The sequence below is a fragment of the Manacus candei genome, unplaced genomic scaffold (assembly GCF_025592945.1).
Source record: "Manacus candei isolate 608988 ecotype Guabito, Panama unplaced genomic scaffold, ASM2559294v1 h1tg000048l, whole genome shotgun sequence".
NCBI lineage: Eukaryota > Metazoa > Chordata > Aves > Passeriformes > Pipridae > Manacus > Manacus candei.
This window is the reverse complement of record NW_026138096.1, coordinates 1,445,787-1,589,965: the sequence shown is the minus strand read 5'-3', so window position 1 is coordinate 1,589,965 and position 144,179 is coordinate 1,445,787. Positions and strand designations below refer to the sequence as shown.

The 144,179-nt window shown below is 39.8% G+C and overlaps 2 protein-coding genes across 5 annotated transcripts; both read right to left on the bottom strand.

The window, feature by feature from the left end:
* Window positions 1–36,539: 36,539 nt before the first annotated feature.
* RAB28 (RAB28, member RAS oncogene family) lies at window positions 36,540–99,954 on the bottom strand. Of its 4 annotated transcripts, none has more exons than XM_051798490.1 (8): window positions 99,712–99,954; window positions 92,498–92,594; window positions 87,218–87,306; window positions 78,201–78,330; window positions 47,278–47,381; window positions 44,334–44,411; window positions 38,446–38,546; window positions 37,456–37,560 (listed from the first exon to the last, which is right to left on the bottom strand). In XM_051798490.1, exons 1-7 carry the CDS (start codon window positions 99,787–99,789, stop codon window positions 38,451–38,453), a joined length of 672 nt encoding a protein of 223 aa, XP_051654450.1. In that variant the 5' UTR covers window positions 99,790–99,954; the 3' UTR covers window positions 37,456–37,560; window positions 38,446–38,450. The 4 variants fall into 4 exon arrangements, 3 of the variants coding, with proteins under 3 accessions (XP_051654451.1, XP_051654450.1, XP_051654452.1); XR_007906463.1 differs by lacking the exon at window positions 37,456–37,560 and adding an exon at window positions 40,508–40,674 and having other exon boundaries at window positions 38,470–38,546; window positions 99,712–99,953; XM_051798491.1 differs by lacking the exon at window positions 38,446–38,546 and having other exon boundaries at window positions 36,540–37,560; window positions 99,712–99,952.
* Window positions 99,955–123,907: 23,953 nt separating this feature from the next.
* NKX3-2 (NK3 homeobox 2) lies at window positions 123,908–126,456 on the bottom strand. The gene is made up of 2 exons (XM_051798486.1): window positions 125,961–126,456; window positions 123,908–125,512 (listed from the first exon to the last, which is right to left on the bottom strand). The coding sequence occupies exons 1-2, from the start codon at window positions 126,352–126,354 to the stop codon at window positions 125,037–125,039; spliced, it is 870 nt and encodes a 289-aa protein (XP_051654446.1). The 5' UTR covers window positions 126,355–126,456; the 3' UTR covers window positions 123,908–125,036.
* Between the last annotated feature and the right edge of the window lie 17,723 nt (window positions 126,457–144,179).

Here is a 144,179-nt window from a genome sequence, read left to right as displayed (position 1 = left end):
ACATAACCCCTGAAAATTATGGAACATACTGTGAGTAGTGGAAACTTCTGGGAAACATTAATATGCAACCACCAGATGACTGCACAACAGATTTATAACTGTATTAGGAGAGTAAATTAAAATCTGAATATAACCATTGCAATGAATGATGATATTTGAGTTGTCTCAGAAGAGACAGATTCCTCTTCCACTGAAGATACATCACAGAGGAAGGATTTATGGAATTCACTTTTCATTCAACCCCAGTTTGTCTTAAAACAATCCAGAGAAAGTAATACACAAACTCCAGGTCAGACCCAAAAAGACTGCAGCCCAATGGTAAGCAGTGGAAATGCAAACCAAACAGAGGACGTCCGTACTGGCATGAGTGTTGTGAGCAGCGTGCTTAGGCAGAGCACTGCCTGACCCACCTGCCCACAGGTCACCTTGGCCTCATGAGTACCACCAGCCTCCTACACATAACCTCATTAGAGACTGCCAAATTAGGAATCCCACATCCAGCTCTCAGACAGGGACCAAAAGACAGCCTGACAGGCAAATGGAAAAAATCATTTCTCAGTCACCTTCTGCAAACCCATTCTTTGGCACCTTTATTCATTGCATGGTGTGGCTTTTGGCACCTACCTTGAATTGGAAAATTTCTCTTCCAAAGAGCAGATCCCAGAAGTCAGGTACAGGAATACAGTGTCACCTTTTCACCTTTGCTTATCAGTAGATAGATGGCTTTGGTGTCCAGCTCCATTTTTCTCAGTCACAAAAAGGCATCAGGAACCTCGGGATTCACTGGTCTGCAATAAAGTTAGATCTAAACACCACTGAACCTTTGGAAAACCTGTGTTAAGTTCCTTATTTCTGAGTTGACTTTTATAAATTGTTTCCTTCAAACCATTCTGGAGACAGGCACATGTCAGAGGACCAAGCTGAACAAATTTGCATCAGCTGTGTGTCTCTCCCTCTGCAGAGGCATTATAAAGTAAACCCTTATTCTGTTAGAGATACACAGATTTAAAATCTCCTCTCCTGCATGATCCATTACCACTGCTAGTCTTGTTACAGCATTGTCAGATATCCCAATATTGACCAAGGCTCTTTGTTTAACATTAGGGTCTCACACAGGAGCTTCCCACTTATTGGCCAAAATTTACAAGACAGTGCTTTGACCCAACTCAGTCTAATATAATCCACTGCCTAGCAAATGTTCAGACTTTATTACTGGGCCCCAGTCTTTCATCAAAATATTGATGTGCTTCAGTTAACCAGAGTCCATGCTAAGATCATCAACATTGTACTTTCCAGAAAGAAAATTTCTTGGGAGTCATTTTGCAGTCTAGGGCCAGGATGAGGCAACTTGCAGTAGTAAAAAAGGAAAGCTCAAATGTAGCTCCACTGGAGCTGGCCAGTGACTGAAAACCTGAACATTCACAGACAAAATCCTGGCCCTGTTAAAGGCAATGAGCAAATTCTCACTGATTTCAGCAAGACCTGGATTTCTCCCAGATGCACTCAGAAAAATGGTCAAAAAAATCACCCTAAAGACAGCCAAGCATTCACATTCCTGCTCCTGTAATGAAACAAAATTCTCACAAGCCCCAGAGAATGAAAACCACCCCCATACCTAATGTAATTGCTTTTATCTTCAAAAGCACAGCAACTAGTCCAGAAAATGGATCAAGAGGCTTGTTAAATGTTAAACAAGTTACACACTTCTGTCTCTCCCCTATGTTTCCTCCTGTTTATTTTAAAAGGGAGTTTTATAATCCAAGAAACTAATTCCCATCCTGCAATGTTTCAAGTGAGTGAGTTATGGGCATTACTAGGCCGATAAAATACTTACAGGATTTCAGAATTAGTTTTACCTTTTCTAAAATCATCAATTCTTAAAATAAAGTAAGAGGAATATCCGGTGGAAATGTGTTTTATCAAAAGGAGAAAGAGTGCACCTATATTTAGTCCCATTCAATACAGTCAGTTTCAAAGGAGTACTGTAAGTAAAACTCTTAGACAACACTATATAAACACATTATTTAAGCTACATTCTGGATCTGATTAATTATAACAGGAGATCAAATGTTAACAACTTAAGAATCTTCACTCACATCTACACATATGGAGTACTTTAAAAAGTACTATAATTTCAGAGTAATAAATAAGAGCTCTCACCTAAATTATACGAACATTACCTTTTGATTGCTTTAAAGGTGAATGCGCAATACAGAGTTTTTATTGCAGACTCATTTGATAGAAGTTGCCCATATATGGCTGCTGAGAGAACCAGAGGAAAATTATGTCCTTTGTAAGAACATTTAATTCACATTCCTGTTCTGTTTTCTGTACAGCAGTTATGCTTATGACAGGTATGCATTCCTGCAGTACTTACAACGTGTTTTTATATGAAAAAGACATTCATATTCATTCTTAGCTCAGAACATGTCTTGCGTTGCTGTGACTGTTACAGTAATCCTCAGTTTCTGAAGAGCACAACCCAGGCCAACTTTCTCAGTATTTAAAGTCCAAATTCAATTTGTATCCTTACCATTTTGCCTCCAGTTATTTTCTCAAACACTGGAAAACTTCCACTGAGCTCTACTTCTTACAAAAATATATTGAATGTTTATTGCCTGATAACAATTACAGCAATTTTCAGTATAATCAGAACTGCCACATCCTGTAGTCACCAATTTAAGAGAAAGGGAAAAACCATCTCCAGTCCAAACCATAACAGAGATAGTCCAAGCTCATTCCAGATGAGAGAGAGCAGAAATACAAGCATGTGATCCCAAGCTACCAATACAGATTTTTTATATGCCACATATCACCTTATAAAATTCAGTAATGGAAGTGAATCCTTCATTTGAGGTTTCAGCTATTTTCCTTTTTCTTTCTTTTTCAGAAGAAAGTGTACTGGGCCAGAGTTTCATTTGGAATTAATAGTTAAAGTGATCAACCTTAAGATGGAAGACTTACAAGGAAAGAAAGTCCAGTATTTTGGAAGTATTATAGCTGTAAACCATGGCTGAAATCTACTTCCTTGAATTTTCATGGTGCACAATCAGACTCTTGGGAGAAACACCTTTTGCTTAACACTTATGAGTCTGGCATCAACCAGTAACCTACCCCTTTTGCAAGGGTTCAGCAGAACCTAGACCCTGAATTAGGGTAACTTCAGACTATGAAACATGGAAAGAGCAGATGAACAGACACACGGCATTGCTTTTGCTCTTGCTTCAGTGTCACATTTGAATCAGAAGTAGGCAGGATTTGTACCAAGTGTCACCATGGCATTCGGTTGACTCCAAAGATATGTTATCTTTGTTATGACACAGTATCCACCCTCCATTTACAAATAGACACCAGAAACCAAACTACAGTCGTATGTATTCTGGTGGCTGCAATGTTCCAGAATTCAAAATGTCCACTTACCAATAATACCTGTCACATTTTTATCCCGTTCACCACAGGTAATTTGAAGAAATTTTTTTGTTTACTTTTCTTCTTCAGAAAGCAGCAAATATGTACAAAGTCAGGAGCTCTCGTGAAGATAGAATTGTCATTTCCAGAACTGATAAAGGAAGAACCTAGATATTTGATTGGTGTCAGAGTTCAAAAGAGCAGTGACTTGCCTTAACCAACTGCTATATCCTGAAATGAACCTCAAGACATCACCTCTGTGTTACGCTTCCCTCCGTCTCCTCTAACCTCCCCAAAACCATCTCATTGCACAGTGATATCACCAGACAACTACCACATCTGAAACATGACCTGTCATTTCAGCACCTTCATTATCTTTTTCGTTTCCTGAAATTTCCATTTCTCACCAATTCCCCTTGTGCCCATGGTCATGCACCATGTTTTCTTTAGACATTAACCTCATGTTTCCTCATAAACACAGTTCTGAGAAACCTTCAGAAAGGAAGACAGAAGATATGGTAAAACCCAGTGGGGGCTTTGTATGCTTTGTTTTAATGGTAGGGAAAACAACTTGCTGTAGGTCTGATGAGACACTGTATTATTTGTTGGCCTTGACCAGCTATGAGCATAGAAATACTTCTGTATAATACCACTTCTTTCTAGCTTATGCTAGGTATTTAAAATGTAAATCACATGGTTAAGACGGTTTGTGTTGAAAACAGATACAAAATGCTGCAATTATGATGGCAGTATTGACTACTTGGAAAACTATCCATAAATTATTCTACATTAATTTTAATATTTTTCAATACTGTGTCATAATGACTTACCACTTCAAAATATCAAGTGAATACTCCTGTGGATAACCACTCTGCATGATCTCCACAAGAAAAAAGCAGGCAGTAAACCTTCTAAAATGTTAGGTAATGTTTCTAAAAACATCTTAGTTTTTAAGGACCTTAAAAATGTATCTTTTGAAATTGAACTTAAGCAATTATTAAAAATGTTATAAGGAAAATATGAAGTAAAGTGTTGGAGTCTTACACTTGAACTAGCTAGTATAAGCCCTGTGTAATATGTTCACTTTTCTAAACTTAGCTCAGGATTAACAAGCAACACTAGTCAGAGCAAGGGTGAAATATGGAAACTGTCTTATTGGGAGATGAATGCATGGTACGAGCTTACAGAAACAGGTCTGGACTTTTTGCTTATGTAAGGGGTCAACCAGACAAAAGCTGTAGCTCTAGGTTAAAGGTACATTTTTACAAAACAGGTGCCACCTTCCTCCTTTTCACCTGGTACCAGGGCATTTCAAACACAGAGGGGTTTCGTCTGCTGTTGGTTTTCACTGCTATGCACTGAAGTGATTTGAAGAAGGATGGGGCCTTAATTCTTTAACCTGATGCAGAAACCTCTGGAAAAGAACCAGCCCTCCAGTTGACTGCATATATGATTCATAGCTAACAACAGTCCCCTGGTTTATTCTCCCTTCCCAATACTGCTCAGAAAGAGAGCATATTCCCTTTCAGCTAAGCCCCAAAAGAATTATGATCTCTTTGGCCTCCTTGAAACTAGGACAGAGCAAGGAGTCTTTTGGCTTTGAGAGTTTGTGAGTCCTGTCACAGAGATGATGAATCAGCTCAGAAGGCATAAGCAGTGGTGCTCCCTCTGCTGTGTTGTGTGTCCAGGACCGTGTGCCTGGCCCTGAGACACTCAAGCACATGACTGGCCCATGGTCCAGGACAGCCTTGGAGTGCTGGGCTCGCAGACTGGAAATTGTTCTGCAAGCTGCTGCACAGCCTCACCCCAGAAGGACATGAGAAGAGCAGGATCCCAGCCATGGTCAGCAGACACAGGCTCAGCCTTGTTCATTTCAGCTGCAGCACATCATTGCAAATCTCATGCACTGTGTGCAGGTGGCCAAGTGCTTCTGAAGGCAGAACCTGCCAGAACCAGAAGGTAGTGCCCTGTCTGTAACTGGAAATGATGTCCCATGTGTCACAACTCAGCAACACTGAGTACAAGGAATTGGATGATGTGCGGTGACGAGTCTCCACCTTGGAGCACTTGCTGCTTCCAGTGTCCATGAAGTGTTTGAACAATGTTCTTAGACACGTGGTTTAAGTTTTAGGTTACTCTGTGTGAAGACAGGATTTGGGCCCGATGATCCTAAGGGGTCCCTTCCAACTCAGGATGTTATTAACCCAAGGAGCTGGGACTGGGTGGCTTCGTAGTAATGGAACAGATCTCGATCAGTGCTCTAGTCCAGTAAATGACCTTCATATCCCATAAACAATCCATTCATGACAGAGAGGACTGACACAGACTCTGCAAAGTCTGCAATCTTTAAAGGCTGCTGAAGGGAACAAACTGCTGAGAATTAGAATCAGCCGGGACAATCGCGTCTCAATATAAATATTTTACTGTTATACATGTACTGTCACTAACTTCTATATGAATGAAAGTTTCACAAATGAAGGCTCTGCCTCCTTCAAAAAATAAAAATAAACAACTACTGGGTGAGCCAGCATAAAACTCACATGGTAAGCAACAGAGTTCAATGTGCTAAAAAACATTAATCATGCTGAGGTCAACCAGTGCTTTACATATTCCTCCCCAAACTCTGTCTTGTGGGTGATCTGTCTCCTAACAGGTTTTGTATTGCTGAGTTGTAAAGCATTCCTGATGAATTGGTTTTGGCACTCAATCCAAAGCCCTGAAAGCCCAAGTCCTTGAAAATAAAAAGCAGAGCCTTCTTTTAACATCAGTGTTGGACACAACACTGGAACACAGTCTGCATTGTGTGCATAACAGGAGAGGAGCCTATGGCCTGTGCATTGGTTTGCCTGTGATATCAGAGAGTCACAAGGCTATCAGCAGTGTTACAAAGCAGAGTCATTAGAGAAATGAGAGAACATTTGAAGGGAAGGCTATTAATATTAAATTTATTCCTCCTTCACTCTACCACAGTAACTGAGGGAGTTGTTACTACCATTCTAATATCCACCATCAGACAGTGACCCAGTAATCCTTCCTGCTGCCCTGTTACTCTCCCTACTTTTCCTCAACCTCCCTTTCATTAGTTCCCTCACACTTCTGACAGAAATGTGCCTTACTCTCCTACACTCTTTGAAGAAGAAATGCACAAAACCCACTCTGGCTTGCATCCTTTTATCCTGCCTTTTCAACAGTTGCCATGAACAGTCATACTGAATTCTTCCCCACTGACTTCATTCTTTACTCAGTCCAGTCTGAATTCCTCCTTGAAATTACATCCTTCCAGATACAGTGAGGCACATCTCCTACCTGAATCCAGATGTTCTTGTTTCACCTTCACTGTCCCTTAACTTTCATCACTTTTCATGCTTCTCTTTACATCCAGCCTTCCTCTGCTTTTTTGTGTTTTGATTAGGCATTCAACACATCTCCTTCCTTTTCTTTCTCACTTTCAACACAGGATCCAAACACTTCATCTTCTGCCTGTGCCTTTTCTCCTTCAGCTTCCATACCTGTTTTTATCTGTCATTTTTATCTCCACACTCTCTCTTGAGTCCACAGCCCCATAACAGAGTTGCCTTTGGCTGCCCAAAAGCATTTGCTGAATGGCCTTTCTCTGTGTGGGGAACCATAAATTTAGTATAATGTTCTCTCTATCAAGTTTCTACATCCTCTACCTGTTTGCATGAGTAACTTTCACTGTGGCCAGGTTATGCATGTAATAATGTATGTGTCTAAAGTATTCCTCTTGCTTTCTTCTTACATCCTCAAAACAGTATTTGTTTTTTGATTCAACAAGAGTTGTCTTCAAATGTCCATCACTTCATGTCTTTGCTGTATCCACTAATTTTCTGTCTCTTGTCAAATAGCCTTTGGTCAACACTTAATTTCTCTCCTAGAGCTGGTGCAGTCTTCACCATGGGAACATGTCAGTTATATTGAAATTCTGCTTTCTGTCAATCAGAACTGCAAGAGTTTTTTGTAGAAAATAAATATATGCAGGAAAATACTGTTTTCCAGCTAGAAATAAACGTGTTTCAGAGAGATTGGTCAGAAAAAAAAAACTATTTAGTATAAAATTACATCTCTTTCAGAAAACAGAAGAATGGAACTAACTGTAACCCACACAAATTTCTTGAGCAGAATAATTTTATCAGCTGTGTGTGAAAGAGGTAAATTCATTACATTCAAAACATTATAACATTCTGTCATTCTGTAAAAAAGCAATACTCCTAGACTGCACAGGACACAGAACCATTCGTATTTATTTTCCTCATATCACATAAAATTATTTTCTGAGAAGCATTATGGTATTTTTAGGCAATAAGTAAAACAGCAGTACACAATTCACTGTCATATGGCACTGTTTTATGATATGCCATACAGTTATACCTCATCTACACATATTCTGTCATAATTTATTTTGTCTTTCATTAGACCACATAGAATTTCCTAAATTACCCATATTCAATAACATAAAAGGACAACTCTTCTATTCTCAGACAAACAAAACTTCTTTTCAATTAATAACCCCTTTCAGGTGTAAAAATTATAGTACTATTGTGCCTCATGGCTGGGGGTTTATGCAGGTTTAACTATGCAGACTAATTTTTCATAAAGCCTGCAACTGGAATTGAAAGATCATTTCTCTTTTTGTTTTCACTATGGTCAATAGGAATCTACTCCTGGATTTCAGCAGAAGCTGGATCAGACACCTATGTTCTGTGATACTCAGCTTCATTCATCACTGTTATCTTCTATTTATTCTTCACCACTTGACTAGGGTTGTGATTAAAACACAACTAAATTAAACAACTCAAAGAAAGTTAAGAAACATTAAAAATCATGGCTGTTTTAATTGAGATAGTATATGCAAGTAACTGTGTATAACATAAGAAAAACATAGTCTGCATAAGAATTAACAAATTCTAATGAAGAAATCTAATAAAAATCTAATAAAATTCTGCAAAGTCTTCACTCCAGTAGGATTTTGTTTAAATACAACACACAAACATTTTAAAAAACAGTTATGGATTGTTCACTGTAATTACAATTTCACCTATGATGATGAAAAAGCATATTAAAATAGGGCTGTGAGGATCATCTCCTTCATTCATATAACTGCATTCACTTAGTTATTCCACTTTTTATTTGGTTATTTTTCCATGTCATATCTTGTCCGGTTTTGCCATTAAATGCTCGGAAATGGAATTTTCTATTCCATGTTTATAAATAACCTAACACAACAGGACCTCAATCCTAGCTATGCAATTCAGAAATAATTCGACTCCTAATTATAGTGGCTTCATCATTATTTATGGCTGGCCACAAGAACAGTCCCATTTAACTCCAGTTAAACAGGTCTGTAAACAACATTGCTTTCAGCCCCTTGTTTTAGTGATAGAAACTGGAATAAATGAATGCTTTAAGCATCATAATTTTCTCTCCCATGTACATGAGTACATGTTTTTATATAGCCTCTCCTGTCAATAAACTGAATGTACCATTTAATCCTTCATGGAAACCAGTGATCGATGTTCCACCTCAAAATTGCTAAAAGCACTATGTTAGCCTATAACCTCAGCTGCCCCAGTATCTGCTGGGGGTAAGTGGATGTAGCAAAAAATTTCTTGGACCTTCGAGCTTGCCAATGGTCTGATTTAGAGCAGCCCACGCCACATCTGGCTAGCTGTGACCCCAAAGGGCTGCCTGCCAGCTGGGATTTGCCAGAACATCGTGTGCTTTGGACATTCCCCTGTTCCCACAGTAACGTTCTTGTCAGGGGCTGCAGGGAATGTGCAAACCAATGAGAATACCCAGCTGAGGAGACGCAGCAATTTTCCAGACATCTACAGAGCAGAATAAAGAAGCTCAGACTGACACACTCCAAAGCTGTTAGCAAAAACAAACCCTCTTATTCCTCGACTGAGAGATCACACTACACTACACCAGCCCTGGCTTTGAAGGAGAGAAGGGGAAATGTTGCCTATGAAGGCACTTCTGTTTTAATTTATAAGATATCTAAGATAAGCAGCACTAAGCTGCAACTGTATTCAGACAGAAAGCACTAAAGTAAATCCAGATAACAAGGTTTTGTACTTTCAGGGCACCATTCAGTCTTGAAGCAGTACTATCTGTCTTGTGGACAATTTTACACGTCCATCATGTTTATAAAATCAACATATGTAAATAAATATCTTGTGTTAACGAAACATTTTTGCACTTCACCTATCTTTGGAAGGTAAAATACCTACTTGGGACAGGCTGGAACCAATACCCCATCAGCATGTCAAATTATGTGTTTCTCAAAAATAACTTTTTCTGAATGAGACTTAAAAGTGAGGCTCTAACTGCCAAGAGCAGTTGGAAAATCCCAACCCATTTCAAATGAGGACCTAATCAACTACCTCAGATCATCATCATCTACTCGTTCACTTCCTGTCCCAATCCACTACTCATGATTGCCCAGCAGCTTTGGGTAGTTATTGAATTCCTCTCCCATCGATCATGGCACTCCAGTGCTGGGCTTCTGAAACTGTGAATAGTTTTGCAAATCCCTGATGAAATGCATAAAGCACTTTGGGGGAAAGTTGATAAATGAAAGCTCCATAGAACTTTTTTGTTTAGCACAAGAGCTTAATGGAGCACGATCGTGGTGGGTGGTGTGCACCTTCGATGGGGGGCGAGAGGCAAGCCAGAAAACAATCTCACTCAGAAAAAGGAGGAGACAGAGACAGTACACATGAAGCCATGGACTTTGCAAGAGATGATTTCTTAAAGAAGCATATTCCAATATGCAACATGTATTTGCTAATGCTTTGAAATTGCATCTGCTTTTTATAAGAGTATTATGTAGGAAAAGCCTATTTGCCTGAGTATGTGGTTACACATTTTCTACTGACTTCACAAATTGTTCAAATTTCAGTATTTGTTGGCTTTATTATAGACCAGTGTTATTACTGGCAGTTACTATAAGGAATTAAAAAAACATTTTTTATTGTTACTACAGTGTGGCATTAAGGATCAGAAACTCATCTGAAATAAGCGAAAGCTGAAAGGGTAGGAGTCAATTTACATTGTATTACATTTTAAAATCTTACTAAAATAAATTATATTTACCCAACAGGTCAAGGAACCAACAGATCCCCTAGATGTATAACGTCTTCTAAGGTCTCATCAATTAGAGCTCTCTGTTTCAAACCAAATACTGCCTGATTACTCTGCTCAGTTGAAGAGCCTCCCTTGGACTGGCCTTTGTACTTCAGCTTACTTCCTACCCAAGGCACTTTCTGGACTCATACAGAGTTGATTTTCCTCCCATACTTCAATATTTTCTATTGGTTTTGATCTCATACTAACTAAAAACAAATTTTCCACCACAATCACCCATAAACTTAAAGAAGTAAGGAGGGACCCACAGCATGATGGGCCATGCATACTTATGCTGAAGCACTGGCATAGGTCAAATCAACAATAACCAGCCCTATTCGTGACAAGTTGCCCACTGTTGGGTGAGATGTTTCAGTGTCATATTTCTGCCAGTGTGGCACACTCTGACAGGCAGAGGAACCAATTTCTTATCTAAGTCTGCATGGTACCAAGCAGCAGGCAGTCCTGTGACAGGAATGCAGGCTTTTTTGTAGCATCAGAGGGGTAACACATGGCTTCAGGTTTTCAAGGGAAAGAGGCTTGGAAAGACCATCCAGGTCATCAGATCCAGCCCTAACTCTCACAAGCATCAATTCAGGCAATTATTTTTTACATAATTTGCCTCAAATAATCTGTGGCTTTTTTTATTTCCACCGGTTTAGTTTCTCCTATCCATTTCGTTAGAAGACTGTTTAAGAAATTCACTGTCTGAGCAGTGCAGACCTGCTCATTTCCCACCTGACTGCATTTTTATGACCAATCTATACCTGTCTGTTGTTCATGTCACTGCAGCTTTCAGCTTTTGCTTTCTCTTTCAGTGACTAACCCAAACAAAAGTAGATTATTTTTTTCTAAATGAAGCCTCTGCTAAGTCCTTAAACCTCTCACATACTGTAGCTACTTCAGTGCATCACCATCATGACCAAAGGCAGGCACTGACTTTTAGGAGGGCAATCTTCCAGCCTGACCTTGTGCCAGGAATCCCCACTGAGCCCAAAGGTTGCCTGTTTTAACACATATGAGTGACTGAACTTGAAACAAACTGAAGCTGACGGTACCAACACCCTCACAAAGATCAACTCATCCACAGACAGACTGACACGCAGCATTTTGAGGAAACTAGAAAATCAGAAAATCTCCAATTCCAAGTGAGATGTGTTAAATCTCTGTTCATTGCTTATGGTTTTACTCTGTTTCATCAGTAAACTGAAAAACAAAAATTGGTTAATGAAACCTAAAATTATAGACCCAGTTAAATGTTTTCATTCACAATACTAAACTAGAATTGTACAAGTAAACCTGTGCCTATATTCATCCTGGTAAACTGAGAACACAGAATGCACCTATATGAATTAACAACCAGGAGCTTTTCAGGCTGAAAAGAATAAACACATATGTGGATATTAGGTGAGCTGTTGATTTTGAAGACAGTACACAAACATCAATAATTTTCCCGTTGATTTTGAAGACAGTACACAAACATCAATAATTTTTCTGTCTTTTAAACTGAAATTCTCAAAGAGTATGAGAATTGTTCATAATCAAAATGCACTGAGAACATACAGGGGTTCCCTAACTTCTCAGTGAGACTACACATGCAGTAGCTGAAGTATTTCACTTTATAAAGTGGCATTGAGTGCTAATGCCAGCAGGAGCCACCATGCACCCCCAAGGGCAAAACTCATCTTGTCATGTCTGCTCTCAGGTCAAGACATTCAGAGCAATCAGGTTTGAGGTCAAACGTGGTGGGACAAAAGGACAGAAATCAAAGCAAAGAAGACCATCAAAATGAAGTTTTCATCTCTGTTTATGGCAGCACTACATGCAGCCTATTGGAAAGCTTAAGTCCAGTTTGCTAAGTATTACTGGGGGAGACAAAAAGGCAGTCAGAGAAGTGCATGGCTTTGCACAGCATCACTAACCCGGGTGAACTTCCAGTACCTACTGGTTTCACTGGATTTGACACAGCATCTCTAATACTGTCACCTACAGCATTGCCAAACTCTCAATAAATTGCCACAGCATCAGCTCTGTTCTTGGATAAGGACATAAGATACCATTGAGCCCAGTTCTTCATAAACCCTCCCCAAGAGGGAGAAAAGATGATCAGTCACCCATTGGTAACACACTGCAGTTGTACAAATGACAGGTTATTTTGACACCTACTGGCCAGATCCACATACAGCATTGTTAAATTGTTAAATTCCCAAATTCCCAAGAGTAGGCAGATGTTTAAGACAGACCCAGTAAAGTTTAAACTATTTTTCTTTCCTTTTAGGGTTTGATTTTTTTTTTCCTGCTGGAAGTCAAGGTATGATTGGAAACTGGAAAGGCAGGACTGGCTGCTGAAAATCACAGGCTACTCTGTATCATAAGTATACTTTAAAATAATTTGAGGGGATAGGGACAGGGAGAGGAGAGAAAGAAAGAAGAACATAGGGACTGGGAAGCAGAATGTTGCTTGGAGAATGTAACATCTACATTTGTAAGCACTGGTGTGGTTAATGGCTCTAAAATAGCTCTTAGGCATTGATGCATGAAATCCATTGCCAGGTCCAGGTGTTGAAAAAAGACTTGACTGATAAGAAAAGGCTGGACAGAATTGAGAGCACTACCAATGATATAAACAACTGTCATTTGAGGAAAAAAGGATTAATCACCACTGGAAGCTAATCAGAACACCATTGCCCTAAATACCGTTACAGGATTATAGTATCAGGATCCATACAGAGAGAGGGTGCTGTTATATTACAAGTCAGTTAAAATATATCAAGAAAGTAAAATCTAGGCATTCAGGATGAAAAGATTAATGAACTTTATATGATTTTGACACTGGGAGTCAAAAAGCATGCTTACTGTCAGCTCTCCTGACAGACTGACACAGGTACAGAATCAGTAGGTGCAGACACAAAGTGATGATTCTGCCCAATTAGTTTGATCTACAAAATGGGAAAATTACTAAGGTCCAGAAATTATAATTATTTTGGACAGAGGAACTGAGTGCATTTGTTTAAGCATTAATCCCTGGATTTTCCAATCTTTACAAGAGCTTCCACACTCCACATTACCCTGGCTGTGCACCTGAACAGAAAAGGCATCCCGCAGTGGAAAGCAAAGCAAAGTTCAGACACATGCTCAGCTTGAAGCAGAACAAATCTTCCAGTTTTCTGTTGTTCTCAGACAGTCCCTTGGATTTGGCTACACTGTAGACAGCTTAAGCACAAGTTATAACATTTTTTGCAAGTAAGGAATATCAGCAACATATTGCAAGAAAACAAGCAGAGCATACTTGCAAACTATTTTTTTTACCAAGGAAATTTAGCCATTAGCACTAGAGTTGCCATATATCACATTATGCAGCAAGGAGAGGTGAGAAATAGGCAAAAGAGATAGACTCTAAAGGAAATGTTGAAAGCCAGTACTATCCCACCTTAGCCAGACTTGGACATGCAGCAGCTGTTCAGTTGGAACACTGAAGAAATACATTTATGATAAGAGGTGGAAAAGTTTCCCCAAGCTGAAAAGTTTGTGAAAAATCTTCCTCGTGAACACTAGTAGTAAGAGGGATCAAAGTCTCCAAAATTTTTCTTTCTTGCCTCTTTTATTATGTTAGGGGCAATTTATTTTTTTAACTGTGCTGTTAAATGGAAACCTGTCCTTCATGAATAAGGAAACTGTTTTGGATGCAGCACAGTGACTGCCCATATAGCACAGAGAGCACAGATGTTTTCATAGGAATTTCTGCCCTGTAAGAAGTGATATTAAAATTCATCTGCATGTAAACCTAGTGTCAGTCTCTACTACCCAACAAAACAAGGAGAAAAATTCTTGAGTTCATGCCCTCCAGCAAATTCAGCTAAAGAACTAGAGGGAGCATCCACTGCATCTCATTGTAGCAGTGCAGAACCAAGGTTCTTGAAACTTTATACCATCAAATAACGAAGCTGAAAGTCCCTAGTAGCCATTGAGCCTGAGGTCAGGTATTCCACAGCTGCACTCCAAACACACACAAAAAACTTTTATCTTAAGCCTCCCATGATACTTCAGATGCCTTAAGCAAAATTCTCCTCTTTCACATGCACACTGGGTTTCATCTCTGCTGCTATTTGCTCTCCTCCTGTGGGCAGAGTTGGTGGGATTCCCACTTGAGCAGAGTAGGCAGAATAGCACAGCCAAGGTCTTCTCTTGATTCCTCAGGGAAAGAAGCTGTAGTTTAACCAGGCTGCCCAGGAAGATCAGAATGGATATTATCACTGAAACATTCAGCTCCCTCCAGCATGAAAAATGGATTTATCCCACTCCAGTCGTATACATGGAAGGACAGGAGGATTGTGAACAAATCTCGTGGCTTCATTCCATCACCTCACCAAGATTTTATCAGGTTATTTTATCATTAACCAACAAACACACAAACCACATTCCCCCTGGATAAGGAAAGATACTATGCTGTATCTTAACACATACCTGAGTATAATATTTCGGGTATGTATTAAGAGCAGCACCCAAAAGCACTTAATAATGCATAAGGCTTTAGGAAAGGCCTTTGCTTCCAGTGATGAAGGCTACATGCAGGTACTGAAGAGAATAAGCACAGGAATGGCAAGGCTAGTGTAACACCAGCATTAGTGTTGTGTGCTACTTGCTCTACAGATGTCATTTGTATGAGTAGAAAGAAGCCATGTGCCAAGAGAGGGGAGAGAACAGGGAGGCAGTAGTTGGCCAAACTAAGGCAATTTTGCAGCTGTATGGGTTATGGATATATAGGGGTAAAACAAAGTAAACTCCAAAGCCCATTTTTCCTTCCACTAACTATTTGGCCTCTGAACTCTGATCATCTGCATTCCCTACAGCTATAGTTCTCCTGGCTTATTTGAGGATTTAATTTCAAATTATACATGTGCAAAACCAGACCGAAATCCCATTTTGCCACTGGTTTGATTACTACTGTCTGAACTATAATTCTAAAATACAGTGACTGTAATGTAGTTATGTTTCTTGTTTGCTCTTTGTAGTATAATACGATACAGAAGCCAGGAAACCACTGTATCAAGCACCGTGCAAACACATCCCTGTACAATTCTTCCTTCATGAGTTTACAATTTAAATACACAAGGGGTGAACTATGTTAACACTACTGCTACTTCCTTTTTTTTTTCCCTAGGCTCTGAGAGACCCAAACATCAAGTTGATTGTATATATTACAAATATTTTCTAAATATTATTTACCCAAGAGGCAGGATAGCAGCTTTGAAAGTATAAGTACAATGTAGAGTCACTTAAAACACACAAAACTTTCCCATGCCTCTCCCTTGCAATCCATTTAACACAAACACTACTGTTCTCTCCTAACACCTTTATGTTAAGCATTTCCAACAAAAAAATAGAGCTTGCCTTTACCCTCAAGGCACCTCTTAACAATCATCTCATTCCTTTGCCCAGACAGCAGTATCTTCTTGTTGCCCCATTTCTGACTGTGGCTTTTTTCCACACTATCATAAATTTAACATAACTTCCAACTAGACAGGGCAGAATCCCCTTAAATGTATTTCTGTTGCAAGCTAATTTCTCCTTGCTACATATAATTGCTAGCAGGTTTCTGTACTATGCTAAATTGCTTTTTTTGTCTTAGATAATACCCAAAGATGGCAGGTCCTGTAGGGCCTATAACTCTGAAGGGCTGTCCAATGGACAGTTTGACACATGCTGTAAAAGAGAAACAAAGCTGGAGTTTATGATAAATATGATGCCATGTTCACTTCTGAATTAATTCCATCTTCTTCTGCCGAAAAATTAAACTTGAAAATTAATCCTTCCAGTGGGTTTCCCAATGCATATTCTCTTTCCATCTTTAAGTACTAAACTCAATGAGCAAGGGTCTGTTTCCATTTTGTATCTCACAAAGGACTGAGCAGTTCTGTAATTTGTGAAGAATATGTGAAACTGAACAAGGGAATGTACCACCTGAACTTTCCATTGCAGACAACTGAGTAAATTCATACCCAGACATTAAATAATAATTTCCAGAACAGACTAGAATAGTTTCTGCTTTGTGATCCACTAACAGTGATTTAACTTTTTCTTTCAGGAATCATATTTAGACAGAAGATTTAACTAATTGATTGAAGTTGCATAAATTTATGATCTGGATGGAAATTCTAACTTGTTTTAGAAATGTATCTTTTCTTCCCCTATTAGAGAAGCTACTACAGTCACAAATTATTTGGAAGTCATTATAATAAAAGAATACCTCAGAATCATCTTTCTGTCACATGTGCATTGCTCAGGAAAACCTCCCACATTTTAAGCAGTGTCAGGTTTACCCTTATTGCCATCAGTGGTTTCATCTTGATATATTGAATTTTAAATAATTTGTTCCGGTGATTAAAAAGATCAAGAAATTTACTTAATGGACATTTAATTGCCGAGGAGGCTACCTACCATTTTAAAGCTATTCATCATGTGTTAAGTAGTTTATTACACGTAACTAGCCCATTCAAAATTCAAGGAGCTTTGATTTCACTAATATTAATATTTGTCCTAAGTTACTACTAATGATGGATACCAGTTTGAAATGATCTCTTTTCCTTTATGTATGACCTGCAACCACCCAAGCTGTGAGCCCACTACAGATGCACCAAAGAATCCATCTTCTAGTTACAGTCATGTCTAGTTCTTCCTCTTTGCTCTATAACTTATCAAAACAGCTGTAGGAGTTTGGAGGGAAATGAGTAGTTTCATTTTATTGTGTATTCAAATAGTTGACTACTCAGCCAAAATAAACTTTGGCCTTCTATTAGCTTAAAGGCAGTATTTGCACATGTAAAACAAAACATACAACAATACATACCACGATGAGTGCCAGATGTTCATGAGAGAAAACACACAGCTGTTGGGCTTAGATCACCTGAACTCATTTAAAAGCCAAAGACACCAGTCACCTTTGTTGAGCTGTCAGATTAACAGAGGGACTGCAAAGACTGGAAGCAAGGATGGGTCGTCTCAGTTACACTGAAGAATGGCAATTTATGCCTCCTCAACCAGCTGTCATGTAAAATTCCTTATGATAGACAGGACTAGAAATAACTAATTTGTCTTAAATCTACTGTTATGCACATCAAAATAATCTAGTTATAGTTACTATTAGAAATTGAATGTTTCTCAAGTTTACTGCAAAACCCAATTGACAACAATTCTTCTGTTCTTCTATCCAGAAACATCTAGAGAGAAGTTATTCAGCAAGACTAAATATCATCATGCCCTGAGTTATAAACAAATGGATTGCCAACCCCTGAACTCCATAGAATAATAAAATAATAGCTAGGAATTATAGTATCCTGCATACACAATCACAAGACAAATATTGGGTGATGCATAACCCTGATATGGAGCTCCAACAAAGATTAATTTTGCTTAAAAGATGAAAATAGATTACAACAAACAATTAAACTATTAAAGTTGGAATTACCCTATTGCTGAAAGAAACTCTAGCAAAACTAGTCTCCAAAAGAGCACTTCCCTTAAAATTATATAGTTACAGGATTTTAAGTAATTTTGATGAAAACCAGTTGTAAGACTAAAGACATTATTCCATTCCCAGTGCTGAATCACAGAAAAAGTAATAAATATTTTCCTCAGTTTTCTGAGCATTCAAACAGCAGGATCATGTATTCTTCTAGAAGGATTCAGGAGTTACAGTGTTTAGATCAGTTATCTAAAATTCTGCTAGTGTACACAGTCAGAAACATAAACATACTATTTTTAAATCACAATATCCAACTGAATGATCTATTTTTAAGTCCATTTTTGTTGAGCTTTTATGCTATGTATGTATCCTGCAGAAGACACCTAACAGTCTGTTGTGTTTACACACATTGGTTTTAGTTATTTTTCTGAAATTCAGCTGAGGCCAATTCCACAAGCATGTTTACCTGTTCACATCAAAATTCCTATGCTAATTTCCAGTAAAATTTGGAGATTAAATACTTCTAGATTCTTAGAAATCACTAGGTTCTTCCTTGCTTCTCACATCTGCTCAGGACAATAGTTATGTTCTCACTTTCCAGAGACCTCCAACAGAAACATACATTTTTTGAATTAGCCAACCTGTGTTCATGGTGAATCTAGAATTTTACGGCTAAAAATCTTAAAGGTATTATTTCCAATATAATTTTATGGGGAAAAAAATCAGCTAAGTAGATTGAGAGTATACAATGAACAGCTTTACATTTTCTGTGTCCAATATAAATTTTCTGTGTTTGGTATGGCTGTAAAAACACCACCAACAGTATAAATGAACACGGCCACAATGTGCAGGCAAGTACTTCATTACTGCAAGCAGTCTCATTCCAGCTACTGGAACTACTCACATCCATGTATTAAGAAGTCAGGACAATTATCATTGTTGATTTTATTCTCTCATCTTCTCACTACTCAACACAACTTCCTTTTCCTCTTTTTTTGTTACAATAATATATAAAATAAAACTCCTTTTGGTAAGATATTCTTGCCCATAGTAAGTCAATATAAAAATGTACTTCTGATTAACACAAAGAAACAAAGTTCAAACACAAGCAATCCTTACAATAAGTTCTTTGTTCTCAGACTCCACATGCACATCCATGCTGAATTTCCCAAGGATAACTCTGTAAATGGCAAAATTATACACCTAAATTTTTAGATTTTGTGAATCTTACTTAAAAGGACTTGCTCTGTTCTCACTTGGAACCAATATGCTTTAATATTTGTCTGATAAGCAAATTATGTCATGGCATAAAATTCAGGATGTATTAAACATCTGCTGAGAAGTTTAAAATCAGCCTTTATGGAGAGACTTTATGCAAAGAGCCTATAAGGCCCATCTGCTTTCCATAGGGTATGAGAGCCCGTGAGATTCCTATAGCTTCATATTCTGCTATTAGTTAAGGACTTTATTGCTTCCTAAATAAATACAGCAATTCAATCCATAAACTCACCACTGCGTAACATATTTGGTACGATAGGTCTGACATTACCCATCTGAACATGTGATTACCAAAAACAGGTGAACAATTTTTTCAAAGCATTGTATTTCTACCTGCACTGAAAGAAACACTCAGAAGAGAAATGAAACCATCGTAATGAAACATAACAAATATCTTAAATATTTTTGTTGCTGTAAAATCTGTGTGGTTTCATGGAAATACCCCCTTTTTATTAAGGCTAATAAATTCAGTGCTTCCTAAAGTTGTTGCCTCAACTGAAGATTTTAATTGCTATAATAGCACAAAACATTTATTCACACATCTGGTTAGAATTCCTTTTTCTTGACAAATTTAATCAGTGTAATTATCTATTTGACAGACACATAGACAAGGAGAAACCTCAACAAGATGTAATTTACATGCTTCTTTCTAGAAATTTATATAATCTAACAGATGGATCAAACTTTATGCAAGTATTTGACCAAAGGCTATAAATCAACAGTGACATGTTTTCTTTCAGGGAGTAGCTTGAGAAATTAATATTGTTTCACGAAGTTAGACAAAGGAATTGTAAATCTTACAATAGTACCCTTCCTCAAAACTATCTACTACATAGAAAATATTAATGATACAGCATTCTTAACCATGGCAAAGAAAGGACAGGTTTATTATATGTTATTCTTGTTAAATAATTTTCTTTTATTAATTTAAAGAACTTCATAGCTTTGCACTGCTGCAAATTAATTCACATTAACACTGATGAGCAAACAGTGAAATTCCCCAAAAGGCAGACCTCACAGTTACCATCTAATCTCACAGCACACTGTTAAAGCAGAGGCACTGCTCTGATTTCATATTTTCCATTACCACTCTAAAAAAATGCAAAAAATTGTGATATGAAAACAAAATCTGACCCAGGGATGTGGTGATATTTTAGGAAAGGCTCCAAGAGATGATTTGTGCTGTACAGGAGAGAGGACTATGTCACTGCTGACCCTCCCTCTCACAGATGGCACCACAGTACTGCCTGCCCACGGAGGCAGCACCCCGGCCAGGGCGTCTCTAGCGCTCCACGGTCTCTGGAACATTGGTACCATGGTACTGGGGCTCGGCACACCTGCAGTCGGCTGAGAACAGCTCTGGGTGTACAGGCTGAAAGCCTCTCAGTTTAGATCAGCCTAGACCTCCCAGGTTGCCCTCAGAAGGAAAAGTAAACTCACTGCTTCACCCCCCACTAATCAAAACACACAGCAGCTGAAGTGCAGTGGTCTGCAGCAGGTCATCGTGTTACCACCGTCTTACTCGCAGCATCGACGAACGCCCACGTGGCCAAGACAAAGTGACACTCAGAGCTGCAGCACCCACAGGAGCTCCCTGCCATCCTCCTCCAGAGGTGTGAGACACCAGACAAAGGGCAAGTCTCACCAAGGAAGGGGGTCTCTTTCCAGCTGAGTGCCTGCAAACCTTACAGAAGTTATCAGGGCTGCTGCTGCCTTGTGCATAGTTGTTGCTGATCAGCTGAGTGACAGCATCTTCCTACAGACCATCTTAAGCAACTTCAGGCAAAAAGGTGAATAAAACTTGCACCTCTCCCCTATCATAGAATCAGCCCTGTTGTGAGCATGAGCACCACATCTAAGTGGGATGCCTAATCCATTACTATTTAGGTAACCTTTAAAATGAAGCCTTGTTTACTAGCAGAGTATGCTACCACACTGCTGTCACAGTATGCCTTAGGATTAGTAACCTCTGAGTGACAAGTAATACTTTTTATTCTGCTAAGCACAAGTAATAACCCACAGGAAGAAAGTTTGCCTGGTATAAGAACATAGTCTCTCGGTTGCGACCTTCAGCATTCTGCACTCTGAGAAGCAATACGAGCTTTGACAGCAGTTATGGAGCTGGCAACATGCAGTGCAATCCAGGCAGTGCAGTGGAGAATTGGGTGGGAGCAAGAATTTAATTTAAATCTTGCACTTGTTAAATACATCTTTCCATCTGTCTCTGAGTCAGCAGCATCCCCCTCAAGGGTGACACAAAGCTCAAGAGGAAACGAAACTGCTCCAAAACATTTTCAATCTTAACCTATCAAGCCAAAATTTAAAGCCATCTGAAGTTCACTCTGCTCTAAAAGAGAGGGTGGGGGTATTCCTTTCTGAACCATGAGTGTACTTCAAAGGTACGCTCTTTTCACTTCAATGTGAAAAGCAGACCTAGTGCTTTACAGCTACAAAGCCCTAATGCCCTTGATGTCTCAAAGATTATTTCAAATCAAATAAAAATTAATACCAGATGGGGAGGGGCAAGAAGGCCAGAGAAAGTGAAAAAAATTATTAACTTTCTGTTTTATCTGCAGTTATTTTTGGCATTCCATATTGGTACTTTAATTTCTTTACCCTTCAGTCTGCTATGACTAACTAATTCCGAGTTTAACTGGTAGTGACTATTGGCAATTTTGCTCACTTGTCAGATAATCACAGCAGTTAATTTTTCCAGACTTTTTTTATTTTAATAGTGCTAGACAAATACATAAAAGTTTATTTGCAAATACTATTCCCTTGTTGATTATGTCTTTTGCTTTTTCATTCCACTGGTCTTTGCAACCTATTTGTTTAATTACACCCTGGATCCTGCTGGAGCTTATGTCCAGAACTTACTGATCACATGGAGCCAGCCAGTGGGACTATGCATGGATTGGAAGCTATCTCACGCAAACCATGGATACATTCAGGGAAAAAAAGGCTCTTACTTCACAGCATAGAAATAGCTATTACAAATTCAACTTGGAAACAGAGAATAAGATAGCACATTTTTCAGTCTTATGCTTTCCATAAGGAAACAAAAAGAATAATGTGCAAAACCAACAAATGATCCTGTGGCATGAAAAACTTGCAGTAACCACCATAAGAAAGAAACCCACAGACTAAAATTAATTTACATGGATTACTGATGGAACTTTAAGAACATGAACTCATTCCCAACACAACCTGTTTGTGGTAACTTGGAATAATCTTGAGGGATATATTTTAAGAAGATGAAAAGGTCCCTTTTTACAATGTTGCTAGTTCAATCTAACTGAAAAACCAACAAAAATATAAGATAATTTGCTTTAAAGTCTACTAAACTTCTCTTGGCAGCCTTGGCTCCACCATAGCTTATTTATTTATGTATGTATATTACATTCAACATATATATTATATTCTATTATATTTATTATATAATATTCAGAAAAGCTATACGGAAAAACATTAAGGCTCCAACGCCAAACACAGAAAAGTTAGCAAAGGAAACAGAGCTGAGGTTGCCTGTTCCACCATAGTGCTCTCTGCTCATGCCTATACATTTTGACACCATCTCCCCTCACACAACCACTTACTCTTTTCCCTAAAGAAACTGTCACCCAGATATTGCATATTTTCCCCCTCCATCACCCAGAAACGCAGTGCATTCTGTTATTTACTGCCTGAAAGCCTTGCTGTAAGGGCAAGATTCATTTCCTCAGTGGTGAATGTGGTGTTGCACATCCCCATAGTAACTGTGCTTCAACCACGCACGTATTTTCACAGCACTCCTGCCTCCCTCCTCCGCCTCTCCGCTTGGTCCCAGTCCCTTTGGCAGGCTGTTACCTTCCACAGTTTCACTCCCCAGTCACCCAGTTCCTCATGCAATCTCAGTCTCAGCCACACCTAGAGAATGAGGTTTCCATCCAAGTCCTAACTCCAGCAAAAAAAAATTAGAAAAGGTGGCGTTTAACCCCGGCTCCCCTGAATTCCTTCTGATGAAGCTCCTCTCCAACTCCCGCAGACCCATTCAAGAGGAGAAAACCAACCCCAACAGCCAAAATTTAGTAAAATTTTTATAAACAGTGTGCAGGGAACAGGAAGGAATAATATAACGGGAGGGGGTTAAACTTGCACACAATGTTACAACTTTTTGTCTCTACAGTAACTGGAAAAAATGTTCTTGGAAACTTTCTCCCATTAACACACATTTTGGTGGTCAAATCAGCACCACTGATATGGTTCCTCACTCCTGCACATTGAGGAACAACCTGTGTTGATGAGCTGGTCACTCACAAACACAAATCCAGATTCTCATTATTAAGGCTGTGTTCCTCTGCATCCTTGCCTGTAGGTTCTCCTGGACATGACAAACATACCTGCATTACTGATCTGGACAACCCAGACAAACCAGTTGTGGATACACACCTCAGATCAAATATGTCTCTTCTGCAGTATTCCAAGTCTGAACTTTGTGGTTTTGGAGGTCTTTTCCAACCTCAATGATTCTGTGATTCCATGATCTCTGATCACCAGAGAGGTTTCCTAAGAGGAAACCAGAGAGCTGCATGGGGAATACTACACTAGTTTAAACTTTGCTGTCCTAAAACCCAGCGCTCTGTTCTCTGTTGGCCTCTGAACAAATGCCTCTCAAACACTGAGTCAGAGGATGATCCCGGCACTGTCTCTGCATCTCAGAGTTCACGGTCTGAGTGCAGATGCTCAGGGCCAAGACTGGCAGCCTTCTATCCAAGTGTTCCAAGCTGGAGGCATCTGCAATCTATCGGTCACCGCTGTCCCTCTGCAACTCCCCCAAGGACACCAGTGCAGCTGAGCTCCTTGTGAGCGCTCACACAGTCAACAGCAAAATATTTTCATTAATGTAAACTGAAAAATGCCATGGCAGCATACAGGTACTGGCCTTCCACTGTGCAGTATCAGCTCTGACAGCAAACCTCTGTTAGAGGTGTGAACAAAACTCACTTCTTCTTTTATCAAATAATTTATACAAGAATTGCCACTGCAATGCCATCTTCTAGAGATCTCGCAGCAACCAGGAGCATTCAGACTCCACAGAAAGCCTCCCCACCTCCAAATATCATAGAACAGGGCAGATAAATCTTTCCTCTTTGCAACTTTAAGACCGAGTACAATATCTCAAGAAAAAAAAATTATCAGCATCCTGACCAAAAAAAAACAAAACAAAACAAAACAAAAAAATAGATCAGGATTTATTTCAGCTTTATCAAATCCTAGTAAATTTTTGGAACATTTATTCAGCTGGTCTGGATAAAAAGCAAAATCTTAAATATTTTGAAGTATCATCAGATGTAAGACTCTCTCATAAATTACAAATTGAAAGGTCAGTGACTCTGTGAGTGTAAATGGGAACCAATTAGTAATCAAAGGCAGGACTCCAACTATTATGAAATCCATCTTCTGAATCTATTAAGTAGGAGATTAAGTACCATGTAGCTCCATGGATAAACTCTTATTCCTTTATGCATCTATTATTTATTAAAATTTAACAAATGTTTGAAGGCCACAACAACTTAGTGTAGAAACAACTTTGAATAAAGGAGCCTCTGCTTTTTGGCCATAATTACATGCATTGCTCCTGGTTTTAACATTTCTAAAACAGGCACTCTGCATGTGAGGGACATAAACCCTCCTTAGCATGGTGCCAGCCATCTCCTTGGGTTGTGATGTGTTGATCTGAAGGAATAGAAACCTTGTAATCTCACCAAACAACAGGCACAGATTTCCCGAGGTGTTACTGCATGTCTGTAATAGAACCAGAGAGAGAAGTCCAGACCTCCTGGCCCTGATCCAAGGGCTCCATCCATGGAAGCTGGATCTCTTTTTAAATGCCTGATGAACAGCATTTAACCAGAATTCCGTTCTGATAGGGGATCTGGCTTAACATCACCATTTAGCACTGAAGTGGGAATTTTTCAGTCAATAACACAGAAGTTCCTGTACAGTTAACACATCCACTGATCCTAGCAGTGATGCCTCAGGCAATGTCATCAAACATGAAAGTCACATGCCCAGTTCTTGCCTCCTACTCAGAAGGTGTTGCAATGTCACCATGCAATTTCTTTGTGCAGCACACATATTGTAGGTATTAGTATTCACACTACACATGAATGTACCATTCTGAATAGTAGGAATTTAAAGACAGACTCCCTCTGGTCTCTCTGGGAATCCAAGAGGTCTTGTTTGGCCTCCACCTTGAGAGCTGGAAACAGAAAGGCTACTCAGCCTTTACCATCTGGATGAGTACTTTTTAGGAGCAAAATCAGTGTCACCAAGCATCATAGATCACAGAAGAGTGGGCTGTTGCCTTTGTCAAAATCCAACCTACAGAGCATCTCATTTCCACCTCTAAAGGTCCACCTGAACCTCTCTTTACCCTTATCTTTCTGCATACACATTTGGCTCCTGAATCCTACTTACAATGTCAGCTTATTGCAACAAGGCCATCATTTGTTTCTGCATTTGAACAGCATCAGGATTTGGCAATTCCAGAACACAGGGTTTAGTACTTCTTGATAAAGATAACAGACACTCTCCCATTTCCCCTAGCAAACAAACAAAAACCTCCAAACCACAAAAGGGAGAGGAATGCCTAGATTTGATTGATTTGACCAAATGCATATGATTTACATGGCATCATCACTTGTATGGCATAAGCATTTACATACATGACACACTCACACTGCAAATATAAATAACCAGGCTATGCCTAGGGATTCTATTTTCCATACAAGGGGGCGACCTCAGCTTTTGTGCATGTGGGCACAGTGACATTAGCAGCAGCCATATGCTAAACACACAATTTTCCCACACAGTTGTTCTTGATCCAGGAACAAAACTACACAACAAAGCTTCTAACCAGTATGGAGTCATCTATGCCATTAAGTTACACTCCCTTCCTCAAGTCACTTATTCACCTTCAGATGGAAGAAGATAAAAGAAAGGTACGATGAAAACAGCAACTGCTCCTTTTGTGAAAAGAAAGTGCCAGAAAACCCAGGGAGGAATGCAAAGTATTTCTTCGGAACGGATTTCAGATAGGCTGAAAGGGCACTCTGCATTTCCTCTCTCTCTTCTCTGCTGTTTCAAGAAACCACTTTAGAGGTACAGAAAAGGGACAGGTCATTTTATGCTTAAGGTAATCATCTTCCTTCACTGAATATTATATTAAAAAAAAAAAAGCCACAAATGATTTTATATAGAAAGAAGTTAAAAAGATCAAATTTCAAAACTCGGGGTAACCCTAGCCCTGCAATCAGATGTATTTGGTATCTTATTTTAGGCATCACTGAAATATCCCCTATATGGAACACAGTCAGACCTGTCTTTTGGTGCCAGATGTTCTTTGATGAGGCAGCTGGTTTCACAAAATAAAAAAAAAAAGGAGGGGGGGGTCATTATTATCTGCTGTGTTTCTGCCCTTAACAGTAACATGCAAGGAAAAAAAAAAGTGAACAGAATATCTGTGAGCCCATGAAAAGATGTGTTTGCAGACCGATTTTCTGCAGGGGGAACTGATGCCAAGAGGAGGTCAGACAGTGATGAGCAGGATGAGAAAAAAGTCACTTTTCTTTACAAGTTCTGGATGGCCTGAGGATTGCAGGTCATAAAAAGCTACACATTTCCTACGTCTGCGATTCCATGAGAAGTTGTCTTCACCTAAACACTGACCAGGAGTTCTTCTGTGCTCCAGCTCACTGTCACCTCAGCCATGCTTAAAGAATGTGTGAAAGGTCACATCAATCCTGCCTTCTAATAAAAATTAATTCTCTTGCGCTCCTTTTCCACATTTTCCCAGTCTAGATCATAACATATAAATAACTGTGCTGCCTTAGTGACAGTAAAGTAGAGGGAGGATTTGAACTACTGTAGGCTGATACTACTGGGAGCATTCAAGTGCTTTGATGAAATGACAATGAGAGCTGGTTTGCACCACTAATCTCCAGCCATCTTCCCACCACCCTGCTTCCCATTGCAGCTCTTGTTGCACCATATAATTAAAAGCAGAAGGTGAGCTCTTATCAGGCATGTCACTTTTGCACCAGAGCACTGCAAGCAACAATGTTCCAGTGCTCTGCAGGGCTCCTTGGACCTGCTTAATTTTTTGTATCAATGTAGTGTGTATCGGCATAGCTTAGGCACAGATATATTTAACATTTACCACTAATAATTGCAGGCATTTCCAAGTTTTAGCCATGTAATCTAATAGGTACTTCTAGCAGTACCAAAACCTTTGGCTTAAAACAGTAAATAGAGACAGGTGAGGAAAAAACCCAACATCTATCCAAAACTTTGCTAGCACCAACTACCAAGAGATGCATATATGCACAAGTGTATGGAGGCTTTATATATCTATATAAACACATAGGTGTGTAGTGTGAGCAACATAATGTCCTACTAAAGAAGTAGCAATAGAAGAAACAGTTACACTCAAAATTGTTGCTGTTGAGGATGACTGCAGTTGCCAAGTACTCAACAGAAACCACTGTTCTAATGAGTAGAACAGTTAAATAAAAATAAATAAATAAATTTTTTTAAAGTGGTTTTGGTACCTTTTTGGGTTTTATATAATTAATTAGGGAAAGGAACAGACCAGAAAAAAAAAATAATTTTTTTTCTTTAATTCAAAAGAATCCCCAGGCTGACTAACGTAACTAGTTAACTCAGGCAAAGCATTCATCTATCCCCAGGCTTTGCCAGAATAGCTCAGTGATCACCTGCATTAGCCTTCAGCTGTCAGTTGTGCATCTTCTGAGTAGAAATGAACATCTTTTAATGTTACTGGCTTGTACGATGTAAACAGTCAGCTAACCCTGCTGGGATAACTTTTATAAACCTGAGCCTATTTGTTACCTGAAATATACCTCGTCCAGGCCCATCCCAAGTATTTGGCTATAAGAGGGACACTGTCAGCCTGCACACTTGCACAGTGGAAGCATTGACAAGACTCCTAGATAATACAGCTTGATGCCTCCCATGTCTGAACAAGGTACCAGTCAAAACTACCACTCTGCCACAGTACACAAGCACAGGACATTCCCACAAATATCCACAGCTGTCCCACTGGATGGAGTACTGTGGTCACCCTGCAAAGAGTTCCAAAACACAGGCAGCTTAAGTGGTTTATACAAATGCACACAGCTCCTCCAATTCAGAGCCAATTCTGCCAATTTCCATTGAAAATGCCCATCTGCAATATGCAGTTCCAAAAAAACTTAAAAGACGTGGTAATCTGAATTTCTTAGTGAATAGGTATGAATTAGACTAGTAAGGCCCTATAAACACGCAAAAAACAATTCAGCAATTCACTGTTTCTCATTACTCAGCACTTCTACCATGCTAGGGAATTAAGAATAGAGGAACAATCACATCCTCTTTGAATGGATACTGCAGCATCATAAGGAATACTACTCAAAGAGTCAGCTAATGAAGTCAGTGCCTGCAAGAGGATCTGGATTCAAACTTTCTCAAAGCTGAGTCAGAAATGTAGCCATGATGAAAATACCTTTCCTACTGGAGAATAATTCACTTCTTTATAGCAGGAAATTTGTAAGTCTGACAAACCTGCCATAGTAATAGATCTCTGGCTCTGTAAAATTCCAAAGAGAAATACAGGAAAGTTGCAAAATGCAGTTTCCACATATAAACTGATCTCTGAAAAACACCTTTACCCTCCTTCTTTCTTTCCAGTTAAGTTCCCTGCTGATGATTCAAACCAGGTACAGCAAAGTGCTTTAATTAACTTCATACTCAGAAACAAATAATGATGCTTCTAAGAACTTAGCTTGCTTGTAGCCTTCTGCAACATGACAGGAAAGTTATTTTTCATATGCTGAATGACAAAGAGGATTTTTACCACTAGCAGATCATTGTTTATGATTGGGGAATCTTCATGGATTACAGTTGCCATAAACTACCATGTATCTGTTGGCAGCATAAATGCTTTGCCATAATAGGCAAATCCATAGTTGCAAATATCTGTACCATGGTTTAGCAAATTTGTGCCTCTTATACTGGATTGCAGTTAGGTGCCAGAAAATTTTGAAAGTTGTGAATTTACTTGCTAGACAAATACCTCAAAGCACACTTGGAGTGGTATTTGTACCACTGTTTCCTCCTCATATGAACAGACATTGGAATTAATATTCTTTTACTCTTTGGGGACGAAGTTTGACCCCATCCTTGCTACTCCAGTCTAGGAAAATAGAAAATGCTAAGAATCTGATTCAGAAAACTCAAACTTTTTTTAACAAAAGCCACCAAATGTGCCTTGACAGAGAAATTTGAATAATGGACGTTCATGTGCACAGAGGGTAGTAATGACTTATGAGTAGCCACTTTGAAGTATTTGGATACAAAAGGAGTTAAAGGACTTTATCATATTACAAAATACAGGGCCAACAGACCACTTCTTGTGCTGAAACCATCTAGCATTTCTCTACCTTTCCACATGGCCACTCTACAGATCAATACAGGACTTGATACCAAACACCCTGCATGGACCCTGACACAGTCTTCTTTCATGTGCATGATTTAGGCTGCTATGCACACAAACCCACCTTTATTTTGAAATTGTTGCATTTTACATGAGTGTGTTTTGTCTCTGGAGGGCATGGATTTCCCACTACCCGGTATCAATTCTTCGGAGGTTTTCCCTCATATTTATTTTAGTGAAGATCTAGTAAGAGGGCTAAATCATATGGACTCATATACATCTTTTTGCAGTACATGCAAAGGTAGCAACAATAGAAGACAGCATTAGGTATAATACAACAGCACAAGTGTCATGTAGATAGTAGCTATATAGCAGCTGCAAGAATCGGGACTTGCTCTGCATGTGGAATGGGAACATTCACCTGATATTTTCAGACTTCCACAGCCTGGATAGTGTCCAACCTGAATCAGCATGGTTAGTGACTCTGCACTGCAACAAGCTTCTCAACCAAAGAGGAAAGGACTGCCCACAGCAGGAGGATGCAGAAACATCCAACCTGTTGTCACAACTACAACAACAGTAAGTTTACACTCGTATGAAAAAAATAATAATAGTAATTTTAAAAGTCAGTTAGTGCTCATCCAAAAGGCAATGGAAGACATTCAACTGCTGCTTGCATGTACAAATCAAACTAATTGTATCTCAGTCAATTAACTTACACTTCCCTGATTGCAAAATATGGCTGAACCTTCTCCAAGCCTGCTCAGCTGCACTTCAGCATCACCACTACCTGTCACCCCAGTCTGCTGCTGGGGACCTGGCTGGCACCAGGTGCCCTTGACAGCAGCAATTGGGAAGCCATCTTAGCAGCTCAGCTGCTGACCATATGGAGACAGAGTTAAACTCTTAACTTTCAAAGACTGGCCATTTAGTCAGGAAGATTAGCAGAACCACAGGAAAAAAAATAGGGAGCACACTTTCAAGACTCCTGATTATATTCAAGCTTAATCAGCTCAAACACGAGTTGTGTTTAATTTGAGAATGTGTAACCTGTTGAGCACAGGTTTATTTGCATCCTTGAATTTCTGGGTGATAAAACCAGGAAAAAGGTTAAACTGAAAGACTTCCATTTCCTTTCTTACATCAGTGTATGGTTCCTGGGGGATATGATCCGTTTTCTTGTAGTTTATGCTAGGTTGTGAGCTCATTCCCTGTTATAAATGGGTTGTCTGTATAATTGTTACCAATTAGATGCAAATTGCTCCTAAATGGCAGAGACAGCCCATTTATGCCAAACATTGGTTTACACTTTGCTCTCTTTCCAAGACAGTGGGGAGATAAAAGAGCAATTGGATTGATGAGTGGGATGTCAAAATTTCTCTCCAGTTTCCATTATGCAGTTATACATTGCCTCACCATTCTTTGACAAATACTGGAATATATCCAGAAATCACACTTCATTTTTTCCAAGGTGGTGATCAAATACCTCCCCAAATCTGAGCAAGAAGTACCAGCTCTTGTTTATCCTCCATGTCAGATCTGCAATTCAGACACTACAAATGGGAACTTGATATGTTTTCCTGCACTATCAGTCGGAATTCAGTTTGCAATGAGGCTTGCCAAGCACCTCCAGATTCTTCTCTGTTTCTGATTCATTATGGATCTGAGGAGCATTTGTTCCAAAAACAGCAACTTGCCCAATGTCAAGTACATTCTGATCACAAGACTGAACCATATTTCAACTTTTTCCAATTTTCATATCATTCATGCTAGAGAAAGTATCAGAAAAGCAATTGAACATATGACAAACACCTTTTTTCATTTTTTTCTTTTTAACTTGGGAGTGGCTTTAGTATATACTCTTCACAATGGGTAAAAAATTTAAGAAACAACACTGAAATTCCTGAAAGAACTTTAGCCTCAAAGGCATTTATTTCAATGCAGCCAGAATTTCTGTGTCAGCAAAGTATGACAGAACGTATTTAGCTTCAAGTGTGTACTTAAATAGCATAGACTTCAAGGGAACTTAAATACACGCTTAATTTTGAGCATATGCTTAAGTGCTTTTGGTGAACAGTATTGAACCACAGCATTCACTTCTTTTTTTAAAGGAGAGAATGCTTTCCAAAGCAACATTTACTTTTCAGGGCACGGTGTGTGTCTTTTAAATCCTCCTTTGATGTTTCTTGGCCTACTTTGTTTTTAAAAGCTCACCAGAAATCAAAAAGGATTAGTAGGTCATGATCCTCCAAGCTACCTGGTATGGATCAGCCCAGGAAAGGACAGAAGCGGAGCTTAGTTAGCAAGGAAAAAATGTTTGCCTGAAGCAGTTTGCAGGACGTTTTCTGAGGCATGAATTAAGTAAAAACAGTTTGGTATTTTATTTTGCATTTATAATCATTATCATTCTAAACAATATTTTAAATAAGAAAAGTGGAAAGCAGGATATGGGATATGTAGCAGATCGGAACAAGCAAATATTATTATTAATGTGTATTAAATTTCTTCAACTATGCCAGCGATATTTCATACCACATAAGCAGTTTTTTCCACTCAAAAGAAAAATTGTCCTAAACCAAAGTCTACTTACCATGTTTTGATTTTTAAATGGAGACTTGAATTAATATTTTTTTAAAAACATAGATTGCTAATATGGCATTAGAGAGTAGAAGTAGAGAAAGTCTTGAAAGCGGTATTAAAAAAAATTCTGGATTCCTACTTCCATCAGAATTCAGTACCCTAAATGTGGTATCCGAGCAAACACAAGCTCTTGACCTCAAATCTATATTCTTCTCCGAGGTTCGTCCACCAGGATAAGGACTGCTGTGTAGTGGTTAAATACAAAACAAACCTGAAAATTGGTACCTTCTGAGATTTGGTTCTGACCAGCTTTTGAAACAAGATTGCTTTCAGTCAATCAGTTATTTCAGCACTTGACATCACCCCCACATAAAACAAGGCAAATGGCCAATTAGCTAACTGGAAGTTTTCCAGTTCAAAATGGTGCCAAAATGAATGAAGATGAAGTGGACTAGGAAAAAAAAAAAGTTTAAATTGGCTGAACAGTCAGCTCTCTATGGGAAGCTGAAAATAGAAATCAGTTCATGGAACTCAGGAGCTTCACTATCTTCTATTTGGGGAAGATCAAACTTCGGCATTTGCAAGTTAAACAGGGATCCCCAAGGCTTCTAGAGAGTACTTTATAAAAAGAGGTTTTATACAGGACCTGTGTATTTTGCAAGTTAAACTTCAGCACATTAAATCCTAATCACATTCTATTCATAGCATGTGAATTCAGAGTATAAATTTGCTTCTTACGGATAATTATCTGGACTGGAGTTTTAATCTCATACGTATGCCATTACCCCTATGCAAACATGGATAAATTTTGGCTTTTTCTTTTCAGCAGCATTCAGCTATTTTGACATTTTAAGTGGTTAGCAGTTGGTTTTAAAAAAAAAGACAGCCTAAGAAATCAGATTATATGTTAAGCAGTAGTGCTTGAACTGAGAAAGAAAATAATACAGCACTATACAATAACCTCTTTGCTGGGGAACTAATGTGCAAATTCCAGAAAGAAAAGTAGTTAATCATGTAGCTTTGTAAATATAATTTCTATAAAAGTCAGTGCTGCTTTAAATACATCTATCAGGTCCCTCATAGAAACTGTTAAGCTACATCAGAAATGAATGCAAGTATTCTAAATAGGAAAAATTCGCCTGCAGAAAATTTCCCATTATTATAACTTTTTCAATTATGTTAAAGAATAGCACTTTAGTCTTCTGTCAATGACAAAATGTAAACAGCACAGTAAAGTTCTAGTTAGATATACCAACATTTACCTTCTAAACAGTGCTCTCTACTACAACTTTGTAAAAGTGTCACGGACATCATGAAACAAAGATTACAAACCTTTTGTGAAAAAACAACCATATTCCTAACATAAACGTAAAAAGAAAAAATACAATTGTAATTTATCTAAAATTTCCATCATCACCAAAAAGCAAAATAACCAACTTCAAATATTACTATGATATTTTTCATATTTTCCAGGTTATCAGGTTCATTATCAGGTGCACCTGCTGACAAGCAAATTAGCTCTGCATTTTAAAAAAACTGCCTGATGCAAAAGCCCTTTAATTCCAGTGAAACCCAAGCAATGATTTAAAGAAGAGGGTTTTTTTGGATGCCTAATTATACAGATAGTACCAACAATTTTCAAATTCCTCAAAAGAGCACCCTTCACATAATGATTCTAGTGACCTCACATGTGTCTAAATCTTAAAAAAAAAAAAAAGTTATTCTGGTTAAAAAGCAGCCTCGTGGGTTTATAATCTGTGTCAACTGTTAAAAGAACACTGTATTCAGAGAGATCATGAGCTCATCACAGGTTCTGGCATTAACAGCAGCTGGTGGTAAGGGAAAATACCTTCACACTGTTGCCTGTGAAAGATATTCAATCAGACTCCACCAAACTTTTGAACCACAAAAGGCAGTAAGTTGCATAAGCCTAATAACACTTCATATCTGTGTTTGAAAAGCACTGGTATTCTAACATACAGCCAGACACAACGTACCTACTGGTATCCACTGCGTCACACCAGACTGACCCAAGCAGCTGAACTTAGCAACAATCTTGAACCGTGGAGCTGTTACTGAGATGATTAGTTACAACAGCTCTGAGCAGGCAGATCATTTCACCAGTGTGGATCTGTGCAAGATCAGAGCCTGAACACGTTTCTTCCCTTCATCTGGCCTCAGCTTCAGGAAAAAACATGCTTCCCTCACCCCATCCCACTCCCCATGTCACTGGATGTTAAGCATATGTCACCTCACTTTTTGGAATGCATTATTTAACTTCATTACTGTTTGCTGAATTGCTTTCAACCAGTTCTCACCTGGGAAAAACCTTTAAGCGCATTAATATGGTACATCATTCAACTCCACCACATGTGAATCCTGTGAATCAGTAGCAGGACGTTACTTATGGAAGGCGACTGGACGCAGAGCAGTGGCTCGCTTGTCTTCCCCTACACACTTCTCTAACTAAATTTGCTTCTATCCCTCCAGTCACCAGAGAGCCCTTGCCTTCCCTGCAGAACAGTGTCTACTACCTCTCTCCATATTGCTTAATCCCCCAGAATTATCTCTGACCTTTCTGCTCAGCCTGGAGGAACTTGGGCCATAGTGCCGGCAAAGGCACTGCTGAATCTTCAACCACAGCTGCTGCAGCACTTCAAAGGCAGCTACCACAGCTAAGGATTTAGGCTGCAGCTGGAATCCGGAGGCTTGACGTGGGGTCCCCAGGGCTGAAGGAAAAGAGCAAAGCTCATTTGTAAGGATTAAAATGTGGACAGGTAATGGATCTCAATGGGGCAGGAAGGGTAGGGAAAAGCAGAGAGAGTGGAAGTCAGTATACAATACAAAAAATCTGAGGAGGTTAAGAGGGGCAGCAAAAGGAGGGACTGGGGGCATGGAAGACCCAAGATTCCTGGTTAGCGTAAATAATATACATGTACGTTAGGGAGGAAGAATGAATGCAGTGTGGAAATGTAAACAAAAATATCTTCAGAGAAGGTAGGCCTTTAACATAGCAGTTGGTGAAAAGATCAATGGGAATAAAACACAAAAGGATGTACAAGTCAAAGGCAGCCAGAAAAACAGGCACTGAGAATAAAAAATCACGATGAGATCGAGACATAAAATCCATCTATAAATGAGCTTGAAGTGGGACATGTGTAACGTCTTTCATACTGCAGGATTACCCCAAATGCAAAGTTTTTTATTATTCAGGGTAATAATGGGCTCAGCATATTAACTCATGAAAAAGCACTGTCTTTTGAAAAGTAAAATTACAGAAGTTCTTAAGGGAAAAGCACTGTTGGGTCTTTAAGACCATGCTACATATTACTTGAGAAGCAGGACTATGAAGCTGACAGACATGGACTAGAGAAAGACAGCTCCAGCCGTCTGCCTGCGCCACGTTGTGCTCAGCTCCTCAGAGAGGGGGCTGTTCTTTTCAAGAGGTGAAGATATGGGTAGCTTTCAGGGCACAAACACAACAGAAAATCTGAAGGTTAAAAAAAACTTTCCACCTGTTTTGGACGCCATAAATTTGTGAAATTTACCAACTACTTTAGAAAAAACTCTTTGAAGAGAAGTTCTCATCTGGTGGTAGTGGAAGAGAATTCACCTTACAGTTGCAGTTAACTATACGGTAAAGCCAGGCAGTGGGACATGAACTCCATGGGACAGGAGCAACAACAGACTGTAAGCCCAGAATAAATAATTTACTGCAAATTCATACCTACCTTAGTGTAGGATAATTTCTCAATATCTTAGCTGCTTTCTCAGAATTCCCACATACGAGTGATAAAATATTACACACTAAGTCATACCATGGAGTTATAAAAACATGTGGCAAGCTAACAGATCACACTTTTTTGCCATCTGCATCTTTTTTTAACATGGTTAAAATAGTTCAACTATTTTATTAAGCCACTAATTGTTTAATTGTTCCAGTTATTAAGCTTGAACAGTTTAATAGGAACATGCACTTGAAGAACCTCGTAATTTTCACTTGTGATATATAAGCTTCCTTCACAGCCTCATTAATTTTCTGAATCTCCAAATGTTTTCTTGTAGTAATAAGAAAGCACGCTCTAGAGTTTAAATAGGAAAAGAATTCTAGTTTGGAATTGAGATAGCTTAATTTTTTTTCAGTCCTTAGCTTTCTGTTCAGATGTGCCAGCAGAGAACTGCATGCCTAAGAGACTGCTAGAAAAGGAACGGAGGAGAAGTGTACAGAGCAGACAGCTTTTTATTTGTCATTTACTCTGAATTAGAAAGAAAAGACTACCAGGAAAAAAGTCATTCTGTTAATTATTTAAAGGGACCAATCCTAATTGATCTATCAACAGTTTCTAATGCATGTTGAATACATCACTCAACATTTACAGACCAAACTGTTGACTGAGATTCATCCATATTCATAAAGACATATGAGCTCATCTATTACTGTAAGAAGTGATGCTGCTGTAGTAATAAAAACACACAAAAACACTAGCATTTTTTAGAGCATCCATAGAGACAACTTCAGACTTCAAAGAACTATTTTTATAATAACAACTTTATTTCAAGCACTGTTTCTCACTGGATACAATTTATACATTTTATGCTAGGTATATATATTAATGGAACACTTTAGAAATTATCCCTAGATAAAATATATTACATGATTAAAATTATTCCAGCAATAGTTTTTCCAAGTTACATTTTACTGAGTCTTAGTTCAGATCACAGGAGAAAAAAATATTAAAAATGCTTTGGCAAAATACCCTTCCATAGTAATGTCTGTAAAAGCATTTTGAATGCAGGGCTGCTTCATCCATTTTTATTCTGGTATCAGTCAAATAGACAGGAGGAAACATATAAACAGTTATACCGTTATACAGTTTTATTTAAATATAATTTAAAAGAATATAGATCTTAATTTTTCAAAATATGTGTTCTCACATTTAATTTCAGTCAGTCAAAAAACTGGCTGATGCTTCCTAATGGACAATGGTGCAACCCCTTTCTGAAACCTCTAATTGCGTTGTTGCGCTGGTCACTGTTAAAACAAAATTCTGGGTAATCCCAGAGCCTGTGTCAAGGCAGGAGGACTGCAAAGGTATCAAACCAGAGAAGAACAGCATGGTCATTGAACTGCACACATGGAGCTTCTAGGAGGATTAATGGATCTCGTCACAGGCTCCTGACTGTAGTTGACAATATCTGCCTTCACCACCCTCTGTCACAAAAGAAAACACAGTAACAATCAGAAAATACTATCTTCATGCTGGCAAAGCATTCAACAGATATTTTAATATGAAACATGAAGGGAAAATAACAGATAAAACAGGAGGTTTGTCCTTACCTACAGAAAGTCTTATCATTCTATCAGTTTATCCATACTAAGCAAAAGCAATTGCCTTGGTAGGTTTTCACAACACTACAAATGGAACATGACTTTTTTGCCAAACAGTAAAGACAGTTCTACTTTCATGAAAATTCTTTTGTATGAAAATAATAAAACTATTTGTTTGCAAAGATGGTGCCATTTGTTCTTTAAGAATAACTGCTCAAATTGTAATTGGAAATTGTACCTAAGTTTTTGTTTTCGTCTTTACTCAAAGCACTTCACCAGAAAATATGGATAGAATTCAAAGAATATTTCAAATACAAACCTGTTTCACTAAAACCTTTGACAAGCATACTGGCTAAAGACTAAATTAACATAAAAAGAAGCTCTCCATACCATAAATATGTATTTTCCAATAAAGATACAACAGATACTACCCATACTATTTACAAAGCAATTGATAAGACTAATGGTCTCTCCTACACGAGGAGAAGGAAATGAGAATATTTTCTGTCCATCTCCATCTGAGACAGCTATGCAATACTTTGAATGCACAGCACTGAATACAGTAACACAAAGTATTTCAAGGTTTCTATGAACTATCTGGTTATTAGAAACACTGTGTAATTAATTGTACACAGAGTTCCAAATTAATATACAAGTGCTTACATATATAAAACATAATTTTCCAATAGAACTTACTGTAACACTTGTTCCTTCACATAACAGCAATGCACTTTATAAAAAGAAACCACCCAAGTTTTCCATCAATACCTGAACTACTGCATTGAGCAGATTTTGCTCTGGCAGTTGGAAGTGTTCTGAGGTTGGTTATCTTCTTCAGGATATTTCACTAGTTCTGCCCTGACAACATGCTGTTAACCATGTATCAACATGATGGATAGAGGGCAAGGAGAAGAATGTAAAAAGAAAAGAGAAGGAAAACAATGGAGAGATTAATCAGAAGTTGAAAAGTATGAATTAATAACACAAGAAGACTACGCAGAAGCAAAATGAATGCATTTTCTGGCCTTAGGCTGATATAAGAGCAACATGTCTGGCTGAAAGCGGCTCCAGGGCTGCTCCTCAAGCTTCTCCAAGGAGATGCCCTTTCAAAGCACCGAAGCGAAAGGTCCATGCAATCAACAAAAGCGTATTAAATAGCAAGAGAAGGGACAGAATTAAAAGGCAGGCGATTCAGTTGGAGAAAGATGACAATGGCCTATTCCTCCTTTAAATCTAAGATAAATACTACATTGTCAGCTTGTAACAAGTGCAGTAGCCTTACACAAGCAACTTTTTAAGTAATGTAACAATAACATTATACCTAAATTTATAATCCAAACCAGGGACATAAATTAAGAACCTCACATCAAAATGCTCCACACTTTGATTTTGTCTTTACTTCATATAAAAGTAAAAGGTTCTCATTTTTCCCCTTAAAGACAAACAAAACTGTTAAAAGCTTTTCATTATTAATGCAGTGTTCATGCAAAGGGAAGTAAAATTCATGTAACAATTTCAGCAAAGGAGAAGCAGAGGAGGTAGGACTGCTGTGAAAGATACAGTAAACCAGTTTAATATTTTTTCCTAAATTCTTCAACTTTCATGCAACATATCTTCAAGGTTAAAATGAACAAATGAATAAATACTATTATTTTAAAGGAAACAATGTATAAACTGGGTTATATGAATATATAAACAGTATATATTAAAGATTACCTCTGTAAATAAAACCTTTATGTCAAGCAAACAACAATAACTGAATTGTCTGGTAAGGGACCTGGATTTATTAGCTGCTGAAGTACTCTTCTTGAGTTTAATTGATCACATTCATATTATCTTATCTAGTGGACAACACTCATGATTTACTGGACTCCTGGCCCGATGTTATCAAGGGAAAGGTTTCCAAATCCCATGTAAGGCAGTAAGTAGTAGTTTTAGCATTAAACAGTGTTATCTGACCTCACAGGACCTAGTTTCTTCATACCAACCTTTTGACTAGAGCTGAGGGGAAAAAAAAAAAAAGAAAAAATAGTCTTGCAATCAGTAGGCAATTAATTGTTCCTCAAAACACTGGTCTAAATCCCATCCTGTAAACACAGGCAGGTTAGTGACCCATGCTTAGGCACACTGTAGCAAGAAACTGACTATCATAAATGACTCGGATTTTCTAAAGGAATTTCATCCAAATAAGACTAAAAAAATACCACTGCAACATTTCTTTTATTAACTCCATGGTAATTAAAAAAGTGGGCCTCTTTGCATCAGTTTCTATGTGAGGCGTATCATTGCCATGGTTCAAATCACTGTCAATAATGAGAAATAACCTTTCTTGGTGCAGGTGCTCTGTATTCCAGGTCTGACTTATCTGCCAAACATTTTATTGTACAAAGCTGGCGCACACACACTAATTTGCTGAATTGGCATTTAGTTAGAGAGAAAACTACACATCACTTACAAAAATGCTAGCTCTTGCCAATGCCAAGGAACAAAGCTGTACCCCATGCAGTTTTTACACTACGGTTGAAAGTAAAAAATATAGAAAGAAAAACATTTGATTAGTAAAGGAGCTATTTCCTCAAATTTCATCAGACCCTTGCAATTTAAAAGGGAGAGTATTTTGAGGACTGAAAATAAGTCAGAAACTGCAATTTTCTTACTTTGGAACCGTTCCATTTCAAAAAACATGCTCTGCTTTCCAGTCACGCATAAAGAGTAATCTAGTTCTTTGTTTCACCACAGTTTTGTCCAAATAAAGGTTTGATTAACAGTCATCTCAGCATGTTAACAGACAAGGGTTAGTAGCTCTAGCTGAGATAGTTTCAAAACTTACCACCCTCAAATGTCTGTCCTATTCCTCTGCTGGAGATCATTGCTGCCAAAGGAGAGTTGGTGGAATATAACGTGTACTTGCACTTCATCCACTTCAGCACAAAATCTGGCAGCTTCACTTTGAAACAACTTTCAGCAGCAGTTTAAGCTAAACTGCTCAACTTCACCCTGATGTGGCCAAAGCACATGATCACCTTCCATTTTCTGATTCTGCTGTGGGAGCGATACATTCCAGCAAAAGGGCAGTAGCAAATAGCTTGGGTTGCATTAATATCTTAAACTGCTGCAGCTGCTTTCTAAAACAATGCAGGGTAAATATAACTCAATTTCTAAGGCTTCTTCTTGCAGTTAATTAACAAGTTGTGCTGCTAATTTGAAAGGGACCAAGAACCCCACCCATTTTTCACAAGAGCTTCTGCAGTTCTGCCAGTCGTCAAAGCTCAGAAGTCGTGAGCCAAACTCCACTAATTCATTCAAGTTAAAATAATGGGATTCCTATTACTTATTTCTAGCCACCTATGAGTCACATCTAAGATCTTCCTAGTGACTGTGACATTTATAATTGATTCTAAACATGACAAATATGATCTTCAGGCATAAAATCAAGAGTGCTAGAAATAATTTATAAAGCATATTCTCAATACGAGACAATAAAACATGATTCACACAAAGTATTCGACTGTTGGCATTTTACATAAACTCAGTACTTCATCTTATTCTTTGTTACCACCTAGACTGAATGAACATATCCCCACATACTCTGACAAACACATTCAGGCAGCAACCTTCTCAGTTTTCAAAATGAGGAAATCTCACATTACAAAAAATACAGAAAATTCAAATATATAATCCAGCATGTAAATTGTGCACATTTATAAAAACTACAATGTTTTTTACTCTTTATTTAAAGATTAAATCCAAATCAACACTTGCATACTTTAAGGATGAGTCACACTGGGTATTGTGTTGTTTCTATTTGATTCTTTATAGCACTTATCTAGCATCCATCCATTTACCTATCGACTTTTACAGTCCAGTAGTCAGAGTATTCAATGCCTAAAAATTTTAAGGAACACATTTAAGGAAGTCCTGTGCCCATTTTATCAATGGAATAGGGAAAAAAAACCCATCACCACACTAAGGTACCTGTACCTGTCATAGAGTATATGGCAAACCAGAAATCTATAATGGCAACATCATCTAACACCACATCCTTCCAGCCATGAGACCAGCTCCATGCCTTTGAGAAACAGCATCTGCATATTACTGTAATTAGGCTTTTGTACTGCAGACTAATGAATTTCTCTCAAGACATGCCCTTCTAGTCATCTCCTCAAGGATATGAACGTTAAAGTTTTTTTTCTCCAGTTTTATCTAGAGATTTTTACCTTTTTTTAATCACTAGAGCCTGGATTCACATTAACAGTAATGTGTGCCATGGTGAGTATTTAATTTATGCATATTAACTATTTATAGGTTATTGCTAATGCTACTTGCGTAATGTTTACTTTGATCCACATATTGCAAATTCCATTGATCTGCTCAACAAAGTTAAAAATTAATTACAATACTAAGGTAGAAGGAAGCCTACTTAAAGCTGATATAATTTGACATAGAAAGTTATGTACTCTTGAGTCGAAGCTATGTAGAGGTTCTTTAAAAAAAAACTAAACACAGGCACATTCTTTAGAAAGCTACAACTTTCTGTATAACCCTTTTTATCATAGTTTCCTTTAAATTTAAGGTATTTGCATACCTTTCTACAACCTTATACCTGCGTTAGAGAACACAACACCACACAGCACAGAGAGGTCTAAGGCCGATCTTCCAGTGCTAGCTAAATGACCAAGGAATAATTAGAGAACTCTGTATGCTCAACCATTTATATGCAAATAATCAGAGAGTTCAGAACAACAGATGGATGGTACGTTAGTAGTCCTAGATCATTGAGAAGACACACTCAATATTTCTCTACCTATAAATTACAGCTTTTTGAAGATACTTTGCTTGATGGGTATGCTTTGTAAGTATATTTTACAATTTTACTGTTTGCAATACAGCTTTCTAGTTAACCACTTCAACACAGATTGTAAACACTGCTGTGGCAAAACACTTTGAGAAATTACTTATTTATTGTATATTTCAAAAAGCAGGAGACACCAAGTTGCATAAAAGAAACGTTTGGCCTTTTTATTTTAAATAAACTTGTTGACTTAATTTTGTGGTACTTGTTTAATACTGGTAGTAACTAGCAGTTTCAGGATATTACACCATTAAAACAGCAACCTTTTGGTTCAACAAGTAAATTTAAATAATTGCAATCTCAAACGTCATTATGCAGGATTGCCTCAGTAGCATAATCTTTGCTTTTGAGGTTTCTGAAACTGGGTTTGTAGAAAAACTTTTTGGTTTAAACCTATGCACACAGTCTTACTGGCAGAAAAGTTATTTTTAGAAGCAGAAACTAGAAAGAAGAAAGTGGCAAAGGAAAAGGGGTTATATTAGAAAACCTCTTGCTTGCTTGCTTATTTGAACAATTAACACTTTTTTGATCTCCTAAATTTCACTGACAAAAACCAGTTGACTTCCAACTCTGGTACATACAGTTAAGCAAGTGTTCATATTTTAAATCATATAGTTACAGTTCCAATTTTTAAAAATAGTGAAAACACCTTTTTCCAATTAATTTATATGGTGCTAAACCAATGCTCTCATTAGAGCCATTTTGCATACAGCAATTACTGAACAGCATGAAGTGCAACAAAGCTCTGCTACGGTTTGGAGCAGGACATGCAGCAGGTTTGCCACATGTTTACAGTAGAATCCCTATATTTACATCCTTGCCTAACACAAACCAATGTAAAAGATGGGGGACAACCTTCCTGACAACTTTCCTACCCATCGCTGGGAAACATTCTCCCATCTCTCAGAGCCCTTTCATACAGAGGAAATGGCAGAACCCCCCTAAAATAACACTCATAATACAAAGAACAAAACACAAAACGCAAGGGCAGAAATTATACAGCTCCTTTAGGGGGAGATTATTTGGGACTGGTACAGTGAGAAATATCATTGCAGATGCCAGGGAGCCATAACAGCTACTCAAAAAGCATGATTCCACAAGTCTATCTGCTCTTGAGAATGGGTATACTGAACCAGAATAGGATTCTGTTTTCGGAATTTGTACTTCCAAATAAAAAGGGAAATAGTGACCTTACAAAGCCAACTGTCCTTCCCCAAGGCAGATGGTCACTGTATTACACAGGCACACAGTGAAGACTAAGACCTAAGATTAACCAAACAAAGGATTTGACATAGTTAACTCCTGACTGACAAATAATAAATTTTGCTCTATGACTGCAATGAATATTGATTTACAACGTTTCCACTCCCAGAAGCTCATGCCTTCTGTGACTTAAATTTGTAGTGTTCTAAAATGAGATTTGTTTTTAAATGCATATAGAATTAAAAAGGAATGATTGTCATTAAAACTGCATGAATGTACAGTATTTAATGTATATATAAGAATACCTTCCTTGTTACCTGTATATGCGTATACATACAGAAACTCGAGTGCTCTTTCTAAAAAAAATCCCTAAAATTCAAGTTTTTCCTTAATTTTTTGAACACGTTTGTTGTTGTTTCAGCAAGTTTATCCTGATAGATAAATAAAGAATTATTTTATTTTTAAAAAGTTGGGAAATTAAATAATTATCTTCAGAACAACATATGAAGATTGATTTAAAGGACAGCAATTAATACGCAATTAGATTATTTTTAATAGTAAATAAAATACTAAGAAAAATTAAGTATTTGTGGAAAATCACCTGTGATTGTTCCAACTCTGCTTTGTTTAATTTGATGCCGAGTATGTCAGCAGCAATTCTCTGAAAACACAGGAAGACCTATGGAAAAAAAATAAATTGCATTTAAATGATTAAAACCAGACATCCTTGAGGTTCTTTCAAATATATCAAACCATACTTGAACTGTAAACAATGAGATATACAAAATTATGACCTGTGCAAGCAGATCTGAAAATAACCTCATCTGGTACTTTCAATTTTGTTTAAAAATTTGAGAAAATAACTCAACAATGGTACAAGGAATGAACAGTATGCTGGATTGTTAAGCAACACTTCTACTCTGCCTCCAGAGACCTAAGTTTAAACAAGCTTTTACACAACCCACCTCTCAAATACTACTCTCAGTGCTATAAAATATGAATAAGGGTATTCACTAATGTTTAGCACAAAAATATATTACTAGTGTGTTGTGCAATAGAAAAGTTGATTTCTGAAATTTAGAACAACAGAACTGTGCATCAACATCACCAAAATCTCTACTACACACATTTTAAAAAACAGAATTATGAAAGACTTCTGAAGAGTCTTACAAAACATTATTTACCCTGAACAGAGGTATTTAGAACAAACAAGATGTAGTACGGCCTGCAGCAGCAATGTCACAGAGTTAGACTCTGGACATTTAATACATAATACTGGGTGGCAATGCTATCTTAAATAACTCCTTTAATTCATCTCAAGGCACTCCACCTATCTACCTGTTTAGGCAACTGCATTTTAAATGAGATTAAAGAAAACAACAGATGTTCAAGAGGAGCAGCTTAAGCTTGCACTGCTGCTGAACACTTATTGCCAAGCTACACGTTATATTTTATCTATTGGGCTGTTCGTCTGAGCTCACGATCTAAACTACTAACAAACATTGGTTTTCATCATGCAGCTGCCACCCCCAAAAGGTAAAGCCTGTGTATGTGTTCTCAGTCATTTTCCAATTTTGAGAGAAAATTCTGTAAATAACATTTTCACAATCTCTTATACCCGAGATGGAAACCAGTAACAAATTAGTGGCACAATTAACAAACTCTGGTAGCTTCCAAAACAATTGCTCTTCCTCTGAACTACATGGTCTAGTACTGGTCTGTTCTACTAACATCCACACAACATGAGAGGAAATACTGAGCAGAAATTCTGTGGTCCAGAGACCTCCTTTACCCCACACCAAGATCTCAGGTGTTCTGAGATACATCACCTGCCCTGAAGACACTTAGTGCACAAAACATCAGGCTCAAGTTCAGTGCTTTGGTTACACGATTTGATGGACAGTAAGACAGTTAGCTATATACTAAACCTTTCAGGAAAATTTTTCTCCCCCGAGGAGACTTTTGGGCTTTTATATATATATAAAATCATTTTTTGCAAACAAATCTGTTGGAAAGATCTGAGGTAAACAAAACAAACCATTTATCTTAACTGAGTAAAACTCCTCCAGTCTATATTCACCTTAGCAATGGTTGGCCTCTTCTTAAATCAGCGCCTAGGATAAAACCCCCATCCTTTCTACACAACTACCAAAACATATGAAGATTTTGAAAAGTCAGTGTGCAGTAACAGTGAAAGGGCTAATTCAAATTTACACTGAAACTAAGTTTACATTGAAACTAAAAATGAGCTACTGTAAACTACTTCTTTTCTTAGTAGATATTTAGGCAGAGATTTCTGGTTAATGCTTTCTAGGTATGTTCAGATTTACTTTTGTTTTTAAACAGTAAGTTATGAAAAGTACAATAAGTATATATAGTGTAATGCTGCTGTAATTCATGAATCAATTAAAAAGATGTAATGAAGATTCCTTTATAATTTGTAATGATAAATATGCCAATGTTATAAAATGAACTGATTTTTCTCCTTATCACCAAATCCCACAGAAAGGTTGTCTCCTTGAGAAAAGAATACATTTTATCAGATGCACATTTCATTGAGTGAAGTATTATAAAATTTTTCTCTGTTTCTAGTATAAAAAGCCTGTATTTTCCCACTTTAAACAAAAAATTATGCCAAAGATTTAACACAAACTATACAGAGAATCACAACTCACTGCATTTATAACAGCAGTAGTTCTACTTTACAGAAAAACTATTATCTTATAAAATTAGGCAGTCCACTGCAGAAGTTTCATCAAAGACCTTAAAACAACAAGTGATTCCATTTGTGTTACAGAACTATACTTCCATGTAATTGAACATGGTCTAACTCTTCAATAACATAAAAATAAAGTAAATTTTGTTGTCAACAGTAATATTAAGGAGACAGATACAAGACTCTTTTATGGAAATGACAAACATATTAGGCAAGTGACAGAAATCAAGTAAAACAATACATTATGATTTTATTTGACTGATGGTGTCAACCGAAAAGGAATGTTTTCTTTCGTATGCGTCCAACTAAAACAAATAACCCAGTTAGCTCAGAGTCAAAAGACTGTTCAAAAATGCACTCTGCAAAGCATCTGCTACGAATGTCAGAATGTTCAAATTTCAATGGGCCTGCAGAGGGAGTGTTTCTCATGGCTCAGGACTCATATTAAAAACTTTGACTGCAATAGGGTCTTGTCACATTATTTAGCAATTGTTGGAAGTTTCTATAAATAGGATTCCACCTGGAATGAATATATTTAATTACAGGCTGACAGCAAACAGAGATTTAGCTGGTCTCGGTTCTCAAACTGACGTGTAAGCTAGACCACTTCCATTAAAATCTGTATCTCAAACTGAAAATCAGACGAGAAGCCACTGTAATTTAATAACGATAATATACACTCATAGAAAGATCTATTTTTCGTGCAACTAGGGAAGCAACAAAGGACCTGCAGCAGCCCAAATTCTCAAAGGTTTGTTATGCGAAGTACAATAAAACTGCTGCATCTTGAAAAAAAAAAGACATCTAGAAGTTTCTTTTTTTTACTTACAGAATCTCCTGTCTTGGCTGACACAAAATGGCTACTGAAATTGTTTTCCTGACAAAATCGCTGGTGCTTGTCAGATTTCACTGTGCGCATATGCTCCAAGTCAACTAAAAATAAGTTGAAGAAAGGAAAAATTATTACACTGGAGCCCATTTAGTTACCTGTCTTAGAAATTATTCATTGGAAACAACATCAGATGCAGTATTTTCCTTTACAGGTGTATGCAAATGCAAGAGTCTTTTTATAATCATTTGCCAAAATAAAGGTAATGAATTACATCAGATTAATTTTATTTGCAAAACTAAAATGAAAACACAATTGAAACTGTATGGACAAAAGCAACAAATTTGTATCTCAAAAAAAGGACAAATTTGTTTCTGGATACACTAAAACAATTTGTAATAACTTTACTGCTAATAACATATGAAAATGAGACAGAACTAAATATTGCATATTCTGTTTGCAAGCATGATACATATTGGGGATTCCAGTGTAACCTAAAGACTTTTATAAAATAAAGTTCACTGAGCACATCTGAATCGACACATTTTTCCTAAGTAAAAAATGTAAATGAGTTACAAAGAATTTTATTGAAGAACATGGCAAAGCAAAAGCATTCACTATAATTAAAAAATTAACTGACTAAAAACAGTGATGCTTAGTTACCTATATATCAAACTTTAAATTCTATAAAGGTATAGTTCAGAAAATTTAAAAAAGTAAAATGCACATTTTGAGATGCACACATATTTCCATCTTTATCATTTTACAACCACTGAAAGCAGAGAAAAGCTTTCAAATGGTATTTTATGTCGAAAAGCACTGGTTGCTTCCAAAACCTCATGGAACTCAAGTCTTGCACAGTTTTATTGTGTACATTCCAGTTTCTCCAAATCTGATCCTAAGGTAATTGGAAACTATATTGAACAGTTTCTCTTTTTTTATTGCATTACGGTTTCTATAAGGCTGTTGACTCAATGCAGTCAAATTATAAGGCAAATATATTCAGAAGGATTTAAGGACAACCAGGCTCTTTGAGTCAATACAGGAAAAAAAAACTTAAACTGATTTCCTGAGGAAGGGACCCAACTGACTTGTAAAAACTTGTAAATTTGCAAATCTAGTAAGCCTGTATAATAGTGTCATTTGATTATCAGCTGAAAAAATGCTCTCCTACTACATAAAAGGTTTTATTTTTAAATGATATTGGAGGTCTTTAATTTGTAGGCTCTGGAGATTTTCTCTTGGAGATTTTTAGTCTAACAGCGGATTCCTACACTCTATTTATACTGCTTACCTTGGTTAATGTGGAGTTTTTGCCACATAGTACTGTTCCTTGCACATCAGTAAGGCCTTGTTCATAAGAACAGGCCTAAAATCATCCAGTTACCACAGACATTAATTTGTAAAGGACTAAAATACTAAGCTATTAACACTAATATTTGTAGTATGGTTTTTCCATAATACTAAATGTTGAGCATATAATATAGTTTCATTTAAAAAGAAAGGAAGAACAAATACATTTACTAAAATAAAACCCAAAGTCAGCAACAATTTTGTTAAAAACTCGTGCAATCACTTAACTTTTTCCTCTGAAAAATAACTACCATGAGAGAGACTCTTTTGAAATGCTTTTAAGAATAAAATACAGCATCCTGCCCAAAACATTTCATTGTTAACTATTATTTTTATGCTTCACATATTAGATTCAAGTGCAGCTTGGAAAACACAACAGTGAGATTACTCTTTTGGGAAAAATAAATATATATTTTCTTTGGTTTTATTTCATGAGCTTTTAAAGGAACTTTGACCCCACCTCCAGATTTCACTCATTGTATTTCTTTGACTATACTTGAATTCCAAACACCTACACACAGTTATGATAAAAATAGATGAATAGATAGATAGATAGATAGATAGATAGATAGATAGATAGATAGATAGGTAGATAGGTAGATAGACAGTATTTACACTATATTCCTCTAACATACCATGACATGCTTACATAACTCCACAAAGACAAGTTCACAATTTACAATCTCTCAAACTCTCCTTCCCAGGAAGGGAAGAATAGAGAGTGGACGAACAAAACAGCAGGTTAAAAGGCTGATGAATTTTAAGGAAGAAAACGCCACTGACATATCGGAAATCATATCCTCAAATGCCTCATCTTCTATGAAGAAACATCAAGAATACTATATGGTCAGGGGAGCACACACTTTACTACAGCAGAGAAATTAAAGCACACAAGACTGTAGAAAATAACAGACTGAAAGTGAAAAATCAAGGTGAAATTATGTTTCTAAATTTTGCGTAGTTCTCAGTCCTTCTCCCACTTACAAATATTGCACCTTATGCCTCCTGAATTTCAGGCAGTCTGCTGTGAACTGTACAGTCACTGTTATGCCAGGAGACTGCCAGGTGAGTGTCCATTGCACATTCTCAGCCCACAGTAATTCCAGGTAATTCATGTTACATCAGCTCTTGGTGAAAAAGGGTAGTTTTAGTACAAGAAAGAGTTTCAACCGTTAAAAAATATTTAACTATACAAAATTGCAGTGTGCAGTCAATGAAGGGCAATGATCCTAATTCCAATTCCTTTGCATTGCCCATAGGCCAAAGGCACAATCTGTTACTGAAGATCAGCTAAAAGACATGAATAGTTACCCTCCAGTCCTTTTTTCTGAGTATCTGACACTGGTCAGCTCGACAGGCAGAATTCTTAGCACACCAGGAGATAAGTCTTGTCCAGTTTTTATTTAGACATCACAGTAAAAAGACTTTAAAGAGAGCTTTGGAGGAGAAAAATTATTTTCTAAAAAAGATGTTTATAAGGAATGTAGGGATTTTATAGAAAGAAAACTAACAGCTGGCCAAGAAGGACTCATATGATGAGCCAATTAACAGCAAGAATAGATATTTTGGGATGAAGGATGATATGAGGATACACTTAAACCATGAAAAGTTTAAAGGCAAGGACAATTAAATTTTGGACAGAAAGAAAGCGAGTAAGATACATAAATACAGTTTGATTTTATAAACCAGGAAAATGATCTTGCAGAATATTCTAAATTACTAGAAAACATGTCATTGGCCAAGAAAAAAGGAATTACTGAAATTAAGATACAAAATGAGAACATTTTAACTGTGGTAATAGGCCATATCTAACAAAGGTCTCAAAGAAAGCATCTGCAAGATTTGGCCACACATCAAACACAAACATTTAGAGAAAGGCCCAAAGTGAAGTTTACGTGCCAGATGGTACAGTCATCCTCCTCATCTGAAGGGAATGAGAAAGAAGACAACAGCATGGCAAAATTAATAGCTTCATTTTTACCAAGTAGAATATAAACTGAATAGCTAGAGATTCACAGTGGGACGTATAAAGGACACAAGGTCACAAGTTTGAAAAGTGAAAAGAGATTTAACTATTTGCAAACAGTGAATCTCTACAGCACACAAATGTTGCAAATCAGTAGTTTGGGTCAAGTACTTGAATACAAGCTCTGCTAACTACATTAATAAATTATGTTTCCTGATCATGAAAAGCTAAAGCAAGCCCAGGGTGTGTAAACTTTGGAGAATGCAGTGAGGGTATTTCTTTGACCTATCACTTCAAAAATTCTAAACTTCTTAAAAATAGGACCAACAGGCAGAAAGGGTAGTTAAAAGTATAAATTAGCAAAGCAATAGTTAAAATGTCAAAGGATTACATTCCTAATTCTTTGGCTAGAAGGAACATTACATTATTATACTTATTATATACTTATATTTGCATTAAATGGAATACTTCAACTCAAATCAGGAGAAGCAGAAGGACATCATAAGCAATGGAGGAAAGAGGGGGTCACAGTACTGTTTCCCTGACTGGCCTGATGAGGACAGGAAAAAGGGGCTCATCAGCCCCCAAAGTACCTTTGAAATCCCTTTCTAAGCAAAGGCATCCACAATATGGGCCATTGTAGTTTTGCTCATCTTTATGCCTGAAATGCACACTAAAAATCTCGAGCAACAACTACAAAAAAACCCCCAGGGTTGCCAGATATTCTCCAAACATTATCTCCATTGCCTTACTTAACCTCTCCTGCAATCCGTCAAGAGCCCATCCTGTTGATTCTCTAAAATAAGACTAAACATTCACCTTTAAGCTTGTCTAGTACAAAGAGTCATTTCAATTAAAGCTAGCAAGATAAATTGCTGTTCCATACCTAACAGATCTATACACATCTGTGTGTACATGTCTTCCATAAAGACACCGGCACAACAAAAATAGGTTAGAAAATTCAGGAATCCAGACAGAACTTTGACCAAGCCAAACAGATCCAAGTCAAACTCTCCCCTCCAAGAATAAACCAGCAGAGATCAGCAAAAGTAGGTAAGGCTTACTAAAATACTTGCTCCTCACGAATTCCGGAGAGTTCAATTTTGATTTATAGGTGAGATTAAACAGAGATCTAGTGAGGTAAAAAAGAAAACAGAATGAGAAGTATGGAACTCCCACAGAAATCCCAAGGATACTCCCTTTAAGGCATTCCTGAAGATGTCCTGAAAATTCCTGCAAAGAAAACCAACTCCATCCCAGCCAAAACCAGCGCAGCAGAAAAAAAACAGATAAGAACAACACTGCAGAATTTAGGTAAGCAAAGAGATGCAAACACCATCACAGCCACCTTTGTGGAGAGCAAGTGGCATTTCAAAGAAGACAAGGACAAAATAGTAATTTTAAGTTAGAACCAGACAGACTTGATTAGGTTACATCTTCAGGTGATTGTTTACGAAAACATTTTCACTACCCTTGAAATTGCTACTATACATCACTTATTTGCAGTGAAAAGCTGATAAGACAATGTTAAATCAAAATGGGAAAGGAAACTGCATTTTAAATGACTGCAAGGTTATCTATCTATCCAATGATTAATAAATTCTGAACAAACATTTGAGACAGCAAAAACTGTTCTTCAAAGTCAAAACTCCATATAAATTTACTTGAGAAATTAAGAGTAAGTCTCTGAAATTTCAGTTTATTGGGCAGTAGCAAGGGAACAAAAAAATCTTAGAAAGTGCTAGATAAAACACAAATGGGTGCTTTACAATCCACTCACACTCAGCCATTCAACAGTAATTCAGTCTTGATTGAATAGTTCTGCTGCTTTTGACTTCAGACTCTGAAACCACTAATGGTAAATAAATTGATGTCAAATTTATTTCTCTTACACTATTTAGATATATGTGTAATCCCATAAGATAAAAAATGGCCTGCAATGAGCCACATAGCACCACTGTGCAGGAACAACCATTTCCATTCCAATACACCCTATCTATGTGGAAAACCAATGGTCAGGCAGCTTAAATATTACTTTAACTCACCTGCTTTGCTAAATTACCTAGAACAAATATAATTAGCTCACCAGAGTTTGCTTTGAGGAATAAAGTGTGATATCAAACCCCAGAACTGCACTGTCTTAAAATTAAGGCAATAATAAAAGACATGTAACAATTTACCAGAGTAATACAACTGGTACAAACACAAAGCCAGTAAGAATTTTAAAATATGTATCTTCAGTTAGAAGAATGATCAGTGTTCTGGTTTTATAATCTTTCAAAATTATACAAGTAAATAACTGCACATATTCTAAAAAGACAACAGAACATCATTTATGCAGAATGTAAAGACTGCTACTCATCCTATTTATCTCCCTTTCCCACAGGACTGCCAGTCTCTTCTTTCATAACATCACTGGAGAAGAACTCCATGTAAAACTACAGGGTTTTTTTAAGTAAGAAAACATCCATTTTGCATGAATCTTCCTTTCATGTAATTCTGGAAGAAACACAAATAGATAACTTGCACAGGTACTTCCAAACACCTGAGAAAATAGTGACATTACTTGCTGAGAATGGCATTAACAGCTGAGTGCCACACATAACGCATGGGAAGTAAGTCTGACTGTTTAAATTTGTTGGCATTCCTCCTGGATAGTGAGATTACACTTGCAAACTGTAAGCCCTTTCAAATGATTATACCAGTGATAACTAACCTAACCACTTTCTAAACCTTATGTATGAAAAGAAACATGACAGTTCAGAGTGTTTCAGTAAAGAGACGTCTCTCCACCCAAATCTGACCATCTTTCACTTCCAGACCTTGAATTGTAATAACTGCAAGGGATTCTGTTGCAAAGGGGCAGTTCTGTTTAAGATGAACTTTTTTTTATTGATAACAGTATTTTCCATTAAAACTGGTATTAGTACACAAACGAAGTTATAGCTCTCTAGTTTGTTAGATATCTTACATATTATAACTGTTTCATATTTCAATATAATTAAGGGTAGTTTTAAAGTTATGAGTAAATATCTTTATTAATCTATGGTACCACACAAAAATATATTCTTTTATAGTATGCTGTGAAAAATGAAATATAAATCTTTCTGCAAAGCACTTGCAGCTGTGCACACAAAGTATACAATTACATAATGTTTAAATAATGAGCTATCACGATTAGCCCACACAGACATGACAAGTAAAATGCTCTAATAATTTATTAATTTGATTTACATGTGCTTAAAATTATGTACACATTTTCTCTTCTGAAAATACTCCAGGGTCATAAAAAAGGTGGCTGTATATGTATATGACAATGCCTTTTTCATCCTATTTTTTTGTATAATTTCAGACTGATTTCCGTAAGAACACACATAGCTTGAGCAACTGAAGACCTAACAGACTGAAGACAACAATAGTGTTATACAGCATTAATACATGCTGCTCAACAAGTGCAGTCAGTTTAACTTCAGAGCGTGAAGGTTCTGCTTCTCCCATGCATAATCAAATGTGCATGAAAAAGGGAATAAAAAGGGATTTCTCCAAGAGGTGACAAATATCCACTATTCTAAAGAATAAACCAGAAATCAAGCTGAACACTGAGAGCAGCATTCTAGGCAACAGGATTTACTTTCCAGATCATCAGACCTCAATGCTGTAGCATGTCAGCAGAGAATAGCTTAGCAGGTCCCACTGCTCTGGCCAGAAGGAACCCTCTCAGGCCTCTTCTGCCATAAGCAGTATTACCCAGTCTTAACCAAATTCTACCATCAATCCAAAGAAAAAAGTAAAAAAAAAAGAGCAAGAAAAAAAAAACCTCTCTAGCTTTTTATTGCATAGCTTACCAGTAACCTACTGCTTTCCAACTAAAAGATGGAGCTATTTCATTACATTTTAGTATTTAAAGAATTTTTCAATAGGTTACTTAGAACTTAAAGCCTTTCATTTCCTATTTAGACACAGAGGTTCTTTCTGTGTAAATAAAAAAAAAATCTAATTTCTGGTGGTATTAATAATTATTATTATCCAATATAATAACATAAGAATAACCAGATTTATACAGAAATAACAATAAATTAATCTGCCAATAAATTTTACCGAGTCTACAGCACTATCAGACTTCATGTATTAGCTAGCTTTTTGAAAATCTATTTTGATCTGGTACTTTAAATTACTACAGCACACGTTCTCAAATATTCAATCCCAAATGTCAGAGGGCAAACTGCAGCTTTTCGTAGTTAATTTTTTGTTAACACTTTCAATCTTTTTCTCACACTAAAACTGTATAACTGCCAAGAAAAGAAAACTCTTCCATGGAAGCCCTGAAAATTATGCCACTACTCTGATTTAAGGAAGCTCAAAACGAAATATAAATATAGTTTCCGTACAGATTTTCTCAGTAATTTTTTTAGGTTATCAAGAAAACATCTAGAGTGTTGATCTGGTTATACTCATGTCAGACAAACTACATGTCACATTAACTACCTCCAGGAAGTTATTCCAAACACAAAATAAACTGTTTATGCCGCTTCTCAGATAGATAGCATGACAGAGTGTTATTAATTGAAGACAGATGAAATACATTAATTTGATTGCAAGCATGTGTTTACTTTATTACTGTCATGTACCCTCTACTGCTGATGCTTCCCTATGAGGACACAGTAACAAATCAAACGTTGTATTAGAAGACTTGCTAAGGCAGAATAATAGCTGGCGCTGCACTTTAATACTTAAAAAACTATACTTAACATTTCCAGCTACAACAGGAAATTACTGGTTTCACAAAGCAAAAAAAAAAAAAAAAGGTAGCTTAAAAACTCATGTAATTTACACAGAACACTGTAACACTTCCTCCTCTAAAAAAAAAAAAAATTGGAATTATCAGCCAATATGCTTCTCAATAACTAAACAAAAATACAGCTTTCTAAATGTCAAATCTATGATCTGAGCTCCTTCCAAAAGGCAAATTCCTACAGACACAAGACATGAAAATGCATGCCTAATATGGGAAAGGAAAGGTGAACAATTCCTAGGTCCAGTTAAAAACAAAAAGACATGTTGCCTGTGAATGAGGTTTGCCTGGTTTTATGCACATCTCTCTTATAGGTCTCCACTAGTTTGTACAAAGATATGTGGGATTCTCTGTCTTCTCAAGAAATGACATACAAAGACACAAAATCTGCCATAAGCTTCTTGGAATAAGGATATTTCACATAAAATCACATTGCTATCGCCGACAGTTTGTTCCAGCACAGGAAACAAAGAATGACAATTTCTACAATTCGCATGATCTCTGATTTATGAAAGTAGCTGTTATATTAAGTTTTTTACTTTATACTTTTATTTATAAAAATACCCCATATTAAATGAGACTTTCAAGTACTATTAAACAATAAACAATTACAGTACTTTTGCTGAAGCTATAAAACACAGTGGTTCTTGTGCATCTTAGGTTAATGAAGTTAACACCTCCAAGATCTAAAATAGGTTTCAACAGAAACCAAGAAAAGCAGCCAGAAGCAAATGCCTCCATCTCAGCACACCAAGTGCAGCTAAGTAAAGAGGACACAATGTGACAGGATTCTTGCCTAATAACAAGCATGTTTAATGTCTGGTAGATGGCAGATTATTTTTAAGATGATGTTAACCTTTACAAATACAAACAGCAGGCATCTTTTCACACGAGAGTAAATTTTCTTATGAAGAATAAAACAATACACCCAAGTTTCTTTTCAAAACTAGTATGACAGATGACTTGCTTACACAGCTTGAAAAGACAGTTAAAGAGAAAATAAGAATAATTTTTTCTAAGCTAGACATTTCTCGTTTTTATTTCTTAATAAATTCTTGACAGAAATTCTTGACAGTCAAATTCTTTGACTGAACATACTACGACTACATTGACAATTGGAATCTGATCCTTTCTGCTAGGTACCTATACCCCTTATCCCTAACTCTAATGCTGACATTTTTGGAAACAAGTATTCAGAAAAGATTATATTATTAAACTAATACAAAATTGAGCCACCTTGAATATTATAATTGGAGAACTCTACTTTTTTTTTTCTTTTTAAAAGGATATCATAAAGCCACAATAAGCAACAGAGGTGGATTAAAGGCATGTGTTGACTGTCTCCTCCCCACATTGCAACTCAAGTAACTAAGCAGGCTGAAGAGCTATCCACGTAGAGACAGTGGCATAGCAAACACATGACCAAGTTAACTCAGAGTGCATTAATCTGGGCACAAGGAGTTCAGACGTAGCACACACACCTCTGTGCAGATGATTTTACCACATATCTCTGTTTACCGTCTGCAGTGTACAGACCTAAACAAATACGCCCTCAGGGTAAGTTTAACAAATTAAGTGGGGTTGTGAATGAAAGAACATGAAACACTTTTGTGCATTCTGGTACAGAGAATAAATAGCCTGGCTTCAAAAAATTAATGTCACTCTCAAAAGCATCATCTCACAGGACTTTAATGTTCTCTAATTTCACACCTTTGGTTAATTAGTTCTTATTTTCCACAGAGAAACATATCCTAAGATTACAAGCTCCTCCTGGAAAAGAAGACAGTTTGTTCACTGTAGCTTTTTATCCAGTCAGTCAGTGCCAGTGCCAGTTTATAAGCCCTTTGCAATTAGTAATAGATCATCTGCTGACTAATTCACTTCCCAATAAATTAGGCAAATATCATTCTTATTTTTACAAACAGAAAATGAAACATGTATGAAAAGATAAATTTAATGCCTTGCTAAGATCACAAGAACTTTCACTGAACCATCAACTTACTGCTTTGTAATTTACTGTGATGACTGCAATACATTTTGTAAAATGTTCATATGAACTACTATGGAAAAGTTAATTTCTATGAACCTAACTTCAAAAAACACATTTCTCTTTAGATTAGACATTGCTGGTTTTGACAGTAGCTCCCAAATTTCCCTATAATGAACTTCAATGACTGCCCTAGCACTCTGAAAGAAGACAAAAAAACGAGAGACTCTTCTTTGATTCAACATGAAATGAATTTTATCAGGATCACTGAAACTTTAAAAAGAAAATGTTTAAATTGATTTAGCTGAGCTACTAGTTACAAATTGCTGGATACAACAGCTTTTTTCACAAAATAAATTCCCTCCTTATAATAATGTATATAATAATAATGTATAATAATTAACATTTTATGTTTTAGGACAGAGGTTAAAAAAGTGTAAAAAACAAGAATCTTAATTTCCCACTAATCTAATTATAGATATCCTTTGTTTTGGTTGAATTTAACAATTTCCTAAGCTCAATAGAGTGTAAAAAAAGTTATAACAGTGATGCAATTACTGAAATTCAAAGTTAAGTGAATGTTTTTTAAGAGGTTCTTTAGTACATTAGTGAAGACATAAAGCTGCAATGTACTAAATATTCAGAAGATGGTGCTAGTCCAATATATCCACAAGCCATGGGTGGATCAGCTTTTCTTCATCTCTTTCAAATGTTTTCTCCAATTTTGATGTACCTACTATATCATCACTGAATTTATCAATACCAGGAAAAGGTACAGTCATCTTCATTTAATATTAAAGAACATTACTAAATGATATATAATTCTAAAATGCACAAAGATTTAGTGGATTGACAGGCATAAAGTATAAAGTTCACTGTAATTTCATAAACTCAAGGTCTTGGGATCTCAATAAAACTCATACAACATATCTTACATTCTGCTTTCAGTCACTCACATCTGTCTCCTTTTGCAGTCAAAAGCCAAAGCTTCTGGTCACCCTTTCAAGACCTACCAATGCCAGCACCAAAGCTTGGAAAATCTCACCTGTTCCACTCCTGGCTCTTCATTCCTGCCTTCATGTCACAGAGCACTGTTCTCCCATCACCTCCTTAGGAGGCCATGCAACTCCCACAAGCTTATGAGGCTCAATGAGCTGATCCATGTTAAAAATAACCATTTCTTTTTGCATCGTCCTGTTTAACCCAGATGAAGTCACAGATCCGATTTCCCATGGAGCAGTGGTGCCAACTTCAAGCTGCAAACTGGCTTCAGCACAAAACCTACCAATTGTAGAACTGCAGCCTCCATGAGCTTGGAAGGGCTGAATTCCTTGTCAGCATTGAAAAGGGCTGGCAAGTTAACAAAGTCAGTCTCATTACTGCATATGAAAAACTATTTTTTTCATATTATTAAAGGCAGATATCTACTTATTAAGATACTAGATGCAGTCTGTAGCTATAGACAGAAATCAAAACAAACTCCACCTACCTTCCCCCCACCAATTCCCTACAAAATCTTGAACACATTTGCAGTTCTGCCTATAATTCAACCATTCTACAATGCTTTCCAGACTAGGTACAAGTTGTACAAGTAATTTCTTCCACAAATAGTAAATCCGGACATACTTAAACATCAAGCAAAAAACCTTATCCTTACCTAGCAGTTCCTAAAACAGTGTTTTCCAAATAATGCATAGGAACATATCTCAGAGTAATATATTTCATGAAGCCATGGAAAGAAACTATTAATACCAAACTTGCTCCTATAAAAAGCATTTACCTAATAAATAACAATTCCTCAGAGGACCCATGCCAGCATTCTTGATGGCCACTGCTGCATCCATCTCTACAGACTGTTTCCACAGGTATGCTTCTGTTGACTTCACGCCAAGCAGCCACGTTAAAAACTGGCTGTCCTCTCAAGTGTGATGCTTTTATCCAATACTCTGAATTACTTGCTTCTAACAAAGCCAACCCAGGTCAGCTCCAGGGCCCTTCCATGCCTGATTCCATTGTGCTTCCAGCAGATGTAATAAGGAGTTGGAGACACTTAGTGCTTCTCCTACATATCCCTCTGGGAACTCTACCACAACAAAAATTATAAATAAACATTAAATCATTCACTGGGATATAAAAGCAAGCCTTAAATGTTCAAAGAGCAGGCCAAGTCTGTATTACTGTTATTACAATAAACCTCCAGCATTAAGCAATTTCAAACATCAGTTCTTCATCCAAACCTTTTTCAATGTAGAGGCAAGATTGGCACATATCTGAGTGAAATTACTCAGTTACTAGGCAATTTATTATTGCTTAACTGTTCCATGTGTATCAAATCCTGTTTAACAGAAGCCCAGTTTTCTTCCATTTGGAAGCTCTTGTAACTAATTATTACCAAGCCAAACTGATTTCAACTGGCAGTTAAAAAATTAATTGTACAACTCAACTTTATATTAAATTATTTTTTATATGAAAACAACTGCTTAGCAAAGAAACATAACATACTCCAATTAACTATAAAAGGAGAAATCAAACCCAATAATATTCAGATCAAGGATAGTACATTTATCAGCTAATTCTTAAACTGAGCCACAAGTGCTGTCAGCTAAGCACTTCCAAACCTTCTCATGTGACAGTACCACTACAGAACAAAAGGAACCCACAGGTCCATTTTAACAAGAACTCCTCCTTGTTCTGTTCACCTGAGGCTGGAATCAACTCTCTGTGCAGGGCTACCATGACTGCAGATGCTAAAAGCAAAATTGGGTTAAGTCAATCATGAAATCACCTCCTCAGTTTGGGCTGTGTTGTGGGGAATACATCACTGAGAACAGCTAAATTTGGACACATATATGCATCCTAATACATTTTTGGTCAGGATTCACTCTAATTTGAAAATATTAAGCACATAAGTTATAGTTCAGCTGGGACTTCTTTTTGTAAACTTTTTAACACTTTTTTTCTAAAACTTTCTAAAACCAAAGGTGATTTTAAGAGTTTCTGCTTCATCCCATTTTTGCTGAAGTTAGAGAAATCATCTGTATCTGACTTAAAGCAGAACTTAGTTGTTGAAAGTGTATTTTCCCAGATCATTTGGTCAGTCATGACTTCAAGCAGTTAAACAAACCCATTCTACGTTTTATAGTTCAGAGTCCTCAGGGATCAGCAGCACTTTCTCTGCTAGGTTTGAAAAAGAAAGGTAGAATATGTGTCAAGAAGTTAACAAGTCCCTTATAAACAGCCTCAAGATATTATCTACTAAAAATTGAGCATGGCTACCATGATGACCTACTTTCTTTGTGACTTAGTACACTCTTCCTCTTCCAGTATACATTAAGAGGGCATGGAGGCACAGGCACAATTTCCATGCGTAAAATTTTATGAATTAGGATAGTAAAGAGACTTTAGTTTATGGTCAAACATTTGTTTAGGCCATCATTGAGCACTCTTTTACAAATTTATGTCAACGTCATAACTCCATTTAAAACATATTTCTAAAATTATATTAACATGTTCGATTTTTAGAACTTTTCATCAACACAAGTTTATTTAAAACAGACTAGGCAAGAAGTGGGATTTTCAGGAGTCTGTGAGATTCACACAGCTGAATTTGTTAAGAGTAGATACTGTAAAGAAAGACCTTGAAGGCCTAAAATTAATCACCAGGATTACTCAAATACTCAGTACTTCACTATGTCCCACAGACTTCTTAATTATTTTATCCAAAGACTGTTGTATTGAAAAATAAATGAGACTGTGAAGCAACCACCAGAATTCAGCTCACATTCTCTCACCTGCACTGTTCCAACCAATCAGCTACAAAGTAATACACAAAAAGACAGCTACACGACCTAAGGCTCTGAGGTCAAAATTGCAAGGGGTGGGTGTGTGCGTGTGAGGGGCGTTTGTTCACTGTTCTAGAGGGTTTTTTGGAGGCTGGAGTGGGGGAGAAGAAATTGTAACAGCTCGAGATCAGGAATTTGTTTTGGTTTGGGTTTTTTTTAAATCTGGTACTCAAAGGTATAACTTATATACTTGCTGGTATAACCCACGCCAGCAAGCTGCCTCAAGGAGCATTCACTCAACAGCAGGTATTGAGGTGGGAAAATAAGAAACACTGAAACCACAGTGATCATTCCTTGATACACACCCCAGTTTCAGGCAGCCTGCGTTCCTCAGCCTGACACTACATCTCCAGGTTCTCAGGAATACATCTGAAATGTCTCATTGCACTGGTGGACCAGCCCTTCACAAGTCTCTGTGGTTCCCTTCCCATGTGTACTTTTGGCTTCTACAATGAATAGAACTTCCACACATTCACAATGTGAAACAGTAATTTCATCTGTTTATTTTAAGCTACTTAATAAAAAAGCATGAGATTTTCTCGGGTTTGTACTGAAAAGATGCTGTATAATGGTTCTCTACTCTCTTCTCATGGTTTTATACACCTGTTTGTCTTTTTCCTACTGTTAAGGAACTCCATCTATTTTGTCCCTCATATAAATGCTTTTTCATTCTTCTGTCATTATTGCTCTCCTATTTACATTGTCTATATACATACATATCACCTAAACTTTTCCCAATTCTTCAGGATAATTCTGTGATTCCTACCCAAAATTCTAATCCCAATCTTATGAGAGCTTTACAGTTTGGCACCAGGTATACACACTGTGTCAGAACGAAACTACTCACTGGGCATTTTGTTTGTCCTACCTGTTCCTTCTTTTCATTTCAGAAATGATAGTGGGAAATTTTTAGGGAATTCTAACTGAACAACACAAAAACAAGACATGCAAGAAACTGGAAGAGATAAACTTTTTGGGTTCTTGTTTGCTAAACACGTTTGTTATGAAGTCATGACGTACTTACACGTATAAGCAGAAAAAAATTACAAAATAACTTTAAAAGAATTTACATTGCAACCCAGCTCATCTTCACCAGTTGCCCATGCAAAGAAAACAAGGACATATTGTAAAGACAGATGTGTCAAATGGAAATCATACCAAACCTTCAAATCCAAAACATCTGGCTGCACACCACAGGCTATACTGTTGGGGGCAAAAATGATACTGAAGGTATCCACAAGTGTGGAAACCCCAACACAGCAGCTGAAGTGTAACAAAGCAACAAATACCAAGACCAAGATAGTGACAGCGCCAGTTACGATATGCTGTAATCTGCTAAGATTAAAAGCCAACAGACACCTCAACAAACTCAATTAAAAAAAAAAACTGCAGCTTTGAAGAAACTTCAAAAGCGTCTTTGATTATTAATTAACATTCTGCTGCCACACAAAACAGTCAAAGATTACAACCATGTATCTGCCAGGCTTCCAAACTGTATGAAGACAACTCCACATCCAAATGTATGCTCTGAAGGAGCATCAGTGCACACTAACATAGTAAGCTTGAGCTAAGTGAACTCAGTGTCCCCCTACCACAGGGTAACCTGGTGGGACAGGTCACACCTGCTCACACTGCTACCGTACGTGCCACATCTGGGAAGGCCTTGCAGTGACAATGTCTCACTTATGGAATAGACCAGTTAGGACAGGTTAAAAGGAAATTGCCCAAACTCCAGAGATACATATACATGGTCCTTAGGTCACAGAGCATTTTATATTCCAGCCCCACCACCCCCAGCATCCGTAAAGACAAACTGTTCTTGAAGGAACTACTTTTTTTTCTCTGAAAGCTCCTTATAAAAGGTGGATTGAACAAGGAACAGCCTAAATCTTTCCTCTTTCTTTTAAATACTCAACATCTGATAAATTCTCTGCCTGTTTCTGTCCAACAGATTAGTCAGATTTGGTCACCTGGACTAAAAAAAAAGAAATCCTATGATTACCTCAAAATGCTTAAAACATGAGCAGGACTATAATGCCTGCAAAATATGGCACAAGGGAAGTATTATCCTTCTATGCTTAGTCTTGGAACTTGGGAATTTCAATGAACAAGATCCCTCATTAGAATCACATGGGGACAGATGTACTTACATGGTGGGTGGGCATGGGTGGACATCAGCCCCTCCAACCCCTATAATGAGCAATTTCCTCAGATTCAAAGAAAAATTTCATAAAAAGTTAAAGAGAAATGGCAAGTTGCCTCCTATTACCACTGGTCTAACTGCTTGGGCTGCTGGTTCTATAAAACAGGTTTTTTTCAAAGAAAATTATTGTTAAAACCATTTGGCTGAAAGTGAAGAGCTATTGAAAAGTAGAGTCAAACTGGCAGGTTGCTCTTAAAATTCCCCCCACCACTTTTATAAGTATCGTTTTGCTTGTGGCTTTTAACAGCTGTTCACACACGCCTAAGCTAGATGTGAACTTTTATTTTCCCAAAACTAAATGGGAAGCTTTAAACAGCATCTGATTTAATTTTTTTTTAATTAAAAGCAGAGGTTAAAAGGACCATGGAAATGGATGATGCAGCTGTGCTGATGCTAGGGAAAAGAATTCCAGAACAAGAAGTGAGGTAGAGTAAACATGAAGTAAGTTTCACAACACTAAGTGCACACCACATTAAGTGATTCTTTTTTAGCTAATAGCAATTTAACTCTGTGTGTCTTCAGAAATGTTTTTCAAAATTAAACTAAATTGTATTTTGCAAATATAATACAATTTGGATATCTAGTATGCTTTTGAGCAATTCTAAAATTAGTTCCAGAATGAAGTGGCTTCACAGGTTCCAATTATTCCCATATTCCTTTAGAAACTCAGAAAACTCAGACACACAACTCAGAACTAACTCGCTAATATTGCCATATATATTTACCGTTTGGTTCTCAAAAGAATTCAACCTCCCCTGCATTTAAACATCTTAGAATAATTAAATGTTTAGAGTCAGATTTGCAATGGTACTGAGAGACTGAAAGATGCAAGCAGGTATTCATAGGAGCACTTTTAAAAGTACCAACTAGGCAATGGCTTAACCACCTCTGAAAGTCTCACCAGACAGCAGTCTACATTTTTAAGCACCAGTATGCTCAAAAAATTCTTTCCTCTTGGCCTAATTACTTAATACATAGCACCAGATAATAAATTCAAACAAACAACCCACAGAAATAATAAAGGTTCCATGGTTTATTTCTACTTGTACACATAAAGTACAAAAGCACACAATGACAATACAATAATTCTAGATAGATATTTAAAGGGTCTTTTCTACTAAAATTCTTATGAAAAACATAAAAGCATTTCTAAAGCAGAAAATTCATAGGATTATGAAGGAAATGCCACATTAATTCGTGTGGATTATGTACCCTGCAGACTGTAACAACTCCAAAAGAAATCTTTTCCAGTGCACTAGTAGAGCTGCTATTGAAATCAAAAGACTTCGGTAGTTCATCCATCAAGCTTATTCAAAGAAGCTGCTAGAACTTCCATGACTAATATAGTACAACCCAAAAGAAAAACCAAACAAAACAAACAAACAAACAAAAACAAACAAAAGAAAAAAAAAAAAAAAAGAAAACAAAACCTTGGTGTCCATACTGGGCTGATGAAGTGACACTCCCAGATCATCTATGGATGAAAAAGAAACCAAACAACATCAAGAGCATTCCCTCTGCACTAAGCACAAGGAACTAAGTGTAAAGAGAATGGAGAAGATGAAAAAGTGGAAGAAGAGAGACATCTAATCCAGCCTGGACAGCAGAGTCTAACAGAGAGAGGTAGGTGGAAAAGAAAATTATAGTGATCCAATCATTTGTTTGCCTCCCTTGTCCACCCACATACAAGAGACTCAAGAATGAGAAATAAACTACTCAGAATAAATCTGAAAATCTGAGCTAATCAAAACCACGAATCCAGAATATTCTAATCACTTCCAATAAAACACTACAACCTGGATCCCTGCCTAGGGTTCCCCTGGGACATTCCTCGTCTTTGATGATGTGAAGCCTTGATTTCTGTTGGGTTAGTTCCTTGCTGAATCCAAGGTACAGTCAGACAAAAGAAATATAATTCACAAGTAAAACGGTTTATGCAGGTGTATATAAATTACATTTGTGCACTTTAACACATCAAAGGTAACAAATAAAAGTTCACTACAGGTAAACACACTGACACAGCAAATACAGTATTAACATTTCTGAATCTTTACCAAAAAACCCACCATGACTTAAGAACCAAGATTAGTATACTGTACAACACTTGCAGACAAAATGATTCATAGTGGACCAATTTACATGTTTCATTGTAGAAAGAGCAGAAGGAAACTCAATTTCCATAACTGCAAAGTGGTTATAAGTCGCTTTTTGTTTAGATTCTAAAAACACTATCCTCAGCACTACAAACATATATATAAATCAATTATAAAAGTATCGTTCAATGAAAAGACAAAAGGAACTATCAATGATCAATATACATTTTGATACAGTTCCTTAATATTCCACTAATGAGTTGGAAAAAAACTGGTCAAGCAAACTCAGAAATGGATACATTCTACAAATAGGACAGAGGTGAACCCATACTATAAAATGCTCAAAAAAGGATAGCACAGAAAGACAAAATGCCTTGCTACTATATTTCTTTGTCAAGAGGATATCAAAAGTCCTTTCTTTTCCCTGCTGTCAGTGAGCCTGAGCTTAAATGTATGAGAAGTTAGTTCCCAAAAGGAGCACAGATATTTTCCTGTCCTGAGAATTCTTAGCTGGAAGTGTTCGCCTCAGGTTAAACAATTATAAAAGCACGTGGTTCTGCAACCTAACAAATAAAGCATAACACAGCAAAAGTAATCAAATTCAAATGGAAAGAAAGCGTAACCATTTTCATCAATAAAGCAACATAATCTGCTCAAGACAAGGGAAGTGGTTTTATTGCATGTTTGCTCAGTGTTCCCTTTGATCCTTGGTTTCCTAATCACTGACTGGGTTTAGAACATCACTTCATTTAGAACCTGATTTTGTTTCCTTATGGCAGCAGGACTTAGAATGTAAGTAGAGTCTAACATGAGAGAAAAACTGACAGCATTTCAAAATGATCTGTTCTAGTTCAGTCTGAATTACTCAACATGAAGCAAGAGCTGGAGAACAAAATATTATGCCCTGTGCCATGCAGTTCATTATAAAACAAGGCTAAAATCTCTAAAAGAAATCTTGGTCACACTGATGTCAAAGGCAAAACAGTACTGCTGACAACAGAACTAGAAACTCAGTTTTAAATTTATGATTTTTCAGTTCCCTCTCAAAGTAGATCAAATCCTAAAGCTTATCCTCACCTACTTATTTCAAACTGAAGATATGAGAAGAGTTAACAGTTGCTTTGGTGACTGCTAAAGACCAAAACAGTGGATTTGTAAGTTTGCTTCAAGATGGTTTTCTGTCCATTTTGCACTCTAGTTCCTGCTTCCATTACCACGCTCTAAGCTTAAAAATATGAAGGAAACTTCAGTGTTGCTTCACTGCTTTTGAAGGCAGTGAGACCTCTTGGAACAAGTGAGGACAAATGTATACGGTGGGACTGCGACGTTGCTATAGTGCCCCTTCATGAATAGTAATTACTCTGCAAGTGTGTAAAGCAGACAGGTCCAGTTGCATAAGGCTCAATGCAGGTTTTATGAACTGCAGAAAAGCATGATTAGTAGGGGGGGGGAACATGTTTCACACTTTTATTGTAAAGAACATGAGAATCTCACAGAAAGTGCCAGAACAGATGTTCATAAATTGGGCCCTTAATCTGCAGCACTTTCCAGGTTTTAAGCTATATCCACTGGTCTGTAGAACATATTCCTCTCTTTTTAATATAATTCTTCTGTTTAGTTTTTTTAATAAATAAGTTTATGACTTTAGTAGTGTTGCCAGCTGTTCAATTTTGATTTACTGTCAGAGTCTGCTTTAATATATAGTGGCTTTTGTGGCTTACCCATATAGATTACATTTTAAGCTTCATGATATCACTATAAAGCAGCTGGAAAAAGTACTGGCTGTGCTCAGAAACCAGCATTATTGCCCTAGTGATCAACCACTGAAACATGCAACTACACCAGCAACCATTCTCTAATAAACTTTTGTATACACCATTCCCAAAATAAAACTGCAAAACTTACAGTGTAAGAAGAGGTCATCTTAACACATGTAATTTAAAAAGCTAGACCAAGAAAATTGCTAAATTATTAATTAGGCTGTGTATTAGCTGGCAATAGAGATCTCTATAATGACTGTTCTTCATTCTTTCATTACATTGCTTCCCTTACTTCTACTGTTTAGCCTGAGACAACTTAAGAAATAAAAGATTTTAGAACTGCTTTATAGAGTGCTTTCTAGAAATTTTCTTTCAAGTGTTGTTTACTGAATATTACTATGAAAGAACTGTCAGCACTCTATGTTCATAGAGAACCATTTTTAATCTCACAGAATTACAATACAACCAGACTAGGCTTTTTACCTTCATTATCTGCAAGTAGAGGGTAATGTTATTAAAATAAACTACCACAAGAGTATTCTTAGAATTGAACAACAAATCAAACTCAAAAACTCTGGATACTCTCTACAGCTGAACTAGTCCAGAATCATCAGTCAGAAGTAGGGGTTTCTTATTACACTGAAAATTACTTTTTCTGACAAAATAGATTCCTTTTTCCATGTAAAACTAACTCCCTAAAAAAAATTCCAACCAAGAGAACCAAACAGTTTGATTCAGAAAGATCAGTATGGTGCCTCATGAGAGGGTTTTTTTGTTTGTCTTACACTGCTATTTTCTCCCAAGTTTCAATTTGCCAGCTGGACAGTATCCACGATGCATTATTCTCATGAAGTCCTATCACACCTAGGGGGAAGGCAGACCTACATCATGGAAGACATGAATGGAAAAATAAAATAAAAACAAAACCAGCCTTGCTACCCACAGCATCAGGAGCACAGCCTGTGGGAGAATGAATAATGAAGAGAAGCATCAGCACTGCACATCCTATGAGACATAGCAGTGGCATCTCCAAACCAAAATACCTTCAAGCTTTTCCATAATGCTTTTGAAGGGGGACTGGGAAGTAGACTCTAAAATGCCACCATTTTCTATGACGTGAACAGAATATTTTTGAAACAGTTCAGCTTAGCAGCTTGACCAGCAACTCCTATACACTGCTTTCTTGCTTCTGCATGCCTACAGCAAATTACATTTCAAAGTCTCCTGTTAATGTATAAAGTAAGTTTTTAGCAACTGAGGGTCTCTCTTCCTGTCCACAGTATCAAAGGTGTACTATCTGTACGAATCTTGTTTTTTCCAGTCTTCATTTTAAATTATCTACCACAAAAAAATGCTTGATTGCAAAATCCAACAATTTAAAGTTGCTCTCAATATACACAATGATTATATCCCTGTATTTTTCCAAAGCAAGCCTTTCTCAAGACAGTTTATTATTCTGTGTGTTCCATTCAACTATTTAGTCTGTAGCTTTTTTTGAATTGGTGTTTCTTTAGCATAAGAAACAAAAGTGCAATGGTCCTGATAGCAGTTTTCAAATGCTATTACATAGGAATGATTGAGTTCTCTAGTCAAAAGTCAGAAAAAGGTAATGTTATTCTTCTTTTTGTATACATATTTCAAAACTTTAGTGAATTATACCATCACATACTAGTATTATACTAGTATGGTATATTTCTGTTATTACACATAATTAAGCAAAGATTGGACAATACTCACAAGCAAAAGAAAAACCACAAAGTATACAGATTAAAAAGTGTAATCCAAAAGAATACTATAATCTAGAGGTTAGTCATGAAAACATCAATCTCAGAGGAGCTCGCTAAACATGCTCTAAATTCACATCCATGTAAACAAAATTTTTTATCTTAAGCACTACTTCTGCAAAAAAAATTAGTTACAAAATCAAAAATGTATCATGAAAATTTCATAGGGAGCTCAGTATTTTTTAAATAGAAACTATGTGCAATATACAAAAAGCTCTCCTCTCTTAAGACCTTTTCTTAAATAAATAATTTAGGTTACTAATTTATCATTCATCATCACTGCACTCCCCCTCCTTAATCGACACATTTCAGTAAATCTGAATTGATTTCTAACTGATTTTAACTGAATTTAATGCTATAGAATCTTAGATCTCTCCTTTGAAAACAAGCATATTTTGAGGTTATCCTCCAAATCATGAGGGCTGGAAGCACAGAGTGTAAATAACAACAGTAACAATAATGCTGTCTGCATTTAAACTACCTAGCTTACCTCAGTGATCTGTTAAGATCAAAGTTTGATACTGGTTTAGTAGTTACTCCCATGGTAACACTTTCACAGGCTCAACTACACACATAAGTAATGAAATATCTTTTTATTTTTCTAAATACCATTTTTCCCCTCAAAAAAACATGACCTATAAAATACACCAAAGTAGACAGTGGAAAGAAATGGCAGCACAATTAGTACCTCATCAAGACATACCATCTCAAATACTGGAACAGTGAAGAATTCATAACCATAAGTGTTTAATGTCTTGAAGGCTTTAATATGCTTAAAGCTCAGAATGTCTCATGTATGGAGCTGTAACTGTAGACTAAACTTTACACAGCACTATTCCACTTCTCTTGCAAATCCCCAATAAACATGGTGATGTCCTGACAGTTACACTATTTTAAAATACATATAAATGCATTTCCCATAACTTTTCTTCTTTGTTCTTAAATCTGCATGCACATAGCTCGTACTATAGCACTAAGAGAGTGAAGGTTATCCATTATGATTATTCCCCATATTAGCATAGACTATCCTTCATCCTCTAAATTGAGCTGGTTACCTCCAATAAAAGTCTTAAATTTTTGTGGTTCACTGAAATAAACAGAAAAAGCTTAAGTTTACCCTGCTGATTAGGAAGAAACTTCTCTTCCACACTTTCTGCACATATAGAGTAGTAAATATATTCAATTACTATATACATTTCAGTTGAAGTTGCAGAGTACATATAAATTCTGTACAACTGTTACTATATTTATCAGTCTGACTCTGAAACTGTGAAGCTTTACAAAAAGATTAGCTTACTGACTTCTCTAGTTTTTAAAAATAGTGCTACAATAGCACTTGTCTTTTTCCTAACTTTGTCTGAAATCCTAATACTAATGCCCTATTCACACCCAAAATTTGGTTATCCTCTCTCATCAACTTTCTTCAATAATAATATATGAGAATATATTTCCACAGTAGCTAATGGAGACATTCCTACAAATCAATGTGCTGCAGTGATACAGAAATAAAAGCTTATTTCACTGTAATGATGCTTCCAGACTTCCCTCAAGTCAGGTGGTTACTTGCAGTTAATGATCTGTGACATACCACACAAGTAGTCCTAAAAAGACTTATTATCCACTGCATGTGCAACAATATTTGCTTTATGGATGGCTAAATGAATGAAGACATTCAATGTAACTGTAAAAGTAAAATCAAAAGAAAACTTACAAGTAACATGTTTTCTTTGAGTAAAAGAGCTGTGAACATTTTCCATTAATACTTAACCTTTTGCTGGAGCAGTGCAACCACATATAATGCTTGAATCCATAAAGCCCAAGAGCTGCTCAGGGTTAACACTGATTAACTGCCCCCAATCAAATGTTATAACTTTTAAAAATTTCAGAGAGCTTCCCTCCACTAATGAAATCAAATTGCATTTATGTCATATGGCAAAGATGGGAGCAGGACAACTTGCAAAGAAAAGAAATTCTGTCCTGTCTTAAAAACAGGAATTTTTTCAATCCAATAAAAAACACATGAATTTGATTGGGTTTTAAAACTACATACTTTATGCTGCACTGACTTCCATTAATATACTGATAGAAAAGAACAGTGAATTGAATTAAAATAAACTACAATCCAAAAGCACAATATCTCCCATGACTCAGACTGTGCAGACATTCACACATTTTCTGTTTATAATTTTTTTCATTTACTAGACTCAGCTTTTGTCCACCATATGTCCACCGTAGATTAACTATTCCCTTAGGTACAATTAAGGGCTTTCCATTTGTTGTAAGAAGACTTAAGTATGAAGGACGCAGCCAGAAAAAACATTTCTACCTAAACCAAAAACAGAAGCACATTCAGCCTGGACTATAGTTTATGCAGCATCTTTTTTATTGGACGTATGTCTACATTGCTAAATAAACTACAGACAAAATCCATGGAAACAGTAAGAGAGATCTCAGCATTTCATTTGTGTATTATAAAAATACGACACATATACTGTTCTAACCTTTGTATTTAAACAGTTTACTTCTATTTCCATTTTTCAATGACATTTTTAAAGATTTTTCTGAATTTAAGCACAACTGTTAGGGAACGAGAATATATTATTTACTGGCACTTTTGTCACACTGGTGTTTGAGTTCCAACTACACTAACAGCAATCTACCAGGTCCTTGACCTTGGTCGTAGTTCTTAGTTGGTCTCAGCAGGCAAAACTTACATGCACAAAACAAAAACCTGGAGTGCAGCTCCAAGATTTTAAGTGTAGGAAGAAGAAACCAGTTTATTCATAGTCACTAAAATAAAAAAGCAGAACAAAAGAATTTTCCAGTAGTTGGACAGTGCATGACTATCCTCACTTTCTTGTTAAAGCACCATGTGATCCAAATGAGAAAACAATTTCCACAGTTTGCATATATCTAAACTGTCCTGGTTCAAATGAATGTAAATTCATTGATTTTCATAGAATTACACCTGTTTATATCAGGGCTCTGTCTAGCTGTACAACTCTCAAACTCAGACAAGTCGTATAACAGTAACACATCTTCTGTGTGCAAGCTGTGTATATTGTTCAGCTTCAACCCTGTACTGAACCCCACAGTTCAGCAGACCACAAATCGAAAAGTAAGCTCACTACTAACTAATGCTATCTGGGCTTAAAACAGGCAGGGCAGAAAACTATAAGGATTATTAATTATTTTTTGAGCAGCACAAGAGAAAAGATTTCCCCTTTCAACTCTTTTTTTTTTGGTGTGGGTACTCTGGCAGAGGCCACTTGCCTTTTGAGAGCCACCATCAAAACCTATCCTGTATACACGCTTCAGTAACGGCTGCAGCACTGGAAAAAAGTACAGAAGTCTAAAAATTTGCCTTTAACGGGGTTACTTAGCAGCTTCTGTATCCACTGTGCCTTCCCATCCAAGAGATCATTTTATGAAGGATTCTGAAAGAAGGGTCCAAGTAAAACATGAGCTGATTTGTAATCAGATGCAACAAATACCTTTATCACAGCAGATCATATGAAGACTAGAGCCAGAATGGAACACATGCACAGATCCTTGTGATCTTTCCTGCCATCTATTTTTCCTTCTCAGCCAATGGAATATGGCAAGGTAAATACCACACAACAGCAATAAACCTTCCTTCTTTTGTTCTGTATAATTTTCTGTGAGCTCAGATCCTTTCTAAAAAAAGAGCACTTGAGGCTCGGGCTCTGTCTACGAATCACAGTTTAGGAGGTTTGTCCACATTGGAATTTAACAAACATAATTACATAGATGTCTTCAGTATGGATGGTACTCAGCAGCATTAATATTAAGCCAAGCATGATTAAGGATCCAAATCTTGCAAGACAGATGCTTTCTCAGACAAGCAAGGTGATTTTCTCATTGAAAAAATGCATATGTTTCTAAAGTTACAGAGCACATTCAGACACTGGGTTGGAAATATAATATTATGGTGAATAAAAGATCATTTTCACATGATTTTCCCTTTCATTAATTTAAGTTTCTTATTAAAAATAATTTTTAATAAAGTTACCTGGCTACTGAAACAAAAAATCCATAAGACTGCAATTTTCTATTAATCTTACAAGTTTGCTGAGACAAACATGCTATACATATTTTAAAACAGGGTATCATTCTACATTTATTCAAATCAGTTGGTAAACTGAGTGTAGCACAGGACAAGGTCCTCTTTCTGAAGGAGTCTCTACATGTAAGTAGTTTACCCTCCAATCCCAGGAGCATGTGTGAGGCTCAGGTGACCAGACCCGCTGTCAGGCATACAGGAACTTCAGTTTAATCAGGCATAAGACTCAAAAGAACAGGGGTCTTTGCATTACCTGCTCAACACTTGTCTTAACTACAGGTGAAATACCTAAAAAGTACAAGCCCACAGGAAGCAAGAACAGAAAATAGCTGGGGGAGGCTGGGAGGGACAAGAGTGTGAATGCACGGCTCTGAATTTTAATAAGCCAGAATCTCAAAATGAGTATTAATGAAGAAATTTTCTGAGTACAGAAAATGTACTCAGAGACTAAGTATATAAGGCAGCAATAGAGTCCAAAAGCAGACTGGGCATGTCCCATTACCAGCCAGATTCACATTAGTACACAGTACACCAAATATTAACTCGTATCTGGGGTGGAAAATGTTTCTTTCTGCACTCAGATAAGATAGGTAAAAACATTTTACGTTGCCTGTAAAGGCAAGTTAAAGGGTACACTAAAATGTAACCTTTAAACTTCACAATGTAACAGCACACCACTTCCTGATCAGAGATAGCACTCCCAGATCAATTAATCATGGCTAAGACGAACAAATGGTCAACATTCTTAATTAGTGCTGATGCATTCTCCTCTGTGCCCTCATCTGTCATGAAGACTGTTTAAAAATCTGAGTTATTAGTCTTTATTGAGGAGTGGATCTGGTTAATATCTGTAAGAATACAAATCATTCATCTAGCCACTATACACTGGTACCTGATAATTCCTACCCCCTACATAAGCTACAGATAACCACTGTCCTCAGACCATCTTGGTAGCTATAAATCAAAACGAGTGTGGCTCCCAAGCAACCTGGGTTAATTTTTGTTTACAATACATCCACTGAAAATGTTGGTAGGACACTTGAGGAGACTGCTTATAGATTAGTGCAGAAGAAAATATATAAAGTAGTCAAGGCAGAAAGGAAGGAAACACATCAGTCACACAAAACACAGTAAACCCTCTCTCATTCACACTTAATGACTAGAAGATCCATTGTGATCACTGAACTTTATCAATACCAAATTTAAGCAAAGATCCTAAGTGCACAAAACACAATTCATTCACTTGATAATTATAGTTTCATTTATACGAGTCAAAGTATTTGACAGCAACATATCTACAGAAGTTTTAAGTTATTGCATTGAAACTCAAAAGCATTTGTTTAAACTAAGGTTTACTCCCCAACTTCCAGTGCAAAGGAATTGGTATTAGCAACACTGAAAAAAGCACACTTCAAATATACTTTGTATTAAATAAGAATGTAATAACACAAAGTAAATTACGAGGAAAACCAAATATAAGATTCAATATCAGCTGTAAATTTCAGGATTATTAAGATCTTTTGACTTATAATTAGTAGGGAAAAAGAAGTTTTACATTAAATTTTACAATTTTTTCTGTTGTTCACCAAACACACAGACAAAAATCTATGGAAAGACAGAGACTTAATTGATAACTCAACACAAGTGCAGAAAGCAGGTGTGGCCAAGATCTTGATTCAAATCAGTTTTCTACTCTCTGACCATGCATGTAGATCAAGCTATGGGAAAAAAGGAAAAATGTACAGGAAGGAAGAAAGAATGAAAACTGAAACCAAGCATCCAGGAGTAAAGCCAGTAACCTTAAATAAAGTACTACTTTTACAACTAAGGTCTGCATCTCTGAAGTTCTTGTTTTACCAATTATTTTTAATAAATTAGCGGACAATGACAGTCCTTCATTTTAGCTACTACTGAATAAAAAAAACAAAACAAAAAAAACCAAACAAACAAAAACCAAAACCAAAACAAACACCAAAAAAAGGGGGGAAGTTCCAGAATTTAGATGTCAATTCATACTGCTCTACTATTTTCAAATAAATTTCTGACGAATGAGAGACTTGTGACCGATTGGAGCTTTTAAAGTAGAAATTACCTTTCCACTGTTTCATGACTAAATCTCTTGCAATCACAATAAGACATTTTAATAGATTGACACCACTCCGAAGTTAATTATCATGCTTTAAACAGACACAGCAGTTTATTGTGTTCATGCTTCTAATCTATTTCAATGTACAATGAAACAGAGTAACACAAACAAAACTAGCACTGAACAATTTCTTCAAGTTTTGTGGAATGTTAGAGAAATCCTTGCAAACTTAACATTTAACAGAATGACTATAAATTGATACTAGAAACCAATAATAAATTTCCTCTAAAACTCCATGATTTAACAGCTAGTACCCAGTTATGCACCATATACTGTTATATCTCAAGTAATTTACTTTCAATGACAAAATTACTCAAGGAAATTATTTTCCTCTAATAGCATTCAAGTATACAGTTTTCTACATTACATTGTGAAGAAAAATATTTTTGTTTTCTTCAAAGCTTTTTTTTTTTAACTATAGTTTTACTCCTATTTCTGAAGCTCTAGTGCTTCAGAAATAGATCCCAGGGGTATCTACCCCAAAATGGAAAAGTACACATATATTTCATAAAGTATTACCATGTGAAAAAAGACAAAGGATAGCCTAAGCCCAAATTAAGTAACTAACTTTAGGACAAGGTTTCAAAATGGAAGGTTTCAGCTGAGCTCCCAAATTCTTATCTAGGTATCTAAATATTGTCCCAAAGGTTTCCAGTTGCTGTGAATGAAAATAACTCCATTCTTCACAATTTTTAAACACTTCTATCAGAAAGCAAGTTAAGTGTTAGAATAACTTGTCTGTGTATATTGACATTTCCAATCTTTAGGTCAGCATACCTGGATATTTTCCTAAAAGGCATGTATAGCTCAAAAACCAAGTACAATCCTGTGACAGAAACTACTGCCTGAAAGTATTTCTCCTGTATGATGCAGGAGGTCAAGTGAGTTCATCAATTCATCAAATGGCTTTTCCTGGCTTTAAAACTGTTACTGCTCTTGCACTGTATGTCAGTGTTTCACCACTTACTAAGTAAAGAAGTTGAACAAGTGATTCCTTCTCAATAGCTTGTTAGTACTGGTACTTTTATCTTTTCATAATACACAAGAGTCAACACCATCCTTCTGTGTAAGCACCTTGTTTTCTCTTTATGTAACAACAGGAGCCTGGCTACAGTTTCCTCTCGCAGGCCATTAATTTTTTAGTATTGGGGTGGAAGTCCTCCTAGATATTCTTCTCCTCCTACAGATCTCAGAAAAGCAATACACTTCTAAAATCTAATTTTTATCATGCTGAAACAAAAATAAAGCAAAAAAATACCTCTGTAAACAGTAACCCCTGCATAATCAACATGTACAACAGCAACAAACATCCTCAGCATTATGCAAAAGCACTATTTTGCTTCTTTTCTTTATATACAGCTTCTGAAAGAAAACAAGGTTGCAAGTACACTGTTCCTTCAGTTGCTTTTTTCATAAAATGAAAGCCCTTTCACTAGCCAGTGTCAGCCACTACCTGAAAACTCATCTAGGAAACCAGATTCTACTTCCAGATGCTTCCAAGGAAACACTTGGATATTAAAGATATGCAGGCATGCATATGTGAAAAATAACAGAAATAAAATTCCTCCAAATGGAAACTGGTGTCTGATTTTCTACCTTTATGGTGTCACTTCAGAAAAAAAAACATTTTTTATCCTATGTTACAGTGTATCTTACTGTAAATACTTCATAAGATTTGCAGAACTCCAGAGAAGAAATCATATTTTGGGGCAAAATATAAATCAGTGAAAAATATTTTTCATTTGAACTTCAACAGAATCTGTATTATTGACTCCAGTCTGCTAGAGTACAACACTGTCTATGTTATGCTTTCAGAAGTGCTATTTATATATTGTAACTCTAAGAGCTTCTTTGTTTTCTTCACAGGAAATTAGTCTTTCATAATTAATATCATAAAATGTTACAGCATCACTGTAGTACAGTTAATGGTTCTGACTTAAAATGTTTTGTCTCTGTATTGTTTTCAAATGCTTTTAAACAATTTTAACTTGCTGGGTAAGGTCTTTTTTCAGGTTTGCTCACGACATGGTCACTGTAACATGACAACAAATTACTTGGAAAGTGAAAAAAATCAAATCTTTTTTTGCTGTTCAAGTAAATATATTTATGATGCTTAAAAATTATGTATATGCTTCTACCATTTTGTTTCAAAAATTGCTAGATGTTTCAATAATATAATTTCAATAGAAAAATGGTAGGAGAGCCAGGACGGTAATAAGGATGTTTCTGTAAGATTTCTTAGTTGGAAACGGGGGAATTTGGAATCCATCTAATTAGGAAAATAACTACATGATGATTATTTAAAGTTGCGTATTTTGATGGTTAGAATAAACCATTGTATGATACTTACATGATCAAAAAGAGGACAGGTTAAAAAAAATCCCAAAACAACATGAAGTTAGTCACTTCATGTAAAACTGCAGATAGCATAAAAAAAAGTCAAATAAACAACTCATAAGTATTACACCTAGGGAATAGTGCAGTTATTTTAAATATATACCAATACTTAACCTAGCAGTCCTTTGACATACAGAATCATGAAATATACCTGTTACTACAAAGAGAAATGCTTTCCAGATCTCCATTCCAGACACGTGCCATGGCTATATCCTGGGGCCGTGTCAAATCCAAGCATGGGCGAGTGATCTCTCCACTCCTGTGTGCTGCTCTCCAAGCAAAGAGAACACCGGGAGAGAGGCTGAAGGCTGGGCAAAGAATGGTACAGCAAGTCCTGTAACCTGTCTGCCTAGAGCCAGAATCCTGAGGTGTACCCAAGTTTGACTTCTGTACACAGCAACAACACACAAGATAGTATTTAGTTTCATTTCACCAAATACATATACCCTATGTAATTTCTTTAATAGCAAACCACATCGAGAGTATATAAAATAATATGTAATATGAGTAACTTACTTTTATTTCCAACCAAGGCCACAAGTGGCTGTGTTTCTGATTCTTCATTCACTTTTTTTACCACATTATACCAGTCTTCTAAATTTTCAAAACTCTGGACATTGGTAATATCATAAACCAAGAGAACACCCTAAATAAAAAGATATATTTTAAACGTTACAGATTGTAAAAACACTTTAATACGGTAAAATTTGCATCAGTCTAAATTATTATTATCATCATCATCGTCATCGTCATCATAAAATAGAGCATTAACAAACAATGGCATCATATCTTATGAGGATCAATTAAAGGGATTCTAAACTTTTGAGGTATACACGTCATTACAGTATTACTCCCATATTCCATGTGTTTCAAATTCTACAATGGCAGAAAAAATATGGCAACACAGTAAAGAGCACAATTAGTTATATCAGAAATATTAAAAACTCCATTTGCTTTATGGGAAACTCAAGAAAGTATTTCACACTAATAGGAAGATAAAAATTGCACTGGAGAAGGACTTTTACCTAATACTAGTTGTAGTTTCACTTTTCCTATTTTTGAAAAAAAAAATAATAAAAAAAAGATGTTCAATTTTACATTTCTGTGCATTGTCTGACTGTCATGTTTCTGCTGTCTGTCGGGGAGAAAGACCAGACTCCCCTTCTTCAGTGCTGTAGAAGACAAGCAAGAAGTACTGGTGAGCTTTAAACTTTCAAAAGAAAACTAAAGATACGGTCAGAACTCAAAAAGAAGGATGTCCCATATATTTCAGAGGTTTTGGGCCAAGCTGCAGGTATAAAATACTCAAAGCAGACATTACTGAGGATTACTCAGCACTAATAGCCAATATTATAAAGCACAGCCTATTAACAGCCCAAATGTCATCCCTGTCCCCTCCACAATTCTAAGATCAGCTCTCAGATCTCAATTATTGACTCTTCTGCCCCTTCCTTCCACTACACCCTAATAAAGTCAGTATCTTGTAAATGAGGAATAAAATCAGAATTTCAGTTGCAGCTATTCTCATGGAGTTCACACCTAGGACAAAAAAACCCTGCAATTGCACACTGTTTCTCACATGAAATTTTCACAAATACTCTGAAGAAATAATGTAATGCACACAAAAGTAGCTGGTTCAATGACCCCCTATCAATAGAAAAGATTTTTCAAGTCAAATTTTTTCAGGCATTTGTCTGGGCCCAGTTTTAATTGATAGTTTCACAAGAAGTGTCTTAGATCACAACATAGAGTGTACACTTAATTAATTTCACATATGACAAAAAAAATGGTACAGACTGTAAGATTACTTGAGAATAGTTTAGATTATATGATGAGAAACAATCTAAAAATAATAGGATGCAATTCAATAAATACCATGACAAGTTCAAAGGAAGCAATAATCAAGTGCACACTAGGAAGCATCTGGCTCTGTAACAGGTTCCATACAACAGGATCAAGGTGTTACAGATCACAGTTGAACATGTCAGGCTTATTTTGCAAATATCACATTGGCATGAAACATTCCAGATGAAACAATGCATCCAGCTTTGGACACTGAGTATCAAAAAAAAGGTAGAGTAGAATTCTAGAGACCAGTAACAATATCAGAGGTTTAGAAACCATGACTGACATGAGAAAATTGGTCAAAAAAAATGGACAGTTCAACAAACACAAGACTGATGGTAGGCATGATGATGCTGGTACAAGTTTCAAGAGAAGATAACAGTTCTCTTTGCATCTGATCTTACACATAGTTTGCAGATGACACTAAACTGGGAGGACCAGCCAATATGCCTGACAGCAGGGCTATGTAGACATGCTCAGGGAATGGGTGAACGGAAATCTTTCAACATTCAAAAAGGATAAATGCAAAGCCCAGCAGCTGCAGAGGAATAAATAATAAAGGCTGGTGGGACTGACTGGCTGGGCAGCAACTGAAAATGATCTGCAGGTCCTGTTAGACAGAAAGCCAAATATGAGCCAGCAATGTTCCCTGGCAGCAAGGATGGCCAACTGGGCTCAATTAGCAGAAGCACAGCCACTAAACCAAGCAACTGTTCTACTCAGCACTTGTAAGGTCATATCTAAAAGAATGCATCCAGTCAGAATACATCCTAAGGCCCCTCGAGACATCAGTGAAGTGGAGTAAGTTCAACAGAGGGTCACCAAGACAATCAGAGGTTGGAGCATTTGTCCTACGAGGAAAAGATGAGTGAACCTGAATTCTTCAGCATGGAAAGGAGGTAGCCCTGGGAGGACCCAAAAACAGCCTTCTATACCCATAAGGAAGCTATGAAGGAGATGGAGCCAAGCTTTTCACAATAGTGCATGGCAGGGGGATGAAACACAATGGGCATAAGCTGAAACAAGAGAAATTCAAGCTATATATCATGAAAAGCTTTTTTACCATTACAAAAATCAAGTGGGTTGATCCAAAGGTTGCCCAGTCTCCATTCTTAGAGGTTTTCAGGAAAGAACTGGATAAATCCTTGAGCAGCCTAGTTGCCTCCCACAGTTGACACTACTTAGGGCAGGAGGTTTGACTTCAGACCTCCTGAGATCCCTCCCACCCTGAACGTTCTTACAAATCTGTGATCAATACGACATGTAGCAATAGGTTTACAGCAATAAGATTATAGCAGGTGTAAAAACAAATGAACAACAAAAAACACCCCATGGACACAGCATGAATGTCAAAGCTCTGAAATACACCACCTATAACAAAGTCACCAACACTGGAAAATTTTTAGGGTTACCAAAAATTAAACAGACATTATACATGCAGCTCTGAAGGAGGGCAACAGATCCTACTGAGATCCCTTCAACTCCTACTTTCTTATGACAGCAGTACCAACCTCTCTCTTTTCCTCCAATGTCAATAACACCTTGGCAAAATAAGTTCTTGTTCCTTAAATTTATATAGCTGCTATTTTCTATGGAACAGCTTTTACCAATTCCTTTAAGGAAATTAAAAATTATGATACACAACTTTATTATCTTTCCTTCTTTACCAATCAAATCTAATATTAAGCATCCACTTCCCTCTTCCAACTTTGGTACAGTTTATTCCTTAATATCTTGCATCTCAGTTAACTTCTCCTGTCTTTACCCAAACGCCTGTGCACGTACATAATTGTCTTTCACTATCTAAGTCTTGCTCTAGGAAGGACATACTTGTGTTATTAAATGCTCAATGAAAAAGAAGAAACTCAAGCTAAAGGACAGGTATGGTAAAGGCTAATAAAAAATACCAGCCATAAGGCTGAAGGTTGTAAATGAGGAAGAGCACACGGCAATGCTTCTTTCACGAGCAGTCAAGTTCTCTCACCGGCTTGCAGAAGAGCAGACTAACTAAACCATCTTCAGCACTAATCAGAGTTACATGAAAGAAAAAGTTAAGAGTCTGAACATTTAAGGTTAGCCAACTCTAACTAATTCTTCAACAAAATTCTACTCTGTTATATGTCCTCCAGACAACTGCAGCTCACCCATACCTTTGGAAGAAAAGGTATTCACAGTGGATTCACCATGAAAGAGATCATTGAACAAAGTTTGCAACTACAGATTATCTAACTTCCCTTTGGTCCCTTTCTCTGTGATCTGAAACACTGCCTCTAAAGTACATTCTTTTCTTATTTTTTTTTTTAATCTTGTCGATATCTGCCATACTTAAGAAACAAAGATGGCAGGCATGACATCTTAGAGATTCAAAAAAAGGCAGCATGGCATCCAGGTCATAAAGAATACTTTCTGTTTAGATTTTTATCACAACAGCACTTTACAAGCAACTTACTATGATATAGATAATTAACAAAGGACTAGTCACGACTCCATGGCTAAAATTTATTTCGCCTTTTTTTATTTAATAGAGAAATCCCATCATTGCTTTCAAAAAAATGTCATATTTTCCACAAACTTACAGTATATGAAGTATAGAACAAGTAGACAGTGTAAAAGTTGTTGTTTCCCTATTATGTATGAGGAACTAAGGTGGAAAATTAACACTGGCCTTTTTACACAAAAATAGTGTATTTCCCTGCAGTGAAAAAGGTTTGAAACACATGGTGGTTGACATGCCAAGAACAGCACGTTAATTCTCTAGTCTCCAGCAACACGTCAAATAGACCCTGCTTGCATAATTGCACTCTAGTAAGAGAGACATTTTGCCTACATTAGTGCATATGTGAGTGCTTTTTGTTTGGGAATTATAGAGCATTTTCAGAAACAGGTCACTGAAAACTGAGAATATTGCAGAAATTATTTGCTGATCCCTGGAGAAAGTAGAGTCTGCAGTACTCTTATTCTACTAGCAAGCCAATTTATGAGGTAGCATATACTAGATCTTAAAGATAATTTAAACTAGATATGTGGGTAGGAGCAGCAATTACAGGTAAGAGATGGGAGCGGTTCTGAAAGATTTACCACACAAACAGCAGCAGTTATTTTACAGCAGAACTGCTATTATGGAAGTGTTTGTAACCAGCAATATATTCGCATTAGACAATCAACATTTAAAAGGTGTCAAGTTTACATCAAGATTTGTCACAATAAAAGGAAGCTACAGAAAACAGTAATTAAAACCATATGTTTTCTTCTTCAGATTTATCCTCAGCTACCCTCATCCTATGACTGACTTTAGTATGAATGAACTAAATTAACTTTCAAATTTTCATTAATATTCATTAAATAAGTCAGACCAAAATTCTAAATTATTTTTTCTAGTCACAAAATATTCATTTAGTAAAAGCAACTGCATTATGACACCTTACACATTTCCAGAAATGCTACTTTTGCAAGTGAAAACAGTTTACAGTCCACATTTATTTAACCACTGTTGTCTTTGTTGACACTGAGGACATGGTCACTCAAATATACGTGATTGAGTTGCCATAACTGAATGAGCTACTGTCTATCAGTACAGCTGTGGCACCCGACTACACAATTACTCTTAGCCTCTCTCAATTCTGAGATAAACATGCCAGTTTTAAACAGCTTTCTCTCACTGTTGATTATTAACACCTTTTATTTATAAAGAACAAAGAGCTCTTTTTTCCCCACAGCTTGCAGAGTTCTTCTGACTCACCACTGAAATTCAGCTACCAAGATGGAATGCATCAATTTTAATGTTCTAAATGAGCAACATCAGAGAGGAAAAATGGGCTTAGGGAAAACAACTGCTTCAAGCCAGCAGGTGAACTGCACTTTCTCCAACTGCAACTGCAAGCATGCAAGCAAATTACATAGGTTCACATTCTCAAATCTGCCATTCTTATTTTAAAACATGGCACAAGAAGTTAGGGATCTCAATCAAAATATGGCATCTTAACAGTAACTTAACCAAAAGATCTATCCTAGAGAATTGATTCAGGTCTCATTTTTCAAAGAGAAGGAAACCCCCAGTGGGCAAGGTTTGCAGCAAAGTATAGATGAACGCTCCACTTACTCCCCCCGATATCCTGATCAAATTCCAACCAAGATCCAGTTGAACTCTAGATCATAGATAATCTTTTCAGTTGCTTCTTAGATTCTCAAAACTTCCATCTCCAGCTGGTTATAGTATTTTATAAGTAGGTCTACCATACACTTAAGATTTCTGAGCATAAAACCAAGAATTCTGCCACTTATGATTTCCAAATCTCACAATGATCAACCAGATGGAAGTCTACATGAAGCTATGGGCATCTGCAAATACTGGATAAAAGCACGACGCATACTGTAGGTATGCTGCAAACAATTCCACACATGTTCATCTGAATTATGTAGATTTGGAGAATACACAGATGAACACAATTTTTGCAACAGATCCAAATCATCTACTCTATATGTATCTGTGCAGCTCATGTATTTTATAAACAAGATGTTTAAAATCCCAGTTGCACCAGGCATGCTGACAAAGTGCAACACATCATAGGCACACATACTTCTTTTGCAGCAACGTTCACTAGAGTTACTTCATTATTTTAAAGGCTTTCTTGTACTGGGGAACCCCAAACTGAATACAATACTCCAAATGCAGCCTCAAAAATGTCAGACAGTATGATAATCACTTTCCTTGATCTGACTACTTCATTATTCTACTTCATTCTACTACTTCATACTAACACAGCTCAGTATTCAGTTAGCTTCTACTGTTGCAAAAGTGCACTGCAAACTCCCATCCAACTGTTGGTTTTTTTTCCCCAACAGGACACCCATCCAAGAGCTTTTTACTACAAAGCCATTTCACAGAAAGACTGAGGTTGGGAGGGACCTCTAGAAGTCATCTGGTTCAGTGTTCCTGTTGAAGCACCTCAGCCAGCTGCCAAGGACCACGTCCAATTGGCTTCTGAATATCTCTGAGGATGGAGACTCTACAACCCCTCTCATCAACCTGTGCCAGTGTTCAGTTATTCTCATGGTGGAAAAAGTATTTCTTGACGTTCAGAAGGAATCCTCTGTGTTTCAGTTTGTACCCATTGCCTCTGGTCCTGTCAACAGACACTACAGAAAAGAGCCTGGTTCTGTCATCTTTGCATCCTTCCTTCATATATGTATATATATAGATAAGCCTTCTATTCTCTACCCTGAAGAGTTACTACTGCTCCTTCAGCCTCTCCTCATAGGAGAAATGCCCCAGTCCATTAACCAGACTCTTGGCCCTTCGCTACACACCCTCCAGCTGATTCCTAGACAGTTGACTGCCAGCCTGAATAAGATTATTCTGTACCAGGCGCAGGACTTGACATTTGTCATCCGCTGAACCTCACAAGGTTTCTGTTAGTCCACTCTTTCAGTTGGTCATGGTCTCTCTCAATAGCAGCCCTACCCTTCAGCACAATGACCACTGTTCCCCAATTTGGTGCTACTCACATACAGTGTTTTGTTCCATTGTTCAAAGAATTAATAAAAGACAACTCTGGTACCAACCCCTAAGGAATACAACTCATAATCAGGCACCAGTAAGACACTGAGCTATGGACCATCTCCCTTAAAGTTCAGCTGTCCATTCAGATTTTCAGTCCACCCATCCCACCTGCATCTCTACATATGGTAATAATATTATGGGAGATTATGTCAAAGGCCTTGCTGAAGTCAAGATAAAAGATATCCACTGCTCTCTTCTCCACAGAGTTAACCATTTAACCACAGAAGGTAATCAAGTTGGCTGGGCACAGTTTACTCTTGCTAATTCCATGTTACCTCTTCCTCATTACTTTCCTGCTGTTTTGTTGTCTATTCACAAGAATTTTTATCCATATTTAAAAGGATTTTCCTTTATAAATACTCCTACTTGTTCTACTTTACCTTTCCCCTTTTTCTTATAAAAAGCTATAGATGTTCAACATGCATTAAGCTTCTGTCTAGAAATAAGCTGAAAGCAGTGTTTTTCCAAACTCTTCATGGCGTTTCATGAATAGATGAAAATGAAGATAGTTTTATGTGTCTTTAACAGGCACTGTTACAAAGCTAGTAGAAAAGCGTGTTAGAAGTCAGCTTTGATGATAAGAAGCCTATTACACACATTGGCAATACATGCTGACATTGGGAGTAACAAATCCATTAAAAAAATTAGGGTTACAATGAGGGTTGAGGGAGGATTAAAGTCGAAGGGATTGGACACAGGGTTTTTTTTGTTAATGTGTTCCGAATGACTAGAAAAATCAAACTTTAGTCTTACTGATATCAACTTTTTCACTATTTTTGGGCACTGGTATTAACTTTTTGACCTGTTATTTCTGATAAGAAACACCTAAGTTTATCACCAAATTCAATACCAACAAAGTTAATAGCCTTTTATTTCCTCCACTGAGTTTACTTTGGGCATATGGCAACAATTTGTGATTAATCAAATTTCCTCTGTCATGGAAGCCACTTTCTCCTATTGCTTGGTAACAGGCAGCAAATCGGTTTTTATTAAAAAAAAAGAAAATGCTATAAAAGAGCTGCAACAGCTAAAAACATTCAGACATTTTTTTGAAAGTGACAGAATGTTACACTGACAAGTTTGACTTTATCCCATTAACTAACAGATCCTAATCTCTGTGTTATACTTGTTAATATAAAGTTTCTGTCCAAAAAGAGTTTTAGGATTCCATATTCCTATTGCTTAAAGTACTGGGACAAAAGAAATAGGTGTGTTTGTTTTCTTTTCACATAAGTATAATATTATCTAATAAAATATGTTATGCCTATTGTTCTCATTACAAACTCCAAATTAAGGAACAGAATACATTTTAGGATTATTCATGCTAAGAAGTTTGGTATATAATACACCTTTCTAAATCATCTCATGACTCAATATTATATAAATATATTAACATTATAATGTTATACTATTTAGCTCTTTCTTAATCCTACCATTCACTTCAAGTTTCTCAGTTAACCTCAAGATAAAATTAATTTTCACTGGATAGGAGTTCTGCAAAAATATTTAGCTACCTGGTTGCCTCCTTTTGTTTGCCTTCTTATAACCCCAGTTGCATGTATGAGTTTAACGGTGTAGGATTGCTCTTAATTTCCTCCTTCTACTTTTTCCCCCAGGAGGCAGCTGTTCTAAAAGCAGCCACTCTATCTACCATGTGGATATCCAAATAGCCTTTACCATTTACTATGATTGCTTTTCTTAATTCAAGACACAAAGCCTGGAAACAAACATCTGCTCTGGAGAGTTATTCAGATCTACAGACGCGTACTCTTGCTTTGCTTTTCATGCCAGCTCTAAGAAATTAGCCATACATGAAAATTAAATTAGCATGTTAATATCAATTAAGTTTAGATAGAAGAAAGATTCAACATTTTTGAGATTTACAAAACAAACTAAAAGCTATGTATAATGTATCTATGCATGTATAATTTTAAGAACAAAGTTTCAATTAATTTAATATCATTACCATAGATACAATTATCAGCATTTATAGTTACCTGAGCTCCATAAAATTTTTGAGATTAATAACACAACAAACTAAAAGTTCTGCATAATGCATGTATAATTTTAAGAACAAAGTTTCAATTAATCATTACTATAAATACAATTATCAGCATTTATACTGTACCTGAGCTCCATAAATATATTTATCCAGCATTTTGCCTCCTATCGTTTGTCCCCCTACATCCCACACTTGAAGAGTAACATTCAAATTTCCTGGGGAAAAAAAAATTATAGATATTGTGTAACCTGGAAAATTTAGATAATAAAGATATATTATCAGAGCAGGTAATACAGCTCTAGCATATCAACAGCAATAGTTTTTTACAAGTATACAATAAATAGGAAGTAAATTTCAACAGAAAGATGATTGTATCATTTGGAAAAAAGTCATTTGTGTCCAGCTAAGTCATTAAGATACAGTAAAACTATAGTTAGATATTCACATATTTAATAGTGACAGAAAATAATTGGAATTGCACTCATGACTAGAAATTATATAACATACTCCACTGAAGAAACACATAAAACTTTACAGAGAACATTCTATAGCACAGTACTGGGAACTGAAAGGTAACACAATTAATGCCAACTTAGCCACATTTTTTCATACCGTGTGTCCCTTCCCCACCACAAATCATCTTTACAAATCCAGAAGAGAGGAAAACCTACCAGGTAACTTCATTTTGGTAGTGATGCTGATAGTAGCATACAGTTAAAGAATTATATAGTTGACATATTAAAAAAACAGAAATATCAACACACATCTAAGTTGAGGATGCAAACTGTGATTACTTCCTCCATCCACCACCCCAAAGCAGGAAGCTAAATTGGGCATGATTTACATAATTTCATCTTCAAAGAATCTGTACCAAGAACAGACCTTCCTTCCTATTCTAAACAGTTTTTAAGCTATGTTGAAAGTGCTAACAGGTTTTTAAAAACAAATTAATAAAAAAATCAGGTTAAATACAAAATATTTAACATTCTACAAGTCTTACATATTCTGTAAGCTAAGAACTCAGAAACTCATAGATCAAAAATACACACAGAAAGGTATGTAACCATATACGTACAAATATATTAAAGTATAATTTGTCTCATTTTGCAAAGAGAGAACTGTTTTCAAAACTGTACTGATTACCTTGGAATACCACTCTAATAGGGTAAGGACTGATAAAGCCTTTTCTGATCTACATACAACTCACATGAATTACATGTTAATACCAATTCTACTTATGCACAAATAATCACAACTGCCTATTAACTTTATTCCCAGTTTTTAAAAAAACGCAATGAATTCCACAACACAACAATTGAGAGTTGAGTGAAAATGAACTAATTACTTTGGGCTGCTAAGAAAGATATATTCTTAATTCAAATATTTTATATAGTTAACGACCTTATTTTACACAATGCTATCTATTCAGCTGTCAATTTATAACTAACATGCTCACATTGGTTACACAAAGCAGTGTGCTCCATGGAAACACATCACAGCACTGCGTGAAAATAACCAGCAAATTAGAACTATAGAGCTGGATATATGCTATTTGTGGTATTAAGTATATCACATTATATTTTTACAATGCACTTGGCTTTAATCTGGTTAAAAGTGAAGATTTCCAAAACTACTACGTTGGTCTCAAAAATATAGAGATGAGTATGAGACAGCACTTTTAAGCTACACTGAGTTTTATCTAATAGTAAGAGAATTTCTAAATGGAGCTTAGAAAATACCTCATAAACACTCCAGTTCAATAAAGAAAAACTTATAATAAGTAAAAAGATTATTTCTTTTGATAGTGCATATACTATGAATTAATCAATTTTTTTAAAAGTTCAGAACATAAATGACTGCAAACAACACAGGAAAGTCTTCCATAAAGCATCTGGCATGGATAAACTGGTGAACTTGCAGTCTAAAAGACAACACATCCTCAGTGGGTAAACAAACTATGCATGCTCAAAGGCTCACCATGCTGTAGTATTCTACCCCTATGTACTCTACTGGAATGTCACCATGTCATTCATGCCAGCTGTTTTAAAAACAAAGCTTTATAAATATTATCACTTTAAAGCTCAACAATTTTCAGATGTCTAATTTTGTGTTCAAGTGCTTTATGAAGTTTCTAACTTCATCTTTCCTCCTACAACTAAAAATTATGAACAGCATACTGGGCTTAGTATCTGGATAACTGCATGGAATGACCTGAAAAATTTTAATGCAGTTAAGTTATATTAAATGGTCTAACAGTGACTGTTCAACTAAAAAAAAATCTACTATTAGAAATTATTTACTTTCCTTCACTAACAACAGAAAAAAGAAACAGGGTAGAAAAAAAAAAGATCAGTATTTTCATTTAAGGTGACCTGGTTGTGAATTAGGGCCTCATTAACTACTGAAATTCATGTTGATCGTCTCCTGGGCAAAATGCTTCATTTTCCCTTTTTTTCAGTTAGATTCCGTAATATTTGGTTTGTGCTCTAATTGATTCTGGGGAAGAAAGAAGGATGTTAAGATTATTCGGACAAAATTAAAAACTCCAGGCATTTGCCTACCCAATATTTAATTAACAACTACGACAGTAGAACACAAAGTTTTCTACAAAAAGTTTGAAATCTGGTTTTTCATAGATTTAAGAGGAACATACAAACTGCAGACTTACTAAAAAAAACAAAAAGAAACAACGCATCATAAGACAGTTCTTAAAAACAGTCTTAACATACCAATAAAAATAACTGAAGAATCCCCTCAAAATAACATTTTATACACTCATAAGGAACAAGAAAACCTCAGCACCTTACTCTGTAGAAAATACACACAAGTGCAAGTTAAAATAACTGAGGCAACACAGTGCAGGTATCTAGATTGTTTCTGGTGTGAACTGAAGCCACTGGGCTGATGCAGCAGTGATCCTGCAGGAGCACATGTGGTGCACTGGTTAACCTGACTTACAGCGCTGCACGGTCAGGATGGAACTAAAAACACAAGTCTGCCCACTTTTTGCACCAATGACTTTAAAAAAATCCTTTAAACAGAAGGATCCTGTCTACTGAACTGCGCTCACAACCTTCCAAAATGTATATGACTATGGCTCTTAGGAGTCTCTATCAGCAGACCCTCTGACTAACAGATACACTATTTAAGCACTAAAACCTATACCACGGTTGCATCCAGACTATACAAGATTCTGCATCAATAAATATAATGAAACTGATTTGCATTTGGAAAAAAAAAATTTCACCAAATTGCATAAAGCGAATCTGTCAAGTTGAATACTAGAAGTCATTGTTCAAAATCAAAGGATTTATTATTCGTATTAAACTATATTGTTATGTAAAATATTTACTATCTTCACTGAAAAACTGCATTAGTTGCTAAAACAACTGGAGACAAATGCCACTTTTATCTTACAAAAACCAAGAAACTCCCAGAAAAACAGTACTTTATTTTACAAGCTAAAATGTATTTCTACTGTGGCTTAATGTAAACTTCTGTGCAATTCTAGAAATAGGGAGTTTTAACTTCTGAAATCTTTGCTTACACTGAAGAAGGAAAAAATCAACTACTGAACCACAGTTATTCATTATTTCTCCTACTAGATAAGAGAAATCGAGGCTTTTTTTCCTATTGATACACACATAATTTCTGTGCAGTGGTATCAACTAACCTTTCAAGCAAACACAGCAGCTCTGCAAACCCAGAACTAACTGAGAAATTAGAAAAATCCGCTTACTAAAGTAATGCTTCCCATTCCAGTATTTAGAAATTTTACCACCTTCCCTCCCTCCCTCTCACTCCCCATGAGCAGTCCAGCTTACCTATAAAACACAGAGAGCCATATATACCTAAACACATATATAAGCATAAGCAAAACCAGAATGACAACCTACAGAAAAATGTTATCTTCCTAAATACGAATACAAACATTACTGTTTTGTTAATGGTGAGGAAAATAGATGTACAGACTTTTTGGTGCTATTTTCATCTACATTCTGATTTTATTACAAAATAAACTATGAATGAACAAAATTCACACACAAAATAAACTATGAACAAAAATGAATGAAGCAATAGTTGATAATTTTCCAAATTTTCTACTCAACAAGATTATTTAAAATCCCAGTAACGTACTAATAGCTTCTGTATGCTTAACAGCAGGAAAAAAACTTGCAAAATAAAAGTTCTCAGCATGCACACTGCATGATTTGTGGACACATTCCACTTGCAAGTACTGCTGCTAAGTAATATGTACACTGGTATTTTTAGAGGCATGAGCAGGACAATAAAAAAATTATTCTGTTGATTTTATGAAGAAATAAGCACTGGAATTTGGTACTTTATCACTCACCAGATAGTAAAAAAGTACAGCAAAATGACCAAACCAAAATAGTGAATGCAGGAATAGTCTGAAAAGATTATTCTGTTTCACTTAAGAAAATATACAAACATAACCAAGAAATTATTGGCAATATAATTTTTAAAAAATAAGTTCAAGAACTGCATATATTTTCTTATAACTACAGGTTATAGATAAAATGTTTAATTTCTGGGTTTGCTTTCCTCCCCACTCTTCACAAGGAAAAAAGACAGAACTACAGAACTTTTAATAATTACACATACTTTTTCTAACTTCTTCTGATTTCTGAATCCAGAAGAAAATGCATTTAATTCAATACTTGCATACTTAGAATATGAGCAAACACAAATCAATAAAAAGACTTATTTCAAATCCCCAATTGTTCAAAGACAAACTGGTACCAGCAACTATTCTTTTTTAATTATTTCTTTGCATTTTCCACGCAGTGTGTTGCAACTGGCATCTAAATAGTTTCTTTACCATCATGAAGTGAAACATCTTGAATGCTCAAACTGTATTTTTATGAGTGCCGAGGGACCCTAAATTTTAGTGGTCTATTAAATGCCAGCAATTTCATGCTGCCTTGCATAAAACAGCATTCACATATTAGAGCACTGAGTCCATAGCTGCATTATTCTTCTCTCACACAACTCAAATAGAAGTCGTGTATTTCATTAAATATATATATATTTCTTTCAAAACACATATACTTTTTCAATTAATATATTTAAAGTTCCATTTCATTGTTGTGTGTTACACTACCCACATGGACAGCGAGTGCACTCAAGCAGGGATAATAAAATTCATCAATATAGACAGCATTCCTTTTATTTGAATTCAGTGTTTTACTTAGAGATGCAAGTTGCAGACGTAACTCTGTCACCTGGCAAGAACGTACTAACAAAATTTTCACTGAACAACCTAATTTACTTTGCCATAAAAATCACTGTACTAAGCTTATTAAGAACACATTATTTTGAAGAATCTGTTTCTGCAAGTCTTGCTGTCACCCAACCTTTCAGTATTAGTTTTTATTCTCTTACCTGGCAATAATATCCTTTTCAAGAAGAAGTCCAGTCCTATGGTTTGTTTGTACTGCTTTCCAAATGTTTCTTGGGCAAAACGTGTCGCTAAGGATGTCTAAAACAGAACAGCATCAAATTAAGTTGTCATTTTAAACAGCAAAAAACTTTATGCTAAACCAGAAGTATGAAATACAGTTAACCACTTTTTAAATCAATGAATGCTAACAGTGTTCATGGATTTGGATTGACAAGCAGTCCAGTCAGCTTCAACATAATAACAGGAGGCAGAGGCTACTAATTTATGCAAAAAGAAGCAAGGTGCATATTTCCTGATTTCAAAAATACTGTAATAGCAATATTACAAAATAATACACAGATTTAAATGAGGAATCATTAATATGCTCAAACTGACACAAATCTAAGTAACACTCTCTGTACCTGAAGATTTTAATATTTTTAAAAGCGTTCATTTCCAAAACAAGGGTCATCCCCTGGTACAGAACACCATGATCCCAAACCAACCTTCTGGGAGAGAACAGAGATCTGCACAGTGCAGAGTCCCACAGGAACCAAGTGTGGCGAGATTCCTGCCACTGTACATCAGTTTCAGGATCAGGGACTACAGGAAGTCTAATATGGGGAGAATACTTTCTTGCACACGGAAAAAGAAAACTAAATTCATGTTAAGAAGGCGATTTGCAGACTCATTCCTTGCAGTAGAACTTTGGAAACTTATTTCTTCAACTGATATTTTGTGCATTTATGAAAGTAGACCAATACATTATTCACCTAATAATTAGCTTTTACTACATACTGATAAAAGGATACACAACTAACCTAGATAAACTAATGAAGCAAGACATTTATATTGTGTCAGTAGCAATTTAATAGCAATTTAAGGTCTCCATGCAAGGTAAGAAAAAAAAAAAAAACAAACAAAAAGGAGGGGGAAGAGAAAGGGAAAGAAAGAAAAAAAGAAAGCCCAACAAAGAAAAGTGTGGTACAATCTTAAAGAATACAAAAGTCTGTACTGCCAAAAAAATGAAATACTTTATTAAAAATCATAAAATACATCCTACATCAAATTAGTGCTGTACACTTACAAATCTCTTGTTGACATGATATTTGTAAATATAAATACAAATCACCTACATAAAAAAATCTAAATATTTACACACATAGGGAGGGAAAAAGACTAAGAGCCTCACAAAACCCTTACACCATCTGAGAAAACTCAAAACAAGCAAGAAGGTTCTTCTTTTTTGCCAGTTTTCTGTTCATCAAGACCCAAAGAGATGAGTCACACCAACTGTTATTAGAAATTGCGGTTAGAGAACATTTAGTCAAAAATTCAACAGCAAAATAATGCCAATAGTTCTGAAAAATAAGAATAGGTGAGGTCTAAGAATAGGATGGTTACAATGAAGATCTAAATTAGGCTAATGATGTCAAATGCACACAGGAAGAAAAGGTAACTTACTTTTTTTGCATTAAAACATGATCACCAGAGCTCCAGCATTAAAGCTCTAGAATGAACAGGCAAACATTTATTCAACTATTAAATTTCCTGTGAAGTAAATAAAACTATATACTGTTTTCATGTTTCGATATCATATCTATATTCCTATCACTGCTGTATATATAATGCATGATATTTTGATATCAGAAGATATGTTTAGAGAGTAACCCAAATTCTCAATTATAGACTATGGCAACATTTTCATTTACTTCACAGCACTCAAGCCCTGCGAGCATTAAAACTAAATAAATAAATGGGGGAAAACGCAAGTAAACTACAAATAGCAAGAGTATGCATATATATTTACATCAGCATGGAAAGGGGGAACACCACAGAGGATGAATCATGAGAATATTGTTCTGCCTTCAGCTACGTGACAGTAACACTGACAACACACAAAATAAAATTCAACACAGATTCAGTCTGTAGGATAGAAAAAGACGGTAGAGCTGATTCTTTTAATCACAGTAGTTAACATGCCAAAATTACAAAGACATTATGTTTAATCTGTCATGACCTTAAAGATGTAGATGAGAACAAGAAGATTGCAGAAATACACTGTTCAGCCTTTTCCTTGAAATTTTCCTTTTTTGGAAAAGTAACCAGTGCCTGCAGTAGAGATTAAAGTATCATCTGACTATATCATGGTATTCTACATTCTCCAACACACTAATTTAGATCCTCATTAAATAAGTAACCACTCCCTTCTTGTTTTAAAGGCTCAGTAAATATTAGCTTATCACTCTGTGACACTCAATATTCCCTGAGAGCTTCTTAGGGTGTTAGCAAAAATAAACAACATACATTCAATTAACAGCCAACCAGTAAGAGCAGCAAGTAATCAACAGCATGGCAAAGTTCTCTTAAACTGTTTTTCTCTACTGTGCTCTTGAATGTAAAGGAATTTATAGCAGAAAATCATTGACTAACTCCTTTCAAAATTTTTTCTAATAAATGTTAGAGCTCAAGAATGTGCTGGATTACCAGACTAGAGTCCTATTTATTCACAGAACAAGCATTTATCCACAAAATACTAAGAGCAATAGTTGAAACTTCTCTACAACAACAAACAAGTTCTGGCAATGCATATTCAAGTGCCTCTACAATGCAAATACTCCCTTCAAATCCCAAAAGTGTTCTCTGCTGTGCTTGCCATAAAAGATTTTGCAGAACAATTTCGCCTGAGAGGATATGTTGAGTATAATCCATGTAAAAACTAACAAAAGTTTAAAAAAGGGTCAGTAGAACTGTGGTTGTAAAAGTAAATAAGTGATCAGTGACCATGTTCTAAAAAGATTCTACTCCATACAGTTTCATCCCTTAATGTAGAGATCAGAGAACAGCATGATAGTATAAAAGCCTTGTTTCTTCACATCTCTACTAAGACAATCAGGCCACCAACTTGCACAGCAGAATTTCCATCAGAAATTCCATCAGTTTGGCAGGTTCACACACTTGTCTTAAATACCTCAAAGTGAATGACGACAAGCTATTCTAAATATCAGTATGCTATTGAAGGTTGGCTTTACAAATTCCCTCCTTTCAGAAAAGAAAAGGTCTTTGAGCTCTAATATACAGCAACCAAGACACCAGTAAAATATCGTACATAAAATTTACAGTATTCTAGGTGCAAAATACAACGGGATATTTAGGACAGCTTTTTTTGAAAGAAGTTAGAATGGAATTTAACCTCATATGCAAGGCATGACAGCTTCTTGCTTCCATTTTCCAATGTCAACAACTCAGTATAAACTGATGACATGCTGTTCCTAAACACCTACATTAATGAATAAATGGGAAAAAAAGCAAAAAATATCTAAGAAATAAATTGAAAAGTCAACAAGTTTAAGTAAATTTTAAGTTAAATACAAGCAATGATAGCCAGCTCTGATACTGACTACACACCAGGGAAACACAGAAACTTTTAGAGAAAATTCCACCACTGACAATTCTTTGAGTAAAATCCTATAAAAGAAACCTTTGAGAAAGCAATGCCAAAGTGTAGTATCACAGTTGGAAGAAAGAAAATTCAACCCAAAATTCAAATGGATGCAAGCACAAAGTTCCAACATCATGATTTTCCGTGCACATACCAACTTCACCGGCTAATTGAAATGCACTTTCCAAAAAGTAACATGTATCTATCTAGCCCTTCCCTCACTCCCTTCCAGAACGTCAATGCCATTATCCAAGTACAGCAACACTCACCCCTGAGTCATGTCCTATCCTACTGGAAAAATGTTAGGACAGACTAAATGAAAAGAAACATGAGGCTAAATAATGAAATGTTTTAACTACCATAAAAACAAAGAACTGTCCAAGCTGATGTCTTTCCACCCCACTCCTAACTACTGATGCAACTTTGTTCACTGAAAAAAAGAAAATTATCATGATTTTTTGATATTTGATGCTGATCTATTTGACATAGCTGGGCCAATCTGCACAGGACAGGTGATTTATTTTGCAAGACTCAACAGTGACAACAGTATTTTTTACAACATTGATGAAGTTTTTGAGCTTAAGTGTAACAAGACAATTCAGAACTGGCTCAATGCTTAAAAATCTGATATCCTAAAAAATCCTAAAGCAAGCACCACTCTTTATGCCAGCCTATGTTTTAGCTCTGCAAATTCCCCTACTATCTCAAGCATTCATTCTTCCATTTTTATCATCCATTGTTAACAGGAAAAGGTAGGATGTTTCTGCTACTATACTTTAGTCCCAGCTACAACAGACAGTAAATATAGAGAAACTCAGGACATCTATTCTTCAGCACCTCCCTTTCCACGAATAGCTCCAAGATTTGCTTCCAGAGGCCCAAAATCTTTTTCAACAGTAGCAGATCAAAGCAATCTACCTTAAATCAGTATCACTACATACTTCAATATTAAGACAATCTGTGCACAAAAAGAGTAAAAATATCTCAATCATAATATTTTTTTCAATCCATACTAGTAATGTGGGTTTATTTTAATGGAAAATCATTTTGGCTCAGGAAGAACGAGTTGATTTAAAAGCTAGATACATAAGGTTGCTGTGCGTATACATGATCCGTCCTGTAATCAAAATCAAAGAGCCAACTGATATTAATAATTGCTGTTTATCTTCATTTCACATTCTCCCTGCCTCTGATTGCCTTTTAGATTGCTTTCCTAGTTTGTCTAGTTTGTTAAAGTCATTCTCTATTATCTTTTTCCTAACCAGTCATGCCTCCCTCAATTTTTCTTTTCAACAATTCACCATTTCCTTACTGTCTCTGTTTTACCCAAATACTTTTACAGATTCTGTTCTTACTCCTCTTATTCCTTCTTCCATTTTTACTCTTCTCTACTTAGAGTTTGCTCCAGGAGTGCTTATTCCGATCCTTAAAATTCTAAGTATCCAGTTATTCATATAAGTACCTTAAAATGAATGAATAGAAGCACAACACCCCTCCCTTGCCTCATGGATAGAGCAATTCCCAGCTAGTGGAAGTACATTACCCTTAGCTTGAACTGACACCGATTTGTTTTTAAGCTACTACCAATCCTTGCACAGAACCCGAGTCACACTGCTTCTAAACAATGAGTGAGGAAAACAGAAAGCAAGTTTACACCTGACTCACAATAACATTTCTTTTTCCTGGAGAAGCAAAGACTAGGCAATCCCAGATGGCCAAGCAGGAGGAAATAAAATCTTCCCCCCCCCCCCCTTTTTTTGGCAGGAGAGGGAGTAAAGGACAGAAGTCAAACATGAACATCTCACACTGAACACAAGATACAATATTTTGGATATATGCCATTATTGTCTACACTCCTCGTGTCTAATGATCCTAGCAACAGAGGAAGAGAAAAACCAACACCTTGCACAGTAAAAGAGAAGCTAAGTATGTATGTGTGTAAAGACCAGCTGTGAACCAGATGTGAGAGGCAGGATATTTAGAGTTGAAAACACATAGATATACACGTTTCAACAAGTAAGCAGAACGAGTAGCCAATGAAGGAGAGGAACCTCAACAATTTAGTCTTCTGAGGTGCTTGAAATAGCACTAGGTACATTTTATCCTTCCATTCCATGACCCAATTACTTCTTTATTTTTTCAAGGCAAGGTCTTACAATAAACCTATTATTTCATGTGTGTGCTCCAGGCCATTAGGATGGCAGGAAGGAGCTTCTATTACAGCATCATCTAGGGGGGACGAGAGGAAAAGCAGCACACCAGAGCATTGCTGCTGCTCACGCCCAATAACCTGCACTGGAAGCACGGGATTCCTAGAGCCAGAGGGAGTTCCAGTGAGTGGCAGCTCTTATGAGGGAGGAAGGGACCAGCAGGAATATACATCAAAATTCAAGAACACTTGAAAATCCATGTTTGGTGAGAGGTCTTGCCACAAGTTGCTGAACAGCAGTAGGGAAAGGATTCCTCAGTTTGAATGGAAAACTCCTGGGGAATGCTACCAGTGAAGCAGCACTTCAGCTGTCAGTCCTCTGTATTTATTACACTCTCATCACACAGTTGCTTGGAACTGCCCGTCTACTGACTCAGATGAACACAGTACCACTTCAGACTGCGTTTAGAATCACTGGAGACAAAAAAATGTTTTGTTTCTTCATAGGGCTCTGAATAAGTAAGTGAGCAAAACCACACATGTACTTTCACTAATAAATGTCACGCAGTTCATTTAAACAGCTCTAAGGACATTTCTCACTTTTCATATGAACTGTGAGGCAGGCAAACTTTCTACTCCCCATGGTTTCAGTTAATGACAGAGGAAAAAAATGTATAATTCAAGCATATAATAAATTTACTATTTTCAGGTGTATCTCACAAAATTATTCAGGATACATATTGCAATAGATACATTCAATAAAATGGTAAAGATCAGTGACTATTTTAATGGTAAGAAATCAGCCTTTCTTTTGCCTTCTTTGGTCTCTCCTTGTCAAAATTTCTCTTTTAAAAAGGCAGGTACTACTTGTTGATAAATAAACTTTTAGAAACTGTATTTCATTATGCTGATTATTAGATGGGGGAGGGAAAATAAAACTAAAACATGAAAGTCACAAACAAAAACCAAATGGACCCAGCAGTGCCTTTCCAAACTCTGAAACAGTAACTCCAGTAGTCGCAAAGGGTTCTATCCACCCCAGGAGGTTGGTGGCTCTGCAGCCGAAACGAGGGGCGCCTGGAGACCCAGCTAAGGAGCCTTCCCAGCTCGTCCTTTCGAGGGGACGAGCATCCTGTGCTCGGCCCCGACCCCGACCCCGGCCCGGGTCACTGCGGCCACCGAGAGCAACTCTGGGCTATTCCAGCGACTCCAGCCCAGCAATTCCTGCCTCCGGCGCGCGACCAGCAGCGCAGGGGGATCAGCGGGAAACTCCGTCAGCACCACAGGAATTACGTGATTCGCCGCTCTTTTCCTTACGGCTCAAGAAAATTGGATTAAAGTCGTGCACGTCTACTTGTTGATGATGCCTCTCCGGGTGCGGGAGCCCCGTCAGAGGGTTTGGCTGCCGGGCACGGCGCGGACATCGGCGGGGAGAGCCCGCGACTCCCGCGAAGGGCCAGGAGCTGAGGGGGAGCAGCCAGCCGGGTATCGCGACAGCGCGACAGACGGGAAGCCGCCGCGGGCTGCTCCCTCCCCTCCAGGGGAGAGCGCTGAGGGGGAAGGCCGGGAAGGGACACGGGGCACCGCGGCGAGAGAGAGGAGCTGCCGGCGGGGCCGGCACTGACCTTGCCAGTGGTGCCGTCCCCCAGCACCACCAGCTTGAGCTGGCGGTCCGGACTCTCCTCCTCCTCCGAGTCCGACATGGTCCCTACGGCCCCGGCGGGGAAGGAGAACAGGCGGAGGGCAGCCGGGAGGAGCCGGGCACAGGAATGAGAAGGGGACGGGGCACAGAGCGAGCGCGGCGCTCACGGATCCCGCAGCAGCGCAGGGGCCCCAACCGCCATCTTCCCTCGGCGCGCCCGCCGTCGCTATGGCCCGCGCGGGGCGAGACCAACAGGAACGCCGAGGAAAGGGGGGAAGGCGGTAGATCGCGGGCGGAAGCTACAGCAACAAGTCCAGCAGCTGCTGCGGGACGCCCCCACTGCAGCCCCCTCAAAGACCAGGCGAATGGTTCAGCCCGTCTCCCAGTCGCACGCCGCGGTGGCTCGGCCCCACAGTGACGCCCCGCGCGGTAACCAAGCAACGGGGGGCGGGGCGGGGGCGAGGCTGAGGGTCCGCTGAGGGGTCGGGTCCGGTCCGCGTGGGGCTGCGCGGTGCGGCGGGTGACTTGTTGTGGCAATTGAATAAATAGATGTGAAAACTGAATCAGAGTCATTGAATGGTTTGGGTTGGACGGGAACTGAAAGATCATCTAGTTCCAACCCGTCCTGCCATGGCCAGGGACACCCCACCAACCCGGCCTTGAACACCTAAGGGGATAGGGCATCCACAACTTCTGTGGAAAACCTGTTCCAGTGCCTCACCACCCGCAAAGGAAAGAATTTCTTCCTAATATCTAATCCAAAACTATTCTCCTTCATCTTAAGGCCATTCCCCCTTATTCTGTCACTACGTGCTCTTGTATAAAGTCCCTTTCCAGCCTTCTCGTATCCCCCTTTAGGTGCTGAAAGGCCCAATAACGTCACTCCAGAGCCTTCTTTTCTGCAGACTGAACAATCCCAATTCTAGGGATGCCACTGCTTTCTTACACAATCTCAGAACTTTTCTATCCATATAGGCAATCATTAAGAAAGCTTGACATAGCCCAAGCTGAATTTTAGACCGTTTATCTTGCACCACGTCCGCAGAGAACAGGTTATAATCTCCTCTCTCGCCTTCCCCATATTTGAAAACTTCACTGTGCCTTCAGCCTGTCATCTTTCCCATAGACTAAACAACTGCTCTTCTGTCAGTCTTTCCCTGGGTTGTCTTTCCTAAACTTCTGATTATTCTTTTTGCTTTCCTTTGGCCTCTCTCCACTTTCTTGCCATGGTGTGCCAAAAACTGGATACAGTACTTCTGTTGAGGCCTTGGGAATACTGAGTAGAGTGGAAGTATTACTTCATGCGTCTTACATGCGTCTTACAGACTCCTGTTTATATATCCCAGCACGATGTTTGTTTTCTGACAGTATGACATTGCTGATTCATACTGATCCTGATTTACTAAAAAACTTCTGAATCCTCTCCTGTTATTGAAATTTCACCCACGTCGAAGCTTTATTCCTGTTTAACTGTAGTGCTTTCTGCTTTTCCCCATTGAATTTCATCCTATGTTTCAGGCACCATTTGTCAATAAAATTTTATTTATAATCTTTTCCTCCAAAGTGCATGCCATCCCTTCCAACTTTTTATATCCACAACTTTAAGAGCCATATTACCTATTCAAAAGTCATTAATACTGATATTCAATAGTGCCAAATCTCTCCAAGCCCTATTTGACATATTTTTCCAGTATGATGAGTAACAACAATTCTTTGGACACTATTTACATGACAGAGACAGCTAGAACTCTTTAAAGTATAAATGTACTTCAATGGATTTAAAGAATTTTTAGAACAACTTTGTGTAATACCTGAATAGAAACCATACTTGTTTCAGTCTCTATGCTTTCTTCTTGAAATGCGTGTCTGAAATTTCCAATATTACAAGTACACTGTTTTACTCAACTTTCAGCAGCATCAAGAAGGTTCCTTATTACTCATGTATTCAAATGTTTGTGGCCAAATGCTTTCCCAATGACATTCTGGGGAAAAAAAAAAAAAGAAAAAAAAGGGTGAGGGGAGCATAGAAGACTTAAATTTCTGATGGCAGACCAGAGATACTCATCTTTGTCACTCCATACTTAAAATCAAATTAAACATCTTACTCATCAACTATTTTCCACTTCAAATCATCTTTTTGCCTAATTACACTGCAAGTTCTCTCAACTAGGAACTTCAGCAAGATCAGCATCAGGACTCAGCTGAACAGCATTTTTTCAAAGGAAGAACACCAGGGATAAGCATAAAATTTTCCTTTATGATTTGTGACATAATGAACAAATGTACAATTGTCATTAAACATTTAAAAGCTCCACATCTCACACCAGGGCAGACATGTGTTTGATATACATTGTTGGTGGAACTGTTCATATCCCCGAGATTCTACCTCAGTCAGAAAAAAACATAAAAGATTAATTCAAAGCTTCATGATGCTTTTGGAGAGAAATAGGGCTTTATTCAAGCCCCAAGATGAAAGGCTAAGGGTGCAAAATCAGGATGATCAGAAAGCAAGGTGCTCCAGGTGTCCAGGCTACATATATTGTCATTTGAAATACAACAAAGAAATGTGTGTTATAATACACATCCCCAAACTTAATTTTCTTCTTAAATTATTTTAATTTTTCCTCCTCAAATCACCCAAGCTCATTAAAAATTAACATCATCACCTAAATCAGTGAAAAATATAGAAATAACTGTTTTATCTTTAATATGGCATTTATGGCCTTAAAGTTGTCTTGAGCCTGTGTGTCTGATAAATTTAACTTAACTGTTATATATTAAGGCATAACTTTGGAAATACAAAGAATACTTGATAGGATACACACGCATGTTTGCTGTTGACTGCCAAGACAGATGAACAGAAACTACTCCAGGAGACAGCATAGTAATGAAATCAGACAGCTTAGCCCACAGAAGACTCATTTCCCAAGTCTACGAATGACAGGGATGTACCAAAATCTTTTTAAAAAAGTCAGTGCACAAGGTTAAAGCTGCCCGGTGGAGTTAATGCTTTAATTAACAACAAAACTACCAAAGACTGTTGTTCACCATTATTTCACTTTACTGGTATAACAGGGCAAACAGTCTGGCTACAAATCTTTATACATCTTGCTTGCAATGTTCAGCAAGCACATTAATAGGGTGGTGTGGTAATTTTATGTGGAGTGGTACAGATTGTTGCTACCAGCACATTCTGTCTAGGGAGGTTTTCAAATGGAAATGTTTTTGTCATTGCAATCTTTGTTGTTTGCTAAATATGAGTAGCATTTTATGGATGAAAAGAAGCTAGTCTTGAACTTCTTGATACTTCACAGGTAAAGTATTCTTTTTTCCCTGAAGCATGTTGAAAAGCACTGGAATTAGCAAAGAGAACACTGAAGTAAAAGAAAAAAAATAATGGATGGCAGTACACAAATAATTTGAAAATATTCTGCATTTTTACAATACTAAGAAAAAAATCCTTGAGCAGTGCCTTTGAATAGAGCTTTCACTGAAAAATACATGCGTCACCCAATGACACAGAAAATAAATATATATTGTTAAATAAATTTATATTGGTTTTTTTACATTCAGTCTGTATTTTATTATTTGCTCTTTTTTTATTTTACTTTCTATATACTCTATATTATTTCTTTATGATGAAAATTCACTGCTAATCCACTGGTAACTCAGAATATTGTTAATGACAACTGCAATGACAACAGTTTAAAAATTCCCATATTTCATTTAGACTACAAACTATAAAGTAATTGCATACTCATTGTTTGTCAGGTTTTGGCCTATTACTTTACTTGATCATTTTTTACTGAATTAAATCTACTTCTAAATATGTGAAACCAAATGGTGTAAACAGTTTTCTATGTTTATACTTGAGAAAAAGGGAGGGAAGAGCTATATGACATTTTTTGAGCTGGCAGTCAGAGAGAGTCTCTTTTTTTGCTGTCATTTTGTTGCAGTTTAACTAGAAAACCATTTTTGGTAATAAGTTTCAGTTTAAAGAAGAAATAGCACAGTTCCAGTTTCGATTCCTTTGCCCTGTTCTTAAGTCGCCCTGACTAAGTAGTTGTTGCATATACAGTCAACTGTGTTTGCAAATGCAAACTTTACAAGTGCAAACTAGACCTTTATGAATGTGGAAGGGTTTTTTTAGAATATAGTATAAGGTTGCATTCCCTACATGCAAGTATCTTCAAAAGCACCAAAAATCATTACCTACATATGATGACATAGGAAATAGACATTTGCTTCCCGCAGGCTGAGAAAAGGTGGAAATCAGGCTGACTGAGGTGGAATTCTGGACTAACAGAAAAAGGAATAGCATGTGTGAGAGCCTGCAACCTTTTTGCCATCAGGCATCAGGAATGCAGGGTCATTAGATACCGAGTCATCTGTGCTATCACCTTCAGTGCTTGATGGAAACAACACATTTCTCAGAGCAATTGACAGGAGCTGTGTCCTCTCTTACCAATACATGCCATTCTTTTAACTGTTATTCTGCTTTTTCTTCCTATGCTTATACAACAATACACATTCCATTTTGTGTTTCACATCAATTTTTCTATTTCAAGTCTCTGTTGCTGGTATCCATACACGCTTCTCTTCTTCAAGGTGGAAATTGCTATTACGTCTGTTTGAATGAGGAAGGTGTCCTTTTTGAAAAGAAAAGCAAAATTGTTGCCAGAAAAGTGGAAAGTGCATTTAAAAAAAAACAAAACAAAACAAAACAAAACAAAACAAAACATATTTGTATTATTATGTTGATTTTGCTACTCATCTCTGAAGCATAGTAGAAAGTAACTGTTATTTTTAATTGCACTACAGACTTGCAAATAAGATCTAAACTGTTTCTTCTTCAGCAATTTCATCTCTAATGTCTTTACCAGATAGTGTTTTCTTCTGCACTGCTTGATGACTGTGCCTTGAGTGAAACTCAGTGATTAATGAGGCTGACTAGACGGACAAGTGAGTGGAAATGGTAAATAATCACTTGTTTTTATACATGTAAAAACTGGTTCCTACTCAAGTTGGAAATCCTTGCTTTTGGAAGGGCGTTCTTCCATCTTGCTTCCTGCTAACCTAAGGTCACTTAAGGAGCAACAGTTTTAAATGCTTGTTGATTGCAGCGATGCAAACGTCTCTGGCCCAGACACTGCAGTGAACAACACTTTCCACACAGGAATATGGTTAAGCTGAAGGCCACAACTTTTATAAACTACATTGCCTAATAAAACAGGGAAGAACCGCTAGCCAGCTGTTCCCCACAAACTACCCAGTAAAACCGGACCAGTGAGGCTCACCAAGCACAAGACTATGGAGGCCAAGCTAAATGTTTAAGAGAAAGCTAACCACATCCTCCCTCCAGCAAAAGTGACCAAGGTATGTGGTCCCAAAGAAACTGTCTCCTCCTACACTGTCTGTGGTGGGGAGGGGAGAGAAGAGTAATATGAGTAGCAGTTCTTTAATTTGTGTAAGGTGCTACCTTTTTCCCTGTATTGTGGAAAGGGAAATAGCTAACTGACACCTGGCTGGTATTTAAGACATGAGCACTAATTCTGCCCACAGCTAACATGAAAAAAAATACATTGGAAACCTTCTCTTCAGTTGTGTGAATGGACAAACAAGTTCTCTGGTCTTTCCACTAGCTGAATCTACTAATAAAGCCACACCACATTTCCAGTGTGGTAAAACTCTTTTTCTCACTAAAGCACACTATGAAGCTCAGCAACAGCCAGGCTAACAACAACAACAGTTGGAGAAAGAGAAGGGGTCAAGAATATCTTCAGAACAAGAATAAATTTATAAAAGAAGTACATCTAACTTCTAATGATAGGGTCATGCAAATTTGAAATTTCCCTCCTGAACACAGAGGATCATTGGGAACTCCTGTTTCTTGTCTCCAAACCACAATGCTTGTTGTAATAATGGAGAAAGCTGTCCTTCTCAGTCTTGATCTGTTGTCAGTTCAATAAAAAGCCATTTTTTTTCTTTTTATAACAGCATGGAAAATAATTCTAAATTTTTTTTTTAGCGTGTAGTACTGCAGGTTTGGAAAAACTCATATGAATCAGTGGTATCTTATTGAACACCTGAATGAAAACACCAAGTTCCATCACACAAGCAGGAAAGTTATTTACCCTCACCACTCTTCCTGGAAGCTTTTTCTAGAGCCTGGTGGTTTAACTCCATATGGTGGGTTGACCCCATTTGCTGGTTTGGCTGCGGTAGAATTAATTTTCTTCACAGTGGCTAGTATGGGGCTGTGTTTTGGGTTTGTGCTGAACACAGTGATGATGAAAGAGATGCTTTTGTTATTGTTTAGCAGGGCTTACACAGTGCCAAGACCTTTTCTGGTTTTTGTTCTGCCATGCTGGCAAGGAAGTTGGGAGAAGATACAGCCAGGACAGGTAACCCAAACTGACTGAAGGGATATTCCATACCATACAACATCATGCTCAGTATATAAAATGGGGAGAAGAAGGGGGGAAGAGGAGACATTTGGAGTGATGATGTTTGCCTTCCCAAGTAACTGTTACATATGACAGGGCTCTGCTTTCCCAGAGATGGCTGAACACCTGCCTGCCCATGGGAAGCAGTGAATTAATTCCTTTTTCTGCGTTGCTTGTGTGTGTGGCTTTTACTTTCCCTACTAAGCTGTCTTTATGTCAGTCCACAAGTTTTCCAGCTTTTACCCTTCTGATTCTCTTCCCAGTCCTGCTGGTGGGGTAGTAAGCAAGCGGCTGCAAGGGGCTTGGTTGCTGGCTGGGATGAAATCACAACACTCCACCTGACGGATTGGTTCCCACTCAGGCACTTGCTTACTCTCCCTCAGCAGCATCAAGGAGAGAATCAGAAGGACAAAACCAAGAAACGAAGATTGGAATAATGACAGTTTAATAAGTGAAACAAAGCTACACACAAAAGCAAAGCAAAAAAAAAAAAAAAAAAAAGAGGGAATTAATTCACTACTTTCCATCAGCAGGTAGATGTTTAGACACTTCCTGGAAGACAGAGCACCAGCATGCCTGCTGAGGAAGGCAAATGCAATAACCTCAAATTTTCCTCTTCTTCTTTCCCATCTTTTATTACTGAGCAAACAGTTGCATCTGCTTTTTTTACAAATAAATCATGTTTCCAATAGATCTAGTAGCCGTCTCATTCTCCTTTTAAGCTGTTAGATATAATGTTTTATCTTCTTTTAAACATCTGGTTACTAGTTTCCAAGCCTATGACTTTGCGCTTTTTATGGCTGAATCTTACCTCGCATCAAGGGTTTCAGGCCACAGTTATACAGTTCTTTTGGCCCAGTATCTTGAGCCTCTGCTATAGCTTCCAAAAATCCTCTTACCAGTTAATCAGACTCATCCTGGCTTTTTTGGGCAGCTCATTAAGAAATGCATTGCACAATATTGCACCTGAAGCTTATTGTTTAGTTAGCCAATCCCCTGCAACCTGATACTTCTATCAATAACATCCATCATGGTTTTTTCTTTAGCTAGTTCTCCCATCTTCACCTTATCTACTGATTTCCACCTTTCTGACTTAATCTGTAGCTCCTGTCTGTGAACAGGATGATATCCACCTGAGGTGGGCTGACCCTCACTGGGCACCAGATACCCACCAAAGCCACTCTATCACTCTCTTCCTTAGCTGGACAGCAGCCAGAAAATACAATGAAAGGCTCATGGGTCGAGATAAGGGCAGGAAGAGATCACTCACCAGTTACTGTCATGGGTAAAACTGACTCGACCTGCGAAAATTAGTTTTAATTATTGCCAACCAAATTAGAGTAGGAAAATGAGAAATAAACCCAAAACTTAAAACACCATCCCCCCACCCTCCCTTCTTCCCAGGCTTATCTTCACTCCTGAATTCTCCACCTTCTTCTCCGCAGCGGTGCAGGAGGATGGGGAATGGGAGCTGCAGTCAGTTGATCACGTATTGTCTCTGCCACTCCTTCCTCTGATGGGGGAGACTCCTCACACTCTTCCCCTCCTTCAGCATGGGGTTCCCACAGGGTCACAGTCTCCTTCAGGGATCCACCTGGTCCAGTGTGGGGTCCTCCAGGGGCTCCAGATGGGTCTCTGCTCCACTGTGGACCTCCACAGACTGCTGGAGGACAGCCTGACTCACCATGGTCTGCACCACGGGCTGCAGGGGAATAAATCTCTGTTCCAGCACCTGGAGCACCTCCTCCCCTTCCTTCTGCACTGACCTCAGTGTCTGCAAGGCTGTTCCTCTCACACATTCTCATTCCTGTCTTCAGATGCAGTTGTGCAGTTTTTTCCCCCCTCTTCTTAATTCTGTTATCCCAGAGGCACAAGCACTGCCGCTCCTGAGCTTGGCCTTGGAAAGGGGCAGGTCCATCTTGGAGCTGGTTGCTGTTGGCTTTGTTGGACATGGGGAAGTTCTAGCACCTTCTCACAGAAGCCACCCCTGTAGGTCCCCCCACTACCAAACACTGGCCACACAAAAGCAATACACTACCATACCACTCTTGTCTAAAAAATCTTCCAGGAAATCAATTGGCACATTTATCTGACACATGAAGTAAACCTGTGTCATAATGTATCCAATTTTTCACTTGCATAGAGGTCATTATGAACATTTTTTTCACACTGAACTGTATGCCAACAGAAATCCCTTGGAACTACATCAGTTAAAGCCTTTATATAATCTATCAGTCTGAAGTTATGATCTACTTATGAACAATTCACAAGAATATAAACTCAATTTTCTAAAGAAATTGTTAATTGCAAATGATTTCTTAAGACTCCCATGACAGGGAATATATTCCTTTCAGCATTTTTATGATCAGCCTCCACAGCAATAATTATTCATTATCGATCTTCATCCAAGGAACTGCACACTTATGAGTTGAATGCATCTTGACATGGGAAATCCACTGCAATTCCCTTTCTGCCAAGTCTAACTGACCTGTTCAAAGTCATATGTGATGTCAGCCTCAAAGGCAAGAATAGAGCTCAGGGTTTCCTACACTGACCTCCCCAAATATACATTTCTCTCCAACACTTATCTGCACATGTTATAGTCATGACCTGCAGTTCTGTGTTCACTGCAGCACGTACCAACCATGCTTTCAGTGTGCTCAAACCTAATTAGTTCTTCAGACTCTCAGCCTTTATTTTACTAATCTCTGTATAGCACATAAGTGGTTTGTGATTTGAATCCCTGTTCCAGGAGCTTTTTTTCCAGAATGTGATCTCTCTAGACTTGGATATGCATCTGCATAGGTCTTCAAGAAGCTCCCATACTGTATGGGGAAAAACATTACCAGTCTGATTACACAAGGACTCACATGTGAAGAGGTGAGAGCCTCCTCCTCTGCTCCTTCACTGCTCAGCCTCATCTATGAGTACCTTGGAATGTATTGATGATTCAGTGCAACTGTCTGCCATATTGTATAAAATTATCTCATTGTTCTTTGGTTGTCCCCCATGACTGTGGCAAATTTCTGTTTCTTTGTTTTTCCCTAGATTGCAGTTTGTAATTTTTAAGGATCAAATATTATCTATTGGCTATACCTGTGTACATCATCTGGTGAACTGAGATCCTCATGTCTGACTACAAATTTTAGCTGCTATGAATATTCCAGCAATACAGTTAGGTGTACAGCTCAGTTTGGAATTATTGGATGCACGCTTTCCTGTAAAACTTTCATGGTAGAGGTAGGTTTGCACTGACTGCAGACACACAAGCATGATTTTCTTAAGAAGACAACTATTCCAGTCTAAAATTAATTTGAAATACATGTAAAGTGTCGTTTAGTAGCCTCTAACTCAGCTATGTACTACTGTTAGTCTATATAAGATACAGTACTAGAGAGGATGAAGCATAAGCCTAGCGTTACCTCCACAAGCCATCCAGCCATTCATCAGCTGTGCTATTTCAGCGCCACATGTCAGCAAATTAAGGCAAACACTAACTACCCCAGTGTGCTTTTACAGAAAATGATCCCCATTTTAATAGCTAAATGTAACATCTTAATCAGCTTTGAAATATCTGTTGTGCCCAACAGGCATTCATATCACCACCTGGTGTGGCAGAGGGCTTCGACTCGTATTCAGGGAGCAAACAGCTGCAGCAGTTCAGGATGTCACCATCCACACCCCCTCCATGATTTGCTGCCACCACAGCAAGAGATTTGGCAGCAGTGAACATGCACCCACACCGCACCCACACCACGGCTTTGCCTGAGCTCATCTTGGTCAGTGACTTAAGCCATGGCATGAGCAGGGAGCTGGGCACGAGTCCCTTCAGGCTCTTCAGCTGCTGTGACATCCAGCAAACTGGAGAGCCAACGTCCTGGCTGGCAGCTGGGCACCTCAGTCCGTTTCATTAGCTGACCTCTCGTAGCTCTAATAAACATGCTCTCTTAGATATTACATTATTTAACCCAGTAAAGTTCACAGCTCACTGTCAAGGTGTCTCAGCTGGAATGACAAAGAGGTAATATTTCAGATAGCTTTTCTGTCCATCTTTCTTATTGCACATGACAAACTAAAATCAGAACTATCTCCTAATAATCCATAAGTGAATATGACCAGCAGAATCACATGTCTGGGATAACTGATTTCAAAACCCTACTTTGTATTGGTTTTATTCCGATGTAGTATCAAAATTTGCGACTCACTCAAAATGCTTTTGCTCAATACTAGCCTACGTGCTTGCAAACTACTGTCTTCCCAGGAAACTTTACATCTTTGAGGGCAGTTCTTTTACTGATGCCAAAACTGTAAGTGTTCTTTATGGAGATGGAGTAGCTTTATGGCATTATTATCTCAGATCTATGTTGAGCCAAACTATAGAGATGTGTTATCAACATGATAAATATAGAAAATACTAAGGAAGAGAGACTTTGGAGAAGCACACCAGAAAATACTGAAAGCAACAACAGTGACAGAATTTGCATATCTAATTTTGTACTCAAGTAGACCAAGATGAAAATTTGAATTAAGGTTTTCAGAACAAACAGTTATTACTAGTGAGAAATTAAGGTATTATTTTCAGTTTCCTAAGAATTCCACCACATATCCTTTTAGCATCTAATAGTGGATCATTTTCTGTTGTTTTTACCTTACTTTACTCAGGCGAAATTCTTACTGGTTAATAACACACTAAAATTTGTATTCACTTTGACAATATATTTAATGAATTGAGAGCTTACACATCTTATTGTATAGACCTGATGAAATAATTTAAAACAAAATAGACTATTATGAGAAATGAGATTTGGACTTACAATTAGATGTGCTGTCTCTTTAAAATTTTTCACCATTCAGCACAATTCGAAATGTTTTGAGTCATTTCTATGGTTCCTTGTGATTAGAGTACAGGTTTTTAGAAGAAAATGTGATATTTGAGTTGTTAGTGTTCCTTCTAAATGGACAAATATACATCCACAGACACAGATAGCAGGGAACACATCAAGTAAAGGGGCTGAATTTTAGATCTCCACTGGCAAATACAAACCTGTTGGATGCTGTGCAATTCTGTCACTTCATTTTAGTTCTTCAGTGGCAGCTGTAATCTTCTGAAAAAAAAAATTGGGCTCTTAAAAGTCTGAGCTGTTTGGCCAAGATCCTGCAATCCTTTGCCTACGCAAAACTGCCTCTTACTCAAGCTCTGTTATTCGGTAAAATGTTACCAGAGATCTCTACTGATCTCACTTTGCCATGCAAGAACTTTTCCAAGATATTCCCTGCTAGATTACAGCTTTAATTGATAGGCATTAGTATGTTTTGACTTGTCCTGAATCAGCCAATGTCTGCCCAAGAATGAAACAAAGATCCTTGAGCCAGACACTTGCCCTGCACATACAAAGAAATTTTTTTGAGATCAAAGGAGAAAATCTGGCTGGTCTGAAGGGTGATATCACTGCTAATCCTGTTTTATTTTCTGCCTGGTGAGAATGAAGAGCAGAAATCTTTATACAATATACAGTGTAAACATAACAGAGGGCATGAGTCTGTCAACCTATCACTGACATGAGACATGCATACCTGGATCCTGACAAGGATATTTTGTGAGCAAAGACAATAATGAGGTTTTCAAAAGCACACAAATTTAAGAGTGATGGATGATTTAGAGCTGTGCTCCCACAAGCTGTGATTTAAAAGGCTGGAGGCTTCAATCTGAGTCACTAAAATTCAAAATGACAGAAACTTACAAAATTTTATTGCTCTGCATTTAGTAAAATTAACATTTACAAGCTGTCATTTTGAAATGCTGAATAACTCATAGTTTAAAACACTGAACACCAGTTTGAATTATGCTTACAGTTCATTGCTTCCTACTCACAATCTTCCTGAGATATTCAGAATAATCCTTCCATCACACACTTTTGCTATCTCTCTTAATTCAGGTTTGGCCCCAAAAATGTACCGACTTTGCAGGAAGGTCAGGGAAAGAAATGTATCTTGTTGCCATAAAAAGGCCTAGGCATAATTAAAAACTCCCTTTCTGCTTGTTTAATGTGCTAATATGAGAACATTAAGGTCAATGTACCATCCACACCTTGGTTGCTCTGGCTGTCTGGGTTTTTTTGTTAATTTATGGACTCGATTATGTAGACTCTTAAATTCACAGCATTGGTGGGTGGTAAGGTAGATGGTTAATGAAGAAACATAGAGTAGGAAACTTCTTTAATGCCTGTTTTATATGTATCTTGGGTAACATTTTTTGGAGGACAAGGATCAAAGGTTGTAACTTAAAGAAGCTCTCAAGACAGGAATAAATATACATGGTTTTAAGGCACCCCTAAAAATTATGGAATGGCTAATATCCCCATGATTCTGTGGTCTGTTCTGAAACAAAAATATTAAGCCAAATGTTTGGCTCTGTATAATAAAAACAGATTATCTAATGGTTTCCAGTGGGAAATATGAGAAAAAGCATTCATAAAGACTCTGTAAGAGTTATGAATTATAAAGACTTCCTCATTTTCAGTATAAACTGACCCCAATAGAAACTGCTAGATATTTATTCACATCCCCTCAGAGGGACTGCATGTGGACATTTTTAATTAACATTATTTGCAACACCTTACTCAAGTTATTCATTATTAATTTCACATGTTTTGAAGTCCTGACCAGAAAGTTTTCATCACTTACTCTAATTACACCATTCTTACATTACTTTAATACTTCTAAAGGGATACAGTGGTTTGCAATCTATACTTATTTTAATTAAGAAAGAAAACAATGTTTAAGTAATCAAGGTCATAACATTAAAAAAAAAAAGTCAGGAAACATAAAATAAACTATGGGTCATTAACATGCCATTAGGCCTTCTCTGTAAGGAAAAAAAAAATAAAGGCACAATTTGACATTTCTGCATTTCCAGAGATGCCTCTGTTGTCACCACTTCACTCTCCTCTTTCTATATCCCCAAAAAGTTTTTGTGTTTATTATTGAGTATAAAACAGGCATATCACCCTCGGTTCACTTCCATCCGTCCTCACTGGCCAGATGTCTGTGCCTGTTGGTTCAAATTATTAAGACAGGGTAAAATTTCTTCATCTTGCCTCATTTGAATGATTTTCCTTAGCTTTTCTCTTTCTGGAAGTTTTAGCTATTGAAGCCAAAACTGGATGGCAAGTCTGCAGAGATTTGTTTGAGGTTACAATGGTGGTAGCAAAGGTAGAAAAAACTCAGAAAACTTCTGACATGACCTTCATGTTTGTGTCTACACAGGGTAAATAAACTCAGCTAGTTTCTTCCTGGAGAATGGTGAACATGACTAGCAGAAAAGTGCCACTGGGGAGACCTGAGAGATCAACAAAGCCTGAGTTATACCATGATAGACACAGAAAACCTGCTCATCCTTAAGAAGATCCGACAGGCTCAAATATGCTTCAACTTTGCTCTTTAGCTAGAAGCTAAAATGTTGAAATTTGGCGTTTTAAATAAAACGGTTACTTGGCACCTCCCGTTGAGAGCATATGTTAAACTCATGCCTCAGATACACCTTTTTGTTTGCAGATTACACCCTTTCGCTGCAAATGGTTTCGTAAATAATAACTGAAACTGTAGAACACAAGATGGCAGTGTCAGACACCGCGTACCAGCAGGGGACTGTGGGCTGGTCCAGCGGGATCTCTTGGCGGAGGGGACAAAAGCAAGTAGTACTGAGGTTTTCGTGCTTTCCTTGATACCCCTGTGGAGCACTTGCTAGGAAGCTTAGAGACCTTTCTGTTCCAACAATACCTAGAAAATACTCTGCAGAAGGGATAAAAAGACAGTACTCTCTGTAGAACAGATCTTGCTCCACACAATTTCCTGAGATATCTAAGTTTAAGGTGGTGTTTTAAGACATAGAATAATATGTATCTTACAAACTTATCAAGGAAATCAAGCAACCTTCTGTCGCTGGAACATTGCTTTTCTTTTCCTATCCTAGCAGAGAATGAACATATACATCCTTTTTTTTTCTCTCTCCCTTTTTTTCCCCTCCAAATTCATGCATCACCAGTCTCTGTAGCTGGCTAGATCGATACATGCAGGAAGAGCCTAATTCTTGTCAAAGACATACAGAAAAATTTATTAGTTCTTGAATCCCATGCGGGTTTTTTTTCTGGCTTAGGAAGCTCACTATAATCAATGAGGACGAGCATGTGAAAGTCGGAGTGGAGAAGGTGCAAACGTGACCTAAAACGTGGCAAAACCCCCAGATTGAACCTGTCTGAAGCAAAGCTATCTGAGTCCAGACACCTGGCAGAAGATCTGTGGGAAAATAAACTTTGAAGACCCTTTAATAACACCTATATGTCCACACTCAGTGAAGCTCATTGGCAATTATTGTTCTGCAGAATCTGGGGGATTCTTACCCGGGTGTCCTTTTTGGCTTTCCTAGTACTACCAAGTGCCTGAGCCCCAGTCCTGCTCCCGCTGAAGAACGCGGGTCTATCTATTCCTTTGCATGATGCAGTTCGGACCCCCCAGACTTGGAACTATCACCGGCCCCTGCGGTGTGTTTGGCCTGCTACCCAGGACGGGCTGTTCCAGACTAAATCGCCTTGCCCTGCTCCCGGCAGTCAGTCAGTACCTGCTGACGGGCAGTGCTCTGATTTTTAGTATGTACTGGGTTGGTGTTTTTTTCCATCGTCTTCACCTCGAAATCGAGGGCTGAGAAAGTATTTTGTTTAATTCTTGGGGAAGCTGCAATAACACCTCAGACATGCCTTGGAAGTTTAACTAGAAATAAACCTCCTCATCAAAATACCTCGCCGGGAGCCGAGAAACCTCAGACAGGCAATCCCTCTAGTCCTTATTTTAAAGTATATTGATGGCTTAATCTTTCCACTTGCTCCATTAAAAAGGTTGTGAGAACCCATTTCCTGCACCCCAGCTGTCCAAAGCAGAGGTCGGTGTGTTTGCCCTTGGCGGGGCCGTTTGGCTGCGGCAGAAGGCGCGCAGGGGCCGGGCCGGGGCGGGGGTCAGGATGGATTCAGCACTTTCCCGCTGATGACAGTTCCCTCTCGCCGCTCCGAGCCGGGATTCGAAGGCAGTGTCCCGGTGGTGCCCCCCGCCCACATCCCTGTCCCCCTGACACGGAGGTCCTCTCGCCCCACCGCCGCCGGCAGCCGCTATCCGAGTGCCCAGCGGAGAAACGAGTTCACGAGTGGGTTTTGTAGAGGCACTCAGGGTTAGCAAACTGGGGACGTATTTCACCAAGGGCACTGAGAAGGCCTGGGTAACGCCTCGACATGCTCGGACGTGTGACCCTCCCGCTGATAATCATCAGCTCTCGGACAAATCTGTCTGTCCCACTGGAAACATGCGTGTCTGTGTGACCCTCTCTGGGCTTCTGTGTCGCTGACTACTCATTGGGCTGCGTCGGTGATCATTGCAATGCGAGGGAGAGCAGCACAACCTCAGAATCTGACTTTTTTTGCTCCCTCTCTGCCTTTCTTTGCAACTCTGACTGGAGTATCTACAATCAGTTATTCCTGCCGAAGGAAATGTTTCATGTGACTCTTTAAACGTTAGTGCGGCAGAAGTACCTAGGGCTTGAAAAGCAGGCGATGCCTGCGCTCTATAGAAACGCGGAGTTTCTGCCTCGCAGCACTTGCAGGGATGTTGTGCCGTGGACGTTGCGGCGGCACTTCCGTCGTGCCGGAATTAAAGTCAAACGATGCGGTTTCGTTCGTTCATTCATTTATTAAATAAATAAATAAATAAATAAGCCCCAAAGAAATCACCTCTGGTGAATCTTCACCACTTGCTTTTCGCAAAACGTGACCCAGCACCGGGGCACATCTGTCCGCGGAGCGAGTGGGTGTCCGACGGCCGGGTTGAGCCGGGTGACCGAGGGGCTGGGGCTGGGGTGGCAGTGCAGAGCTACTGTTCTGTTTCCATTGGCTGCATTAGGTCCTGCAGAGAGACCTCACATCGGATGCATCGGCTTTCCTGGGGAATTGCGGAGGTAAATACCCCAGGAAAAGTAATGGATGCGACGAAAAGGCACTGCGCCCAGTTCGCAGCTGAAACTCCCCGTCACGCTTTTCTGTCTTTCCCACAGGGGACAGCTCAAGGCCATGGGTCCCCACGTCGAGGAGGATCAGACCACAAACACACGCAGGTTACCCTGGCTGCGATGGTAATGGGGGCGGCGGGAAGGGAATATCCCGAGGGACACCCCTGGCTCCCAGATCAAGCCGCTTTCCCATCCGGGGTTCCTGAGGCACTACAAACGCCTCGAGGGCGAGCACAGCCCGGCTGCCCCAGGACGGGCGGGAAGCGGCTGCTCCGCGTAGGACTCGCTCCTGTCCTCCCAGCCGGTCTCAGCACGGCCGCGGAGCTGCCGTCCGGGGGCTTGCGATGGCGAACAGCCCAGCTGGGGCGGCCTGGAGGAGGGCCGGGGGTGTCCGGGGGGTGGGTGGCACCCCAGGTGCCCCGCTCAGAGGAGAGAGGTTTGCTGCAAATGTCATCAGGGCCTCGCTGCCGAGCCCGGCGCGTTTCAGCCACATATGGTGGGTGGATTTAGGTGTCAAAAGCCGGCGAATTAGAAATGGTAATTGTCCGTCATTATGGGTGAAACGCGATCTATCACAACAACTGGAACATGTCTGGGCGCTAGCAAAAATAATTTGAATGATTAGCGATCATTATGGATGTCAAGCCACGTCCATTAAGTTGTATGAAGAAATTATCCTTGACGTGCGAAATCAAACTACAAATACACAGGCCTGGCATTGAGGAGACCCTCCCTGCCGGGCCGCGGGAGGCCGGGAGCAGCCCGGCGGGGCGCTGGCAGGGTCCAGGAGAGGCGCCGGTGCCGGGCCGCCGGACGCTCCCGCCCCGCTACCCGCGGCGGCCGGGGACGAAGGCTCTGCCCCGAGCTGGTGTGGCCCTGCTCACGGTGAGGGGACAGGGAACAGGCGCTAGGTTGGTCAGAGAAGGTTTTGCGCGGAGTGGGAGACAAGAAGCTGAGGGTCGGGTGGCGATGGGCGTTGTCTCGGGCAACCAGCAGGCACCTCCCGAAGGAGAGAGGGCAGGAGAGAAAAGATGGGGAGAGCTTCTGGAAGACGGCCTGTGTGAGGGACATGTCTGCATCCCCCGTAGCTGATGCCGTTCTTGGCATGAGGGGATGTCCGGGGACCCGCTGCCCCGCTCCCGGTGGGGGTGCAGCGGCCCCGGCCACACCGCCCTCCCCAGCCCGGAGCCCCCGCCCCCCTCTCTCTCCCGCCGCGCCCGCCCGGCCGAGGGCTTTGCCACCCCTCTGAAAACGGCATTCTTCTCGAGGCGAGATCAGTTTACAAGTAATTTCCAAGTTGCAAACCTTGCATACAATTTTTTTTTCTAAGATAAAAGACCGGGTTTTTTTAAATTTTAAAGTTCACCCCCTACGCCGAGGGCTTGTGATAGACTTTTTTTTCTTTCACCTTCGTTTCTGTTCCCTCCTTAGTGAAATAATTTGTTCGCAAAAATGAAGTGGTTATTTCGGTGTCTTTTGGAGGTATTTCGGGTAAAACTACATCATTGTGATCCCGCGGGCCGTGGCCTGACACGGACGTCTAAGCACAACTTCCCAGTGTCCGTGAATCTACAACGCAGAAAAAAACAGAAGCTTTTCCACCTAGAGAGAGGAAATCTGTCCATTTCTTCCACACTTTTTTTTTTAATAAGGAAAATTAGTAAAATTTCAGACAATTTAAGGGAACCTTCACAGTCACTTCACAAAATCACAGTCTGCACCCCTTCAGAGTGGGATTTATAACCAGTGAAAGAGCACATGTACTCTTCTCTTGTTATGGTCGCTGGGAAGACGTAGTAGGTCCGTGGAAGTTCCCGGTTTGCGATCATTTTTTATTCTTAACTGAATAAAGAGAAGGACGAATCTTCTATTATTATTATTATTATTATTATTATTATTATTATTATTATTATTATTATTATTAACCAAGTAGAGACTATTTGTCTTATATGTTCATTATGAAGTGCCACCATGCAGAACAGAGCGGCGACGCCGCCGCCTCGGTGCATCCGCTCGGGACACGGGGGAAAACGTCCCTGCGGCTTCTCAAAGGGTATCTTTGGGTCTGCGCACCCCACCACCCGCCCTGCCGCCGCCCGGTACCGCAGGTCAGTGCCAAAAAGCAAGTCCCGGACACGACCCGTCCTTCGTTTTCGCCGTGCCGAGCAGGAGATCCTGGCGCAAGCCTCGCCACCGAGTCCAAGAGCTGCCGACAGCCGGCAGAACCACCTCCCCTCCCTCCCCTCCCAGCCTACCCAGCTTTATTCGTACAGTTTGAAAATTTGGATTATTCTCGAAGAAGCCAAAAATAATATTAGTCCTCTCCACACGCATTTCATCCCTAATTATCACTCGAGTCCTTTGCGACACAAAGAGTTTCCCCGGCCGGTTCAAGTGCAGCGCAGATTCGTGGGCAGAGCGCTTTACCCCTACCCGGGAGACAAGCAGTGGGGGTCTCGTCGTCGGACGTCTTGAACGGGGAACAGATCATCGGTGCCGAGCGGAGTCCTCGGAGCGCCGGAGCCAAAAGGCAGGGTCAGGCTCTGAAGCCGAGGGCACAGGAGACGGTGTTTTTCAGAGCCGTCACCGCCTGCAGGATTTGCTTTCCCCACAGAGCAATTTAGGAAACAACGCCGGAACGAGCGCCCCTCCGAGTAGCGGCTTCTGCCCCGTGGGCTCTCCCTGAGCGCCGGCCCCGGCCGGGCGACCACCCTTCAATCCCCCCGTCCGCCCCTCTGTTCGGCCGCCGACGCCCCTGCTCGCACGCTGATACCCTCCAGACTCCTGAAGCTGAAAATCAGACCCTTCTTTGCCTTCCCACCCGTTTTATGGTTTTCTGGCCATTCTCGCTCGGTGTGGAAGCACTGTTTTGGTTGTCAATCGGCCGTGCATGAAAAGGCTGCGTGTGGCCTTTTCAGCTTCCATGCTTCTTTTTTTTCCTTTTCTTTTCTTTTTCTTTTTTCTTTCTTTTTTTTTTTTTTTTTTTTTTTTTTTTAAGAGAGGAAAAAAAAAGTATTTTAAATACTTAGGAGCCCTTTACCTATATATACTTTTTTTTTTTTTAGTTGCTGTGTCCCTACTCTAGTGGGGAGGACATCGGACATCAGTCCTAGTGGCTACTCGTACCTCTTTCGAGACAGCAGGTAATTCCTGCGAGTTGCCTTCTGCCCGTGGGCAGCAGCGGGGAAGTTCCTCGGCGCCCCTTCCTGTCTCTGCCAGCGCTGACCCACTGTCGCGGGAAAGAAGAGGCTTCCCTGGCTCAGATGAGTTTCTGTTTCAGCGGAGGATGTGTTGCTGGCTGCCAGCAGTGTCCTTCGGGACCCCAGGCGCTGACCTCTTCGCTACCGAGTCAGATTTTAGGCAAGAAGCCATGGGGGCCCCTGAGAGCCCCAAAACGGCTTAACCTGCGGCTCTGCAGCCACCACTCTCCGCTATAAATTTTTTCAAGGATCACCCTGACAATCAGCAGCATCACTTGGGATCAGCCCAGAGGCTAACATTTCTCCCAGCTCCGTTATGGGTCTGGGGAGACAGCGGTAAAAGAGCTGGGGATGGTTCTTTAGCCACCCCAAGGGCCCCAGACAGAGGCGTCAAAACCCTCATTCTCTGCCAGGGCTTTCCGCTGGGGGCCGTCGGACAGGAAGGTGCCTACGGCCGCGGGGGTGGAGGGGGAGGGCAGCTCTCGTCCCTGGCCTGCCCCGAGCACCGCAACACCCTCCTCACGTGTCGGCCAGGGAGTGAAGTCGCCCACTCGCTCCGCGCCTTACCTCCGGACTGCGTGCGGATTATCGAAATTCTCTCCCTCCCTTAAAAAACCCCACAAAATCATAAATAAATAAATAAATAAAAAACCCACAACAAAACCCCAAACCAAACAAAAAAAAATCACACCACAAATATTGAACATGTTCTAGGAAAAGGACAAGCCCCCCTTGCGGGTAGGAGTCCGCCCGCTCCCGCGGTCCCTCGGTAAGGCACGGGCCCGCCGTGCGGAGCCGCCCCGGTGCGGGTCAGTGCGGCTGCCCGGGCGCGGGGCGGTGCGGGGGTCTCGCAGGCGGCAGCCCCCGCGGTGCCGGAGGTCTCCGCGCAGAGCCTCCTTAGCCCACTGGTGTCTCTGTTCGCCCCCGGAGGAGGGAGCACTGCCCGTCCCGGAGGGGTGCGGGTCCCGGCGGGGACCACCGTGACACTCGACTGGGAAACCATTCATTTGCTCCCCGGTACACCTTGCTTCCCGGTTAATCATGGTGTTCGCTGCAGCAGCGGACAACGCGAAAGAATCCACTTTCACGCGGCTTTCGGACAGGTGGGGAGCGGTAACATCCCCGATTATGTGGCCGGGGCAGAAAGATTTGCCCCTTATTTTTCCCATCACCTCGGGACAAGCCAGGTTGCTCGATGGAGTCACCATTGGCAGTGCCCTGGATCTCCGCAGGCCGTGGGGGTCCGGCTTTCCGGCCGCCCGGGTCAGCCCTGCTCCAGCAGGTCTCCCAGCACTCCCGACTGTCTGCGGACATGAGCATCCCTGTCCTTGGGCTTCGGAGTCCTCCCAGCGGAGCGGCTTGCTCCGGTGGGTCGGTGCTGCAGACCCGAGAGAGTCACTGGGAGGGCGGTCGGGATTCCCCGTGCCCCCGACCTTCGAGGCGCGTCGCCGTCCCTCTGACAGCAGAAGCAGAGCGCAAAGAAAGCCTGCCAAAGCCTGCCGGGGAGAGGCCCTTAACCTCGGCCCACCTTTGGCCCCTGCTGCCGGGAGCCCCTGGGAGGCTGGGCAGGTGCTGCGCTGCCAGAGCCTGTGCTTCGGCATCTTCTGCCGCTTCTCCTTCTCCCGGGGAAGTGTCGCTTTCTACCTGGGTAGTAGTGTGTGTGTGTGTGTGTGTGCGTGGGGAGAGAAAATCTACGTGGTTTCCTGTTTTACTACCCCGTGAGCGAGCGGGAGGTATCTAAATATAGGCAGCCTCCCGACTGCAGAGTTGGACTCTGCGCCTATGCGAGTGTTTAATACACAAACACAAGCGCCAGTGGAGACATATGCAAAGATATACACAATTTACATTATATTTCAACAACCGAATTTCTTGTAGCTGTGGTATTTTCTCTCTCTCCCTCTTGCCATTGCGAGTGTTTTCTTTAAGACTAGAACTTGTTCATGGTCGGATGGAAAATGATTCCCACGGCTCCCGTACAGATTCGAGGTTTGGGAGAGAGGCCGAAATTAGGACATATCGTTAGGGAGATTATTTCACCTTGCAGCAGTGGATGCGCTGTTGAGATGAATGTGTGTTTAGGGAGTGTGTGGAGAGTGTGTGAGAGCCTAGGTTTTGCAGATAACTTAAATGCCGAAAATCCAGAGTAATTCCTTTGGCCTTGGTACAGTTATGTGCACTTTACTGGGGATTTTGTCATTAAGAAAAGATAAAAGGATGCAGAGCGTTTGCTCTATATTTCAAAACTCAAAATTATAAAGAAAAACAGGAATAGAAATGCCCCCAAATTTCGGTAAAAATATCGATTAAATTTTCCCTATATAAAATACTGACATTTCTCAAATATCGGATTTTTTCAATGTCAAACGAAGACACTGTCTATGCGTAAATATTCGATATTAAACACAATCCTAAAATTCAAGGTAACTTCAATCGGACCATCTTTCCCAGCAACTTCTGTCTTGAGTAAAATGCATCTTAGTTTTACGTGATTCAAAGAAAAATATTTTGATGCTTTATTCTGTGTATTACCCAGCATTACAACCTGAGGAAGCTCTAATAACCAATGCTTCCCTTTCATATCAGGAGGTTCCCTAGAGCACTACACCCATCAGCAAGGACGAATCAAAATAATATAACAGGGTGATGTACAAAAAAAAAGGTTTAGAAATAGTTCTCTCCCTCGAACAGGGAGCCCGATAGGAACTATAACCAGCTTCGCCGAAAGCCACCCCCGCCAGGGTCAGAACCTCCGCTAGTGTCTCATCAAATGGGAGTCAGCTCGGTGTCTTGTACAGGGCTACCGGCAGAAAAACGTCCCCAGGAGCCAGAAAAAAAAGTAAATTAAGGGGCAGCAGGGACTCCTCTTCACCTCCCCAATTGCACGGGGGCCCGGATTCTGCCACCCAAAAGTTTCGTTTTCCCAGGAAGGAGAGTAGTGGGACCGGCGGAAGGAAATAGTTACCGAAAAAAAAAAAAAAAGAAGAAAGAAAAAAGGGACAAGAGCTTCAGGATCGGGCCAAATAAATGTCAGTCTTCTCACTTCCGCCAAGGTCTTCGCTGTAGAGCACAGGACCGCTACATCTGGAGCGCTCCTTTCGCCAGCAGGACCGCCGACACGCCCGGCGTAGCAAAACCAAATCCAAAGCATTCCCCCCCGTGGCATGACATTCCCCCAAGTGTCGGCTTTGGGAGCAGTGGGCTCGCCCGAAGCCCATGCTGGGGTGGGGAAGCCCACAGGGAGCCGAGTGCCGCCGGGATGCCAGCCCGGGCGTCTGCAGGGTGCCCGAGCCTGGGGAAAGCGAAATGACGACAGGGAAGGGCCGAGGTGAGGGGCTGACGGGGAAACAGCCCGGCTGCCTCTTGGGGCGGATTGCAAGGACGGCGGCTGGGGATCGATGGGGCAGCAGAGGCTTCCTGCGAACCACTCCGTGCTCGGGAGCCCGAGGGAAGCCCATGCGACCCAGCGGGGAAGGAAAGAAGCCGGCGGTGGTGAAGAATCGGCGGCGCCCAGGCAACACGGCGGCCTCTGAGCGAGGTCCGGGCAAGGCTCCATCGGCGTGGGGAAACCACCGCAGTCGGTCCCTCCGAGCGCCACTGCCCAGCCCCGGTCCCCCGAGGGGAGCTGCCCACCCCACCGGAGGCTGCCCTCCCTTTCGGGCAGCGCTGGCCCTGCCGGGGACGCCCGAGACCGGCAGCCGGCGGCGGGGATGAGCCGCCAGCACCGCGCCGAGGGCCCGGGCTCGCAGCGGAGGCTTGGAGGGAATTCAATCCAGGGCGGGACGCTGCCCCAAGCGGCTATCGCGGTTGTGTCGGGATACAGACGGCCTCGGTGGTTTCGTCGAGGACTACGAAGCCCCCTCCTGCAGCCCCATCCTAAACCTCCGGCGCCCACCCGCGGCCCGCGGGCCAGGCCTGCCCGCCAGGCTCCAGCAGGGAGAAAACGATTTGCCGACCCACGCACTTTCCCCAGGAACCGCCAAGGTTTTAAACCGGTACGGCCCGGGGAAGCGAGGCAGCAGCCCGCACGGTAAGGCCACCCTCGACCAGGAAAACCTGTTCGATGTCTTCCGTGGCTCCTCGGACCTCACTGCATCCTCACTGCAACTGGCAGCCGTAAATTCAGCCAGCGATCCCAGCTCCCCGGCAGAAGAGCGATTGCTCCATCCAGGACAGGCGTCACCAAAGAAGTGCTTAAAGCACCCAGCCCGAACCTCTGCGACCCCTCCGCCTCCCAGAGGGAACTGGCACCGGCTCTGCACGGTGAAGCTGGGCATGGCCCAGGGGTGCAGTGGGAGAGAACTCTGCCAGGCCCCACGATCCCCATCACTGGAGCTGCCAGTCCCAACCAGAGCCTGCCTCCGTGCGAGTGGGAAAAGGAGGGATGTGATCTGAGAAATAGTCTGAAGTCTGCTGTGGGGAAAAATAATCGCTGGGGAAATCCGTGTCTGCTCTCAGAAACGACACAAGCAGCAGACTATGTGTTAAACTAAAGTTTATAAATTAAAAAAGAAACCAAGTACAGCGGGTAGCTTACAAACATTCACAATTCATTTGAAGTAAATAATCTAGTTGAGTGCACAGTGCCATTGAAAGAGAACTGGAGAGGGGAAAAAGAAGAAGGGGAAAAAAAGCAACGAGTTATCTTGAAAAAATAGACTGTAATTATATTGCTGGGTAGATCAGAAATACCCATCCCTGGAGGAAAGGTCTGCAGAACTATAAAAGGCACTGATGGTATTAAAGTTTCCCATTACATCGATTTCTTAAAAAGCCTGACTAGAAATATTCACATTGAATATAAAAATAATAATAACAACTTTAATACATCTGGAAAGTGCGAAAAATCTGTAACTCCTCCCTCCCCAAACATGGAAAGATCTCAGGAAAAAAAGGAAAAGAAGAAGTCAGGAGTTTCAATATAAGTCTCACCCTTCTGTGACATATTTATCCTTTGCCAGGGATCATGGAGTACAGGAATAACATGGGCAACAAGAGCAGGGGGGATCTGAAAGAAGTTTCCTTACATTCAGCACCATACAAGGCACACTCAGTTTGCAACGAGTTGGAAGACCAAGGACTCAGACGACAAAAATAATCTTCCTTACAATCCACGAATGGAGTCCTTGATCTCCTCTTTTGAGCTGCATTTGGTTTTGCAGGTCGTTCTTATTTTCCTCTTCTTTTTTTCTCTCTTTCTCTCTCTTCACACAAATCGAGTCTCTACCAATCCGAAGCGAAATAAAACAAACAAACAAGAAGTCTACACCAAATACACTGACAACATGGATACCATGAACAAGTCGTGCCGAATCATGAGAGTCCTCAGCTGGCGGGGTGGGGATGGGGTGAGGGTCGGGTTGGGGTTGGCCGAGAAGTCCTATGTTGAAAGAGGAGAGGGTAAGGAACCATCCAAAAATATTAATAATAAAAATAACAATAAAATAATAATAAATACTGTCCGAGGCACTGAGAGCTGCAGCTGGGGATCTGGATTTGAGAAGCTGAATGGATGGATTGATGGATGGGGGGGTGGCAGAGGGGAGACGGGTTTCCTGGCTGCCAGTGTGCACGGGAGGGGGGTCGGGGGCAGCGGGATATGTATGTGTGCCCCTTATTGTGTGCCGGCGGCTGCAGCACAGGTGGACAGAGCCCACCCGGGCAGGCAGTAGTAGGGGTAGTAGTAGGACGGCTGGAGGGAGAGCAGCGAGGGCGGCCGCAGCACCTCGCCGGGGTGGTACTGTCTCTGGTCGTCGCGCACCAGCACCTTGACGGCCACCTTCTTGGCGGCGGGGGCGGCTGCCAGGAGGTCGGCGGCCATCTGCCGCCGCTTGGTCTTGTAGCGCCGGTTCTGAAACCAGATCTTCACCTGCGTCTCGGTGAGCTTTAGTGAGGCGGCCAGGTCGGCCCTCTCGGGCCCCGACAAGTAGCGCTGGTGGTTGAAGCGCCGCTCCAGCTCGAAGACCTGCGCGTGGGAAAAGGCTGCGCGGGAGCGCTTCTTCCGCGGCTTCGGCGCTGCCGCCTCCTCCTCCCCCGGCATCAAATTCCCGCACTTGCCCGCTCCGTCCTCCTCGTCCGGGGGGCTGCGATCTGCGGGCAGGGCGAGAGCACGGCGATGAGGGCAAGCAGGCACCGGGACAGCCGCATCCCCGCTCCTCTCGGGGCCCGCACCCGCGGCCAGGCGCGCTCCCTGCGGCCGGTCCGCAGCGACCAGGCGAGTGGGGAGCCCACCGAGCCGCTGCCCTCCCCGACGCCGGAACAGTCCCCGCGGGCAGCCGGGGCTCCTCGGTCTCCTTTAAACGCCGGGAGCCCTGTCTGGCTGCAGGTTCAACCTGGTCAAGGACCCTCCCCGATCCGCCCTCCCTCCCCCCGCGGGACGCGTTTCAGGGGCATTTCCCCCCCCCGGTACATCCCGAGTCCGTCGCACAACCCCCGCGGGGCCGGCGGAAAGCCACGAACACCTCCCTCTCCCGGCCCTCCGGGACCCTCCCGCCCTCCCCACGCGGGTGCGGAGGGGCCGCAACGGGGCCGCCCCTACCTGAGACGGCGGCCGACATCTCGCTGTCGCTGAGGCCGGCGGCGTCCCGCTCCGCCGTCTCCGGGGGCTGCGCCTCCTCCGCCGGCCGCCCCCCGACCGTGGCTTCCGCGGGGCGGGCGCTGCCACCGGCGCCCTCCTCCTCGGAGCGCCGCTCGCCCTCTGGGTCTTCGCTGAGCGCCGAGTCCGAATCCCAGCCCGCCGGCGTCCGCGGGGCCGGGGCGCGGGCGGCGGGCGCTGGGAGCGGCGGGTCCTCGGCGGCGCCGCACAGCCGCCAGCCGCCGGCAGCCCCCGGGGGCGGCGGCCGCCCCGCCGCGTGGCGGGCGCGCTCCTCCTTCTTGTTGAGGATGGCCTGGATGGAGAAAGGCGTCAGGGCGTTGCCGCCGCGAACGGCCATGGCCCGGCGGCGGGGCGGCCCCGCGGGCGAGCAGCGGAGCGCGCCGCGCCTTCAGCTGGGCGACCGCATCGCCGGACGCCGCCGCCGCGCCGGTGCCGGGCCCTGTTCTGCCGCCGGGAGGGCGGGCGCCAGCGGGGGCAGCCTCTCTGCGCCACTGCCGGCCCGCCCGCCCATAGGGCCGGGGCCGCCGGGGCCACCGCGCTGCGCCGGGCGCCGCCGCGGGTCCCTGGCGGCGCGGGCGCTGCCTCCGCCCCGCTCTGTCCCGCCCCCGCCCGCCCTCCGCTTTTTCTGCCGGCGGCGCCGCCATCCCTCACGGCCGCCTGACAGCGCCGGCCCCGCGCCTCCCCATTGGGCAGCGCCCGCGCGGCCCGCCCGCCCATTGGCTCCCCGCCGCGCGGCGATGCGGCTCCGCGGGGCGCGCGCCGCCCCTTAACCCCTTTGGGCCCGCGGGGCGGCCCGGCCCGGGCGGGCCTCGGCGGGACCGGCCCGCTCCCGGGCAAAGAGCGGCGGCCTCCACCTGGAGGAGTGGAACTGTGTGGGAGCACAGTTCGAGCGTATTCCCCTATCGCCGCGCCTCGGCCGAGCCGGGCAGCGAGCGCTAAAGCCCAGCGACGGGGAAGGGTCCGATCCCAGTGGGAAACGTCGCGGGGACGGGACCAACGCCGCGGGCTTGCGGGCATTGCTGCGTCCTGCTGAGGAAGAGCCCCAGGAACCCGCTCTTTTGGGGTCTGTCGGGGGCCAGGGCGCCGGGCCGGTGTGGGGCTCTGTGCGCTGCGGGGAGAGCGCCCAAGCCCCGGCCGCTCGCCGTGTCGGGGTGAACGCAAAACAGCCTCGGCCGGTTTTGGAAAATGGGCTTTTCAGCATTGCGTTTATTTAAAAACATGGTCGGGTTTATATTAGGGACGGTCTTCTGTCCATAGGGCTTTTAAAGCCCGTATTAGGAAGACAATTTCTCTCAGAATAAAGACTCCTTTCCCTGAAACGATGTTTTCCCTGAAAGAAAACGGCCCTGCACAAGAAGCTTTTCGAAACTATTACACGCATGTGAAATTGTATGTATGCGACTCGTTGCCAAAACAACAGTATGCTCCCAAGCATCACGCTTTTCTTTATTTCAAATATTATTGGCATTCTCGGAACTAACAGAAAAATACCGGCAAGGTTATCGAGCAGGTACACGAGAAATTAAACGCCTGCTCTTCGCGAACGTGGGGTTTTGGTGCTGGGAGAACGCAGCCACGTAAGGAGCTAGAGCATATAAAAGAGATTCTCGAAAATTAGGCTTTGCTTCATGAGCCAAATTCCCAGGGTGTCACTGGGCTTCTACACAGGCGTGTGGCCACCACCACCACCTCCCTACTTAATGCCGCAGAGATGAGCGCCTGTTTACAGTAGACTACGAAGCGACGACAATTGATTATCAACGACTCTGGCACTAATTAAACGTTTTCAATCATAATTCTTACCCAAAAAATAAATTAATAAAATAAATAATCCCTCTTTCATACACGGCACGAAGCCGGAGAGCCCCTTTGCGGGACTGAACGGGAACAGGCTTTATCCTCCTGAACAAATTCAGACTGTTTTAATAACTTTGTTTGGTCTCACTCATTATCCCTTTTTACGTACGTATTTCTCAAGAAAGCAGTCGCTTTGACACCCAAAATTTCGTGTCATGATACACTCAGAAAATATCCAAAGGGAATTTTTTTAAGAGCTGGAGGAAAACAAGGGGCATCTAGGGAAGCTGCGAGAAATCCGCTTACGAGAAGATAGGGTTGTAAGAAGGGTGCCCTGTACGGGCATTTTAAGGGGTGCTTAACAGCCAAGAGATGAAATTTGGGGTGTCAGAAGAGATGCGTGGCCGCAGACGTGGGGACAGAGGAAGGGCTTCCAAGGGGAGAGGCTGGAGATGCGGGTCGCGGCACCCGTGGTTTGGGTTGACGGCTGGAGAGGAGACCGGGGCACGGCAGAGCCGGGGAGCTCCGGGCAGGGCTGGCCGCGACAGCGTCCCGTCGTGCGTGTCTTTTTTCGGGCTGTGTTCAGGTGCGGCAGAGCGCCGAGCAGGAGGCAGAACTGGCGGCTGCGGGGGCCAGGGAGCGGCGGGGCGGAGGACGAGGCACTCTCCCGGTGCAGCCGAGCTTCGAGCTCCGGCACAGGCAGTTTGCAGCCCGCGAATACCCTGATTTACAAGGCTTCTTGCCCGAGCTGTTGAAAATACCTGCAGTTAGCTTACAACGTCTGAAACTCTTTGCTAATTTATTCAGCTCTTCCCCCACCACCTCCTTTTCTTTTTTTCTTTCTTAATTTTTTTTTCTCCCCCGCCTCCCGGTCGATCTCTGCGCCCTCTTTCCGATCAGAAAACCGCTGTTTGGGGGAGGAAATGCCTGGGGAAGAGGCCGGGATGAGAGGAGAGCGAGCGGCAGCGGGGGTAAGGCGCAGGGGATCGGCGGAGGGAGGTCGGGCAGGGCCGGCGGGCCGGGGCCGCGGCAGCCGGGGACCAGCTGGGTGGTCCCGCCTCCCCCGGCCCCCAGCCCCGAGGAGGAGACGGACAGCGGGAGGGAGGGAGGGAGGGATGGGGGGAGAGTGGCGGCCCGGCGCTGCTCCACGCTGGCCCCCTCGGTGGAGGAGCGCTGGCAGCCGGCTCCGGGCCGCCCTCCGCCGGGGCAGCAACCAGAGGGCAGGGGCTGCCCGACCACGGCGTGCGGGGGGTACAGGGTCCCCTCCGACCCTGCGCGAGAGAAATCGGGCGCAAACCCTCTTCGCTGAAAAAGGCTCCGAGGGGACGCAAGGAGGCAGCTGTGCAGGCAGCCGAGAGGCAGGGTAGCACCTAACCCGGGGATGTCTGCGGGGGCACGATTCCCATCTTGCTTCCACCCCTAACAGGGGCTCCGCATTTCCCGTTTCTCGCTGCCTGGAAGCGGCCAAAAGCTGAAATATACCGCCTGGGATCCGCCGTTTCACAGTCGTGTGTTATATTGAAGCGGAGAAAGCCCAAACTCCGCCATGCCCCAAAAGTGCCTCTCCCCGCGCCCACCGGAGACCCCCGGCTCGTTGCCCCTCTCCCTCCCGCTCCCCACCGGCGGAGCCGGCCCGGCGCTGCCGGCGGCCGGGCTGCCCCACCTAGAGGCGGTCCCGCCGCACTGCCCGGGACGGGGCTGCCCTGGGGCTGGAGCTCGGCCCCGCACTGCCGGGGCCGTCCTCGGGGCCGTGGTGACATGGGGTGGTCGCGCCGTGTAGAGACACAGGTGCAGAGGCACAGCCTCGGTGCCCTGTCCCGGTGTCCAGTGATAAAGCATGGTGTGAGCTGGACAGCGGGGGCAGAGCCTGCCTGGCTGCAGCGTGAGGTGGCTTCTCTCAGCCACTTGAGCCGTTTGGCTCGCCAGGTGTGAGGGAGCTCACCCACAGAAGCACTGCATCTGGCATATGGGGTTATGAAACGGGGAAGGATGTGTCCTGCTCGTGGCCAGCTCATGAAAGCCTCTTTATCATATGTAAAAGCGCAAACTTAAAAAAGCCATTCTGAAGAGCATGCACTTTTTACACAATATATAGCGTTGTATAAAAAGACCCAGATGGTCCCCTGGGTGGGAATGGATTGTGCTGGGAAAAGGAAATGTTATAAACTTTCCTTCAGGGTAGGATTTGCCCAGTATGGGAAATTAATTAGTGGTGTAGCCTCCATGTGCCAGCTCTCCAGCAGAGCCAGGCTAGCTTTGCCCTCCAAGCTCTTCTCAGTTCTGAGGCAGGCCAAGAAGTTTCATGACCAGGGGCTACCACACACTGTAACCCTCTTGGCAGCACTTCCCAAAGCCTGCATGGTGGTAGGTAATACTTTTGCCATACCTCATTAGAGGTGATCTTTATTTTTCCTAGACAGAAACTGTGTCCCCAGACTTGTTCCTAGTTTGCCTCCTGATATACTCAGAGCAATGCAAATCCTTGCTGAGTTTCCCATGGGTCTTCCAGGGGCTTAGGTGGAAGATGGCAATGGTGCAAACAGTGCTTCCTTCTACAAGGAATTTTAATCCCCTGTGACTCTGTTGGTGATGGGGAAGATTTCGTTCATGGCTTTTGCCTTGGCTGTGCTGCTCTCTGACTGTGCAGCAAAGGCACATAAATGTGTCCTGGACAACTTGCTGGTTTTTCAGGAAAATCTCAGATAATCTGCTTTTGAACAGATTTAGGCTTTGACTCTATTTCTTAAATAACAACAATTTATCTCCAACCAAATGTAACTGTAACTGCACAGTAGGTGACAGCTGTACATCTCTAAACCACATCCCTACCAGGATTTCTTTGTGTATTTTGGGAGGGAGCTCACATAAGTAACTGCTGCAACACTCAGTCTTCAAATTGCTTTTTGCAGTTGACATCAGGATCCTGTGTTGCTGCTGAATTGTCAACTGTAAGATGCTTCTGGATTTCAGTGAGAGAAGGATATACTTTTGACAATTAAGAGAAAAACTGGAATGATATTAAGAATCCAACTGAATATGTACAAATATAGTGTTGACAATGAGAACTTTAATCTCCCTAGATTGACAACCTTTTAGCGAATTAGCTCAGTAGGTTTTAATAGCTGCTTTATAATCCCCTTTTCTGCTCATACTCCTTATATGGGGAAAAGCTCATGTCCTTTAAGGCTGGGAGGCTCAAACACAAACGCTCCTATAGGAGTTTACAACCAAACTGAAAGGAATGCTTGAATCTTACTGGTTGCATATATACAGTGACACAATTTTATTGCTCAGAGATGCTGTTTCTGGGAAAGCTAACCCAAATCTCCCTCTTGTTGCTTCATTTTTCCACTAAAACCTGAAGGGTTGGCATGCAGAGTACCAAGTATGAAAACAAACTACCAACATTTCATTTTGCTGCATGGCAGTTTCTTCTGAATTATTCCGCCTTACAGACCCTGAAAAGGAAAAGACATACAGTCTGTCTCCCAGGAAGGAGTGAAGCTGTATGGTTGTCTGATGCTTAGCACCAGGAGGCAATGAGCTCTGCTCACACTGAGAGCCCTATCCCACAGCCACCTTCAGGCACGACCAGCTTTTGAAATAAATCTTCTCTTTGACCCTCTTCTTATTTTTATGCTAGGTTTCCTACTACTCCAGTAAATGGCTATGTATTCCTCATTTATCTGTAGTTATCTGTAGTATAACAATACAACCTGGACAAGATTAGCTTGTTTACTAACGAAAAGCAAACCAGCATATCCAAATGACTAGGTGCTTCTTATAGTCATTAATTAAAGCTTTTGTAGCTCCTGTATTTAGCTTTTTATCTTTTTCATGCAATTTTAAAAGGAGGGGGTAGTCTATTTATTTGCAGTCCCTGATAGAAAAGTTGAAGTAGAAACAGATCAAATTACTTATGTTAAAGTCATGTATGTGTGAATCTCCCATACAGTATCTGGTACATCTACTGGTTCTGAATTTTCCCTTATTATTTACTGGAACATTTTAATGACTATTCACTATAATACAGTAGATGCATTTGCTGTATGCAAGTCTTTAGACTTTTAAGAACACTCCTAGCACCTAATCATTTGGTGTTTATTTGGTACAACATCATATGAAGTCCAGGTTTCCTTTACCATTGCTCTTCAATCTATATGTAAGTAATGACCTTTCCTATTTTGTTTGAAACAGTTGAGCTCACTTTTCATGTATGATGGAATAACTTGATAATTAAATCAATGACTACATTGGCTTAACATTTAAATACTTTATTGCTTCTGAAGCTTAGGTAAACCACCTAAGCCTGACAGCCTCTCAGAATACTGGAACTGTTTACATTTGTAGAATGATTTCACATCTTTGTCTTAGAGTCACCTCTTTATTGCCAGCAAGTTGATATAATTTTATATTAATTTTTCTATCTTTTTATTATTCATATCAGGAGCAGACACCCATCAAAGGTAAAATCTGGAAGTGTTTGGGACTTATCAGTTATAAATTTACACAGATCAGCAATTACTCAAAAATTTCAGAATTTGAGATTAAGGACTCATTTGTTTCACATCCTCCTCACACTGAATAGGAAGCCTACCCTATAGAGATAGAATGTGGCATTTCTGTGCATGTCTTGGGCAGCCTCCTGCCTGCACTGCTGGCTGTTGGGGTGCTGCTCAGAGAAGCAGATCTGACTCAGTCCAGAACTGGCTCAGGTGTCTCAAACGCAACGTTTTGCAGAGATGAGAATTGTGAACCATCTGTCCTGTTTTGGATCCAGGCCTATGTGCTTGTGTGCATGTGTCTGAGGGGAAATCAGAGGTGTGAGTGCACCAGGCAGTTGCACAGGGTGATGGGTCTGGTCCCTGGGAGCACCCATCCTGTTGTTGAGCAGAGAAGGAAGCCAGGTAGTTTAGACCAAGCATCTCACTCTGTGGAAGCTCTGTTCTTTGAAGGCACCCCAGCCTCTCTGAGAGCTCTGTTGGAAAACGAGGCCCCCAGCTCTACATGCTGTGTGACAGAGGGTCCATGCCTGCAGCTGCCTTGCAAACTCACGGTGTTGTTTTGCCACAATCCATGCCTGATAACCTCTGGTGGAGCCGCCAAGCCAAGCAGTCTAAGCATGGAGACCTTGGATCCAGCACTGAGTTTATGAAGTTAGGGCAATTAGCAAGTTCACTGTGTGAGCTGTTTCCACTGGCAATGATTTTGTATGTACAGTGACTGTATGTTTCATCTGAACACGACTTTTACATTAAATCACTAATTCTTTTGGCTTGCCCAGTCAGAATACAAATACTTACATAAACTTCACAAATAAATTAGTGACTCTGTTTTGTTCAGTACACCTGCAGATTTAATTGACTGCCTGAAAATAAGCAAACATGATGCAAGTTGTCTGCAGGCAATACAGGTATTGTTCATATTTTCTGTGTTCCTTAAAGAAAAGAGACTTTGAGCACGTCGGTTGTGGATGACTGCAAATAAGCACTCTGTCTTGTCCCTAAGATACTCAGTTCTATCCTCTCAGAATTTCTTTCTTCATTAGTGTTGTTTTTTACCTAAATTCAGGCATTCTGAATTATAGGTTGTCTCCTGAGTAGGTTTTCAAGGTATTCCTGTCATAGAAGTAGCTATTTCTTGAATTTATTGTAGGCATATTTTGGGATTTACCTAACAAAAGAAAAAAATTATCAAGGAAGGTGCCAAGTGACAAATAAAAATGTGTAATATGAAAAAAGCAGTTTGCACCTTATCCGATTACGTGATGGATTGTTAATGAGGTGGTTGAAGAAGTCGCCAGTACTAAAGGATTCCTGTGACTTAGTTGAAAACTCTTGTGATGTGGGAAGGACCAGAAATGCAGGTGGACAAAATATCAGTTATGGATCCCTTGAAAGAACAAAAAAATCCTTTTATTTATCTAGACTTTTCGCAACAAAAGAATGCAGAAATCTACCTGCAAGTAAAAGAGGGAAGTAGAGGAGTTCCGTATGGAAGGACATTTTGGTAGTACTTCCAAGATGGAAAGTTGTGATATCCTGTACTATGGCTGAGGTTATTTTTGGCAGGACAAATGAGAGATTTCTGCTCTCCCTGCTTCGGAAAGTGGTTAGTGTGTGGTGTAGCCTTCTGATGCTTTATAGTATTGTCTGTATTTTACAAAAGCTGATTAACAACCCCATGCTTTTCTCCATGTTCTCCTAGTGTTCCAGCCCTGTACAGGACCATGGCAAACTGCTGCCTGTAGGAAGCATTAAAATACAGACTTCAGTCAAAAATGTTGCTATCAACTGTCCTTTCATATCTCTGGAGGACTTCTGGTGTGACTATATTTCTTTCACACAATGTACACTTTATGCAACACCTCTCTGTCAAAGGCTGTTTTGCACCAGAAATGCTCCCTCATGAGGAAATACAACTCAAAAAAATGAAGTGTTCTTCTGCATAGCTCCAAAAAGATGTCTGCAGTACAGTTTTCTGCAAAATAAGCAACAAAGCCCTTGTAGTCCAACATCCTTGTACTGTTGTGATGATAGTCTGGTTGACTGAACATCCCAAACACGGATGGTGTATATACCTATGGATCAGTCATGTCCATATTGATACTCATATCTCTGACTGTGCCCATAGCTATCATGCAGGGGACAAAAATCTCCCAAAGGCAAAGGACTTTCACATACAGTAATATTTCATTCACAGGGCTGAATTTAGCTATTTTAGTGTGTCCTCAACAGTTAACTCTCAGAAACCTCTGCTGCCATATGGTGTGTTGACCCTGAAGCCCTGTGAACTGTTGGCAGGCTCTGGAAGAGCAGCAGCCTGCTGGAGAGATGAGTTGACACCCTGCAGTCTATGGAGGCTATGGAAGAATTTTCACCTTTCGACTTCAAATGCCTTGCTCCTTGGTCTGCATATGGCCAGGTGCACTACTACAGCTCCTAGGGCTAATTTTGAGTATGTGGTGACTTCAGAAGCAGGCCTGGGCATCTTGTGTAACTGCTTTGGTATAAGGTAATAGCTGCTTTCACAGAGAGTATAATAAATGTCAGAACACCTGGATAATGAGATGGAGAGATCCTTTCAGTGAGGAGAAGAGAAGACTAGCAGCTGTGGAACTGAAAAGTAGTTTGTCATCTACAAATCACTGTCATGACAGGGATCTGTGCATTGTTTTGTTCCAATAGCCGTAGCCCTTTGGACATGGTATATGTTACTGGTCCTTCTTGTGACCATCACAGTGCTCTTCCATTTAATAAACTCCTTTCCAAAAAGTGTTGATTCTGAGACTCATGATAAGGATAGCACCAGCCCATGAATATATTGGGATGTTATTGGCTGTAGCTTGCTTAGATATGTATCCTTTATCATGTGCCTTAGAATCTGGGCCCCAGCCAACACAGAGAAATCCCCTTGCATTTTCTCCAAGAGGAAGAGAGTGTTCAATAATTTCCTAAAAGAACAGGCTTTATTTTTCCACCTGCTGGCTCAGCAGGTGTCTGATGTTGAGTCTGTCCCAGTTCTTGTATGCTAGGTCCTGGAAGCCTGAAAGGTAATTCCAGTCACATAAGAGTGATCTGCAAGAAATGAGGAATAAGGATGGCTGATGAAAAGGGGGTTATGATTAGTCTGCTTGATGTTTTCACAACTTCTCTCTTCGTCTTTACTCTCAGAGGCTAGTACAGTTAAAGTAAAGGCTCCCTAAGCAGAGTCTAACCTGATTTGATGTCAGTACTTATGTCATTCACAAAAATTCTTGGTCATGGCAAGAAGACTGAGAGGAGGGAAGAATGGAGCTGAAGAAAGGACTTTTTAAGAAATAAAAAGGAGAACAAAGGCAGGAGAGGTCATATATATCTGAGTATGCAGCAAGCTGAGGAGGGAAAGGGAAAGGGGAGAGGGAAGGAAGGAAGAGGGACTCTGAGAGAACTGAAGTGCATGGCATGGGAACAAATGGACACTGAGCAGTGAAAGACAGGTCAGATGAGAAGTGAGGATAGAGGTAATTAGACTGGAAAAGTGCTAGGAACAGTGGGCTGGAAAAATGAGAGAAATGAGAAGGGTCTGAGCAAGGAAACTGAATGCAATGGAATAGGTTGCTTCTATTAAACCACAGAATCTAACTTGTTACACTTGAGAAAAAATGTTAAATGCACTGTTCCTCAGAAGTTTGGAGTGCCTATGAACATAGACCCATGTTATATGGAATTTAATATTGTATCTGTAAAAATAACGCTAGGTTGATTTAGACTTATGAATGATATGCTACAAAGCATACTGATGGATATAGTGTTGAAAAGAGGTGTTCCTGCTGAAAGGTGAATCCTGCCTGTGCTGTGCAGTGCAGGAGCTCAGGAGGAGCTGTTGAATGGGCAGCTCAGGATGCCTGGGAGCAGTGGCCCCAGGACTATCACACGCCAGCCTCACCTTGCTCCTCTCTGGAGCCCTTGTGAATCTTGTCTAACCCACCCCAGGCTCTGGGTGTTCCAGGGGCAGGAGAGGGATCCTGCCCGTGCCTGTCTGTGTACACTGTGCCCACTGTGCTACCTGGCAGGCACCCGTTGCCATCTAGTGGCTATTGTAGGACTATCTGTGCCTGGAAAACAGTTTTTTTCCAAGCAAAGGGCAACCTAGCAATTGCTTTTCTAGAGAAGATTTGCACAATTTGCCCCCGAGGCCTTGCGAGTGACTTGCACAGCAGCACAGGGTTTGAGACAGGGTGTACCTTCTCGTAGCACACAGGGTTTGGCCTTGCTTTGCAATCAGGCAGTTACTTACCTGCCTTCTGTGTGTGGATTTTACATGAGAAGGCTAGGAAAGTCTCAAAAACAAAGGAGACCTCAGCCCTGCTGGGCTGGCTCCCTTACAGGCAAAGAGGAGCTCAGCAGCACCAGGATCTTCACCTCTCACTTTTAATGATTCTGGCTAGATTATTGTAATAAGCTGAAAGTTTCTCCCTATTGTATTTTAGTATATTCACCCTTGCCAGATCTCAAACAGACCAAGACAAAATACTCTACTTGGTGGGCAAGGACAGAGCAAATATTGGTCCAATAGATATGTTGCACTGGCTTCAGATGACCCCTCTCCCCTGGTCCATGAGAATTAAAGAGATGGTGCAGATGGACAGTTTAAGATTGATGCTCTTGAGGAAAACCAAAAGTAACTGGATTTGTTTACCCTTTTAGAGACCTGCCAGTCACTTTCCCATTCTTTTTTTTTTTTTCTCAGAAGAAAAGAGTTGATAAAAGCTGAACAAATTTGAGAAAGGTGTAAAAAGAGGAAAAGGAGTGAAGGAGTGAGATCTATGAAGCATTGCCTGTGTTCATGGGTGTCTTTGAACAATCCTATTATCTCAAGAAAACAAATGGACAAATCTTAAGAGAAGAATTAGGTGAACGTACTTGGAAAACTGAAATACTGTCCCCATCCATACTACTTTTTTAGAAGGGAGAGCACTATGAAAGAATAGAAGACTTTTTCTTCTTTGTCTCATGGAATGCCTCAAAACAGAACAGCCCCACATGCATTACTGTGGTAGCATTTACTTGTCTTTGTGTTCACTTGTGATGGATTATTCCATTTTGGATTATTGCCACTGTGGTATATAATGATAGTAGCAAATATTATCCAATTGTACTCTAAGTACTTAGCACTTACACTCTGAGCCTATTGCTGTTTTCAGAAGAAAAGCTTCCCCAATTCTGAAAATACAACAAAACTGTATGAACATTTATTACGAGGTTGTAGTGGTAACTGGACATGTTTTGTTCATGCAAGAAAAATGAAGGTCACTATAAGTCTGTAACAGCAAAGCTTTGTGCATGTTTTATATGGCACAGCTGCCTTTCTCCTTTCTTGGATACATTTGAAGAGGCTCCTTGTGTCTGCTAGCTCCAGGCTAAGGCAAACTAATGTATACCTGCAAAACATGACTGCAGGGCAAAAAATCTGAAGCTTTTGTATGAAAAGAAAAAAATCATAGATGTTTTAACAATGGAACCCCCCCCTTTTATTTTAATGCAGAATTCTTTCCTTTTTTTATATATTTATTTCAAAACAGAAGAAAACTTTGCTTTATGCCTTTTTTCTAAATTGAGGCTTTCATACTGTTTTGTTTCTTTTTTTTTTCCCACTGGGGAAGGAGGGAAGGAGAATATAGGAAGCACTGAAAGCTGAGAACAAAAATGGATTTGCTTTTTGAAAACAGAAAAACAACAAAATTTGATCAAGGAAAATGAAAGCCTTCAGGAGGTAGGACCCTGCTGTAAAGAGATACAGTCATAACAGGAAATTAAAGGTACAAGTTGCAACAGAGAATTTCAGGTCAGGAAAATAATTACTTAAACCTAATCAGCAACAAGAGTTAGGTGACATGGGGGCAGTGTGTGTGTATGTGTGTGTTTTGCCATCACTGGAGATGTGTAGGATCTGGTTAGATGTCACATATTTGAAACAACCTGGAACAACCTGCCTGCTGGATCAGTCAGTCTTTACCTCCTCCCGTGCAAGTGGATATTGTGCAGGTGACTCACAGAGGTGCTGGTGCCAGACCTTCATAAAGAAATGAACCAACTCATCACAACCTCCAGCCCCTTCTCTGGCAGTCCCACTCCACCTAGTGCTGTAGGAAAGCAGGGTATGGGAAGGGCACAATCTCCAGTGCCTCCCTGGGCTCAGCAGACCTTCATACTTATATCTGGAGGCTCCTCTTTTCCACTTTCATGCCAGTCTTTGTCCCCCAGCTCTCCTCTCATCCAGAAAAGGAGCTGGCATCTCACTGGGAGCGCATGAGTCCCATTTTACTTTGATTAAAGCTTCCCCAAGAGAGTATTTCTTGTGCTCGAGGGCTGCATAGAGTTCTAAGTTCAAAATTAGCTGAAAGAAGTTTTATCATCAGTTTAATTTTTTTTTAAGTGGTCTTATACCGTCTGTTTACTTAGTCTGAAAAATCCTGGATAAATAGAGTTAAATAAGCATTATATTACTGAGCAATTCTTAGCTCTTGTTTATATAAAAAGAGCAGAGTGAACCTATTATTGTCTGAAAGGAAAGTCACATTCCAGATCTCTGCTTGTTTTGGGCACCAAAGCGAGAATGACTATTTAATTTTAACATTTTTAAGTTTATATACTGGAACTGATGCTGGAGTATCATGAATGTGATCACAGAGCATTTTTCTTTTATGTATTCCTCTTTATTCATTCATCTTATATGTGATTACTTACATAAATCATCACATACAGTGTGTGACATGTCACAACAAAATCTAGAAGAGGAAAGGACATCATTAGAGGGCTGAGTTGTCCAGTCAAGAGTAGGACTGATAGCTTTGATACTCCTCTCTTATTCTCAGTTACATCCTCAGTACAGAGGCACATCCAGTGCCTGTGTTGTCTGGCTGTGTGATCAGCAAAGGAACTGTCTTTAAAAATATGGCTCAATTTTTGTCTATTCATGGGGTTCAGTAGTGAGGGAGGGTCCAGCTTATTCTGAAATACATTGTAGAGCTTTTTCTTCTTTAGCTGTATTCCCACCAGCTTGTTAAGGCAGGTTAAGAGCTGCCCTTTGTGTATGGCTTAGCTGGAGCCACACATAAACATTGTCCTTCCATGAGGAAAAGCCCTGAACTGGGCTCTCCGGGACTGCAGCAGGTACATGATCTCCAAACCGAACTCATGACTGACAGAAAGGTTTACATTTCCCCTGTGGAAATCATAGTTATTTTCAGTGTATTTTGTGACATTAGGGATCAGGACTCTGAGACAGCTTTTCTACATTACAGGGTAACTTAGTTGCTGATACGAGATGCTGATGGTGAGGGCAGAGATGCACACCCACAGTACACCTACATCTTACATTCACTGTTAACTCTCAGCAGTTACGCAAAACAATAAATAAAAGCTAAGCTAAGCTAACAGCAACCATGGGCATGACATCATAGCCACCAATCCCAGCAAAGTAATTCTAGTAATTCTTCAGTACTTGCTTTTCACCTCTGCCTTCTAGTCTGTGTCTGCTATGTCCATAGCATCCTGTAAACATAATTGTTTTATGTTGTACTAATAAAGATCTAGATCTAAGTGCTATCAGGGACCAGTAAAGTAGCCCAGTCTGTCCTCCTGCACAGTCTAGGACATTGGTTGCCTCTTTTGTAATTTCTACATCACATTCACACTGAAGTTGCAAATTTCATGAGTGATGCCTGACAGAAAAATGCTACACCAAAACCCAGTAACACCTCCTCCCATGGCTCCCCCTTTGCCTTTCAAGTGCCAGTATATCTTGTTGTCAACCCTAAACAAATACACAAAATAAAAAATAAAACCTCATTGTTGGTGATGCTTTTTCTTTTCTATAAAGGTTTCCTTTATAATAACCTTCATTGAAACTGTTTCCCACCTAGTTGAAGATGTCCCTTCTCATTGTCAACCTTTAAAGGTCCTCCCTTCCAATCCAAACTACAGTTCTCTGATTCTATGAAAACTGAGCTGCCCTGGCCTAGACTGAATCTCTAGAAAGCAGCAAGGGAAGAATTTCCACAATACTGAGGCCACAGAGAAACAAGAGGCCTGTGATTATAAAAGAATTTACATTAATAATAATTAATATTGTGATATCTTTCTTGGAGGTAGATATCCATTGGGTGTCACACCTCATCAGCAGGAATCCTTCATGGTGCATGGGGAAGCAGTGAGGCCAACCAGGTGACTGGTGAAATGTCTGAGCTGGACAAACAAGCCTTCAAAGTCTGTTTAACACCTAACTTGGGGTGGAAGGGGATGGCTTCTCCTGTTCAGAAGCCACAGACATGAAGTCTACCTTAAAATTAAAAGCCTAAACACTCCTTTTTGACAAATATGGAATGAGGTGGTGGTACATGTATGCCCCTAACGTCCATTTCCTCAATATGCTACGGAGTGGAAAAGTCATCTGTAATGTGGACAGTGAGACCTGGTCCCTTGTTCCTGCTTCAGCAAGTAGGGCACGGCATGGGATATGAAATATCCTAACAGAAGAGAAAGTAGTACCCACCTTTGGATACTGCACAGCCTCACCTTCCTGAGATGTGTGTGTTTAAGTCCCCCCATGCTCTAACCACAGCATAAAATAAACCTTCTTTCTTTGTGTCTTTGGAAAAAAAGGCTAACAAGGTTCCATCCTTGGTGAAACCTAAGCAGATAGATATCATTCTCCAGCACCACATGCTTGTCCTTGAGGAGCTAATCCTAGATGTTTCCTAAAGGTCAATGCTGTCAACTTCCAGGACAGTGTTGTGGATTCCATCTGAGGAGCCAAGCTTTGGTGCTTCATTTGGATTCCTAACTTCTTCAGGGAGCCAACTGGCTTAAATCCAGATGTTTCAACATTATACCCAGTTTAAACTTTAAGCACAAAATCAACATTTATATCAGTTTTAGAAATGGGGCTCCGGTTTCTAAAGGACCTTGAAAAATCTTATCCCCTATCAGAATTTAAAGCATCCCTCTAGGGATGCTTTAGGGAGGAGCTGTCACACCCTTTCAAGTCATTCCACTGTTAAACCACCTTAACAGCTGAGAAGTGACATAGCATATTATAATTAGTTTAAATTTGTCTGGCTTCAGCTTTCGAAAGCTGCATGATCTCTTCTTGGTACATGGTAAATGGTAAGGATCCCTGAACAGATGGATAATCCATCCTTCTTGCAAGAAGCCTCCGTGTTTTGTCACTAGAAAAGATAAACCCCACAAATTACCTCACTGTCCATTTATACACCAGTAACTTGATAGAGGTACCATAAATGAACAGGAGAGTTAATGGTGCACCTGGATGATCAACATAAGGGCACTCAAATCCATGGTACAAGGGTAGGGTGATTTCACAGCCCCTCTCTGCCACATAGCCATCTTCTTTTTGCAGGCAGCAATATTTGCACAGCTCTATCAGCAGCTGGTTTAGTAAAATTAGCACATCAAAAACTAATCTGCAGTTTTGTTTTGCAGAGGTAATGTCAAGACTCCTGGTTCAGCAGTCAACTCAGCATTGGCATGAAGGCAGGCACTGGCCAAGGGGTAGAAGAGGGAAGGTGAAAAGTGCCTTGCAGTCACAGCTTGACCATGAAACCCCACCCTAGGCTAATTAATTGCACAGTCAGTGCCAAAAATCTATTCCTGCCCTACTAAGTTATGGCCATTTCAAACCATATTTTTCTTCCCCAGTTTTTGGCAAGAGAGCTATGTTCCTAGCTTTAAATACAGCTATCTAGGGACTTCCAGAGAGACATTTATTTTTATTATGTTTTTCTTTTGGACTTTATTCACAAAGTCAGCAAGGATAAGAACTAAAAAGCTGAGATTTGAAAGAGGAAGGGGGGTTAAATCAGAAATACCCTTTCAATTTTAGTGAAACATCAGAATCTTGAAACAAAGACTAGAATGTCTACATTCGAGTTTCCTTGGTGTATAAACTTTTGTGTTTTAGCAGAAAAAAAACCCACCCAGTTTGAAACAGGCCCCAGATTTTTGAGAAGCTGATGGAAGTACTGAAGTGTGACGTACATAGCTGGGACAAGGAATCTACTGGAAGAAGCGAGCATGGTATCTTTAAGAAGCTGCCAAGACCTGCAGAAGGCTGACTTGGGCAATTTCCTCTGAATGAAGCTACAAGCAAATGAAGCAGATGGAAGGCTGTTGGAATTGAAGGTATGAGTCTTCTGAGATATAGACAAAATGAACAAGCAGGCAGTGTTGAGAATAGCAGAGTTATCAAGAGTTTGGAGTAGGTGTGTGCTATCTGAATGTTCACATGTTCAAACTGAAAATTTTAATGGGAAGAGAACAAAAATATACCAGCTACATTCACTCTTTAAACAGGTAGCTTTAAGGAAATAAAATGCTGCTTTGGAAGTCATTCTGCAACCTGGCTTCAGAGCAGCAACTCTCCTCAGAGCAGTGACTCTCAGCATCACAGAGGTACCACTACCTTTTCCAAAAACAAGGGAGTGACAAAAGTCTGTGGTGGCAAACGATCTTTTCCTAATGCAAAACTTGATACAGGTATCAGACTTTGGCCACTTTTAGTGCAGACATCTAAGCTGGTGTTGGACTTGCATCACAGTGGACACCTGTTCATTGTCACTATGACCAGGAGCACTTGCTGCTCTTAATTGCCAAGTTTTATGGGACAATTTTTTTCTGAGTTTCTGAACAGATGGAGGCAGCTCACAAGAGTGAGCAGCCTCTGAGGAATTGGGGCCAGAGGTTGTCCTGTACAGGATGGTCTCAGAACATAGGTTGAGAGAAAAACAGTATATTCATGTTTGGGACAGATGTCAGAGATTAACCCCTGCCTCTCCCAACTGAGAACTAGATGTGTTACTAGAGAAGCTGTTGGAATAGAAAACTGAGGCATTCAGACATCTGCCAGCATCAGCAAAAACTTGCCCCAACTGCTGAGCGCCCCTACTGACTTTGGATCAGGTTCTAGAGGGAAATTTCACCAGTTGCAAGAGCTACAAGCTTGCCAGACCCCATCAAAAAACGAAAACTGCAAATGAACTTTCACTGGTGACTCTTTAGCTGGTTTCACTGGTTTCAAAAAACACCAACATGATGAAAAACAACCGAACAAAATCCATTTCTGTGATTTAAAAATCTCTATAGTACATAACCCCACAGAATTTTAGGTTGATAACAGTTAAGACATGTAAATAGCCTTATTCAAGTAGAATGCAGTAGAAATATAAAGAGATACTGAGAGCTAGCCAACACTCAGCTGGTAACAGGTAAGCAGGACTCAAGTTCCTGTTCTGTAAAACTCAGCAGGGGGGACTTCAACTCTATTTCTCCTGAGCCACTTTCAGGACATTCTGTTTCATCATGGTGCAGGACAGAATTTTTTTCCTGACCTCTCTAAATTTGCATGGGCTAGGAAAGTATCTTTGCTTTACACATGTATCAAGATTCAAGTTGCAGTAGGAGCCTAACTTCCAAACAAGAGGAATGCGCGTGACTGTGGGGAAAGACAGTGGAGTCTTTCCACGTATCCTCCCCTCCCCTTCTTGCAATTGTCTTTGATGGGCCATATAATTTGTCCTAAGATAAGACCACCAGGTGGGAATTGCAGGAGGAACTGTCTGGATGCTCACAAAATAAATGCATTCTAGAGACCAGGGAGCTGTGATGATGGTAACTGATCTTTGGTACACCTGGGCTGCAAAAGGGTAGAAAATGCTGCCAGAGATGGGTGTCCTGGTTCCGGTCAGGATAGGGTTAATTTTTTGCAGTAGCCTTGAGGGGACATGGCTATGACCCAGAGGTTAATCTATACCACCTCAAATCCTTGCCAGAGCATGGGGAAAGGGACTCCAGTCTGGGGAGAAGG

Bases quoted from the DNA above. Each gene is read 5' to 3' on its own strand.
- RAB28 (XM_051798490.1), bottom strand. From the start codon at position 99,789: ATGTCGGACTCGGAGGAGGAGGAGAGTCCGGACCGCCAGCTCAAGCTG. The intron at 92,595-99,711 runs GTCAGTGCCGGC...GTTCTGTTTTAG, and splicing joins GGGACGGCACCACTGGCAAG to ACATCCTTAGCGACACGTTT. The intron at 78,331-87,217 runs GTACAGTATAAA...CTTTTTATTTAG, and splicing joins AATATATTTATGGAGCTCAG to GGTGTTCTCTTGGTTTATGA.
- NKX3-2 (XM_051798486.1), bottom strand. From the start codon at position 126,354: ATGGCCGTTCGCGGCGGCAACGCCCTGACGCCTTTCTCCATCCAGGCC. The intron at 125,513-125,960 runs GTAGGGGCGGCC...CCCTGCCCGCAG, and splicing joins GATGTCGGCCGCCGTCTCAG to ATCGCAGCCCCCCGGACGAG.